Source organism: Quercus lobata, chromosome 6, assembly GCF_001633185.2.
Source record: "Quercus lobata isolate SW786 chromosome 6, ValleyOak3.0 Primary Assembly, whole genome shotgun sequence".
Lineage (NCBI taxonomy): Eukaryota > Viridiplantae > Streptophyta > Magnoliopsida > Fagales > Fagaceae > Quercus > Quercus lobata.
In genome coordinates, this window is record NC_044909.1 from 46,941,771 (window position 1) to 47,082,983 (window position 141,213).

General features: G+C 35.0%; 11 protein-coding genes, 1 long non-coding RNA gene and 2 pseudogenes across 27 annotated transcripts; 9 read left to right on the forward strand and 5 right to left on the reverse strand.

Annotated features, from left to right (window-relative positions):
- Positions 1-2,893: 2,893 nt before the first annotated feature.
- LOC115949583 lies at positions 2,894-5,616 on the forward strand (annotated as a pseudogene).
- Positions 3,195-4,173, reverse strand: LOC115949584. Its single transcript, XR_004083022.1, has 2 exons — positions 4,074-4,173; positions 3,195-3,343 (listed from the first exon to the last, which is right to left on the reverse strand). It is a non-coding gene; the product is annotated as an uncharacterized LOC115949584 (long non-coding RNA).
- Positions 5,617-7,183: 1,567 nt separating the features above from the next.
- LOC115950384 lies at positions 7,184-11,225 on the forward strand (annotated as a pseudogene).
- Positions 11,226-13,569: 2,344 nt separating this feature from the next.
- Positions 13,570-17,340, reverse strand: LOC115993577 (protein RER1B-like). 2 transcript variants are annotated; one of them, XM_031117514.1, is made up of 4 exons: positions 17,159-17,340; positions 16,216-16,616; positions 14,016-14,196; positions 13,570-13,883 (listed from the first exon to the last, which is right to left on the reverse strand). In XM_031117514.1, the coding sequence occupies exons 2-4, from the start codon at positions 16,560-16,562 to the stop codon at positions 13,833-13,835; spliced, it is 579 nt and encodes a 192-aa protein (XP_030973374.1). In that variant the 5' UTR covers positions 16,563-16,616; positions 17,159-17,340; the 3' UTR covers positions 13,570-13,832. The 2 variants fall into 2 exon arrangements, with proteins under 2 accessions (XP_030973374.1, XP_030973373.1); XM_031117513.1 differs by having other exon boundaries at positions 16,216-16,593; positions 17,159-17,338.
- Positions 17,341-20,546: 3,206 nt separating this feature from the next.
- Positions 20,547-29,391, forward strand: LOC115994511 (U-box domain-containing protein 52-like). Its single transcript, XM_031118689.1, has 10 exons — positions 20,547-20,868; positions 23,259-23,383; positions 23,549-23,667; positions 24,785-24,999; positions 25,080-25,122; positions 25,568-25,847; positions 26,666-26,767; positions 26,841-27,248; positions 27,665-28,420; positions 29,127-29,391. The coding sequence occupies exons 1-9, from the start codon at positions 20,691-20,693 to the stop codon at positions 28,367-28,369; spliced, it is 2,175 nt and encodes a 724-aa protein (XP_030974549.1). The 5' UTR covers positions 20,547-20,690; the 3' UTR covers positions 28,370-28,420; positions 29,127-29,391.
- A 1,585-nt stretch (positions 29,392-30,976) lies between these two features.
- On the reverse strand, positions 30,977-46,441 carry LOC115994510 (serine/threonine-protein kinase TIO). Of its 4 annotated transcripts, none has more exons than XM_031118686.1 (24): positions 46,251-46,441; positions 45,959-46,052; positions 45,743-45,842; positions 45,554-45,628; positions 44,760-44,852; positions 44,547-44,621; positions 44,325-44,417; positions 43,604-43,667; positions 43,397-43,481; positions 41,460-41,532; positions 41,298-41,366; positions 41,119-41,199; positions 40,864-40,921; positions 40,587-40,739; positions 38,231-38,369; positions 36,964-37,135; positions 35,761-35,859; positions 35,135-35,674; positions 33,770-34,921; positions 33,209-33,442; positions 32,670-32,813; positions 32,398-32,478; positions 32,046-32,234; positions 30,977-31,480 (listed from the first exon to the last, which is right to left on the reverse strand). In XM_031118686.1, the coding sequence occupies exons 3-24, from the start codon at positions 45,830-45,832 to the stop codon at positions 31,235-31,237; spliced, it is 4,005 nt and encodes a 1,334-aa protein (XP_030974546.1). In that variant the 5' UTR covers positions 45,833-45,842; positions 45,959-46,052; positions 46,251-46,441; the 3' UTR covers positions 30,977-31,234. The 4 variants fall into 4 exon arrangements, with proteins under 4 accessions (XP_030974546.1, XP_030974544.1, XP_030974545.1 ...); XM_031118684.1 differs by having other exon boundaries at positions 40,864-40,942; XM_031118685.1 differs by lacking the exon at positions 45,959-46,052 and having other exon boundaries at positions 40,864-40,942.
- A 5,428-nt stretch (positions 46,442-51,869) lies between these two features.
- LOC115994082 lies at positions 51,870-56,306 on the forward strand. Its single transcript, XM_031118108.1, has 4 exons — positions 51,870-51,956; positions 53,048-53,217; positions 54,825-54,925; positions 55,604-56,306. The coding sequence occupies exons 2-4, from the start codon at positions 53,120-53,122 to the stop codon at positions 56,098-56,100; spliced, it is 696 nt and encodes a 231-aa protein (XP_030973968.1). The 5' UTR covers positions 51,870-51,956; positions 53,048-53,119; the 3' UTR covers positions 56,101-56,306.
- A 464-nt stretch (positions 56,307-56,770) lies between these two features.
- Positions 56,771-62,545, reverse strand: LOC115949623 (vacuolar-processing enzyme alpha-isozyme-like). 2 transcript variants are annotated; one of them, XM_031066900.1, is made up of 10 exons: positions 62,517-62,545; positions 59,242-59,469; positions 58,971-59,135; positions 58,707-58,863; positions 58,501-58,586; positions 58,176-58,372; positions 57,964-58,012; positions 57,494-57,703; positions 57,152-57,358; positions 56,771-57,056 (listed from the first exon to the last, which is right to left on the reverse strand). In XM_031066900.1, the coding sequence occupies exons 2-10, from the start codon at positions 59,452-59,454 to the stop codon at positions 56,904-56,906; spliced, it is 1,437 nt and encodes a 478-aa protein (XP_030922760.1). In that variant the 5' UTR covers positions 59,455-59,469; positions 62,517-62,545; the 3' UTR covers positions 56,771-56,903. The 2 variants fall into 2 exon arrangements, with proteins under 2 accessions (XP_030922760.1, XP_030922759.1); XM_031066899.1 differs by lacking the exon at positions 62,517-62,545 and adding an exon at positions 62,134-62,204.
- Positions 62,546-65,389: 2,844 nt separating this feature from the next.
- On the forward strand, positions 65,390-74,595 carry LOC115995249 (soluble inorganic pyrophosphatase-like). Of its 3 annotated transcripts, none has more exons than XM_031119744.1 (7): positions 65,390-65,580; positions 65,996-66,069; positions 69,389-69,463; positions 71,136-71,286; positions 72,155-72,183; positions 73,651-73,715; positions 73,835-74,595. In XM_031119744.1, exons 4-7 carry the CDS (start codon positions 71,154-71,156, stop codon positions 74,283-74,285), a joined length of 678 nt encoding a protein of 225 aa, XP_030975604.1. In that variant the 5' UTR covers positions 65,390-65,580; positions 65,996-66,069; positions 69,389-69,463; positions 71,136-71,153; the 3' UTR covers positions 74,286-74,595. The 3 variants fall into 3 exon arrangements, with proteins under 3 accessions (XP_030975604.1, XP_030975606.1, XP_030975605.1); XM_031119746.1 differs by having other exon boundaries at positions 73,870-74,594; XM_031119745.1 differs by lacking the exon at positions 65,996-66,069.
- LOC115995251 (soluble inorganic pyrophosphatase-like) lies at positions 70,897-107,362 on the forward strand. 6 transcript variants are annotated; one of them, XM_031119747.1, is made up of 10 exons: positions 102,421-102,534; positions 103,295-103,410; positions 103,575-103,725; positions 103,810-103,838; positions 104,551-104,616; positions 105,251-105,358; positions 105,461-105,526; positions 106,369-106,489; positions 106,788-106,869; positions 107,036-107,362. In XM_031119747.1, the coding sequence occupies exons 3-10, from the start codon at positions 103,593-103,595 to the stop codon at positions 107,076-107,078; spliced, it is 648 nt and encodes a 215-aa protein (XP_030975607.1). In that variant the 5' UTR covers positions 102,421-102,534; positions 103,295-103,410; positions 103,575-103,592; the 3' UTR covers positions 107,079-107,362. The 6 variants fall into 6 exon arrangements, with proteins under 6 accessions (XP_030975613.1, XP_030975614.1, XP_030975607.1 ...); XM_031119749.1 differs by having other exon boundaries at positions 103,586-103,725; XM_031119753.1 differs by lacking the exons at positions 102,421-102,534; positions 103,295-103,410 and adding an exon at positions 70,897-70,962 and having other exon boundaries at positions 103,586-103,725.
- LOC115995247 (vacuolar-processing enzyme-like) lies at positions 74,990-80,557 on the reverse strand. 2 transcript variants are annotated; one of them, XM_031119740.1, is made up of 10 exons: positions 80,487-80,557; positions 77,433-77,660; positions 77,164-77,328; positions 76,900-77,056; positions 76,677-76,762; positions 76,352-76,548; positions 76,139-76,187; positions 75,669-75,878; positions 75,324-75,530; positions 74,990-75,228 (listed from the first exon to the last, which is right to left on the reverse strand). In XM_031119740.1, the coding sequence occupies exons 2-10, from the start codon at positions 77,643-77,645 to the stop codon at positions 75,076-75,078; spliced, it is 1,437 nt and encodes a 478-aa protein (XP_030975600.1). In that variant the 5' UTR covers positions 77,646-77,660; positions 80,487-80,557; the 3' UTR covers positions 74,990-75,075. The 2 variants fall into 2 exon arrangements, with proteins under 2 accessions (XP_030975600.1, XP_030975601.1); XM_031119741.1 differs by lacking the exon at positions 76,677-76,762 and having other exon boundaries at positions 76,970-77,056.
- A 1,574-nt stretch (positions 107,363-108,936) lies between the features above and the next one.
- Positions 108,937-118,822, forward strand: LOC115995248 (gamma carbonic anhydrase 1, mitochondrial-like). 2 transcript variants are annotated; one of them, XM_031119743.1, is made up of 6 exons: positions 108,937-109,277; positions 116,369-116,512; positions 117,299-117,424; positions 117,523-117,674; positions 118,149-118,459; positions 118,600-118,822. In XM_031119743.1, exons 1-5 carry the CDS (start codon positions 109,163-109,165, stop codon positions 118,425-118,427), a joined length of 816 nt encoding a protein of 271 aa, XP_030975603.1. In that variant the 5' UTR covers positions 108,937-109,162; the 3' UTR covers positions 118,428-118,459; positions 118,600-118,822. The 2 variants fall into 2 exon arrangements, with proteins under 2 accessions (XP_030975603.1, XP_030975602.1); XM_031119742.1 differs by having other exon boundaries at positions 108,938-109,277; positions 118,149-118,822.
- A 7,396-nt stretch (positions 118,823-126,218) lies between these two features.
- LOC115993718 (auxilin-like protein 1) lies at positions 126,219-133,875 on the forward strand. Of its 2 annotated transcripts, XM_031117674.1 has the most exons (8): positions 126,219-126,782; positions 127,666-129,547; positions 129,665-131,249; positions 131,383-131,480; positions 131,566-131,631; positions 131,722-131,811; positions 132,485-132,661; positions 133,459-133,875. In XM_031117674.1, exons 1-8 carry the CDS (start codon positions 126,370-126,372, stop codon positions 133,492-133,494), a joined length of 4,347 nt encoding a protein of 1,448 aa, XP_030973534.1. In that variant the 5' UTR covers positions 126,219-126,369; the 3' UTR covers positions 133,495-133,875. The 2 variants fall into 2 exon arrangements, with proteins under 2 accessions (XP_030973534.1, XP_030973533.1); XM_031117673.1 differs by having other exon boundaries at positions 126,220-126,782; positions 127,666-131,249.
- Positions 133,876-136,254: 2,379 nt separating this feature from the next.
- On the forward strand, positions 136,255-138,862 carry LOC115995447 (pentatricopeptide repeat-containing protein At5g66500, mitochondrial). The gene has a single exon (XM_031120019.1). The coding sequence runs from the start codon at positions 136,330-136,332 to the stop codon at positions 137,980-137,982; it is 1,653 nt and encodes a 550-aa protein (XP_030975879.1). The 5' UTR covers positions 136,255-136,329; the 3' UTR covers positions 137,983-138,862.
- The last annotated feature ends 2,351 nt before the right edge of the window (positions 138,863-141,213 follow it).

Genomic DNA, 141,213 nt, shown 5'->3' on the forward strand with positions numbered 1-141,213 from the left:
TTTAGATCAATCTTGTTTTCTTTGGCAAGCTTCATGATTTGTTCTTTGAAGATGAAGCATTTTTGTATTGGGTGGCCAATGATGCGATGATATTTGTAGTAGTTAGGGTCATCAACTTTCCCCATGTCTTTTGGTCGCCTGCATTCTGACAATTCAATTAGCTTCAATTGCAATAGTTGTTCTAAGATATTGGGCACATCTTCATCGGAGAACGGATATACTTTTTGCTCACGTTCCTTAAAGGTTAGGCAACGCACTTCATTCTTTTGCCACCCGTCAAGTTGTTCTTCATTTGCCTTTGCTCCTCTTCTTGGAACCTTAACTACGGCATTGTTAACAACCATTGGGTCTTTGAGGTTGGCTTTTGCATTCCTATCATTCTTCCTTACTTCCTTTTTGCTTTCCTCAAGTATGGGAGGGTTTGTACATCCATGGCTAGAGATACTCAATTCCATGTCATGCGCACGAGTTGCTAACTCTTCAAATGTTCAGGGCTTTATCCCTTGAAGGATGTAAAGAAGTCCCCAATGCATGCCTTGGATGCACATCTCTACGGCAGATATTTCAAAAAGTCTATCCTTGCAATCTAGACTCAAAGAACGCCACCGATTGATATAATCGACCACTGGCTCATTTTCCCATTGCTTGGTATTAGTAAGCTCTATCATGCTCACCGTGCGACGTGTGCTATAGAATCGGTCAAGAAACTCTCTTTCGAGTTGCTCCCAACTGTCAATTGACTCAGGTTCTAAGTTTGTATACCAATCAAAGGCATTTCCCTTGAGTGAACAGACAAATTGCTTTACAAGGAGGCTTCCTTGAGTCCCTGCGTTCTCACAAGTTTCTACAAAGTGAGCAATGTGTTGCTTAGGATTTCCTTTGCCATCAAACTGCAAGAACTTGGGGGGTTGATACCCATTTGGCATTCTCATGTTGTCGATGCACTTTGTGTAGGGTTTTGAATATGTGAGAGAACTTGTAGAAGAACCTCCATATTGTGCTCGAATGGTATTTGTTATCATGTCTTGTAGTTGTTGGACTGATAACAAAGCAACCGAAGTAGATTGTTCTTGTCGGGGAGTGTTTTCAATTTCTCTCCCTTCATCATCCTTTGCAGATGTGAATTTATGACCATGACTTGATTCACCAAGATCTTGTACTTCAAGTTTGTTCATCAAAGTTGCAATTTGGAGGTCCTTATCTTCAAGTGCTTTTGTGAAAAGGACAACCCTTTGTTCCATTTCGACCATCTTTTCTTCCATGGTAGAGGTGTTAGTCATCATGACTGATACAACTTCCCAAGATGATGGAGAAGGAAGTGATTTGATGTGAGCACGTGGAATCTCATCTTTTGGGTTCCCTTTGGTGGGAGAGAAATTGTGCAACCAACTTCTTGTGAAGGAAGAAGGGGATTTGCCCCTATACTTGACGTGTTCCAAGGTGGAGATGTCCTTGTTGATGACCTTGTTTCTTATAAGAGGGTCTAAGGAGATGATTTTCTGGACCTTGGCTTCCTTGGTTGTTTGATATTGAAGTTGATTGTTTGTTTTGGGTTGGCTACAATTAATTACACCAATGCAGTGGTTGGTGGTAGTCGTACCAAGTTTAGTTGAAGCAGCTATTGTTGAAGCTTGAATGTTCTTGCTAGAGGCCATTGAAGTAGGCAGCAAGATGATGAAGATTTCTTTCGTTGAAGGAGAATGAGATGAAAGGCAGAGATGTCCACTGGGCGTGCCAGAATTTGTAAGCGACTAAATTTCTAGTTTGAAATAAATCAAACAAGTAAAATAGTTTCACAAATGTGAATTTGTATTTATGATTGTGTGGTACAATTCTCTGGAATTACAAAAGAGTGATCCTCTGATTCGATCTCCTTGCAAAACTTATTGATTAGATTTGTGGTAATGTGGTTTTGACTTGAACACAAAATATCATTCAATTTGGTTGAGGGATGGATCGAAGATTACTAAAACGGAATTACAATGAATCTCTGGCTATGAGCTTGTTTAGAAATCCTTTGTTCTTCGCGTTCTTTGTGTTCTTCGTGCGTTCTTCGTCTTCGAAGGTTTGTGGTGGAAGTTCTTCAGAGCTTTAGAGGCTTAAATCCGTTAAGCTTCACTGATTTGTGAGTTGTTGATGTTTTCGGACACTTTTGGCTTGATTCCCGTGAACTTTAGGATCTAGGCAGTTGATCTGGATGATTCTGCTTCGAATGTTCTCCGATTTTGGGGTTAAAGTTCTTGAAGTTCTTGAAGGCTTTGAGGCTTGATCTTCACAGAGCTTTTTCACTTCTGGATTCTGGTCCTCCTGAATGTCTCAGGAAGGCTTCTATTTATAGGAGTTTGGGAGTGGGTGAGCGACACGTGACGGAGCTTGATTGGTGACATATGTCACAGCCTAATTGGTCCGCTTAAGTCATCGCTTACACGTGCGAGGTTGCTTGTGTCATCGCTTACACGTGCACTGATGTATGATTGGTTTTTGCATGACACTTGGCGATTTTCCATTGGCTTTTGAATAGTGATAGCAAAACCTAGCAGCAATACATGGTGTTCTGTAATCGGCTATATTTTGTGGACTTGATAATCTGACGTGTCAGCTTGTGATAGGTCGGGAATTTTCCCTCTCTACAGTAGCTTTCCCGTGTATCGCACGGATTAGCGGCTAGTTAAAAGTAATAAACAAATGAAAAGAAGAAGCCCCTCTGACTATGAGCCCTCTTGCATATTGCATGACGAAATATTCTAACAAAACCTATAACTAATAGAATTAAGGAATTATACGTTGTCTTAAAAAAATAGTTGAAGGAGTCAAACAGAGACGTTTCTGTATACGTACTTGTATTTAAGGAGCTCTGACTGACTTTGTTTGAAACTGAGAACTACCCATAAGATAGTCCAACCCTCTGCTTCGCTTAATTAAAACCTATTAATCCTTTTAGTTTGAAATTCTCTCTGAATGGCACAAAAAAGCAAGATTTTGATAATTGGAGGGACTGGATACATTGGAAAATACATAGTAGAGGAGAGTGAGAAAGCTGGGCATCCTACTTTTGCATTGGTCAGAGAAAACACAGCTTCTAATCCTGAGAAGTCCAAACTCATTGAGAGCTTCAAAAGCTCTGGAGTGACACTTCTCCATGTATGTACAAACTCTAGTTCTCCGCATCGTGGGTGTGTTTTTAGTACTTTGGATTAGTATATTGATCTTGAAAGTCGTGTGATTGTTTCACAGGGAGACATACATCATCATGAAAGCTTGGTGAAGGCAATCAAGCAAGTTGATGCAGTGATCTCTGCACTTGGATCACCAGAACAGATAGCTGATCAAGTGAAGATTATTGCTGCCATCAAAGAAGCTGGAAATATCAAGGCAAAGCACACATATATATATATTGCTAAAATCTTTTTAATATTTTTCCAGTTTTTTTTTTTTTTAATGTTAAGTTGCCTATTTAGTTCTCAACAACTTTTGGCCTTAGTATCAAATCTTCCTTTTACTTTAAAATGTTTTCCTTAATCCTGCTATTTTTAGAATTGTTTCAAAAAATACTTATGACCTAGGATGATATATTGGATAAATTATTATTTTATATACAAGAATTTAAATTAGGCTAATTAGACGCTTAGTGTTATCTCTTTATTTGAATAAGGTAGAAGTAGATTAGTATTGTAATTTGCTTGTATTCAAATTAATTCCTCTGTTTTAGGAGATAATTTGGTCCTTATATTTTAGAATTTGTTGATGAGGTTCTCTCATCTTATTGCTGGACATTTTTACAAGCAAAAACATTAATCCCAAAAAGTCTTTTTCTCTCTTTTTCAAGTTCAGGAAACTAGTCAATTGACTAAATATCATTTTATTTTTTCAGTTCATATCACATCCTCAAAGTAAACTTAGTTCCATTAATTTCGTTTATTATTTCAGCAATTTACTTCTATATGATGGTAATAACTTTTTGAAACATGTTAAAGTAAAATATCAAAAGTCGATGACCAAATATGCAATTTAACTTCTTCTATTTGATGTTTGGCTTGTAATTGATGAACTAAACGAGAAATCAAGAAACTTACATTATATACAATGAAATATTGGTGGGTTTCAGAGGTTCCTCCCGTCCGAGTTTGGAGGTGATGTGGATCGTATCCATCCAGTCGAGCCAATTGAACATCATTTCAGGGCCAAGGCTAGCATCCGGAGATCCATCGAGGCTGAAGGAATTCCATATACCTACCTTGTTTCCAATGGCTTTGCTGGGTACTTTTTGCCTAACTTCAGAATTGGACTTGCAGGTGCCACAGCTCCACCAAGGGACAAAGTAGAAATAACTGGAGATGGAAACCCCAAAGGTATTAGTATAAAATTCAATCATCTTTCTTTTTAAACTTGTCGAGACTTTCTCATTTGCTTATATATATGTGTGTGCGTGTGTGTGCCTTTTACTACATATAAGTCAACTAGATCATCAACTACTTCGGTTAAAGATGACACAAAGTAATTGTTATTTTCCATGTTAACAGTAATTTTTTCCAAAGAAGAAGTTATTGCAACTTATACCATAAAAGCAGTGGACGATCCAAGAACCTTGAACAAGGTCCTTCATGTTAGACCCCCTGCCAATATTTTGTCCTTCAACGAGATTGTCTTCCTGTGGGAGAAGAAGATTGGCAAGACCCTTGAGAAGACTTACCTTCTAGAAGATCAACTTCTGAAGAAAATCCAAGGTTAGTAAGAACAATTTCAAATGTTGATTTATAGTGTTTTCCTATATATCTAATTTGCTTTGGATCATATTCTCTTCCTAGGCTCCCTTAGATGTGTGAGTTTTTTTTTTATCTAATTTGTTAGGATACACCTTTTTTTTAACTAATTTGTTAGGATACACCTTATTACCTCCTTTGGATTATTAGGGGAGTTGGGTTATCTTCTTCATTTCTCTGTACTGTTAGTCAAACCAGCTAACCGTAACACCAAAGATTCACATATTAGAGACAATACTAAAAACATTTAATTAGAAGTTACTATGTACACATTAGTTGTAACCAAGAAGCTGAATTTGACATCTTTTTTGGATGACTGACTTCATTTCATTAATATTTAGTGTATAACTTGTTCGGTTTCTTATTGAAATTTTTGGATGGCATAATAATAAATAAATAAAAGGAAGTAATCCTTCTATTAACTTGAGCAATTCTATGTACTAGCTAGAGAATGATGAGAGTTTCATAGATGGTTGGGGTATCTGATACTTATTTTTTTCTCTTCTGCAGAGTGTTCCAATCCTTTAAACCTCCTCCTCCTATCCATTTCCCTCTCTACTTTTGTGAAGGGAAATCTTCGAGACTTTGAGATTAAGGCTTCTAATGGCGTGGAGGCTTCAGAGCTTTTCCCAGAGGTGAAATACACTACTGTAGATGAATACTTGGATCAATTTGTCTAAAACTTGGAACATGTTTGTGGCAATATGTTGATACAGTGTACAATAAAAATAAAATCTCTGTTGTCTATGTGGCATTTGCTGCTTGTCAGTGTGCGCACTTCTTTGTATAAGGTCTACCCCCATGTTAGAGGGAAAATACGTACATCAGATGTATTTTACATTTAATTATTATATAAGGCGAGATAATGTAATTTGTGGTTGAAATTTTTTTTAGTACTCCTTATAAAAGACTTATCCTCTCTACGTCTTGAACGGCCTAAAGAAAAAGCATATATAAGTAAATTCATCACTTATACTAAAAAAAATATAAAAGTTCAATAACATATAAAAGAAATGTATTTTATCGTCGAGAATGTGACATAATTGTAAATGAAGCAACTCTTCTTTACATACAAACATCCCCTCTCAAAGCATCACCGAAGTAGACCAAATTGACAGATACAAGGTGGACCAAACTGGACCAAGGTAAAACCAATGGACCGAATTCGACTGAAATAGACCGAATGGACCAAAGGGTACCAAAAGGACCGAAATGGACAAAAATAGACCGAATTAGACTGAAGTGGACCTAATTAGACCAAAGTGAACTGAATGGACTGACTTAGACTAAAGTAGACCGAAATGTTACACTAATGTGACTCAATAGCAATAATAAATGATATACTACAGTTTTTTGATATTATAGACCATGTTGTATGCCTATTCTACTAGACCATATTCTCTTTGTCCATGTATTTGACCCATGGCTTGGATTACAGGTGCAGTTGCTTGAGTTGTAGAACCAAGCCATTGCTTGTGTCTATGGGAAGAAGAAAGAACTTGAGACACAAGCCTCCATTCCTACAAGCTCTTGGTTTGCATGACCTTTCCTGCAGACAACAAAAAGCTATGCAATCCCTTGTTAAGGGCCCGTTTGGTAACGTTGTTCTAGTAACGTTGTTTGTATTTTTTCAAAATATATGTAAGTGAAAAAGTATGTGAAAATACGTATAATATTGTTTAAACACAAAAAATTGTTGTTTAAAATATACTACCAAACAGTTCCTTAAAATTCTTTTGTGTTTCTCAGTTTCTCTCCGAGAGAAAGAAAGGCTTATTGTGAGGACGGCCCTTAAGACTTTGTTGGTCTTGTTGTTTGGCTAAAGGCTTTTGAGCTATAAACAAAAGCCCTTCATGTGACAGAGGTATGGGCCTTTCGATGGGCCGTATGTGGTGTGCATCTTGATTTTCTAATGGGCTTCATTTGATGACGCTTAGGGGTTTATAGTGGACCCGAAGGGAGATAGGCCCCTACTTTGGGTATGGGTTTGTGTTTGGGCCCAAGGTTAATCTGCCTGTGTCCTATGGGCCAATGCCTTATCACATTTTGTTTCAAAATAAAGTAATGCTAGAGATACAAACTTTTTTACAAAAAAATTTACAAACGATTGATATAGTGAGTGGTTATTGATAAATGAAAAAATAATGTTAATGGTGGGTCTAGATAAAAACCAATAAGAAATAAGTCACATTACCAATTTGTAAAAATATTGTAAAATAATTTGTGACTGTAGCATTGCTCTTCAAAATAATGTCTCAAATTTAATGTAATTTTTATTTTACATTTTTACTCCAATTAACATATCCATTAAAGAGCTATATCTTGAACAAAGCAAATTAAGTTAGCTGAAAAGGAGGGCAAAATTATTAACTACTCTCGGAAACGGAAAAAGACATGCATGCTTTTAAGAGTACATTGGCCCAACAAAATGCTATGGTATGTAAACAGTATTAGTTTATACCGTTTGCCGCCACAGCACACACTGATGCGACAGATTCAAGATTGCTTTGTTCTGTAGCAATAAAGAGACAGAGCCATCCTCGACAGTAAGCTTAGAAATTAAAGGAAATACTGAGCATATTTTCACCTTGTTTGATCAACACCAAGCATCTTCACCGTCATTACCGATGTGCCATCCTCGTTAGCATCGTATTCACAACATTTTAATTCGTGCCTCCTGCTCAATGGATGCTTAACTTCAATTTCTTTGAACACCCTTTGCTGGCTAGTCCTCACTTTGTCTTTGACCATCATTTGCCTCACCATTTTGCAGGCTTCTACTCCTTTGGAAGCAGAGTGTTTGATCAAATCTTAAAAAGTTAAAACCAGAGGTGTAAGCATTATTAAAGTATGGTTTTGTTTACAAACACCAACTAGCTGACTGACTTTTGGCGAGTTTTTGATATTCAGGGAAAGGAGAATCCGCTGTGGTATTGCAGGGCCTGTCAGCTTAATTCCTCAGCCATGTCGAAGCAGAGGCGAAGTGCTTATGAACCATCTGATACGGAGACTGGGGGGTGTGATAGTCCATGGATTGGAGCCAATCATGAGAATGGAGGTTTAGTCTCTGAGGGGCTAAAAAGTGTGATGCCAAGAAATACCAGCCCCATCACCATGAGACTCAACTCCAACAGGGGGCATTCATCGAGATTTGGATATGAGGTCTCATCTCCTGCCAAGGGTACAAAGGGCAGCCCAGCTCAAAGGAGACACAACAGTAAGTCACCAGACAGGCCACGGAGAGATGATGGTAATGCTCTTGCTCTTACACCTCTACTGAGTTTGGATGTTCAGAGAAATGTTAGTCCCTTCTCAAAAGCTGAGCCTGCTAGGCATATTTCTCCCTATAGACCTCGCGTAGAGGAGCTCAATTTGGATAAGAATGAATTCGTAGGCTCACGTAGAAAGCAAAAGAACAGAACAAACAGTAGAGAAGAAAATGGAGCTCAACCTCAGCTTCTTGAAGCTATTAGAGTGACTGAGAAAGCAAACTACAGGCGTAGATCAGTGACTGCTCCAAGACTCAGAGTGAGAGAGAAGGACCAAAAAAATGACTCTGATCATAGGTTGCAAAGTGAAGAGAGGACCTCCCCACCATTGTCAAACATGATTCAGAAACCTAAGGAAGCAGCAGCCCATATAAAAGCACCTTCGATTGGTGAACTCAATGAAATGATTGCCAAGGCAAAGCTTTCTACCGGTCAGATAGGTGATCATTCAACAATTGAAAGCACCGATTCCATTTTACCAGTGGTATCTTCTTTTCTCGTCAACACATAGCATTGGCAAAGCAGAAAGATGTCCTATCAAAAACCAATGGCTTTGAAATCCATGATAGCCAAAGCCCTAAATTGGTTTTCCAAAGAGATGCTGCTGCTCATCAACGACTTAGAGCAAATGATAATTTTGATCTTAATGCCCGAGGTACTTCATCCAGTGCTGGTTTGTCACAAACTATCAACTCTAGCTCTGGTATGAGCGGGAAGAGCAGTGATAAATTTAGCACCAATAGTAGTAAAATGAGTGATGCCAGCAGGAGCATGACAAAATTCACAGCCAATAGAAGGAAGAGCCAAACAGATGCATGGTTTGGTTGCATGAGGAAGGGGCCTTGCAGAACATCCAAATCTCCTGAACATTGACCAATTGAATAAACTTCAATTATTGAGAGGACATTTGTGGTTGAAAGCCTGAGACAATTTTGGGCAGATAAGCATCAGCCTGGTTCATTGAATGAATTTACTTGCCACAAACAAGAAGCTCAACTTCTCAAGAAACTTGTAAGTTATTTCAGAATGGAAAATTCTTTCCTCCTGTAATATTTTGTTTCATCATGATGTTCATGGATTATTCACATTGCGCTGCAAATTGCATCTAGTTTCATATATGCAAGTTATTCTGTTATATATTCTATGGTATGCATCTTTGTTGCTACGTTTTATAAGCAGTACATTTACATTGATAACTTCTACTCTGTTGAATTCTTAGGTATCCCATGACGTCTGTCCCCATATTTTGTTCAAGGGGTCCTCTGGATCTGGGAAGAGAGCACTAACAATGGCTCTTCTACATGAAATATATGGTGATGCTTGTTGGAATGTATGTTCTGGTCATCAACTGCAGCTACATTTTGAGTTATTTTTTCTTGAATATTATTTCTAGATGCCTAAACTGAATTTATCAAACTCTAATGCAGCTATCGCATGATTTAAGATATTTCCAGATTCAGGTACGCTCTAGTTTAATAATACTGAAAATTAAATTCCTGTGGCAACTGGCTTAGGAATATCTCTGAATATTTTTGTAATATTTACGGAAATCCATCTTTCTAATCCACTGTTGTGACTTATTATTGTTACCAATATAATTAGAAAAGTTACATGGACCATTTATTGATATTTGTAGACACTTGTACTGAACTCAACTAATCCCACAAAATATTTGAATAACTCATGTTTTCAAAGGCTAGAAACTCATCACAGTTTAGATTCTCATAGGGTTTGTAAAATTCAGAACCAGCTAGAATATGCACCAATTGATTAACATTCAACCAAACTTCATCTTTAAGGGATTTTTAAAATCTTCTATTACGTTATGGATCTTTATAGTACTGAGATAACCTTGCTTTACAAGGTAACCAGAAGGTATTTAAAAAGCTGCTTTTAAACAAAAGAGTGCATGATCATGCCTAGAATCATAAATGAAGGTTTTTTTTAAATTCAAGATGCTACAATTTTTTGAATTCCATTATGAATTAGCAGTTTTAGAGATTACCTCCCAAATCCAGTGCCGCAGCTCATTTTTCATACCAACAGGAAAGAAGGCCCATGCAAGTAGTAGTTCCATTAACGTCCAGTCCTCACCATGTGGAACTCAATGTAAACTTGGAAGCAAATGCTAAATATGCCCTAATGGGTTTGGTCAAGAAAATAAGCAGTGGATTTGCAGTTATTCCTGAAGTCAGCAGTGTTAATTTCAAAGCAAAATATAAAGGTCAGTTTTTTATGTGTGCAGAATTTCTCTGGATGATTTAACCCAATCTTTAAAAGCTAAGAAGGTTCCTTCTTATTGCTTTCAGTGATAGTCTTCAATGAGGTTGACAAAGCAACAGAGAACATTCAGCACTTGATAAAATGGATTATGGACTGTTATGGAGATGCTTGCAAGCTCATACTCAGCTGTGAAGATGATGCAGAAATCCTAGAATCAGTGAAAGACTGCTGCAAAGTTATTAAGGTTGATGCTCCTGTTACTCATGAAGTAAGTTTCAGATTCATTATGGATTCAAACAGTTCAATTACAGTTATAAAATACAACCATAATTCCACCTTCTAAGCTTCTCACTTCCCCACTAATCTCTCATTCCAACCTCCATCTTCCCAGATCATGAAGGTTCTTATTCAGATAGCAAGGAAGGAGGACTTTGATCTTCCCATGAGCTGTGCTGCTAAGATTGCTACAAAATCGAAACAGAACCTGAGAAAAGCAATCATGGCTCTTGAAGCATGCAAAGCACACAAGTTAGTTCTAGAAGAACAAATTGTGTTTAAATTTCTAACAAAGTAATTATACTAACAAGGACACTGTGCATATGCAGCTACCCTTTTGCTGATGACCAACCAGTTCTACTTGGATGGGAAGAGGTCCTAGTGGAACTTGCTGCAGAAATCCTAGATCCATCTCCCTCAAGGTAGGGTTTTTCTTTTTAAGGGACTGGGAGAATCTCTGTTTAGGCAGATGCTAAAAAAAAAATAATAATAATAATAATTCTAACAGAACTTGAAGAAAGTTAAGAATCTATGATTTATTGTTATACCTGATAACAAATAGGCTTGAGAGTTAATACATTAAATGACTCCATTCCGTTGTTTGAGATAATTTTGATGCAGGTCACTTACTCATCCTGCAAGACACTCTCTGTCTTTTGCACTGGAAATGAGAGATTATACTCTAGAGGTTGCTTAAGTTTATCATCTGAATATAAAACTGGAAAAAGATGGTCCAACGCTTGAATCATAGGTGTAGATCAAAATGGTACTTATGAATCCTGCCACAATTACAATACTTTGATTGTTTGTGAAGAAATTCCAATATAACATCTTACATTTATGGTCTTGTCAGATTATATTTTGTACGGGAAAGTTGCAAAAGCTTCTTTTGGCTTTTCTACCCCCAAAACTGATCCTCGAGGTGATACTAATTATTTCAAAATAAATATTCTCAATATTTACTGAAATACAATTTTGTGATAATGTTGTGCTTCCAACATGCAGAAGCTCATAGAACAGTTCCTCAAGCAAGTTGAGGCCAGTTCTAAACGGGAAATTTATTATTGGCTTGCTTATTATGTGAGTACCATCTTCCTCTTCTTTTTCTATTCTTTTTCTTTTCTTTTTTTTAGGTTGGAAAAGTGATAGTAACTTAGAAAAAAACTCTTATCAGTGGCTGCTTATTTGTTAGTCATATACTGCTTTAGACATATTGTCTTGTTGACAAGGCTATAGTAACTTGGTTATTTTCAACAGAATAAGAGACTCCCAACCAGAACAAGTGCTTTACTGAAATTAGAAGGTAAAATATAAAAAACACTCTAAATATTTGATGATTTATAATGATAGATGCACATCAATCACACAATTCCCAAATGCATTTCACCTCATATGTAGGTTAAACAGCTACATGAAAGTTATAATCTGAGTACTCACCATTACACAGGCAGTTCACTGGTTATTTATGTATCTTTTGTACAGTGTTCCAGTAATCGTCAATATGTATAGTTTACACAGGATTGGTCGATAGTTGATATATGCTACAATCCATGTCCTTAATACAATACAACGTTGCTGCAGCTGCTACTTGACACTGAAAAGCCAAAATGATATAATTAGACACACTCTCTCTCACTCCAAAATATCAAATTCCTTGTCAAGGTAGTGCTTAGGTTTGGTTGAGAAAGATCAAAGAACAGTGATTTTAACATATTTATTGCCTTCGTTTTTCCCCCTGTTCCCCACAAGTTTTTGTTTCAGCCAATAAATCATCCACAAACGGATATCTATAGGGATGTTCATCTTCAAATTTCTTGGACAAAACTCAAAGTAATAATAACAACGCCATCATATGATGGTTTCATATTACTGTCAATTCTAGGAGAAAACAATAATCAAACAACTAGTTGGCCTTCAGTGTTGCCCATCTGCCTTTTTCAGTAAAGAGTAAACAAACAGGGATGGTGCTCACCTAAAGTAGGACACTCCTGTAGCTTAGTAGAGATTCCATCATACTGTTCCTCAACCGTCAACAAGGATGGCAGCTTCTTGGGTGGCTCGAATTCCTCAAAGCACCAATTGTTGCAATAAGTTCATATGTCAGCTGAATTCAAATGGTTGCAAATTGGAATAGAACAAATGTCTTGTAAGACAATATTTTTCAAGCATACAAAGGAAAGAACCACATAGACAAATCGGTCATCTAATAGTAAGTTACCAACATAAAGTAAAATTCCAATCTTGGCTTATGGAAACAATGAAATTAATCATGTGTCATGTGCATTGTACCTGCTACCATTTCAGACAGTTTCAAGCCATACTTTCACCTGTGTCAAGAAAAACATCTCGCATAATACTGCCCATTGGATATACAAATGGGTCACTGTTTGTGCTCTAAAATCTACTTAATTCAGCCTTTGTTTAATTGAACTTATTTTTACCTCAAAAGAAAATGTACAAATTTTTAAAGTATTACCTTATTCAGAGTACCTCTGTTCTTTAACAGGTACCCATAAAATAAAATAAAGGGGAAGAAGCTAATATAAATAAGCATATCCAAATGCACACAGCAATTAAAGGGAGAAAAATAAAAGGTCACTAGAGCCTTCAAAACATCAGATTTTCCCCATTGCACACAATAAACTCAATCCCCACATGTCAAAAACTCCAACATAAAGATATAGGAGAAAGAACCTGAGAGAAAGGGTTCCAAAACTGCCATCCCATATAATATTGTATAAATATAAAAGCATATAAATATAAAAGCACTCCAAATTTCAGTAATCACGTGCAACTACTCATAAAATTGGGTTATGTAGTTGAAAAACAGAAACTAACTTCAATGCAAACCTTTGAGTTACACCATTCAGTTAACCTGAGCATGCACAAAGTATCTAAAATAACATTGCTCTAATTCTTAAATTATTTTCTTCACGGGATAAATGAGTCAATTTCTAATTGACCTTACTACATTGTAACATAGAAAAAGGCCATGGCCATGATATCAAATCAAAAATGAAATATAATAAATTCATAATTCAATAAGCAAGCACAATTAGATAAAACTCTATCCCAATAATGGTTTTTGTTTAACTACAGAAGAACTGACATCAAATGCAAACCTTCCAAGTTCCAAAGCTGTTTTAAAATCCAAGTATACATGGAGATATAATGTACATATTCCCTATGAATTTTGAAATATCTACAAGCATGTTCAAAGTCCAATTTTTCATTTTTCCTAGAACTATATACAAATCTTCAGCATCTCTTTCTTCTTTTACTTGTGTCAGCACATTTATAGCTTTTAGTCTCTTCTTGAACCACTACTTCCAGCTGACTTCTTACCAGTATACCTCTGTCAAAATAAATGGAAACATATTATATAAGCATAAACATAATAACAGATGAAGGGCTAAAAAAGGACCACCCACCAAAAATATGCAACTTTATAATTTTTTTTTTTAAATTAATAACCAATATAACTGACCTGCTTTCCAACAGTAAATGGGACATATTTGTACTTGATCATGTGTAGGATCTGTCGCTTCATCGTGAGGACAAATAGTACACCCCAGTAGCAGAGCAATATTGGCCAGAAAACAGGTACATCCAACATAGAAAAGAAAGTCAAGAGAAATGCAACAATAAAAGCCTTCGTGATGGAATACCTGAGATTATCAACCAGGAAAGTTAAACCAACCCCACCATATTTAAAATAATAATAATAATAATAATAATGTAAAAATGTAAAGCAAGGAAATTTTTCAATCTTTTTTGATAATTCGATAGTTGACGGTTCTATTGGAAACACCAGGAAGTGCCAATTAAAGTACAAGGCTCTTGGCAAACATATCAAAAGGAAATAATCTAAGAAATTCCACTTACAAAAACGTTACAAATATAAAACAATTATGCATGTAAGATGCAAAATAAAATAATGAAATAAAAAGCACAGATATTTTTCAATCACCATATTTTTATCATGCATTACACATCTGAGTAATTAAATTTAAATAAATTAAAATAAAAAGATATATATGTGTGTGTGTGTGTGGTGTTTGGGGGGGGGGGGGGGTAGGAAGAGGTTAACTCTAGCTATCCACCCCAAAGTATTGGATCATTTGCAATGTCCACCCTAGATTATAAAATTTCTTAATCAACACCTTAGTTCAAGATTAGTTTGCAATATCCACCCCAGAATCTAAAATTAATATTAAAATCAACAAATTAGTGGGTTGGTTGGGTGGTGGGATATACTACTATGTCAAAATTAACAAATTAGTTCACTCTAATTTGGAATATCCATCCCTTTAACCCATTAATAATATTAATTTTAACATTGATTATGGATGGGGCCCATAGTTCCAATTAACCCTAAAAACTAACAATGGGCAACATATCAAGAGGCACTAAAATCAGTCAGTGGATTGAAAAAGCAAATCATCAGGAAAATAGCAAAAAGCACTACCCAAGGTATTCTAACCATCTAGTACATAATAGGAAGGTACATATTGATGATATTACAAAAGAGAATGCAAAATATGAAGCAGTGAACATAAACAAATCACAAGGAAACTACAAGGTAGTACAAGCCAAACAGAACTTCTTTTTTATAGGTAAATCTTCATTCCAAAAAAGATGAAAAGGTACAGTAAAAAACCAAAGATCACAGGCAGTGTCCTAAGCCAAACAGAATTTCTATACATGTTGTGTTCAAAAAATCTACAAAGCACCAAAAGAATGAGCCTATTACCATTTAATTGATGTTCATTAAAGTTGGCCACTGTATTGTATAAGGGTAAAATATATAGGCCATTTCAAAAGAAAATCAAAATGTGCCTCCATCAGGATAGCCCAAGCATGGTAAAGCCTGAGGCTTAGAGACTCGTTCATTTGGAAAAAATCCAACCAGGCCTGCCCACCATAGTTTAACCCCTGCCAAACTGCAGTTTTGTCGGAGAAATAGCGATCCTTTTGTAGGGGAACATTGATTAGCCAGCTAACTTAATAGATTCAATTATTCAAATCCTCAAGAATCTCATATTGTAAAGATACAGTATAGTTCACAAATAGAGAAAATAAGCAAAGCACATTCTAAACAGAGACTTGGCAATAACAATGTTACTAAAAGAAATGAAAAGGCTATTAATGTACTTGAATCACTTAGCTTTTAAAATGAAAAGGCTACCATGTAAACAGTTATACTATTAAAATTAGAATCAAAGTTTAAAATGACACAAAAGCCACCATGTAAGCTTGTCATGAATGTTATAACATTCAGATTCAACCACTCTATATGCTTCTCCATCTAACATAAAATGGTACATGGAAAGATAAGGAATAGAACAAAGTAGTTAAATATTCTGCTTCACAGAATACAAAAGATTATTCCTCCAATATGAGTTGCAATGGCAACAACAACCAAACCAATAATTCAAACAATATTTAAGCTCAAGTAGGCCCTTAAAATGCTTCTCCCAATGCATTTCCTCAAACCAGGGGTGATTAATGATTATCCGGCCTTAAACTCATTAAACAGGAGATAGTGCAGTTACCCAAAAAAAAAAAAAAAACTCATTAAAAAAAGCTACACCACAGGAAAATAAAGCTTCTAAAAATATACGGATGCAATCCAGACATGAATTTGCATAACAAAGAACACTGATAAGAATGAGAAATGCTAATACCAGAATCTAAATTCGGGGAGGCGGCGAATGAAAGGCTTAAATTCATCAGAACCTTTCATTGGCAAAGAAGCCCCATCCAAGACTTCAAGCTCTGGATCTTCCTTTGGTGACAAAAACCCGATTAAGAGATTCAAGACATAGATCCCCAAGCCATAGGAAATAACATAAAATCCTTGTACGTAGTAAACACGCAAAATGTAAATCATTGCCACTGCAAGTGTTCCTAGCCACCTCTGAAGCGGGTGAGGTGTGGATCGGTCCAAATAGTACTGAAACATCTTCGAAAAATCATTTCTCCAGGTGGCAAGAGGCGCCTCTGAAGCTGAATCAGTTCCTTGTCCCTCCATGAAAATTGGGTTCTAATCTTACAGCTTAACTCTACAAAACCCAAAATTTGAAATCTAAATATAAATTAAATTTCAATAATAACAAAAACTAATACCATGGTAAAAGGACCAGAGGTCCAGAACAACTAAATTTCCATATTTTTAGGAACTGAGTCTACATTAAACCATTTGGCTAATCCAATTTTTCAATGCCCTTTTTAGCATTATAGCAGTACAGAGCATACGACTCAATATTGCAAATCATCTTTCTTTTACCTTCTTTTTTTCTCAGCAGCCAAACAGCGTGCTAGTTCTTGATCATTATACGTTGAATTACAGGTATTTAGTGAACAAATAAAATCTTTTATTTAAAAACAATAATGCATAATAACGGTTACCATTCATGATCCAATTTTTTTTCTCTCTCAAATTTTCCCAGTAACCAAACAGAGGGTTTGAGCAAGCGTTCAATAATGTGGATTGTAGGAACTTAAAATATTGAAGTAAGTAAGTAACATTCAGATTACTGAGATAATTAGGGTTTTGGATTTGAACCAAATTAAACAACGATAGGAAAATTGGCTAGCAATAAAGGAAGGATAAAGTAGTAATTTTACCAGTTGAGCTTTGAGATCGATCGCTGAGCGAGTGATCAATCTTCTTCTTCTTCTTCTTCTTCTTCTTCTGTTGAGTATGAAATTTCAATTTGAGTGAGTCTGTCTGAGTTTGAATTTGAGATCGGCCGGTTATGTTTTAATTTGATCCTTCAAATATTTATTATTTTAATTAACTGACCCCTAAATTTTTTATTTTTTATTTTAATAGAATTAATAGTAGTTGAAATTGATTGGGTTTTGAAAGTTGAGGGACAAGATTGACATAATTCATAATTAAAAGACCAAATTAAACTTTTTCCCAGTAATGAAAGGACCAACTTAGTAATCTTAAACCATAAAATTATAATGTTTATTTAGCTCATTCTTTTTTCTTCTTCTTTTTTTCTATTTTATTATTTTACTCATTCTAAGTCTGAAAAAACAAAGAGAACCACTTTAAGGGAGTAAGAATCTTTCAATGGAGATTGTATACCCTATTTTGGGTGTATATAACATCTCTTTCACAACAGGTGAGTTCTAAAAAAAATATTATTATGTTTCTAAAATTAAAAGCCACTAATTTACTAATTTTTCTATTATTCCCCTACTTTATTTTTTAAAATATTTAAAAAGGAAAAAAGAATCTCAATAGATATATTGTAGTAGTGGGGAGTATTTTTTAGATTTCATTTAAAGGATAAGTTTGAATTTGAAAGCAAGCCAATAGTATTTGTATTGTATCAAGAGTATGTCATTTTACTCAATTTAAGTCTGAAAAAACAAAGAGAATCACTTTATGGGAATAAGAATCCTTCAATGGAGGTTGTATACCCTATTTCGAGTGTATATAACATCTCTTTCACAACAAGTGAGTTCTAAAAAAAAATATTATTATGTTTCTACAATTAGATGTTTAGTCCACTCCTGATAATAGTTATTTATCATCAGATCAAGATACTAATCAATTTTTGGTGTAGGTGAGGGATTGAATTTCAGATCTCTTATTCAATTATCAAAGAATTTATCAATTGAATTAACTAAAACCCACAATATCAATGAAACATGATTTTATTCTATTTAATGAAAAAAAATACCCAACACTATCTATAAAACATTCATTTAATTGTTGTAGGAGTCTAGGAGCCCTTCTAATCACGTTGAAAGATGCTACATCCACAATATTTTTACAATATTTTCACAACAAATTATAAGTGGTTAGTTATTATTGGTTCAAATTTGAACCTAACACTAAGATTACTTTTTTGCCCCAACAATAATAACCCGTAACAATCTGCCACTTAGAATTTGTTGTGAAAATATTGTGGATATATCATTTTTCAATTATACGTTACTTAGTTTGTAAAAAATAATAATAATAATAAAATCAAAAGAGGTTTATTCCAACTGGTAAATTTATATTTCAGATTTCTGATAACTACTTTCTTTTAATTTAAACTATAGAAATTTTTTTATAATCTTATTTAAGGGTAATTTTGGAAAGGCAAGATAATAAATGATATTTCTTTAAAAAGTTGGATTTTTTAAACATGACAAACAATTTGGAACATAAGGAATATTTGTTTGGTGTAAAATTTTTTCATGGTTTATTTGTTAAATAAGTTAGACAAAATTACAACTATACCTTAAAAAATTAAACTTTAAAAATATTTTCATTTTCTTTTATGATGAAAATTAGCTAAGCCTTTCTCAAAAGAAAAAGGAAGAAGCTAGCTAAGCCAACCATACCACACTCATCTACGTTTTCAAAATCAAAACCATACTCTCAACTCAAATTAAAGACTGAAAAAATATTGTCAACTTAAAAACCCTAAGCATGCAGAACAATGGCTTAATTACCATGGTATTAATTAATCACTATGGTATCTTATAGGATAAATCACGTTATAGCAAAGAACGATGTTAAATTTTTACAATTTGTTAAGGTGATAAGTTATGCTTAGAACAACTTCACTTATGTGAACCCACAACCCACCATTGACATCATTTTTATAAAAGTTGTAACAAAAATTTGTATCACTAGATTTAATAATAGTAAAAACTAAAAAATAGATATCATTTAAGTTTGACAAAACAAAATACTATACATAATAAAATGAAGAAAACTATATTTTCCAATTTATTACGTAACAATTTTTAAGATTATCTATGTATATTATTTAAACAAGTTATATAACCTATTAATAGAGTCAAAGAGAGAATTCCGAATATATTTGGAGCCAAACTTTTTCCTAATGAAATAATTCATACATCACAAACTCTAAATATAGCACACTCAAAACGCTAAAGTCAATCTCAATGGTATTGACACATGATGTGGAATTTTGAATAAAATTGTGTCCCAATTTTTAATCTTCCGCTTTATAGTTTATACTAAAGTAGCTTATAACTTCATGCATATACATAAATGCACTTAAATATATACAATAAGATGCATATTATAATTCCTATATTTTTTTTTTTGAGAAAATCTATATATATATATATATAATTTAAATATTATTGATAGACATTCTTATATTCTATCAACTCTTTAAAAAATCTTGTAAGAATATTATTAAGTATAAAATGTAAACTGTCCATTTTTATTTATTTTTATAATATTTTTTATTACTTCTTAATTTTTGTTATTGTGAAGCACTATTTTTTTTTTTTTATGATTCATTTATTCTAGACTATTTGGTTTTTGTACTCAATAATTTACTTAGATAAATATTTACGATGTGGTCCCACATTTAATTTTAAAATTAGGAAATAAAATTTTTCCTAAAAATAAATAATTTAGGACACATGGTACAAAACTGGACTCTAATTTGAAATTCTAATCAAACTTTCTCTAAGTTTTGCCTATTAATATATATATATATATATATTTATATATATATAGATATGTCCATTTTTATTTCAAGATTAAACTTTAGTTAATTTATAAGTAAAAAAGAATCTTAAAAATTTTAAAAAATAAATAAAAATAAAAAGAGAGCATATAACAAGTTGTGATAAGTAGAACATAAATCGAAACACTAAAAATGAACGCGTAGGATTTTTATTAATAGAATATTGACATGTTAAGATCTCACAAGTCACTGACCTCGGTGTGAAAGTCAAATATTAGACTTTTTAACTGCTCATCAATATTAGTAAACTTTCTAGAGAGATAGTGAGAGGGAGTGGAAAAGAGTTATGACTTATTATAGGGGTCTTAAGTTTTCTAAATTAATTGTTACTATCTTCTTCTAACTCTTTGTGAGGCTCTTACAATTGATAAGCCAAAAAAGGGTAATTAACCAACTGATTGTTATAACAGAAAACGGAAATAGCTGACAAAAGATATTATTAAGCATCAGAAATTTGAAGCTTATATAGGTTGAGGGAGAAAACAAGTTTAACACATAAAAGGGTTATCAAGATTCTAGAACAAAAAGTCTTTCTGTTTTTTTAAAATTCTGGGTCATCTTGAATAGTTTGTGAAATCTAGTTAAGAGAAACTGAGAAAGTACAGGTTTTTTTTTTTTTTTCCTTTGTGAGAAAGAATATGTGGCTTCCAAAGAAAAAAGAAATAGAGAAGACAGAAGGAAATGGGATAGTTGCAGTTGCCGTTAACAATGACAAAGGGAGCCAACAAGCTCTCAAATGGGCTACTGACCATCTTCTTTCCAAGGGCGAAACTCTCGTTCTAATCCATGTTGTTAAAAGATCTTCCTCATCTGCATGTAACTCTCTCTCACACTCTCTCTCTCTCATGCATATTAAAATGTGTTATTTAGGAGGTACATCATGCATGTTAAGTTTATGGGCTAAACTTAAATGCAGTTTCTTTTAACTGTTTTATCTTAAGTTTTCCAATCAAAGTCAATCGTGTGATTACATTAATCAATGAACCACATGGTTGAATTTAATTATCTTTAAAAAAAATTACACTTTTTATGATGTATTTGGTAAATATAGTCATATAGTTTAAATTTGAATTTAATTGAAAATCCTTAAGTATAAGACCTTAGGAATTGTGTATCTTTCTTAAACTGGTAAAATTGGTTTGGAATAACTTCATTAATTTTCCCAGAAAATACATCAATGATTCAACAAAATTGTTTTGACCGATTATAGATGAATACAGCAACGTTTGCAAATGCCCCTTTTGCAAACGCTGAATAGTTGCCACATAATGGTATTTCATAGGGTTTGGGTTCCTCAATTATTTTGTAGTACGGTAGAAGTAGCATTAGCAAATAACAATAATAATAACAGAAATGAGAACAACTACAGTAACTATGGTTTTAAAAGCTAAAATGTTTAAAGAATCAAAAACAGGTTTAGTTCTCAGTTTTTACCAGTTGAACAGGCGATTTTTCCAGTTTTTACCGAACTGTTTCTAGGTCTATTGAACCGATTCAACCAATCAATCCGGTTCAATTTTTAAAACCATGACAGTCACAATAATAATAATAGACAAATATATGTAAAAGAAAAAAAATGCTACCTATTTAAAATGTTTTGGATCCAAATAACAAGAAAACTGTGCATATACCATGATTTGTACCAATCTATATGTAATACTTAAACCCTTGTATACTTATCTATATCTATGTAATAATAATATATAAAAAGTTGAACCTAGTATTTAATGTTGTTATGCTCCTCTTGAGCCACATCATTAGTCACATTACTTTTTTTTTTTTCTTTTTTTTTAATATTAATATATTCAATAGTTCACCATAACTTTACACATGCTCTAATCTGATTGTAACTTATCAATATTGTGCCATATCATCTTCTTTTTTCCCCTATTTTTTTTTTTTTTGACAAAATTAAGCATATAAATTATTAAAATATTTAATAGAGTAGCACATTCAATTATGTCACTTTATATATTCAAACGCTTAACAATATTTTCTATAAACAAAAAAATAAAAACACTCAACAATTTTAATGGTTTTAACTTTACATATGCTGTGACTTTTTTTAATGTAACTTTACAGATTCAAACATTCAACTATTTTAACAATTTTAACTTTATATATGCTCTAATTATACATATAGCCTAGCAATTAATTTTGCTAATATCTCATTGTGACACTTCATCCACTTATTTCCAACTGTCTCTCTCCTATTTATCTTTTCTTCTCCCTATTATTCTCCACCTTATTGTTACATTTACTCTAACTTTTCCCCTCCATTCTTGCCTTTTTATCTCTTCACTATTCTCTACTTTACGGTTACGCTTCCTCCATCCCTTCTTTTTTCTTATATCTTAACTCTTCTTCTCCCCATCTTCTTTTCTATCAATTTGATATCATCTCTATCATTCAGTCCATATATATATCCCAAACAAAAAGATGATTTCTCTCATTGTCTCACTAGGTGGATTTTTGTTCTTGCCTGTAGCTCTCATTTATGTTGATTATTTTCGTGTTTTTTTATAGCTCTTCTTTAAGCTGATGCATTTTGGTGTTGTGATTTTCTAATTCCCCGGCACAAAGTTTTCTTTCTCCCTCTTTAAGCTTTACTTTGATTTTAGTTTGGGTTAATGCTTAGTTATTTTGGAATTAGAATCTTGAGTTTATATCAAAACACAATCTACATGATCACTATGTATTTGAATATTCCTACCAGTTATTTGAGTAATAGATTATTATAAAATTTATCTCTTATGCCTTTTTAATTTTGGTTAAGACAACAGTGTAATTTTGAGATAAGTTTTGAGTAATAAATTATTGGAAGCTTTTTACTGCTACTTGCCTTGGTTCACAGCATGACACATAGCTCTAGTCCCTTGAGACTTTATGTATAGAAGATGTGTTGCTTTTTAGAGAGAACAAATTTCAAAAAACAAGTCATATATCATTATGCTGCATTACAAAATAGTTATATATTCTCACGCATGGTATAGGTCACAACTAGTTTGTATAGAACTTGTTGCTCTATAACATTTATATTTGTAACAATGATAGTAGAAACTAAGAGAATAAATTCAAAATGTTAAATACATCTAAAAAAAAGGCTTATGGTGTCACACTAGCAAGATTGCATGCATGTTCTCATCATTGCAGATAACTTCTCTTCAATACAAGATTAGAAGCTGTTATGACTTTTGTATGTACAGATGGGGGAAAACGTGCTGCCATTTGTGATAGCAACGAAAAAACTGCCTCACTGCACAGACAACAACTTGAGCAGCAAAATAGGGATATATTCTTTACCTACCACTGCTACTGTACTCGTAAATATGTAGGTTTTGGCATTTCCCATTATCTTCTCTTTATGCAATAAGAAAATGTCCTTAGTACCATGCATAGAAAATGTCATGATGTTTTATTTCTATTCATGATATCACCTCTTTTTATTTCTATATCTTTTCTTTTATTCATTGACATGTGCAAAATTTTGTATCAGATACACTGCCTCGATGTCTTACTCGAAGACACAGATATAGGAAAAGCATTAACAGACTATGTTGCCCATGCTGCAATAGAGAAGTTGGTTCTTGGTGCTCCGCGGCATGGATTTTTGAGGTAATCACCTTCTAATCTTTTAACATGATCAAGCTCCCAGAATGGGGAAAGAAAAAGAAAGAAACTCACAGTAAGAGGTCAAAAGATAATATCTTCAAATATTATAGGGGTTTGTAAAACTGCCTTGGATTATTATGCCACTGTGATATGCCCAAAAAATGCCTTGCTTCTCCACGGTTTTTGCACTGCCATGATTGAGTAAACAAGGAAATAGGAAATGAAAATCACAAGAATTAACCAGTTGACATCATGACTCATGAATAAATGAAGTTAAAATTAAATTATTGATCTCTAGGAGCAGAACAATTCGAACATGAGAAATGCAAACCAATTGGATGTCAGAAAACTAATTAAAAAAGGAAGGACATCATGAATAGTGAACCGCTCAAACTAAAGCACTAGTAGTAATGTAACTTTTTCTCTTTTTCTTTTTCTTTTCTTTTTTGGAAGCAGTAGATAAGAAACAAAGTTTCCAACAAAATCTGCCTGATTGTAAATTGCAGGTTTCCTAAATTGCAAGAGAAAAGTGGTCAAGCTGCTAGAGAAATAAACAAAGTAGCCTTTTGTTCATTCTTTTCTCAAACCATTACAGTGTAAATAGAATTGCATTATTGATTGATTGAAAGAACAAAAATGAATAATCCGTCTCTTATTCAAAAATTAAGTAGATTGGTTTAATAAAAAATTAAATAATATCTTCTCAGTTTAAAATCATCAAATGATTAAGTAGCGGCATTCTTTCTTTTGTCAAAAAAACTTTCCGGATTCATAGAAGTTTCACTATCAGACAACATACAAGAAGGCAAGTGCAGATTCAAAAAGAATATCCACTCGACTCAAACTAAAAAAGTTATAGTAACTCATCCTTCAATTGAACAATGTAGTTTCATTTGTTACATAAGAATCACTTACAGTGAAGCATGCTATCATCATGCTTTCTTTGTAGCTTTAACTGAAGTAGCATGTCCATAACTCTGATAAGCTAACCTAATCAATTGTGTGAACTACATTTTAGAAAGAATATATGACGCTTATTTCAGAATATAAATCCATAATCGGATAAGGCTATAGATGCATTGACTATGTATGCTAAGTTTCAATTGTCTTTTTTATGCAGATTCAAGTCATCAAGCATTCCAAGCACTGTATCAAAAGGGGCACCAGATTTCTGCTCCGTATATGTGATCCCAAAAGGGATCCACCTCTCTTCAGTGCGAAAAGCATCTCGTCCAGCCCCCCATACTTCCCCACTACTTGAACATATTAAGAAACTAAGTGCCAAAAGCATTGAAACTTCTGCCACACTCTCCAAACTTACAATGAACTTAAGAGGTTTGCTCCTCTCAATTATAAAGCTTTCTCAACTTTTCTTCATTTAACTACTGATAAAAACACTCATCATTTATGTGTAGCAGAGAGGAATTCATTTAATCCTCGCAGCAATGGGCCACCCAGGTTAGTCATAATAAATCTCCCCAATTGAGGATGATATGATGCTGTAAACTTGCAACACCTTAGTGTTATTGATAATGATACTTTTCTACCATCTGCCCGCAAAGTAAAAAGGGATATCATGGTTGTGAGTTGTAAATTTGGCTTGACAAAGAAATGAAATCTTAATATTTAAATCAATCAAAGAATCTGTTGACTTGAAAAGAGGGTTGAAATTAATGGGATTTTTTCAAAACCTCTAGAGAATTTAGAACTGTCATAGCTACTCAGGTTGAATTCGAGCTACCTCATGTTATTTTTCATGCAGAAATCTTTATTTAAATTCTTAAAGGGGAGAGAGAAAGAGACAGGGATGCCTATAGTCCAATTTTTTTTAATACAGCAGCTTGAAATTTGAATGCCATTTCCTTTCATTGCATGACTGGCCTCATTATTATGGTGAACACAGGCAGCCCTTCACAAAAGGAGGAAGAGGGAAGAATTCAAAGGCCTATTCGGAAATTCTAGAATCAGATAATGATATATCATTTATAAGCAGTGAGAAGCCAAGCACTGAAAAGATGTTTCCTACAGTCTTCAATTTTACTGATTCAGGCCAAACCTCTCAGCTTTCAACTCAATCAATCTATTTAGATTCCAAGGTCAATGACCTCAGTCGTTTGGATTATTTCTCATCAAGTTCACAGGAGAGTGGTAGAACATCTTGTTCAGGGTCATCCCAAAATTTGGTAAAGACATTATCTCTTAAAAACAGCATTTCTTTGAAGAAGCCATCCTATACAGTATGCAACCATAATTGTGATTTAAATATACCTAAAACATCTGACAAGTGTAATCTATTTACATTGTGATATTTTACAGTAAAGGTAAGGGTCAAAGATATTAGTTTTACCACATGCAATATAAGATATAAAAATATAAAAAATGACCGTTTATTCTCAAAAATTTTGCTTCTAGAGAAGGTGACAGTTTTGTTCAATGATTTCTAAAAACAAAAGAAATAGTATCTGCTTTCAAGAACATAGGTGCAAGAAAGAAAGAAAGAAAGACACACACACAAACACACACACATAGATATAGTTATAAAAGCCTAATCTAAATGGTTCCTTTAGTTATACCTTTTTAGGGAATATCCTAGTAGTTACGAAAAACGGAAGCATGTACCTAAATCTGACTACACACAAGTCTTAAACCTCAATATCCCAAACCAACCTGATATCACCATTATTTATTCTTTAAACAGCTTGAAAAAAATTGTCCCATCAACCTTCTTGTTTTCTCAAGTGTTTATTTCCCAGAATAAGCACACGTTTTTTGCTTGATACCTATCCAGGATACTATCTAAGATACCCATTAGATTGAGCACAAAGACATAATACAAAGGCTACTAGCGGAAGATGAACCATTTTCAGTACATTCCTTTCATCTAAATTAAAACATTAGATTCTATTTCATACGCATTGCAAATATCAAATCTTCTCATTAAGATGGTACTATACATACATCATCCAGATAACTTCCACTTATGAGTATTTAAAAAGTGCAGGATGATGAGGAAGCTAAGATGAGGAGACTGAAGCTGCAGCTGAAGCAAAAAATGGACATGTACAGTGCTGCATCCAGAGAGGCATTTAAAGCAAATCAAAAGGTATTGAAAAGATGCATCTAATTTGTGTCTTCTCAAAATTAAGAGATAGTTTCTAAAGTTACGTTTACCATAGGCAATGGAGCATCATTGGAAACTTGCAGAAGAGTGGAAGTTAGATGAGGTAAGACTAGGAGAGGAAGCTGCACTGTCAATAGCAGAGAAAGAGAGAGCTAGGTCCAAGGCAGCTCCAAAGAGGATTGCAGAGTTGGGAACACAAAAAAGAGCAAATGAAAAAATCAAAGCCCACAAAGAAGCAGAGCAAGCTAGGTGGGCATTGGATAATCTAGCCCAAAGTGATCTCAAATACAGGAGATACACAATTGAGGAGATTGAGAAGGCAACAAATTTCTTTTCTGAATCTCTTAAGATTGGGGAAGGAGGTTATGGCACTGTGTATAGGTGTTACCTTGATCATACACCAGTCGCAGTCAAGGTTTTACATCCAGATGCTGCTCAAGGGAGATCACAATTTCTGCGAGAGGTGCGGAACCAAGAATATTGGCTACTTAACATACATGAATAAATCATAGTAATGCACTTGATTGTATTAGACAACTAGGCACGCAAAAAGAAGATAGCATGCATATAAAAATGAAAAAGCAAGTTGATCCCAACATGGTTTTCCAATTTCAAGCAGCCTCTGTAAGAAAAATATAGAAGTTTCTGTTGAATAGTACACCTTTCAATTTCAAGGAGCCTTGCACATAAGCTTGACAGGATGGTTATAAACAAAAGTTATTATGCCAAATCCTATAAGAATCCTCTACAAGAGCTTGTAAAACATCTATTTGGTTAAAAAATTTCATTTTCTTAAGCACTTCCACCCCTGCATGACATGCACATTACCAATAAATAATTGAGTTGCTTCTTACATCTTCCTCTTAAACTCTAATGCAGGTAGACATACTTGGCTGTATAAGACATCCCAATATGGTACTCCTTCTAGGATCCTGTCCCGAGTTTGGCATCCTAGTCTATGAATACATGGCTAATGGAAGTTTAGATGACTGTCTCTTCCGGAAAGGAAACACTCCAGCCCTCTCTTGGCAACTCAGGTTCCGAATTGCTGCAGAAATTGCCACAGGCCTGCTCTTCCTCCATCAGACCAAGCCAGAGCCAGTACTGCACTGTGACCTCAAGCCAGGAAACATTTTGCTAGGCCACAACTACGTCAGTAAGATTAGTGATGCTGGATTGGCCAGGGTCGTACCTGCTGTAGATGAAAATGTAACAGAGTTCCACACAACCTCAACAGTTGGAACCTTCTGCTATATTGATCCAGAATATCAACAAACAGGAATGCTTGATGTAAAGTCTGATATCTACTCCCTAGGAATCATGCTTCTGCAGTTGATAACAGCCAAGCCACCAATGGGCCTGGCTTACATTGTTGAACAGTCTATTGAGAACGGTTCATTCACAGAGATGCTAGACCCAGCTGTGCTTGATTGGCCAGTTGAAGAAGCATTGTGCTTTGCAAAGCTAGCACTCCAATGTGCAGAACTCAGACGGAAAGACCGGCCAGATCTTTGCAAGGAAGTATTGCCAGAGCTCAGTAGACTGAGAGAACTAGCTGAAGAAAAGATGAACTATATCCTCTAACACAGCAGTTCTCATCCCTCACCCAATCACAGCCACGCTTCAATACAACAGGTGAGTTCAAAACATGTAAATTATCAGGAACATTTGCTCACTAAATATACTTATGATACCTCCATTCAATAAACTTTACTTGGCATTTGAATTATTGTTAAATCTTCTCCAAAATCAAGAAATAACCACATAAAAGGCAAAAGAATAGTTTTTTTCTCCTTGTGCTCAGCTCAGGGCACAGGTCCACAGAAAAGGAAAGCAAGTTCAGTCAATGGAACATAGTAAGTAATAAGATTTATTGATATAAAAAAAGAGACATTCAAGTACACAGGAAGTGTACAGGGGTGAACAAATTAAGTACAAAATTTTCATAAATCAAGTAAACCAAGAATTGAAGATAAAGATTGGTTTCACAAATCTGACAATCAGTCCAATAAGGTTCTAAAGAAAAATAGCTTGAGGTCAGGCATGGATCTCTCATTATATCTTCAAAGCAACTACTTTTTCTTTCCCTCCAAAAGACACCACATCAAACAATGGGGGACAACTATCCATATATGACCATTTCAATGACGACCAAACCAAACTTGCTAGCAAGCTAGGAGATCGACAACATTCTTTGGCAAAACCCAGCTTACTCCAAATAAACCCAAAACCATAAACCACAGATCCTTAGCAATCGGACAATGAAGGAAGAGATGATCAATATATTCACCATTACACTCACACATATAATGTAATAGAGTATGGTCAACATTTTTTGCAGGATGTATAAGCGATCCACTCCTGGAGAACTCATCAAGCACATCATCACTGACAGGAAGACAATCAAGTATAGATTGATCAACACTTTAAGTAGTATGAAGATCAAAACCTAAAGGTTGGTTTATTTTCTTTGGTTCACAGGTGTAACTGAGTAATGCTAGCAAGTCAATTCAAGTTCCTTGAGGAAGCATTGCAACAGAAAATTCAATACGTTGAATTTTGTTGCTTTGCTATGTGAAGTTGTTCAACGGACCACATTGACTAGGCTTCCCCCCCCCCCCCCCCCCCCATAAGTATAGTTTCATATAAATGTTAAATTGAAATGCTATTTGAGGTTCCTTTCTTGGAATTTGATTCCCATCTTGTTGGGGTTTAGAAAGTGAAATTGGCATGCCAGTGTGAAAAAATTGTTTTTATGTAATATTGTTGACAAGAAGTGTAATAGAGTATGATTTTTTATTTTTATTTTCACTCCAACAATATTCCACATTAGAAAACTCAAATCCTGTGCCTCTTATTGGTTTGAGGTTAAAAGACCAGCTAATCAAACATGAAATGAATGCTTCTATCCAAAGTAATCTGAATATGAAGTATAAATGATCGAGAAGTAGTATATATTCTTTCCTACTTGAGATATTCAAACCATTCTCCCCCACAAATACTCAAATGAAAACAGTCAAGGCAATTGTCTGATAAACACAAGGAGAGAGATTGCTATATATTAAGGAAGAAGAACCAGGACAATATACTAATTGCAGTATCTCCATCAAACAGTTTAATTTTAATATCAACTGATAATGTTGATGGGGTTCTGCAAAAAAATGGACCTATCTTTCCCATTGCTTTGCTGCCTAGCACTCCAGCAGACCCAAGTGACTGTCAAGCTTGAGGCCTAACTCAACTACCAACCGCAGTACTAATACAGGCAGTATGTGGAACACAAAGGCAAGAGCAGTCCAACCTTATCCAAGTGCTGATGTCTCAGTTGTCAGAAACTCTTTCAAAGTAAGTTTTCCCTAAGCAGACTTCAACTTCATACGCCAAACAAAGATTGTAACAGCAAATTGAAATCATGAACAAGGTTGGTTCCCCAAAAAAAAAAAAAAAAAATTTGATTGAATCAAGTTTATTCACTTTCATTTCTATAGTGCGATGTTTGCAATTTAGAAATCAGGCAAATAATTTGACCACACAAAAACAACTATAAACTCCTTTTTTTTATAATACTTAGCCTCCGTTTGGGAAGCGCATTTTGCTCTTTTCCCAGCGGAAGTGTTTTTTTATGTAGGCCTTGTGCACTAATCACAAGACCTACAAGTACAGAATTCAGCAACTTTTTTTTAAAAACTGGGTCTCACGGTACTATTCACACATTTAAAAATTATTTTGCTACAGTATTTTCAATTTTCAGTTTTTACTAATAAACGGTATCTAAGCAGACCCTTAGTAGCAAGTTCCTCCAATATCAGTTTTGATTTTATGGGAAATTATATTTACATATATCTATAAAGTATAGTAAAAGTAATGATCTTTAACACTAAAATCATATAAGCTAGAGAAGCTAGAGGTTATGAAGTCCTATCAACATAAATACATTATTGCAAGTTTATGATATGTATTTTGGTCTGATTTCCTTCACAATCTATTTGGCTACTAAGAGGTAGACCCTGTCAGTTTCTTTAAGACTTTCTCCCATTTCCCTATGTGTGTGTTAAAATACTTAGTATTTTCAAATATATATATTAGCTACTAAAAAAATACAACTTTTGAAAGCTCTTCAAGCTGATGAAAAACAAGAGTGCCCTGGCATCCAAAAGAGATATTTATCTTGAAGCTAGCAAACAGAGCACAAATCCTTTGCGAGAAAGATGTGCACCAACAAGCTTGCACAATTGCATAATATGAACAAGATATGGTTGGAACATTGAACAATTAATCCATATACAAGAAATGCGTGCAAGGACTATTTTACACCATTTACTAAGTAGCAGTTTTTGGCAAGCCAGCTTCTTCACATTTTCTATTTCAACCTTCAACAGTATGGTGGCAATCACTATGATTGATTAGTGGAAATCAAGCTGACTTCCATTATCATATCAATTTAGGCCCTCAGGCATCAGAGACTTTGCTAATGATGACTGAGGCATACTGGGAAATTGTTGATTCTGGGGATTGTCGAAGCCGTCCAATAACTGGAAACAACTCTGATGAACAGAGAAACTGCTTGCACGGTGGGTGTGAACACATCTTTGCCAAAGAAAAAAGTGCTATTTTTAATGGTGACTCATTTACAGCATCTTTTCTACTTGGGTTCAGGGCTACCACAGAACAGTCAGCTACTAACTTCAGTAAAGCCTGCAAAACCAAACCCACTCACATTATAATTCATAATTTCAAATATGACAACTGTAGTAGCATTAAAATGGTGAATAACAGGAAAAAACTTTGGTATGTCATATAAGTCCTGTTGCAAGCAAATAAAGTTCTTTAGTCAATTTTTTAGCCTCAACAACGTTTTGAATTGTTTAACCAATCTTTTAATCATAGTACGAAATAAGCTATTCAAGGAGAGGTAGCTTTTCTTCCCAAAGATGGGTTCACACCCTTCCTAGAACACCATCTTATTAAAGGAGACAAAAGCCATGTGTTTATATGGCCAGTGTCTAAATTGTTAATTTGTCATCCTTTATGTAACAGACATAAACAGTAAACTGGAAAGCAAAAAGGTATCAAGGTCTACAGCTCAATTAAATATACCACATAAAAAATTACAAATTCAAGTTCTAGGGATTAAATTTTGTTAATTAAGGCCATTTGACAATTCTCACACTTATTACAGAATATGCAACTAGCTACAGATCCCTCCTCAAAATGCATGCATAAAGTAACATTAGAATCATAATACAGTGCATTCACAAACCTGCATGGCTCCTTTAGATACAATATCTTCACAAAGCTTGTTGGAGTTGCGAACAAGATTACTTAATGCACCTGCAGCATTGGCCTTAGTCTTGTCTTCCTCTGCTGAAAGCAGCAAGTTTGCAAGTTGAGGAATGGATCTCCGGAGCTCTTCATACAGTGTGTCATTATGGTAGGCTGCATTTCCAATCTGGATAAAAATAAAATAAAATAAAACGTAGCATTATATCTATCAGGACATACCTTCAATATTCATCTCATATAGATAAGATGAATGATAGGAAAAGGTTATATTCTACTGCAACAGTGTTTGAAGTAAAGAAACTGTCATAAAAAATGGGATTAGAAGTTACAGCAAAGCATGCAAATTTTCGTGTGCGTTTGTCTGGATCATCACATCGATCAATGAGGAGGCCAATAATCCGATTCCTTGCCTAGATAAATATATTAAAAGTAGAAAAAACGCACAATTAATCCACTGCCATATATTACGTTCAAGTATGCCATGAGTAAATGCATGGTCCAACAAAAACATTCTGGTACATAGCTTCAAAAATCCAGAAGAGGAATTAATTTGTAGAATGTCCACAAAATTTAAGAAAATATATATCACAAGGTTACTTACTAGTGAACTATAAAAGTAGGAATTGTGCCGACACATGTTGCCCAGAGCACTGCAAGCCTTTGCACGTACATTGGGATCTTCATGGGTGAGAAAATCCTTCAAAAATTCTAAAACAGAAGCCCGATTGATGTATTCATAGAATCCCTAGACACCACAAAACCCATGACTTGCAGTTATGAAGGAATCAATGGGTATGAAGTTTTCAAGGTGTGGAAAGGTGAAAGGACTGAAAGTGAAAATACTATGGGTGGAAAAAAGGCTAAACATGACAAATACAATCTATTTAATTTGGATAATTATTTACTATTGAAGCACCATAAATGCATACTCCCCCCTCACATAATTGTGAGTACACTAATTAAATTCATGGTGAAACCCATAATTCATGTAAGAGGGAGGAGTACGCATTTATGGTACTTGGAGTATTCAATAATTTTCATTTTAATTTAACAAAATAACAAGAGTAAAGTAAAGAACATATGCTAACTCTTGATATTTGCATAAGCAGCAAAAACCATTTGATAGAATCAAAATCTCACCTTATCCATGCGGGCTAGATCAGAAACTATCATCAAAATATCTAGCGTGACTTCTCTTGGGCATGAACTATCAAGCAACCTTTTCATCGTCTTTGAATCTAACAAGCCTTTACTCACAAGTTGAACTGCTAGAGGTCGATGGGTTATCATTTTAGCAAGAAACGCAACAGGCCTTCCCAAATCTTTTAACTCGACATGCTCCAAACACAGAAGAATAAGAATAGGCACTCCCAACTGAAAACTCAAGAAGTAATAAAATGAGAAACACATAGCCCTCTCAGTATCAAGATGTTATTATAATTCATCATATTAAAGCATTAGTCAAACTCATACTATAATTGAAATACATATTAGAAATTTAGCACCGACATCGAATTTATTTTCTCCAAAAAGATATAACAATTAGAATGAGAATCACATAGTCCTCTCAGTTTTAGCAACTCATCCAATGAACAGAGTTTATAAACAGTCTACCAAACAACCTCAAAAGCACATGTCCAGAAATGATTCCCCCATCCCCGGAGGCCCCTAACCCCAAAAAGAAGGGAAAGAAGACCTAACCTCCAAAAGGATTTTAATATACTTTGTCAAATCTTCCTCAATTACTTTTACCATATTCTCTTCCATGCATACTTTCCCACCTGGTGAACCCATGTTGAGAAGGAACCCACTGTTTACAGAAGCAGTGGCAGATGGCAAACCAGGACCGTTCTGTATAGCAACAAAAGGGAATGCTAAGATATCTACTACTGCATTTATTATATCTCTGACTCCATCCTTCCCTCCACCAGGCCCACCCCAGCAGTTTACAAGCTTGAGATGTACATCAGATATTAGGTCACAAATAAGCTTGATGTGTTCACTCCTAACCAAAATCTGACGAAAAGTTAAAGCTCCACCTGAAAGGCAGTGACATATTGATGAAACTGTCCACACAACCCCTATAGGGGATAGCCCAATTCGATCTTTTGAGATGTCAATCCCTTGAGAAGCATTTGAGTTGTTGGCTAACAACTCAACAAGAAGCAGAGGGATACCACTTGCACACAACTGCTGAACAGCTAATGGTCCTCCCCACTTGAGCCGGGCCTCTAACAAGCCAACACATCCATCTCTAAGGCCATGCCAATAAGAGAGAACACCATTCAGGTAACTGGGATCCACTTCAGTTTCATTACTAGATGAATATTTGAGATAATCACAAAGTGTGGCAGTTCTAGGAATCAAAGGCAGAGCATTTTCAGAGACTGGAGACTCAATAGAAGATCCAGCTTCAAGGGATAGAATGGATGCAAGAGCCAGCATAGCTGACGCACTATGAGGTTGAAATGAGTTAATTCCGTCATCAGAGGAAGAAAAATGGTGTGCAAGCCCTGAAAGTCGAGATTGCTGCTTCTTTGGGGAGGTTGTAAGCATAAACAATGCAGAATTTCTTCCAGTGGACTTTAAACACTGTGCAACTGTTGCAAGGATTAGGCATGAATGAAGAACCAAGGTATAAGGATTGCTTAATTTACACCTCAAATTATTTGTTTCTCCTGTTTGTGGATCTTTATTTGAAGATGAAGTGCAGAGAGACAATATAGAGAATATCTCAGAGACAAGAGTACCATCCCCTCCACCACTGACAACAGTAGTTACAGGTAAGGAACTGGGAAGTCCACAAAGAACACCTGGAACAAGTCCACTATGTACACAACACCTTGACAAGAGCTGAAACAACAACAGAAATTATATTAAATTTTACCTAAAAGGTGCCGACAATCATGCAAGCATGATACAAACAAAAGAATAATTAAGCGCAGGTAGAAAATCTCTAAGATTAACTACTGTATTGGTTCTTTGAAATCATTATATAACTTGTTTTCATTGGGGTCTTACGTGTGCACGAAAAATTTTCAAAAACTTAGGTTGAGAGACAAACACCTGAATGCCAGCAGACATTGCAGCTTCAAGTCGTTGATGAAGGCAATAGTAAATGGCAACCTGCACCGCTTTTGACCTAACAAATGTTCTTGTCACCACATCAACAATTTTTGCTGATTCAGTGCCAATCAATGAGCCTCGTTCATGGTCCCTAATGTCAAGTCGAACTAACGAATGACTCCGCAAAGCATTTAATGGAAATAAAAGGGGACTTTCCCTCAGGAAAAGGGTTTCCAATGCATCTATGAGTGACCAAGTAGCCCTACATGCTTCACATGCAGCACGCAACATATTTGAAGAACCCGAAATAAGACTTGAGCCTGAATTTACTAAGCAGTGACACAAAAGATCCACTAAGCCAGTCGTTTTAGCATGATCCAAGATTTTTTTAAATGTTTCATTAAGAGCAGAACCCGCTTCAGGACTCGAAGTCAAATGAGTTGCCTTAAGACCCTGAGCAACTCTGGATAACATGATGGTAATGCAAGCACTGGACTCGTACAAAACTCTTCCACATGCCTCTTCATTGCAACCAACAACCTATATAGTCAACACGATGAGAAAGCAAGAAATAAGTGCATACTTGTTGCCAAATAACGTTTTTTGTACCATAGAAGGAATTAGACCTGTGAAAAAATCTCAGATAATGCAACCCAGTGCCTGAAATATGAACTTGCAATGCCACTTCCACAATTATCAAGCACCATTTTGATCACTGAAAAACTCTACAAAAGTATGAGATCACAGTTGCATCAGCCAGCAGCAATCACAAAATAGTGAAAACCACACTATAGATAAAGAATGTTAAAATTGAGGACTTATTCGGCTCTCAACATTTAAAAGCTATCAGAGGGATTATTCTCATAGTTGACAAATATAATGATAAAAATCAGCAGCAATTTCATGCCTTTGAAGTTGATGAAAGAAAACAACAAATATACAAAACTTCATGAAAAAAAAAAATACATGTGAGGGGAAAGGGACTAGTCTAATAAACTTTCACTTGAACTGCCAAGACTCGGATTTTTTTTGTAGTGGTAACACTCTTCTAGAATTACGTTTAACGTCCCTTTATGACTTTCCTGATCGGTGCCTCAGGACAGTAGCCAGGCTCCGGGACATTACTCTGTAATTTTCTTTTTTTGTAAGTATTCTCCCTGAATTTTTCAGAGGGTTCACTATTAAATTGTAAAATTTGTTTTTGTTTATGCATATAGGATTATATATTATAGATGAATTTCACAATAGATGGCCCTAAGTATTTGGGGGTATAATTCAAGCCTAAACCAGGATCAGACTTACATTGTCAGCAGCCAATTACTACCTCCATCCCATTTGTTGGCCCTATTTAGAATCCAACTTTTTAAGGAAATATCATTTAATGTGTTGCCTTTTAAATAAAAGATACAAGTTTCTAAAACTACACTCATTAGTTAAAGGGTAGAGTTTGTTACACACACTCTGTTATACACACACGGTTACACAATTTTTTTAAATTGAAATCGTGTCTTCAACTTTATATTTTTAGTTCAAAAAATAGTGTGTAACAGTGTGTGTAACAAATTTTATCATTAATTTAAACTCTACTAAAAGAAGAGTACTAACTGTTTAAATAAAGTAAAGGGTAGGTTAGGAAATTTATTTATTGACTTTTCAAAGAGGACTATATTTTGGGACATCCCAAAAAGAAATAGAGGACTAACAATTGGGCTGGACAGAGTATCTCCATAGAACACAAGTCTCCAACATTATGGCCGCATGGTATGACATATGAAGGTATTGAGAATCAAAAGTCAGAAATTTCTAAATGAAATCTAGCAGAGATATACCTTTGCTATTAAGTCATTAAATTCAGAAGATTTCAAGCTAACAACAGTAGCAGTGAAAACAAGAAGTTCACGCATTATTTCATCAAGTAGTCCACTAGAATTGATGGCACCAGCTGCAAGTAGGTTCAAAAGAATTCTGAGCGACTGACTTGAACTAATAACATCTTGATCCCTGCAGTGTTTGATAAGCCATCAAGTCTTGCAAATAAATTACTAAGAGGTATCTAGTGCATGAATAAAAAAGACTACAACCAATTAACCTACCACAATAAGATATTCCTAAAGTAATGCAGTGAGGTGAAATATAAATGTTTTTATAATAATTATCATAATAAATAAATGTTTATATAATGAAGTAGCATTATAGGAAATGAGATCAATTCAATATGTGCAGAATTTTCATATAATTAGTCTTTGGTACAAGTAAGAATATTATGATACTGAATCATGAAACAAGCCAAAAACCTAGTCAGAACTAGATAGTTATCTAAAAATTCCCATGTCATCCTGCCTCTCTCTTTCCAAGCAACTTAGCAAGAACACCTTTTGCAACTGAATGTAGCTATACTAATCCAACTGCCAGTAAATGCACCAATCCTCCAGTGTGCTGTCTTGTATTAAGTCTATCCAATTCTCACTACTCAGATATGCATGCTCTGCAAGCTTGTTATTTCACTTCTGAATCTTTGAAAGTATATTACAATGAAAGGGCACTTCAATATTTCACAGTGTAATCTAAAAAAATTTCACTATGGGTTTTAGGTTACGATCATAGGAAAGAGCCCTCAGTTACTAGCATGTGAGTAATTGTTCACTGCTTAATAAATAGATTGTGCTCTATTTCCACACCATGTCATGAGACCGTTAGAGTGAAGAGTTATGCAATCATCAAATACATAAACTTTTTATAAGTACTAAATTTAAAAAGTGCAAAAAGGGGGGCAACCCTAGTACATGGGAGATTACAAGAGAAAGTACTTAAAAAGAACCTACTATATGCATCTAAAACAAGCTCATATCAATTTATATACCAAAAAAAATGTGTTACCTTAGGACACAATCCATAACAAGTAGGGATAAAATATTTAATGTCTAAGGAAGCATCATATCTTTGAAGCAAGAGAAAAGAAATGTCTCACAGCTTGAACATAAGTTGACAATGGACTAAGCAACAAATTTTGTCAAACTTAACGTTTGATACAAAATAAAATCATACATAAATATGCAAAACGAAACATACACTAGGGATGCATGTATCCAATTTTACCTGCAAGAATTTTGAGATCCAGTAGACCATCTTTTCAACTGTAGCAAAACATGTGCTAATGCTTCGTTATCTTGACCAATTATTTGTGCTCCCTTGACTGTGCGGGAAGTGTTTTCCAGTCTGTCCAATGTCTGACAACCTAGAGAAAAATAGAACAAGTTAACCATATCATACAACTGTTATAAGATATGAACAGTTATCAAGAGTTCTTCTCCTCAAACAAATAAAGCAAAATATAATCAAATCTAGACAAGAAAATGGGCCTCAATCAACTACTTTATTTTCACTCATCAAAACATACATAAATGCAAACATGAGTACGTCTGTGTGCATATATTTTTCCTAATAATTTTATGGATACAACAATGAGGGAGGGGGGATTAGAACCATGGTTCTTCTTATAAAAGAGAGCAGGCAATGCCGCCTAAACTACAAACATCTTGGCCTATGTCTATGTGGGTATATTGAATAAAACTTAAAAATCAATTATGCCAGTTTCATGTAAGAAAGGAAAATAGTTATATGGATATTTTTTTTACTTAGTGTGCAATTGATAGAGCAAGATGGAATAAAACATAAAAATAGACTTCGTTGATAATAGTTTAATTTTAAACATTAAAATCCAATATGCATAGTTTATGTAAATGTCATTATACTGGGGCAAGAAGGCAGCTTACAGATTGGGCCAACTGGTGACGGTCAATTCAGTTAATCAATTAACAGCCATAGAATCCTTCTTTGGAAGTCTTCTCTTTCCATAAGTACAAAACTCAATAGGACCCAAAGATGTTGAAAACAGGAGATTTGAGAACATGATATAGATTGTACCTCCAAGACTATGATACCATTTAACTCTTTTTTTTATGTCATTTTGAATTTCCAAAAGCTACCTTATTACTCATAGGTCATTTCTGAAACACTGAAATTTCAAGCCACTGACAACCTTGGAAAATACCTTGGTTTCTCTCTCAAACATGCTACAACCTAGCAATCAACAGTTCCAATTTATGATAGACAAAGTTCAAAGCAAACTAATGGGATGGAAGGCTAAATTACTTGCCTTTGCAGGTTATACTACTTTAGTGCAATTTGTCACCTTGATCATATCTGATTATTACATGCAGGGTGAAGCCCTACCTATAAGAGTTCGTAACAACATAGACAATATTAACTGAAACTTTCTTTGGGGCTCCTCAGAAGAACATTGCAGATTGCACCTAGTTGGTTGGAAAAAGTTGGTGACCTCCAAGGAGGCTAGGACTACAAGTGGCAAGACCAAATAACTTAACCTTATTGGCAAACTCAACTGGAAGTTGGTGAATGAAAAAGATGCTCTGTGGTTGAATATCTCTTCTGTATGTCCTATTCATGGTATGTGCACAAATTCCATCCTACATGTGCTCAAGGAGTGCAAGTTTGCAATGATATTCTAGAGTAGTTTGGTTATACCAAATGAGGCCATCTGTTTTTGAGCTTAAGCTTGATGCCTAGTAAAAAAAATGGAATAGTTGTTCTAAAGAGGAGTTTCATCTGTTACATCTGCCTTGGAAAGTATATTTTCCATTTGTAATTTCATCTCCTTGGCTGCATAGAAAATGAGTTGCATTCCAGCACTAGAAAGCTAATCCTTCTCTCCATAAAAATTGCATTCATAGAGCGTTTAAGTTACACACAATTATAGGATGGGGCTTTGCAACTAAGAATGCTACCACTGCCAATGTTAAATGGGAAAAGCCGGCAGAATGTTGGGTTAAAGTTAATATAGATGGGGCAGATAGGGGGTGGTATTATCCACTACCATCAAGGAATCTGCCAATATTGGTTAGTGGCTTCTCTAGGGCAATAGGACAAACCACAGCGCTACCGCTAAGCGGCTTTGAGAGATGGCAAGTTGATTAATGATTACAAGACAACTAACAGGTTCCTTGGTGGGATTTTTTCCATGTTAGTTGATCAAACTCATCAGAGATGTCAATAGAATGATGTCAACAGAATGAAAGCTTATGTGTTACTACTAAGCATATAATAGTTTTTTTTTTATGAGTACTACTAAGAATATAATAGTTGGCTACTAAAGACATTATAAGAATATGATATAAACAAGCAACTAAAGAAATTAACCAAGGAGCTAAATTTACCAGTTATTTACTAAAATTTCAATTAGAACATCATATCCATAAAAGTGGCCTCAGCTTAAAAATAATTTAAAGCAATCAATCAGCTAGCAAATTATAGCACACAGGCTATGGAGAAAATTGCTAGCACAAAAAATTGCAAAAAAATCATTACGGGCATCAAACAAAATTTCTGTCCTAGAATCATCATACAACAACTGAACACAAATAATTTGATTTACCTGATTGTTTAGCATCATTAGGACTTGCAAACCGTGATAACTCCTCACGTGGTGAAGGATTGCATGTTGCTGAGTTTGGACTATTTAAGTGAGCATCACTCTTAAGGCTTGGACCATTATTGCTCTCAAAAGTAGCTGGAGAGTTGCTTTTACCTATAATACGGTAATAATTAATTCTAAAATATAAAAAAAAGGACATTTAAATAGCTTAAATACTGAGGCAGCCTGGCTCTAAGATGGTAAAACATTAAACTCGGTTATATTTAAACAGTGTTACCTTCACCTCTCCATGCTGCATCACATCCTCTAGCTGCAGCAGTTGCAGCACGCATTTCCTGGAAATGGATTGCTAGATACTAAAAACTTCCGTAAATTTATAGATAAGAACTCAAGATAAAAATTCTAAAAAATGTTGCATTGTATCACATAAAAGGAACCAAAATAGTCTTTGCCAGATTATAATAAGACTGGCTTTATACTACTATTTTAGATTCTAATATTTAAAGGAAATGTTAATGTGACGTATAATTACCCTAGCATCCACTTCATCTGAAGTTTCTTGAACAAAGGGGTGCTCAAGAAGGGTGGGCCAAGTTAGTCGGTTTTGTGGTACCTGTTTTCCATGAATTGAAAAATCATCTTAGAACTTTGACATCAATGGGAGTTAAAAACTATTAATCAAGAGTTCATTCACTTGAACCATAAAACAACCTTATTAAGCAAACCCCTCAAAAAGCTTTTGAAATTTTGACTCATATTGTCTGGATATTTAACTGGATCCTGGAATACGGCATTGAACATTAGCTTGTACCTTTATACAGCATAGCAAATCTAAACTAACAACAAACTCACATGATGTTTGAGCAAATGTACCTTAACAATATGCCGGATGAGTGCATACACAGAATTTGTATAAAATGGGGGCTGTCCAACAAATAATTCGTACCTGTAGTGTCCATGACAAAATAGTTTCAATTCAAGAAGAACATGAAGGAAAAAGGAAGAGATAATGCTATAAGTACTGAAGCAGGTAATTGTTAAATTTGAGATTAATCAATGTTATAATTATTTTTTATTTTTCTGGGAAAGGCAACTTGCTCTTTTATAGAGCAATATAAATTTTCTATATTCAAATAAGTCAATAATAGGGATTTTCACATAAGATCTATAATCAGGATGAAATTCCAAATGAATCAGAGATAATAATAATAATAATAATAATAATTACTGCCAAAGAATGAAATTTAAGGATGTCTATAAAAGGAAGACTTCAAAGTATGCTAGAGTAAAAGTAAACAATGGGCTTGGGGATCACAAGACTACTCTACTGTGGACTTTGCAACAACATCAATGTCTAAGCAAAAAACTATCAACGGCTGTCCTATCCACCATGCAACTTAAACTAGATTATTCCCAATTCAGCACTTAAATTTATAATGACCATTCTTTCTTCTTCTTTTTTTTCTTTTTTTTTTTATAGGTAATAAGAATAATATTAATCAAGATGAAAAAACAAAGAAAGCAAATACAAGGTGTTCATGATGGTGAACGCAAGAAAAAGCAACAAACAACAACAAGGAAAAAAACTTAAGGTGCAATTCTAAGAGAAGAAAGAAACTCAATGATAGAAGAACAATTTGAGGAGCCCCAACATCTAGACCAATCAAAAAGAGTCTTTTGGCATAGGAGCTTGTAACTGAACCAGTGAATGAGAATCCTAAACAACGGGCAAATTAGACACTGTAAAGCTTCTGATTGCAATTCTTCAATTTCTTAGCCAAAATATTCTGTTTTGAATAAAATTTTCCTATCATTAAATAAAGTAAAGAGGCTCTCTTTGGCAGGCAAAAGAAGAAAGTGGTGTCATTAGTCTCTATTTGCAGTCTACGCATTAAGGTCTACAATTCAGTATCCACAACCAAAGCCTATGCCTGGACGGATAGTAATAAATTTAATGAAAAGAAACGTTGAGTATCTTATGAAGATTGAACAATCCAGAATTTAACATGTTACATATTTATTAGTTATTGGACTAAAATTTATATTTTAAAGAAAAACTTGTAAAAGAAAACAAAAGGAAAAAAATAGGGTATCATGCAAAATCCCCTAAATAATAAATCAACATAAAATTTAAATTTGAAAATATGATGAAAGCTGACAAGGGACTCATTTGGTCACCTTATTCCATGTTATAGGTGTTCACTTGAGCCCTACTTATCAAAAAAAAAAAAGGGGTGTTTACTTGAGCCGAAAGCCCGTGTGTGATTGAATGTGTTTCCTTTTGGTCAATGCAACACAAAATAAGGGTGCGTCATACCCCTTTTCGAGCCCAAGTGCAACTGGATGAGAGTCAAAACTTGAAGTAAACTAAAATAAAGAAAATCCCCTAAATAATAAATCAACATAAAGTTTAAATTTGAAAATATGATGAAAGCTGACAAGGGACTCATTTGGTCACCTTATTCCATGTTATAGGTGTTCACTTGAGCCCTACTTATCAAAAAAAAAAAGGGGTGTTTACTTGGGCCCAAAGCCCGTGTGTGATTGAATGTGTTTCCTTTTGGTCAATGCAACACAAAATAAGGGTGCTTCATACCCCTTTTCCAGCCCAAGTGCAACTGGATGAGAGTCAAAACTTGAAGTAAACTAAAATAAAGAATAGAATGCAAGCAATCAATCAAATTAGAAATTTTTTTAAACCAAGTTACAGTTCAAATGAAAAAGATTCAAAAGCACTACCAACATGGCATCCAATCCAACTAATTTAACAATAAACAATTCCAAAGTACAATCAATGAGATTTAACATACAGAATAACTCCAAGGGACCATAAATCAGCCGTGTGGTTGTAAGGCTGTTCCCGTACCAGTTCCGGAGCCATATACAGTGGAGTGCCTGAATAATATAGATAGAAGTTGTATTAGAAACCCTTAATTCCTCAAGGATATCATAGCATCTCAATAAAAGCTCTCAAAATAGAAAGGTAACCAGAAATTTAATGCAAAGATTGGACAAACCTTTTATGGATCTCAAAACAACAGTATTCGTGGACATTGCACGTGCAAACCCAAAATCACAAAGCTGTGATAAACGAAAAATTTATAAGTCATGAACAACCACAAGAAATTAGAAGAATTAAACATTTAATACAAAGCAGGACACGATATCAAACCATCAGACCAAATCTTTGGAGAAAGAATCAATATGTAATAACAGTCTCAAGAGAGTATAGAGATAAAACCAATGAAAATAATAGCCTACAAATATACATAGCAATATCCCACCCCATGGATGGAAAGAACCAACAAATTAGTACATAGGTAATCAAATCCAAGATATTTTTCATTTATTGGCAAGCTACACCTCTAAGTTTTGACAATACCTAGATATTAGTATAATACAATTCAGTATCAGGCAAAAGCTACAGGGAAAAAAAAAAAAAAAAGGCAATGTAATTGGAGTATTGGACCAGAAAAAAAAAATACATACAATCAATTAGTTAAATTTTGATTTAGTGGAGCCAATCCAAACAGAGTACACAGAGACCTGATGGTAATTTATTCAATCAAACCTAGTAAGGTTCTCTAAATTCAAAAAATAGACAATATTTGAAAATTTTGAACAGATTATAAACCTTCTAAACATTGTTTTTCAATAATCAACCTTCTACGCATTCAGTTAACAGATTCAATAAATAGATGCTCTTAAACATGTAGTGATGTTATCTGACTTCTCAACCTTAACCACAGACCCAGCACCAATGAGAATGTTTTGTGGCTTCATATCACGATGGATGATACGGTTTGAGTGCAAGTAATGCAACGCTCTCACCTGTAAATTCCACAAAATAAAGTTTCAATTGAAATAAGAAATACCCAAGTTGAACATAATAGTAAACCAAAGGACTGGAAAAGAAAACAATCAATTAAGTCAGATGCAATAATCATGGGATCAAATTACCAACTGCTTTGCAATTGCTTGAACTTGTTCTTCTGGAAGGCACTTATCATCCTCAAGAATCTCAAACAGTTCACCCTGCATGAAAACCAACGGCAACTCATGAATCTCAACATGCTCCATAATGTGTCTATATATATTTCCAGGATCATTTAATAGTTACATTAATATAAAGAATGAATTTTGCTTTTGAGAGATCAAGAAGGATATGGTTACTTGTGCGAATTCTGTGACAACACAAAACTCCTGTTCACTTTCAAAGGAGTCAAGCATTTCGATGATATTTTCATGCTTCAACTTTCTTAGAATCTGCAAAACCAAGGAGATTATACATATAATTAGCTGAAAAACAATGAAATTAAAGAATGTGGTTGGTTGATGAATGTTGGACACTCCGCATTGTTAATTATGAGAAAGCTAGTGTTCTCTCCCACGCCCCCTTTCTTCCTACACACACTCCTCTCTCTCTCCCTCTCTCTCTCTCTCTCTACAACTCTTGCTTTATTTTGAGAGAGAGTAGAATTTGAAAAATAAAATAATATAACCTTACTGTCAAACAACTTGGGCTACATATCTTATTGGTTTCTCAACTGTTAATCAAAAATCCACCAGTGAGATGGATTAGATGATATCATCACGTGACCAAGATCACATGTTTTTCATTATAAAGCCATATAATCTATTTTTAAAATTAATATATATATATATATATATATAGTTTCTAATTTCATTTAAAATCCCAAAACAAGAAGTTAAATCCTTAACCTTCTTCAAACAACCAGTAAAACGATAAGCGGGGAAAAAAATTCAAATGGCAAAGTTAGGAAGCAAGTTAGATATAGGAAGCAAAGCCGTCACAAAAAGGGCAAAACAACAAAGTCCAAAATCCAGCCCAAAACAAGATTCACAACAAGCTAGACCAACCCAATTGCCAGCATAAATAACTAAATGTTCAAAATGATAAGCCCTTTATCACACAAATAATTTATGAACAAATGAGTCCAATTTACCTCAATTTCTTGTCTTAGATTCTGAATATCCTTCTCACTTTTCCCATGCTTCATTATGAATTTCATTGCAACGGTCTAATAACAACAACAAAACCTCATTATAGCTAAACAAAATTATCAGAACCACCAACAAAGAAAGATTGCTTTCAAATTTCAAAACACACACACAAAAAAGAAAAAAAGCAATACCTGTCCTGTAAATTTCCGCCTCCCCTTGTATACCTTACCAAACGAACCTTCCCCGACGAGCTCAATCACGTGATAGTTTTCAATACCCATCTTTCAAAATCTACAAGTAGCTTTACCACTATCAGATATGAGAGCAACAACAATTTAAAGTGCAATCAATAAGTCCAACAAATCCAACTGATTATTCAGTGTGAAGAAGAAGATCGCGTAAATTACCTTAATAAGACTCTATTGAATCAAACAAAGGTGCCGATTTGGGTGTGTCTACTACTAGCTAGATTGATTCAGTTCCCTTTGATTCGAAATGGAGCTTGAGCAAAAAACAGTGAATCAATGTTATTTCTAAACTCCATTGAATCAATTGACCAAACATCTTTTGTACAATCGAAACTTTTCATGGTATTATAGGTTTAGTAACAGTGCTTCATATGCTAGAATATCCAAACACAAACACATTCAATTTTTTTCTAATCCAGTGGAAAAATCAAATGAAGCAAAGAGGGAGTACCTGTGAAATTGTCGGTGATGAATGTTCGGCGCCGACAAAGCAAAGGCCAATACTTCCAAATCTGGCCGGAGAAAGAGAATAAGAGAATCTGAAAGTAGAGAGAGAGAGAGGTTTGAAAAATGTGTTTTGGTTTTGGAGAGAGAGGGGTGGGCCCTAAGGTTTTTTTCCCGCCCGTTAAAATTCAAGTGAAGTTACCCTACAAATATAAAAATAAAGATCGGGTGGATCAGTGAACAGTGTGTTTTCTAGAAGCCGATGATTGACGAATGACGAGGTGTGAAATTTTTTTTTTTTTTTTTAATAATAGTAGGTGAGAAATTTGAATATTTGAATATTTCCGTTGGAAATATTTGAGAGGCTGATTAGATATATAATCGTGAAACTTATAAATAGTGTCAAAAAGTACGATGAGGCTTATAAATAATAGTAAAAATAAACTGAATAGTAAAATAATTTATAATTTTAATCCGCATCCAAATGCACACCAAAGGTAGTATTGATCTCTTAAGAGCATTCTCATCAGCTCTCTTATAAAAAATGTCATTTTAACACACCAAAAATCTACTTTATCATTTTAGCACATCATTTTACAACATACCATTTTTCAGATGTTCTATACTTCAATTCTATACATTAAAATAATATTTACTACACATTAAAATAATATATTCCTCCTCCTTATCCCTATTACTATCATCATCATCATCACAAACGGCCACCACCGGCACAAACATCGATGGCCACCACTGGCAACAACACTGACAGCCACCACTGGCACTAACCCACATCACACAACCAGGAAAAAAGAAATCCACAACAACCCAAAAAATAGCCACCACAACTACCTAATAATCACCACCACAACCACCAAATTGCCACCACAACCACAGTACCATTGCCACCACTAACCCACAACCTATTACATTTACAAACCTCAAAACCCATCCCAAATCAAACAAACCCACAGCTCAGGCGGCGAGGTTGGCTTCAGGCGGGAGACATCAGCGGTGAGATCGATTTCAGTGGCTTAAGGTGGCTTTAGGCGAGATCGGCTTCAAGCAGCTTGAGGATGAGAGATGAAGAGAATGAGAGTGAAGAGGGAGCTGTGGAGGACGACTATGGCTCCGACGAGATCGGCGGTTTCAGCGAGATCAGCGGCTTTAGCGAGATCGGCAAGAGAGAAGAACGAAGATGCACAGAGAAAAGAACGGAACGCAGATGAGAGCAGAGAGAGAGAAAGTCTGAGAGAATAATGAGAGAGAAAGTCTGAGTGAATAAACAAATAATTAAAAAAATGGCATGGATGTCCGTACCGTCTCATATTTGAGACGGTACTGCAGTTGTGTGCCAAAATTTTTGGCATTTGAAACATCTCATGAGGCTCATGTTTTGGGGTTTGGTGTGCCAAATACCAAATATTTGGCATTTGGCACACCTGATGAGGATGCTCTAAGAAATAATTTGATGTTAAAAAAAAGTTAACTTTTTGTCAAATTTTTTATTAATTTTATAAGAGTACTAACATTGAGGGTGTAAACACCTCTCAATTGCTATTTTACAACCCAAGACATCCAAAACTCACTCCATTTGGATTTGTGATTTTGCAACCTTATTATTCATAGGTTGTAAAGAAAAAAAAATTATTTTAATCTTGTGGTTGTATGTGAAGAGAAAAAGAGAATGAGAGGAAAAAGAAAGAGAATAGTACTTTTTATTATTTTATTAGGTAGTTTATATTATTTTATTGGGTTGTATGTAAAAATAAAAATTGGGATGCAGGATGAGTTTTTAAATAGGTTGATAAAATAATGTTTGGGGATGCAAAATAGTTTTTTTTCTTTCTTTTTTGCATCCCCAAATGCTAGTGCTTTAAGATGTAGAGTTAATAAAACTAATTTTTTGAGTTTCACTTATCACTTCAATGCTATTTTCAATCATTTTATCAATTTATATCTATTTTTTATTAGGTAGACTTCTCAATAAATCATTCTTATCAACGTCGCTTAACATGCAAGACTTTTGACTATTGTCAATTTACATTTTTTAACATTTTAAAATGATCCCATAATTTATTGATCAGAATTTTTAATGGGGTAAAATACTAAAATCTATGTACAGTTCTTTTTGTGCACTATATTAGGCTCCCAAATTATATTCAAAATTTCAAATACATATTGCAATGAATTTAATTATCTTCTAAAAAGATTCAAATGTATTTATTGGGCCTTTGTGAGTTGGGTTATTCTTGGGTCCAAATAAAAAAAAATTAGCCGTTAAACTTAAGTCTTCGGGAAGCTACACTAAGCCTCACGATTTAGTGGCATTGTGGCCCAAAAAAACTTGAATACCTTGTAATTGAGAATCTTCCCCTTCAAATCAAATTTATGGGCTTTATGTTGATTTCATGAGCTTCCATTCCACGAGGCAAGATAAGTGTGGGCCATGAGCCCATCGCAAGATGATGTCAATAATGTGGATCATGAACCCAATTTATGGGGTAGTAAGATAAGATGTACTATTTGAACTCAAGAAAAATATGGGTATAAGCCCAACTCATTAGGCGTGAGGAATTTTAGACAAGAGCCCAATCCTTGTGATTGGAAAAAATGTGTATCTTTTTGGGTTTTTAATGAATTTAGTCTAAAATCCATTTTTAATTATAAAATGTGATGAGGTGGTATAGGTTGGCCAATAAAATTAGCTCATTGTGGCTTTAGAGAAAAAACATACTTCAATAAGATTTACCTCGCAATCATCCTTTATCTAAAAAACTTTGAGATGGCTGAAAATGGAAATTGAAACTCCCTTTGCTTAAAGCAAAGAGATTACCTCGTTGCAGTTTAGTTTATAGTATTTAGAAAATGTATTATCATCAATTTTTGTATATTTTAATCTCAAGACGATGACATTTTTTATTTGGCTGCAAATGATACATTTGTGCATGATTAACCCTTCAAGATCCCATTTCTCCAACATTTTTTAATGAAATTTAATTGGCTCTTAATGCAAAAGTTATGATATTTGATGGTGATCTATAACAAATAGTCTTCATCCATAATGGTTGTCCAAGACTAGTGTCTAAGACAATCTTCAGTCATCCAAGGATATCCAAACATGTCATCAATTGTCCAAGAGATTCTGGTCGTCCACACCATGAGAAGGTATGGACAATTAATAAACACTTAGTAAATTTCTGAATATTTTCTACTAATCATAAATGATTAAACCACGATTATTTATCTCGGAACATGGTATGAATTCCTCGAAATTCGCTCAGCTCTCCCCACTAAGGGTCCGTTTGAATACCGCTTATTTTGCTGAAAACTGAAAACAATAAAAAAAAATAAATAAATAAATAAAATAAAAAGTTACTGTTCACGCGTTTGACACTGTTCATAAGCCTAAAATCACTGTTCATGGACAATGAACAGTGCCAGACATGCGACCAAGAAAAAAAAAAACCGCAAACGAGTTAAACGCAATACCCAAACGCCACCTAAGTCCACACATCTACCATGATATTAGTGGCATCCAACTAGTAGACCCACTCTAAACTCTCTATAAAAGGAACCCCATCCCACCAACCTTAAGTAAATTTTTACTATTCATCCATTTACTATACTTGAGCCCTAGAGAGAAATCTGACTTAACCATCAGATAGTCCTTGGCCAATTCACCCCAGTCACCTTCGATAGTCTTTCTCTTTCTTTTCAGGTTTTCAAACTACCATAGAAACCCAGAGTATTCAGCCTACTGATTTTTCAAGGATGTCCAAACATGTCATCAATCGTCTAAGAGATTATGATCGTCCACACCATGAGAAGGTATGGACAATTAATAAACACTTAGTAAATTTCTGAATATTTTCTACTAATCATAAATGATTAAACCGCGATCATTTATCTTGGAACGTGGGATGAATTCCTCGAAATTCGCTCTACTCTCCCCACTAAGTCCACACATCTACCATGATGTTAGTGGCATCCAACGAGTAGACCCACTCCAAACTCTCTATAAAAGGAACCCCATCCCACCAGCCTTAAGTAAATTTTTACTATTCATGCATTTACCATATTTGAGTTCTAGAGAGAAATATGACTTAACCATCGGAGGGTCCTTGGCCAGTTCGCCCCGGTCACATTCGATAGTCTCTTTCTTTCTTTTCAGGTTATCAAACTACCATTGAAACCCGAAGTATTCAGCCTACTGATTTTTCAAGCATCATCAATATTGAAGTTCATTTACTACGAATAAGTCATGGACCATGATTTGTTGATACATTGGAAGTGGGGAAGGATACTTTAATCTCGAACATTTTTTGTAAAAAATACAAAGAATTGTTATTTTATTTCAAAATCACTGGCATTTTGGCCATAGTGTTAAAAAAGTTGTGTGCAATCAATTGAAATATTGATATATTTACTTAACCTCCTCTAGCCCTCCCAAAGTACAACTTGGTATTTTTATAAAAAGATTATTGGATAAAATTTAAATACAGTACTTTAAGAATAAAATGTTAGATTATTGAATGCATATTGTATCTAGTGATTCTAGTCTCATATGTGTCAATAGTAATTAAGGAGTGATTTTTAGGTACTCTCGAAGTATAGAGAATGGTACTCCTTCCTCTCACATTCATGGTGAGGTCCGCTCATTAAATTTATGGTAGGGTCCATCATGAATGTGAGAGGAGGGAACAATATTACTCCGTGCTCCAGAACTACCTAAAAATTTTCCATATTTAAGTGATTTCAATATCAAAAAGAGTTACAAGGCACGAGTCAACATCTCTCAAGATTTTGGACTTTAATTCATAAAAAAAATGGTCCAATTACTACTCTCAATGCAAATTTCGGATCAATCCCTTGATTTATGTGTCTATAGTAGAATCAAGATGCAAATGAGAACACTTCTGCTACGGCACCTATGCAGTCCGAATCTAGGATTCAACGTACTTGGCTACCTCCTTCAAATCAGTTGTATAAGGTGAATGTGGATGGGGCTGTTTTCAAGGAACGGAATGAATCGGGGGTGGGAGTCATAATATGTGATGATGTTCATGGTCTAGTTGTGGCTGCAATGTGCAAAAAATTCTATGCTCCTTTGGGTCCTTTAGAGGTGGAGGCCAAGGCATTTGAATCTGGTTTGCATTTTGCAAAAGATGTAGGATTACAGGAGTTTATTTTGGAAGGGGATTCGCTTAATGTGGTTCGTGCACTTCAAGGTTTATCGCCTCCATCAGTTTCGGTGATGTCTATTATTTGTGGGATTCAAAGCTCTTGTTATGATGTTAGGAAAGTGGTGTACTCTCATGTATGTAGACAAGAAAATAGACCTGCCCATATCTTGGCAAAACATGCTATTAATATTGTTGATTTTATGGTTTGGATGGAAGAGAATCCTTATTTTTTGGAACAAGCTCTTCATCATGATGTAATGTTTTATTCTGTTTAATAAAAGTTTTTATGTTATCAAAAAAAAAAAAAAATGATTTTATTTATTTGTGGTATTTATAAATAAAATTGGAAACTAAATTAGCCTCAGGTTAAACAGGCCCAAGTTCAACCCAAGGCCCATTCGCAGCCCTCTTTATCATTCTCTTTTCCTATACCTTAACCGCTGGAACCGTTACCACTCTCAGAGTCTGTTTTTGATAGTAAGATTGCACACACTGAGAACTCTTTGGCTTCTGTAATCAGATTCCAGGTTAGAACATAGATTATTGCAAACTTCTGCTTTGTCCCTTTGTCCATTTCCTATTTTTACTACCAATTTTTTGGGGGGTAAAATATTCTTAATACCAGTGTTTCTTCTTGCCTTTTGTTTTCTTTACATGTGTAACTTTTGAAACAAAGATGAAAGATGTAACCTATGTTAATTTATATAAGGATTGAAATGAAATCTTGGGTCTTATGAAGAAGTTCCAAAATTCTTTGATATGTTAGGTTTTACACTGTTGCCTGTTGCCTGTTGGATGTAGGGAAATGGTTTTATATGATGCTATGAATATCAGAGCATGTATATATGGGCATGTATTTGTGCATTATATGTATGTGTGTGTATGGACCCCATGATTTGGTTCATAATGATATATTTTTAATCAAGTTTACATTGATGGTTCAAATGTCGTTTTTTTTCTTTATTTGGTCAGTTTTATGATTGTAAATAGTGGAATGGTTTACAATTGGAAAATGTAGCAATCCCGAATGATGATGAATGAAAATTAAATAATAACTTTTACACAAAAAAAAAGAAAAAAAAAAAGCCTCTAAGCACGAGCGTGAGCACTTGCTCAGAGGCTAGTTGGGATTATTTGGCTAACTTCTTGAACGAGATTGAGATTTGAATGCCTTCAGTACTATGTGATTTCTGATGTCCCTTTTTGAGCAATGGAATCTGGACTTTAATCCTTTTTTAGATTTCCCCCCAACCCAGGTATGAACTTACTTTAACTAATGTTGTTCATCCTGTTGTCCTTCAAGTTTTTTATTTTCTGTGTGCTTGTAAAATGTGACCTCATTGCCCTGTCATTTTCAAAATTTATGGCCAAATTTGGGAAATAATTTTGGACTATCAGTTACTATCAGTTAAGGAACAAATTTGCATTCTGGAATCTATGGTGCTGGAAAAATTGAAAGATTGCATTTTTAATGATAAGAATGGGAAAAACATATTAACTACAATAGGTTTGAACTTTGTAGCAATATTGGGTACCATTTATAACCTTTTACTTTATTCTATATTTTAAAACTCCCACTTGCTACCTAATATTTATTTTTTGCCATTGATTTTCTCAGTGCAATTGCTTTGGAGCTAATATCAATTGATATCAGCTTTTGAATGAGACATGACTGTGGAAATATTTCACAATGGGGGGTGTAATTGGTAAAGCTGCAAATGGAATTGGAGGTGTTATTGGAAGTGCATTTGCAGCTCCAGTCAAGACTATCTTTGGTGCATCATGCGAGTAAGAAAACTTCCATGTTGTTAAGTTTCATGTTTTATACTGTCTGTTACTAGTGTTGGGCTCTGCTACACTCAATCAACTAAGTTGTGAAGTTGAAAGAAGCTCAGTAGGCACTGAGATTGGCTTCAATTTATTTTCATTCTATTCACATTTTCCCTTTGTGTCTATTCTTACTTGGCACAATTGATTACTGATATAAAGCTTCAAACACTGATGCAACTGTCTTCTACTCTAGCAATTATTTGTGAGGAATGAAAATATATGTACTTCACTTTGCCTTATCTTTTAAATGTGTTTCACCAGGCTTTATGAGTATGTGCTTGATGTGTGAATGGTGAGCCTCTCTTTCACCTCTAGTTAATTATAAAGGAATTTAGCATGTGGGTCAGGTGGATCTTTTACATGGATGCATCTTGAAATAGTTGGCCGGGCCAAGTCAGTAGGGGGACCCTGTCGGGCTCCTTAAAAAAAAAAGAAAAAAAAAACTGAACATCGAACTCTCATATAAATTCACTTTAAAGCCTTCTTCGCCATATAGGAATTAGGAACTATTTCATTTTTTTCCTTTAACTCGCAACATTCCTTGGGAACAGAATATTTATTTTTTATTCCATCTAAACCTTTCACTGCTATGTAAGATTCCTTCCACATTAATACATGGGAGCCAAAGATTTGGGGTTTGTTCCATCAAGAGTCACCAACTTGTGCATCCTTTTATCTGGAAATTAGACTTCTCTACCTACTTGGCCAGTGTCAAATAACTGAAGGGGCATTTCTGCCTTTGCTCAAGAATCACATGAGAACATTGCAAGTTATAAAATTGTAGGTTCCTTATCTTGCAATGGTGACTGTTTTAAAGACATTCAGTTCAGTTTTTCAAACCTTGATATCAAAAACTTGTGAAAGGACTTTTGAACATAAAACAAAGTATTATGCAGGCATTGTGTTAATTAAAGCTGAGAGAGAAGTTGAAGAAATTTTTATGTTTAAGCCTCTCTACCTTTCCATATAGTTTTTTTTTTTTGGTTCACAGAATCCGAAGCTTTGTGTATTCAGGTAGGAAACTCATGCCTGTGTTCCATATATTTTGACATGTTGAAACAATAGTGACCAACAGTTCCTTTCTTACCAGAATCTTTTGAGACATTTGTGGTCTGCAGTTAGTCCCCTTAGAAAGGGAAAACGGAGAGAAGTATTCCTATGCATTAAAGGTGTATTCTAACAGATAGAATTTTAAAATGATCTTAGATAGGCTTATGGAGAAAAAGATTATTGCTTACATCTGATGACATCATCTAGTCAACCCTGTTCTAAAATAATTAGTCCATTCACAATTGGGCAAATTATCATGGACCCTGAGAAGGAGACAAAAGGATACTTTGGGGGGATTATTTTGGTCAATCTTTTTGATTTAAAGAAAACCATTATTAGTTGTTTTAAATGTGGTTATGACCTATGAACATAAACTTTAGTCGGCTCAGATAGGTTTTTGGTCCTCATGTTTTACCCACTACAATCATGGATAATGTAACTTTATCATGCATGCATTTTCATAGTTATCGATTTTCTGGTTCTTCTATTTTGACTTTGATCTGCTTGTTTTGCAGGGGTGTTTGTTCAGGACCATGGGATGTAGTATGTTTCATTGAGCATTTATGTGTCTCCAACCTGTTGAAACTGCTAATGATCTTGGTCCTTTGCTACATAAGTAATTCCTCAGTCCTAAGTTTTCTTGATGGTTTTTTTCCACCTTTTTTTTTTTTTTTTTTTTTAAATATTGCTTCCATTAATTTCAAATGATTAGCCTTGCAAACATCATGTGGGCTGATGAGTCCACCTTTCCTTTTCTTTGACGGACACATTTCAACCACTTGACCTGGTTCTGCTTCACTATTTCTCCCAGGCTTGCTAATTTTTCTGTCTGAGTTTTAGGATTGCCATTTGTTTCTGAAGGTTTGATATGTTCCTGTAACAAGAAGAAACTTTTGTTTTTTCCCCTTTATTTGTTAGAAGAATTTTACTTCTAGAACCCTTTAAAGTGAAACTTATTACAATGTTTATGTGTATGTCCGCACATGCACACTGTATATGCATTTATGCACTCACATATACACACATCACTCTTTATGGTCCTACTATTCACTTTTAACCATAAATAATAGACTAATACATGCTTTTTTTTACCTTCTCTTTTATGGCATTTATCCATATCACTGTTTTCTGCCATTGCCAGATAAGCTACTTGAAGCACATTGTGCTAGCTCTATCAGATTCTTGATGTAAATCTATTACAAATTGGAAATGACTGCTTAGCCATTAAATTGCATAATTTTGTTTTTTAGTTAAAGATAAGGAAATGGCTTATTTATATTTTTCTCTGCATCAGTGTTGTTGTTCTTCTACTTATTGTTCAAGTTGGGGATCTGCCAATGCATAGTAAGAAGCCTTTGTAAGATGTGTTGGGCAGCATGTGAGACATATTTTTTTTCTTTAGAAGACATTAGCTGTTTCTTGTGGCACAAGTTAAAGAATACCAAGAGGATAAATCGCCGGCGTAGGCGCCATTTTCAAGATGTTGAATTAGGGTACAGTTCAAGTGATGAAAGTGATTTTTTAGATAACTATCATCATCTAAATGTCAGTAGAAAGCAAAAGTCGGTCAGAGAGAGAAGAAAAGATCGGCTTCGGAGATCTCTCTACCCTTCAAGTAGGCATAGTGGACACTGTCACAATCACCATCATGTAAGGTTGAAGACTGGGGAAGTATCTGTTCATGTTAGGGGCAGATCTCAAAGATTAAGGAGCTCAAGACAATTTCAATTGAGTAAGGTAAGAAATGTTCGAAAAGATGCTGGGATTTTCAAGAGGAGACGGTTTAAATGATCATATCATGGTTGGAGATACTGCTTTGGTTTGTAGCAGTCTTTAAAATTGAAGTAATTATAAAATTTTTGACTTAACAAATGCAATTTCTAGTTTAGAGTGTCTGTGTCAGTGTAAGAATTACAAGGTCAACCCTCTCTCCTGGGCTTCGTTTTGTGATTTTGTCTTAAGGCCTAAAGGCACAACAAGGTGTTTTTGGGGGGGGGGGGGGGTGGTGTGGTTGAGGCTAAAATTTGACGTTGAGCACAAAGAACATTATTACGCTTTTATCATTATGGAATTTGGAGCTTCATATTGATGCAATCATTTAGGTGTATTATTCATACACGCATATATTTTCTGTAACCATACTTACATATTCAGTTGTTTATAAATGAGATGAAGGTAAATAAGCAGTTTCAAGTTTGTACTGTAGGCTTTTACAGTTTCATTCTCTTTAGTTTGAAATACTTATGTACCGCTATTGTTCTCATTTCTTTTTTATTTGTTTATTATTTAGTTTTATTCACTAATGCAACATAAGTTAGTCTAATAGTGATTGTTAAGAGGTTCAATTCTTTCCTTCAAATATTTTGGCACAAATTTTAGGCGAATTATCCTGCCCACTATCTTTATATGTTATAATGGACTAGTCTTCTAATACTTTTGTATTCAAATGTCATATAACAAATCTACTTACATTCACAGAATATAGACACATCCATTCCAATAGCTTGCTAAATTTCACACACATACATTTGAAGCTCATTAGAGCAGGATAAGCAAATCTAGGTTGATCCATTTATTCTATTTTTGTAGAAATGCTAATAAGTAGGGGGTATCTTAAAACAAGTTTGAGTTGATGCTGCAACCATTTGCTTCATAGTAACCCCAGCATTGCACATATTAGCAATTGCTCGCATGTGTTGCGTTCCATATTTTGATAATGATCCACAATATTTCTCATATGTACTTACCTGCAGCATGAAAATGGTAAAAATATTAACATCAAAATCATGAGGTTAGCATTTTAGCTACACATGAAACTTGAAAGAATGAATCAAGGACCTACAAGCATCTTAAAACAATTCCAATCGTCCACAATAGGTTGCCCACTTGGCCGAACAGTCTCCAACACTTTTGAGCTATTACCATTTCCAAACAAAAGCTCTCCAATATGATTTATACTGTAGTCCACATGCTTCCTTAAAGAAATCTCATCATTTAGTTCCTTTTGAGCTTTAAGCTTTTCATGAGAGCCTGCAGGGGCTTTATGGTACTAAGAAAAAAAAAATGAAAGTGACTTTAAGGTGAAGAAAGTATGATTATTACTTTGTTAAAAGAAAAAAAGAGACATGTAACTTAAAGAACCTATGAGAAAGTAGTAGTAACAAATGATTGAAAGACGAAAAACCTTGTGCCAGAAATGAAGGAGATTCGCATCACGTTGGTTAACAACCCTCAGAGTTGATGGTGAAGAGGGATTTTTAACAAAAGTATAGTTTTCATTTGTAGGATTTGTACCCATGTAATAGTAGAGGCATTCATTACTTTGTTTTTTGTTTCCATACTGCATTACATGTGAACTGCGATCTGAAACACCTACTACTGTTCTCCTTTGAACCTGTAATTGCATCCATAAGATTTTGGTTGACTTGATGATTGGTCAAAGACAAAGAGACATAGCAATAGAGGGTCTAACAAGAAGATCTAGAAATCCTCTTAGGCAAGCTCTTTAGTTTCTTTTTTAAATTTACAAAAAGATTCAATTTATAATTACTTAAAAACAGTCTACAATACATAATTGACCTATTTTAAGATTCAACTATGATATTTTTAATATAAGGTTTTGTAAAACATTTACAAGAGGAAGTAATCTTTTACCACTTCATATTGCTTCTGTAAAGTTTCCTGGCGCAAATCATGTTTGTCACTGCTCCAAAATTTTGAGTTCCAAAAATTAGCCACATAGCAAAAAAAAATAGTGTCGGGTTTAATATAAAATCATTAGAACTAATTATATTTGTTTTGCAATAATATTTTCAGAGAGGTTATTAGAGTAAATGAATTTGATAATGATACAAAATATTGCATACCTATCCTCCAACCAGGAAATACTATATAAGTCTCCCAAACATGTGTCATATTTCTCAACAGCTTCAGAATCCTCTGGACAATATGCTGCATAACTATCCTCACTTGCATTTGATGCTGTAGTTGCATATATGTTCAAGTTATTTGGAAGAAGTCCCTCAAAAATACTCCCAGACTCACAAGCTTCAAGGTAAAATACCTATAATTTTCATGTTAGTATAAAACCATATTAAGTAATTGAACCCCAAAAAAGATTAATACTGCTAAACAAGCTAAATATTGCAAATTAATCATTTTTGAGGGGATCACTATAAGTCGATAACTTACCATGCTTTTGTAAGATTTTGCTGCATGCTTCTTCTTCAACACATTGTTAAGATCATTGGCATACATATATTCACCAGTCGGCATCGCTAACAAAAACAGTATGATGAACTCAATTATCTTAGTATTTGATAATAAAAACCTTCAAATTAAAAATGACTATTGTATTATTCAATCCAACTTTTGGTATATAAAGTAAAATTACTAACCTAGTACCCCAGGACCTCCATGGTCAGTATAATATATGAAAATATGGTCATTTGGTCCGCTATTCACTACCTTACCACTACCACCAGTGAGGGCACTTTTGTTTCCAAGAATAACAGCATAAAAGTTTTTTGCATTAACATGGTCTTTTGTATAATCCTACAAGAAGAAATATAAATTAAACTCATATAATTAAATATTGTTAAATGTTAATAGATGTTATAAAAAGCTCATAATTGAAATTGTATAACTATAGCAGAAAAGACCTTGGGCACTCCTGCATAAACATCACCACCATTTGGTTTGTTGATAATCACACCAGGTCTAGGGTTGTTATCATTGAATGCAATATCATCATACATGAACACAATGATATTTTCATCTTTTAACCCACCTTTCTTCAATATTTGATATGCATGACATACATCAGCCTGCATTTCCAAAAATTCAATTTTAAAACTACTGAGTTATTTTTGCTAATGAAAAAAAAACACTTATATGTTCAAACAAGTGTAAATAATTTTGTCAAATCTATACCTGATGTCTATAATTATAGTAACCTTTTGATCCGGCAACTAGAACCGCCCATCTCTTTCCACTGAGATTGGTGTTACAACCAGCATTTTTTATAGTACCACCATGAATGAAATCCAGTACTTGTGATGGTAATTTGGATGCATATGTGATAGGCACAATCAAACATGAAAGTGCAAGAAGTACTATAAATGCACCATGCCCAGAACAAATCATCGTGGTTTAGACAACCTGTAAAGGAGCATGTTTAGAAGCTGATAATTAAATAGAAGCTGTGATAATTATTGTTTATGTGATAGCAGATTAATACTTAGTCATTAAAAAAAAATGGAGAGAGAGAGAGAGATAACTAGTTGATTGGTACGAAGCTGGGTAAATAATTCTTGCAAAAAATATGACATTTTATAGAACTTTTATGGTCTTACATCTAAATTATAACAAGATGAATGAAAAAGATTAAATGATATTATTAGGAGTACACTGTGGAACATTTTTAGTCGAACCAAAGTACAAAGAATCACGATTTAATGAATAAGTGATCAATAGTGTCATGCACCTATATACAAATAATTATATTTTTTTATGGGATATATAACATATATTGATAATGCACATAATTAAATTTTTCTCAAGCCAAAATCTATCTTCTTCTTTTTTCCAAGTCATTTTTTAAAAAGTTGTACAGCACAAATAACTTTTATAGTTACAATGAGAGAGTAGTTTACTTTCAAGAGATAATTGCCTGATTAAATATTTCAAGATAAAATTAGAGATTGGACAATGAACACGTTTTAACAACCAATATGAAGTTTCAAATACCAAAACTCCTCTTTTTCTGAGTAAAACAACAATACCAAAAATTAGAGGATTTTATTTTAAAAATTATATGTTTTTTTCCCTCTAAATTTACAGGAAAACTTATGGACAATTTTTAAGTACGGGTAAGTGAAAATATTCATATTTCAAGACGGGGAATTCATACGTGTTCCTCCAATTTTAGTATATAGATGTTTACTGCCATATTTTTGTGGAAATATATGATTTTTCAAGTAATTTCTCTATCAACTATAATAAGAATAACGACAATAATTATTAGCTTATTTGTGGATATTTATAAATTTGCGACAACCTCTAGAAATATACTAAACAAATAGTGCAAATGGGCTGTGAATACATATGTACTACATTACTAATAATGTCTTTTAAAAGCTATATCTTTTTTAATATTGCAAAAAAAAAAATTATTTTGAGAATCTAATATTGTAATTCAGAGTAGTCTGTTGTTCAGATTTATGATTTTGGAAGATTTTAAAGGGCAGTTTGTTATAATTGTTTAAACAATAGTTTTTAGTATTTAAACAACATCACACGTATTTTCACACACTTTTTTACCCAAACATATTTCTAAAAGATACAAATAATGTTACTAGAAATCTCTTACCAAGTGCCCTATTAAAAACTTCAATTTTTTTTTTAAGGGCGTCTTTCATCTCAAAAGATGCAAAACGTGTAAAATCACAATAATAGGGCCATTAAATATGATTTTAAAGACTCACTAAAGGCCAAAATATATGTTTACAAAAAGCTATCTTTTTTTTTTCTTCGCTAAAAAGTAAAACCAAATGGGCACTTAGACTCGGTACAGCTAATTTTTATCATCATTTATATATACCTACACATTTAGCCGACATGTTGTGATTGGTATGCATTGATGAAGAAAAAACACTTATTAAAATGAAAATTTATTAACAATTGATTTTTATCTATATAAGAATTTTTTTTTAAAAAAAAAAAAAAGAGAGAGAGAGATGTATATGCAGTTTTTTTGTATTTTTCTTTTGAGATGGAGATGTATATGCAGCTTAAAATTCATCTGAATATTGAAAGCAGCGAGAAATTAGGGAATAAATACGTGATTACTTAAAATTCATGATAAAATAATTTAACACCTTCTTGTCTTGACCGTCTTTCATTAAGATTCTTTGATTTTTGATTTTTTTTTTTTTTTTTTGAGTAGACTATATATCTATTCAATCTCCCTCTAAATACTATTGGAAAATAAATATCATAAAGTACACCCACGTGATGAATAAATTTTAAGCTTCTTTTACATCACGTATTAAAAATAAAATCACATTTCGGTGCCATTAAATGAAAAATAAAATCTTTCGATAAATAAAAACTATAACTTCGGTGGTGTGGCAATGGCTTATTGACTGCTTTCACCACCGAATCTTTCATGACAAAGTAGAAGTATTTGTCATGACTCATGTCAACTACAAGATCCTTTTTGGAAAGAAGAAGCATCCTTATCAATAACAAAATTAAGGCATGATTGATAAAGTGGTAAAACAACTCATTTTCAGTTTTTAAATAACATTACACACATTTTCACACACTTTTTCACCCATGTGTATTTCAAAAAACTACAAACAACATTACTCAAACTCCTTTATCAAACGCACACCAAATTATTGAATAATATAATAATGAAATAATGTAGAAAATAAATTTTGAAATTGATTGAGCACATACATGACATGATATTCTTGGTCAATAAAACAATAGCACATCATGTGATTAGAAAAAATAATAATAATAAATATAAACTTAAGCAAATCTCAATAGAAGACCTTCAAAACACTACAAAAAATATTAGAGCACCTCAAAATTCTGTTTAAGTATAAAGATAAACAACATGCTTGGCTATCTAAAGAATTAATTCAACTCAATAGAGGCAATTAAACATAAAAAAGGAAATCAATAAGACTCTCTAATTTAAAATTAGAAAGAAACATGTATAATTAAAAGAAGGAAGAATTGTGAAGAATATCTAAATAAGGACTAAAGGAAATTAAAGAAAAGGAAAATAATCAAAATATACTTCGTACTTACCAAAGGACTTGCATGCACAGAACTCTCTAAAGGAATGAATTCACTCAAAACTCTTTAACACAAAGGAAATCTTGTAATTAACTCATTAAGACAAACATATTAATAGAGTATGAGGATACCAAATGAATGGTTTAGATTCAATCTTCGATATAGGCAAGAACATGATGGTACGTTATGAGCACTAAGTGCTTTTCATCTGTATATACAAAACTTTTTAAACAAAATTGGAAGGTTTGTCATAGGCCATTTACATGTTAAGTATTAAAAGTTTCAAAAAAATGATGATATCTTTTAAATGCGTTTCATCTAACATTCCTCTTTAATCAATTTCTTCTAGAAAAGGGAACCAAAAAAAAAACCCAAAGAAATGTTATAAACGTGACCTATGCAAACATCTTTGACTGAGTTGGCTATGGCCTAAGTGCTTCACATTCTTAATTATTTTGGTGGTTCGAATTTTTTTAGGTTCTAGGAATCTTTGACTAAATTGCATAAGACCTAAGTCCTAAGTGCTAGCTTCACATTCTTAATTTAATATTTACCCAATATGGCACTACGGCAATGCATTGTGTGGGATAATATTGTCACCAAGCTTATCAAGTGCTTTGACTAGAGTCAAGGTGGTTGGGCAATGAGGCATGGATTTGTTGATTTTTTTTTTTAAAGAGATAGTTTTAATATATGGCGTCCACTCTTGATGATTGTTTTTATTGAATTGTTAAATTAGTTACATTTAAGGCAAACAACTGATTTTTATACATAGTTGGGGTCTTCAAAAATTATCAACAAACTCAAGATCAATAAAAAAATCCACCAGTCTTTTTTTACTTTTATTTTTTTGGTGCCTTCTCTCTTAGTTATACATAACAAGTTTGCTTCTGATCTTTTTTTCTTTTTTTGTTTATAAATGAAGAAGGATATGACTTCCATTTTAAATATTACCTATTATATATATATATATATATATATATATACTCTCACAAGTTCCATGCCACAAACATAACTCTCACGAGTTTCATGCCAAAAAATATAGCCGTTTCAAACACTTTATACTTTGAAATAAACAAAAACATTAGTCATAAGGGTCTAAGGTTTTGCTAACTGTTTTCTCTATAAAAAAAATGGTTCTGCTAATTTATCCTTCCAACTCATCAAAATTGAAACTTAATGTTTATATCAATGTATAAATTAATTGTCATAGGTTCCCATAAAAAAATTAAATTGTCATGTATTTATGGGTAAATGAATTGATTTTTCATGAATGAATTACCTATAGACAGTACACTAATTTTTTATATACAAATAATTTATACAGTTTGTAGGGGAAGATCCACCCGCAGTCTGTTTGTCCGCTTTGGGGCCGAAAGACCCGTATTGCTTTGTTCTTTGCAAGTGACGTGAGCAGTTTTTAAGACTTGTTCCCACATCGAAGAAAGATGCGCCCCACTCATACCTTATAAGCCTTAGCTAAAGGCAAGAGTGTACCACTACAACATAATTAATTTTATAAAATTTATATAAGAATACTTAATATCAAAAGGAAAAAGAATTGATTTGGAATATAACATTATTTCTCATGCCCTTTTTGGCAAAAATTGATACAAAAATAGTATTAAAAGGCAAAAGTAGATTTAATAACACATATAATAAAAAATTTGAAAAAAATAATTGTATGCTTAAATTAGTTGAAATGATTAAATATTTGAGAATTCACTATAATAGTATATTTTTAAATATATTAATTTTAACAATTTGCATTTCCTAAATCCTTTTAATGACATGTTATATATATATATATATATATACATATATCTCTATAAAATATGAAAGTAGAGATAATCCTAAAACAGTATGTTGAAATACACTAATATTGAAATATTTTATTCCAATAAACAAACTGAAACGATCATCGAAATAAAATTACAACTTTGATGGAGACAAATCGCCTTGGCTTTTGTGCAATAAAACTATTTATTTTTTATTTTAATAGGTAGATGGTAGGAGAGCATGAGGTGGAGTTCTATCTACGTTACAAAACATGTCATTATGGTTGAACTATGACTTGAATTCAACTAATATATTACTTATTAAAATACAATTATATTTTTAAACTATTTTTTCTTACTTTAATTATTATGTGAAAAAAAAAAAAAAAAACACACACACACACACATGTAAACTTTTCACATTGAACAAATTAACAAAATCCTCCTCAAAACCCACCACCAAACTAAACCCCATCATTTATTTATGTGTAAGATAACACAATCCTCCTTGACAATGGTGTTGAACATGGTTAAATTTTTTTTTTTACAAATAAGAAAGATGCAAATGAGAGTGTCGGGATAAATATTTAATTTACATAAATACAATATAATATTTATTACATGTGGTAAATATCAAAACCATTACTTTATTTAGATACTAGTATTATGCCCATGCGATGCACAAGTTTTATCAATAATCATATATAATTTAAGTACTGAATAAATATTGTAAATTAATAAAATAATATTTTAAATATAGAATAAAGTGTAAAGTTACAAGATCCACGATCACAAAAACTTACATCCTTAATACTTAAATACATAAAGCCTCAATGCTGATAATATGTACCTCAAATCACATATATTTTAAAATACTTTTCTATAATAGTTTAGCATTATAATAATGAAAAATAGTAAATAAATAAATAAATATTAAATGGATTAGATGAAGAATTTGAATTGTAATCAAATTAAGATTTTTAGTAACTTAGAAATTATAGATAAATTAATAATAAAAGGATTAGATGAATAATTTGGATTGCAATCAAATTAAAAATTTTATCAATTTAGAAATTATAGGAGAAGAAAATAAGAACAAAAAAAAATGTATATATTTTTAAAATCTAAAAAAATTTCTACAATTTGGTGAAACCACTTGGTGCAACCACGGCTTCTAAACCCAACTTTTATTATATAGTAGATGATGATATTGTAAAAGATTATATAAGATATATGTCGCTGATACAATAATAGTAAATAAAGTCCTTAGAGAAAGACAAGTGGCGTCATCTTATTGATATCCAAGTCATGATAATTGCCTCAAGCCATAAGGAACAACTCGTGTATATTTCCAAACAAGAACTCATGAAAGTCACGTGAATAATCACAATCTTTTCTTGCATGGAACTAATTGAGTGAAAGGTGCACATGATAAGCATGTGAGTAAGAGGAGTTACTTAGAGACAGTTTTTGGAGGAGTATTAGTCAGGATTTTTTTGGGGTGGGGGGGAAGAGCAATTGCAACACAACATGCGACAAGGAACAACTTTAATTGTCAAAGTTCCATATATAAATAGAAAAGCACTTTCTCACACAAGACACGCACAATCATCTATCAAAACCATAGACATTCTCTCTCTCTCTCTCTCTCTCATAATCCGAAGGTTATTACTTCATGCTTGTGAGTGCATCAAATTCACTTCACATGAATTAGACTTTGTAACTTAGGCTTTTTGTAATTTAGGCATTGTAATCTCGTTATTACTATCAATAAAGTTTCTCTAATTTTCAAGTTTTTATTGTTAACTTGTGATTTCATAAAGAAGTCCGATTAAATTAGGCTATGTCAAATTCACTCCTCTTTGTGCAAGTCAGTTTCCTACTTCAAGTGATGTTTAATCACTCTCAAGCACATTGAAAATTGGTTTATACTCAAATAGAGAGATAGACAAGTTTTTATTTTTTACTTTTTATTTTTATAGAATTAGAATCTAGCTCATTGATGGTTTTTTTTTTTTTTAAATAATTTTTATAATTTGATGGTTACAACAAGGGATGAGAGTTTGACCCATTAATATCTCCATTTGAAACATCAGGAAGTGTCAACTAATTGAACTACAAGATTCTTGGCCTAACTAGTGACTAATGCATAGTTGATGTGGTATCACTGGTATGTATATTATCACTTCCGTCAATAAACTTATTAATAAGTTTTGTGATAAAATTGTTTTAAAATTTTTTTTGATAGCGGTATGGTCTTTTTGTTAGAGAATCAAAGGAAAGGTTTTTTTTTTTTTTTTTAAGAGAATCAATGGCAGTAAGATGATATACTACGATAAGTATACAACTAAAATAGTATTGATGTTAGTCTCATGTGAGAGTAATGTTGTACAGAGTTATATTTACTACCACATCATTTCCCCTCCTCTCTCCCCCCCTACAAGGAATCAACATTACTCAAAACTTATTAAAGACTTATAGAAAAATCGATATTGTTTGTATGACATCCATGAAAAAAATAAGAAGACTTATTAGCCCTATATTCCCTTAAAGTTATCATAGCTTTTAAGTGAAGTTTATGGTGGTGTGCTTTTGCATTAGAACCTCTTTTCCTCTTTCTTTTGTGTGTGTTTGTTTCTAAAAAAGAAAAATTGGATTATTGCAGAAAGACAAAGTTTAGCTATAAAATTGGTTGTGGCCTAAAACTACAACCTTACTCAATAAAATAAACATTACTACATATTTTGAAAATCTAACCGTTGAATTGTATTTTCTTTACATTCTTAATACACATATCAAATTTTGTGTCAATCAGATATTATTTACTATATGATCTATAAGTTTATATTTTATGCATAATTTTAAATTATAAAAACTTACCATTTAAATATTTATTAATGACATAGTTATTGATCTTTAATTTTCTAGAAATTTTGCAAGCATGGAGGATATAAGAAGAAGATGTAATCTAATGGTGAATTTGTTAAAGGAAAATTATTAAATACTCCGGGAATATCCAATAATCACCCTTTGTTAAAATTCATCTCTAATAAAAAAGATATTGAGTGAAGTTTTAGTCTTAGACTACAATTAATTTTTTAACTAAATTTTTTCCATTGGAGAATTCAACATATTTTTAATTAAAAAATATTGAATAATCCGAATTGAATTTATTAATTCATGTGATAATATTAGGAATATTTACTTTCCTAGTCAAATTTTTAATTAAGAAAAATATTATAAAAAAAAGCTCAAAATGCCAGAAGAGAATATTACTACCCAGTTGAGATGGCATATCCACTCCACAAGCTCCAAGTGTACAAAAACCCAAAAATTCAAAAAAGAGAAGCTTCTAAAATTATGCAGGTAACAATTATAGAAAAACAAAGAAAGCTTGGCTCATCCTTAGAGCATTCCTATTAAGGATGCTAAATATGCTAAAAGCTAAAAAAAAAAGAATTCTCTTGTCTCTTTCTTTCTCTCTCTCCAAGTCTCTTTTTCTTTTTCTCTTTGCCTTTTTGTCCTCTCTGTCTCCCTCTTTCTCTATGCTCTCCGTCTCCCTCTTTCTCACAGCGATGGTCTGCCTCACCGGAGCCATCGCAAGCCTCGCACTCTTCAAGATCGCCTTGGCCCACCTTATAGGCTCGCCTCACCGGCTCTTCAAGATCGCCTTGCCAGAGCCATCGCAAGCCTTGAGTCGTGGGTATGAGTGGGTGGGTTCGGTAAAATCAGATTTGGGTTATGGGTGGGTTTAGATCTGGGTTGAGGTTCAAATTGAGGCTGCTGGGGTGGTGGGTTTTGGTTGCGGTTTTATGGTGCTTTTGTGGTGGGTTTTGGCTGCGGTTTTATGGTGCTTTTGTCGTGGGTTTTATTTTTATTTTTGGTGGTTGGGGGTTGAGGTTGTGGTTGGTGGTGATGGCTGTGGTTGTGGCTGTGGCTGTGACTGTGGTTAGAGGTGATGAGCTTGAAAAGCTCAAGCCATAGAGGTTTTGAGAGCAGAATATCAGAGAGAGGGAGAGAAGCTTCTAGACCAGGTTGAGAAAGATTGAGAGATAGTGGAAGAGAGAGATAGAGGGAAAGTGAGAAATAATTAAAAAAATGAATAAAAAAAATAAAGAAAGAATATTTAAATGAAGTGTTAAAAAAAATAGAAGTTTTGATGTAAGGGATATGGTAAAGTGATGTGTTAGAGCATTCACATTGGGAATGACATATGCTATATGTAGGAAAAATTTAACATAAAAGCCTAAAACTCCCCACACATTTGGACTTATAAAAACCAACTATTGCAAGAAAAATATGCAATAGTGCTACATCGCAATTCTAAACTATAGCTCAATTCTTATAAAAAAAAAAAAAAAACTAATATTTTATTCACTTACTTTATCAATTACTCTCTCTCTCACACTAGGTTTTTGGGTTTTGGATTTTTGTTTTCATTTAAGTTTTGAGATATATTATTTTATTGTGTAAAAATATTATTTTAATGTGTTGTATTGTAAAATAAAAGTTGGGATACTGAGAGTATTGTAAAATGGTATGGTATAATTGATAAAATTGATTTTTGGAAATAGGATGAGATAGAATTTTGGGATGTGAACGCTCTTATATGTTATAAAATTGGTTTTTAAGATGGTAAATTTTTTAAAAGCTTTAATGGGAATGCTAACTGGACAATTCTGACCACTTTCCTTACGTGGAGTCCATTCATTAGGCCTTCATCTGCAACCTTGGTGACAGTATCAACTCTATTCATTTTTATTTTAGTGCCCGGTTTTTTCCAAGGTTTCCCACTTTTCAAGAATAAAATCAAGCTCTCGGACACATTTCAGCACCCACTTCCGTCCGATTCATTCCGTTGAAATCGAACGGCGCGTATTCACTTATGACTGATCGCTGAACTTGAGTGAAGTGACAAGCACCGACCCTCTTTGTTTAAATAAATTCTTTTTATTTTTTATTTTTAACCACTACACATCTTCCAATATTTTTTTTATTCAACACCTAATTATTATAATAGAAAAAAAAAATTGAAGAATGAACAATAGCCCATCAGACTTGATGAGCTACTGTTCATGAGGCAAAAAAAAATTTGGGTATAGAGAATCCATTGAAGTGACTTTTTTTTTTGTCTCATTCTCTATTATAGAGAATATTTTGCTTTTACATAGAGCAAACTCATCAAATTTTTGTACTGTTTGAAGAATAAACAGTGACTTTTATCTTTTATCTACCAATTTTTTTAAATACACTTTCTAATAAATTCTCTATCTCATTTAAATATTATTTCTTCATTCATTATTTTTTTTAATAACTACACATTTTCCAACATTTTTTCATTTAACACTTAATTATTATAATAGAATTTTTTTTTTGAAAAATGAACAATAATCTATCATACTTGATGAACTATTATTCATGAGAAATAAAAAGTTTGGGTACAGAAAATCCATTGAAGTGACTTTTTTTTATCTTATTATCTATTACAGGGAATATTTTGCTTTTGCGCGGGCCATTAGAGATGCTCTAAAGTGGGAATTTTCAGTGGCTGTCAATCTGTGACTGTGAGTGCTTCTTATCCCTTTTCTCAAATCTCAATGGCGGCGGTGAACAACTTTGTTTTTGTTTGTTTTGCTTGTAATTATTAAGGGAAAAAAAGGGTTGTTTTGAAAATTTGTGTTGTGTTTGACTGAAAGAGCAACTTTGGTGAATACCCATTTGATGAAACCCTCTAAAGAGACTGTATCTTGATGTGATTTTCAAGTACATGTTGATTTCGTTTGTGGGTTTTGTTTGGTTTACTGTGAGTCTGTGACTGCTCTTTTTAGTATTCATTATTGTTGTTGTTATTTTCTTTGATTGTTAATGTTGTTCTGTTTGTTACTTCTGCTTTTCTATAATCTTTTGGTTATCAGCTTTGTTTTTTTTTTTTTTTTTGAGTTATTAATGCTTTACCAACTTTTTTATTTTATTTTTTAAGCTAAATAATTTATTATGTTGCCCATGTTTGTGAGCTCACATTGCCGGAGCTGTTATTGGACTAGGGGGGGCAATGGCCTCCCCTAAATTTTTTTTTTTTTAAAATATTACTATATTAATAGGTATTAACTTTAGTAATTTTGTTTAATAAAATTACATTTTGCCCTCCTTAATAATGCCATCAATTTTTTTGAAAGTAATGTTATAGTCACAAACATTTTTACAATGTTTATATAAACTATTGAGGTAGCAAATTTTTATTAGTTTGTACACTTACATCACTTTTTACTTATCAATAACTACTCACCACATTAGTAATTTGTAAAAACTTTGCAGTTTTATCATTTTTTACCTTTTAAAGGACATAAAAAATTAATAGATTAAATCTAAAATAAAATATACAAGACCGAAAAATTAGCCTAATAACGAAAATCACCAATAATAAAACTAAAAAAAGTTAAGCCCAATCAATCTATTTTACCCGAAACAAGCAACTTGGTCATTAAAAAAAACAAAAATCCTTAGTAGTAAAGTAGTAGACTCAAAGACTGAATCCACTGCACACAGCGAGCAGTAGAGTTGCCCCCTGCCTCTTAGTCCTGGCTCCGTCCCTGTCACTGAACTCTGTAAGGATTTTTACTAATTGGGTTAAATATTGAGTGCTTATTCATGATATTTTGGGCTCTTCTTTGTGATTTTATTTATGATTGTTCTACTTGGGTTAGATGCCAAGTAAATTATTCAAGAAATGTTGGGTTCTTCTTTGAAATTTTGTTTATGCTTGTTCTTGATGGTGCATGATGTTTTCAACTACTAGTTGAAGTACCTTTGCCAGAATTATAAATATAGTGAATCTGCTGACTATCAATTTAGTTAATCTGTTTTGCGAAATTACTCCTTGTGTATCAGTTAGTTTCTGGTGACTGTATTTTGATTAGACTTTGGGTTCGTAATAATTTTTTTTTAAGGGTCCTTATTGCACCATCTGCGAAGATCCGGGTAATGTTTGCTTGTTAACTTGGAAATCTAGCAGTCTCCACTTGTTCTTGTAGTTTTTTGGGTGTGATTTATCACTTATTTGAAGGAAAATATTCTCCGTTATATGCCATCCATTTATTTTTTTTGTCATTGTTGCAGTTTAGTTCTTTGTGTGATTTCTTCTGAAGTGAAATTTGTTTTCAGAGCCTAATAATTTAATTTAAACAAATCGTGGTTTATCGAGGATGGTTATTTGATTGAGTTCTTATGTTTATTAAGGTATTGTAAAAGTTGAACATGGCTAAGAACGGTGGAGAAGCGAGTGGGAGAACTTCATCGGGGTTCCCACAGGTGGTTCTCAATGAGAGGATCCTTAATTCAATGTCCCGAAGATCTATAGCTGCTCATCCTTGGCATGACTTGGAGATTGGTAAAACTCTGTTCAGCTTTTAGTCTACTTTGTATGAATGTTTATGTGACTTGTGCTTAATGCTCAATAATTTTGACTGTACGGACACAAATCGGAACCCAAGCCCAAATTGTGAATGGATATTTGCCCAGTGGACCAGTACAATAGATTCGTAGAGAGTGGGTTAAAGGATTAGGCCCTAATTAATTGGATAACAATTAGAATAGATTTAAGAGACAATCAAACAAAAGCAGAAAGAATTTGTTCTAATAAATTCGCTCTCGGCACAGTATGAGAAGGTCAGTTCCTATATAACTTAATTGAACAAGTTACAAATACAATTTTGATTGCTACAGTGCTTTCTCTCCCAATTTTTCCGATCCACTCTCTCAGGGTTTTCTCTCTAATTTATATCTCTTCCCTTCTCATCCTTCCCCTACACGTGGATAATAGATTGTTCAAGTGGATCCTTGTCCCATCCACCCCCTTTTGAAGTCTTTGGAAGTAGCTGTAAGGCTGAAAAAACACTGTTTAGAGATCACTCCCTCATTAATGTGGCCAGAGAATTAGCTGCAGAGCATTCAATACGGTGGTAGCAATTTTTCCTTAGATATTTCTGAGCTCTCATCCCTCTTGCATGATAAACGTCCCTATCATTGAAACTTCCTGGAAGGTCACCTTGAACATTATGATATACATTTGACCTGTGTTTGGCTTATCCGAGGAAATATTCCTACTCGGCCTACCTTCCCATTTGTAACCTACTCATGGGACTTTGAGCTTAACCCACCCACTACTATTTATTCGTCCTCGGATCACCCCACGTTCTCAGCCAAGGCCCAAGGCCCAATACACAATTTGGGCCCTTATCCCTACATTGACTATGCAGGACCAGGTGCTCCATCAGTTTTCAACCGTGTAAGTTCTGTTTTCTTAAATCTTTCTTGTTACGAATTTCTAAAAAGAATCTTTAGCAAGTATTATGGGCCTATGGGCAATCTGCTAGATGTATGTATGGTATGTGTTGGGTTACACGTATGAGTGAAGTCCCACATTGAATAAAGATGAGAAGAATGAGTGGTTAATATAACATAATTGAGCACATACTCATTGGGCTTAGGCCTTTTGGGTTAAAGTGTATCTCTATATGTTATATTAATTATTCAAGAAAACTCCCTAAGGTGTTTATCTCCCCGACAAGTGGTATCAGAGCCCATGGTGGTGTGCGGCGAAGGTGGTGAGGTGTTCATGGTCCCTATCCAGCGGGGACAGAGAAAGCCTAAATAGCCCACACATAAAGATCCTAGAGAAGAAGAAAAAAAAGAGCCCAACAAATGAATATTGCTAATGGTGCTAAATAATGCTTGTGATGCAAGGTTCCCATGGACATGGACGTGCGGGGTTCCCATGGATGTGCGTGCGGGGTTGACACGTGGTTCCCATGGATGGCGTACGAAAGACTCATGGATGATGCATTGATGAAGTGAAAAGCCCATTAGGCAAGGAGGAGTAAGTAGGACTTGTTCATGGCCCATAGAGAGGTCTTGAAGCCCACAGAGAGGCAGAGACTCACACGTGAGGGGGAGATTGTTGGGTTACACGTGTGAGTGAAGTCCCACATTGAATAAAGATGAGAAGAATGAGTGATTAATATAACATAATTGAGCACATACCCATTGGGCTTAGGCCTTTTGGGTTAAAGTGTGTCTCTATATGTTATATTAATTACTCAAGGAAGCTCCCCAAGGTGTTTGTCCCCCCGACAGTATGGTATATCTTGCTGATTTCTCTTAATTTCGTCAAACTTCCATATCAACATCTGCATTAAGGAGAAGTGACTGAGAGCTTGTTTGTGTATTAGTGTGGTGGATAAGAATGTAAACCAAGTAGAATTGTGTTGTTTCGCCAATGGGGAGGACCCTGCTATTTAACAAGATGTGTGAAACAGAAAGCTATAATGACTTTTCTGGAATTATATCTCGCAATGATTTCTTCCCCTTGTTTATTTATTTATTTTTATTTTTTTGTTTGATAAGTAATAAATTTTATTAGAAAAACTGAATGCAAGTACCCTGAGAGTATACTAGCTGAACATCGCTTACAATACTCAAAAACTACACAAATCCATAAGCTTAACTAAATTTGAGAAGGAAAACATCTCTGAAGCTGTCATCCACTTGAGCGCAGTGTCTTCATAAAAATCTCTTTTAGCTCTACCATAGTCCTTTCACACCCATCAAAGCATCTTGCATTTCTTTAAATAGATATTTTTTCTCTAATAATTAATCCTGGTGTAATATATGTTTTCTCAATGTCTAAAGAAATATATGTTGTGTATCAAAAATCTTTCTGGTTTTCAAATCCCAATGCGAATTTATGTGGCAGGTTGTTGAAATTGGAAAAGGCAGCAAGGTTAAGTACGAGCTTGAAAAGACAAGTGGCCTTATAAAGTACGATTTTTTTTTTTCCGCATTTAACTTCAATAATTCAACCTTCCAATTCTTAATCCAATATGTTCTGTTCAGATGCATTGTTTCTAGTAGTAAGCTTGGTTTTTTATTTCATTTAGGTTATACTCAATTTACTTGTATGTTCTGCTACTAGTCATCGTCGTACCATTTGCTTTAGAAGACATTACCTGTTTCTTGTGGCACAAGTTAAAGGATACCAAGAGGATAAACAGCTGGCGCAGGCGCCGTTTTCAAGATATTGAATTAGAGTACAGTTCAAGTGATGACAGTGAATTTTCAGATAACTATCATCATCTAAATGTCAGTAGAAAGCAAAAGTCTGTCAAAGAGAGAAGAAAAGATCGACTTCGGAGATCTCTCTACCCTTCAAGTAGGCATAGTGGACACAATCACAATCACCATCATCATGTAAGGTTGAAGACTGGGGAAGTATCAGTTCATGTTAGGGGTAGGTCTCAAAGATTAAGTACCTCAAGACACCTTCAATTGAATAAGGTAAGAAATGCTCGAAAAGATGTTGGGATTTTCAAGAGGAGACGGTTTAGATGATCATATCATGATTGGAGATACTGCTTTGGTTTGTAGCAGTAGTCTTTAAAATTGAAGTAATTATAAAATTTTTGACTTAACAAATGCAATTTCTAGTTTAGAGTGTCTGTGTCAGTGTAAGAATTACAAGGTCAACCCTCTCTCCTTGGCTTCGTTTTGTGATTTTGTCTTTAGGCCTAAAGGCACAACAAGAGGGGAATAGGCTAAAATTTGACATTGAGCACAAAGAACATTATTACACTTTTACCATTATGGAATTTGGAGCTTCATATGGATGCAATCATTTAGGTGTATTATTCATACCCATGCATATATTTTCTATAACCATACTTACATATTCAGTTGTTTATAAATGAGATGAAGGTACATAAGCAGTTTCAACTTTCAAGTTTGTACTATAGGCATTTACAGTTTCATTCTCTTTAGTTTGAAATGCTTATGTACAGCTATTGTTCTCATTTCTTTTTTATTTGTTTATTATTTAGTTTTATTCACTAATGCAACATAAGTTAGTCTAATAGTGATTGTTAAGAGGTTCAATTCTTTCCTTCAAATACTTTGGCACAAATTTTAGGCTAAATTATCCTGCCCACTATCTTTATATGTTATAATGGACTAATCTTCTAATACTTTTGTATTCAAATGTCATATAACAAATCTACTTAAATTCACAGAATATAGATACATCCATTCCAATAGCTTGCTAAATTTCACACACATACATTTGAAGCTCATTAGAGCAGGATAAGAAAATCCAGGTTGATCCATTTATTCTATTTTTGTAGAAATGCTAATAAGTAGGGGGTATCTTAAAACAAGTTTGAGTTGATGCTGCAACCATTTGCTTCATGGTAACCCCAGCATTGCACATATTAGCAATTGCTCGCATGTGTTGCGTTCCATATTTTGATAATGATCCACAATATTTCTCATATGTACTTACCTGCAGCATGAAAATGGCAAAAATATTAACATCAAAATCATGAGGATAGCATTTTAGCTACACATGAAACTTGAAAGAAGGAATCAAGGACCTACAAGCATCTTAAAACAATTCCAATCGTCCACAATAGGTTGCCCACTTGGCCGAACAGTCTCCAACACTTTTGAGCTATTACCATTTCCAAACAAAAGCTCTCCAATATGATTTATACTGTAGTCCACATGCTTCCTTAAAGAAATCTCATCATTTAGTTCCTTTTGAGCTTTAAGCTTTTCATGAGAGCCTGCAGGGGCTTTATGGTACTGAGAAAAAAAAAAAAATGAAAGTGACTTTAAGGTGAAGAAAGTATGATTATTACTTTGTTAAAAGAAAAAAAGAGACATATAACTTAAAGAACCTATGAGAATGTAGTAGTAACAAATGATTGAAAGACGAAAAACCTTGTGCCAGAAATGAAGGAGATTCGCATCACGTTGGTTAACAACCCTCAGAGTTGATGGTGAAGAGGGATTTTCAACAAAAGTATAGTTATCATTGGCAGTATTTGTACCCATGTAATAGTAGAGGCATTCATTACTTTGTTCTATGTTTCCATATTGCATTACATGTGAACTGCGATCTGAAACACCTGCTACTGTTCTCCTTTGAACCTGTAATTGCATCCATAAGATTTTGGTTGAATTGATGATTGGTCAAAGATAAAGAGACATAGCAATAGAGGGTCTAACAAGAAGATCTAGAAATCCTCTTAGGCAGGCTCTTTAGTTTCTTTTTTCAATTTACAAAAAGATTCAATTTATCATTACTTCAAAACAGTCTACAATACATAATTGACCTATTTTAAGATTCAACTATGACATTTTTAATATAAGGTCTTGTAAAACATTTACAAGAGGAAGTAATCTTTTACCACTTCATATTGCTTCTGCAAATTTTCCTGGCGCAAATCATGTTTGTCACTGCTCCAAAATTTTGAGTTCCAAAAATTAGCCACATAGCCAAAAAAAATAGTGTCGGGTTTAATATAAAATCATTAGAACTAATGTATATTTGTTTTGAGATAATATTTTCAGAGAAGTTATTAGGGTAAATGACTTTGATAATGGTACAAAATATTGCATACCTATCCTCCAACCAAGAAATACTATATAAGTCTCCCAAACATGTGTCATATTCCTCAACAGCTTTAGAATCCTCTGGACAATATGCTGCATAACTATTCTCACTTGCATTTGATGCTGTAGTTGCATATATGTTCAAATTATTTGGAAGAAGTCCCTCAAAAATACTCCCAGACTCACAAGCTTCAAGGTAAAATACCTATAATTTTCATGTTAGTATAAAACCATATTAAGTAATTGAACCCCAAAAAAGATTAATACTACTAAACAAGCTAAATATTGCAATTTAATCATTCTTGAAGGGATCACAATAAGTCGATAACTTACCATGCTTTTGTAAGATTTTGCTGCATGCTTCTTATTCAACACATTGTTAAGATCTTTGGCATATATATATTCACCATTAGGCATCGCTAACAAACAGTATGATGAACTCAATTATCTTAGTATTTGATAATAAAAACCTTCACATTATTGTATTGTAACTAGTTGAAAATTTACTATTGTATTATTCAATCCAACTTTTGGTATTTAAAGTAAAATTACTAACCCAGAACCCCAGGACCTCCATGGTCAGTATAATATATGAAAATATGGTCATTTGGTCCGCTATTCACTACCTTACCACTACCACCAGTGAGGGCACTTTTGTTTCCAAGAATAACAGCATAAAAGTTTTTTACATTAACATGGTCTTCTGTATAATCCTACAAGAAGAAATATATATTAAACTCAGATAATTAAGTTTTGTTAAATGTTAATGGATGTTATAACAAGCTCATAATTCAAATTGTATGACTATAGCAGAAAAGACCTTGGGCACTCCTTGATAAACATCAGCACCATTTGGTTCGTTGATAATCACACCAGGTCTGGGGTTGTTATCATTGAATGCAATATCATCATACATGAACACGATGATATTTTCATCTTTTAACCCACCTTTCTTCAATATTTGATATGCATGACATACATCAGCCTGCATTTCCAAAAATTCAATTTTAAAACTACTGAGTTATTTTTGCTAATGAAAAAAAAACTTATATGTTCAAACAAGTATAAATAATTTTGTCAAATCTATACCTGATGTCTATAATTATCGTAACCTTTTGATCCGGCAACTAGAACCGCCCATCTCTTTCCACTGAGATTGGTGTTACAACCAGCATTTTTTATAGTACCACCATGAATGAAATCCAGTACTTGTGATGGTAATTTGGATGCATATGTGATAGGCACAATCAAACATGAAAGTGCAAGAAGTACTATAAATGCACCATGCCCAGAACAAATCATCGTGGTTTAGACAACCTGTAAAGGAGCATGTTTAGAAGCTGATAATTAAATAGTAGCTGTGATAATTATTGTTTATGTGATAGCAGATTGATACTTAGTCATTAAAAAAATGGAGAGAGAGAGAGAGAGAGAGAGATAACTAGTTGATTGGTACGAAGCTGGGTAAATCATTCTTGGAAAAAATATGACATTTTATGGAACTTTTATGGTCTTACATCTTAATTATAACAAGATGAATGAAAAAGATGAAATGATATTATTAGGAGTACACTGTGAAACATTTTTTTTTTCAAGAACACTGATAAACAATTTTAGTCAAACCAAAGTACAAAGAATCACGATTTAATGAATAAGTGATCAATAGTGTCATGCACCTATATACAAATAATTATATATTTTTTATGGGATATATAACATATATTGATAATGCACATAATTAAATTTTTCTCAAGCCAAAATCTATCTTCTTCTTTTTTCCAAGTCATTTTTAAAAAAGTTGTACAACAAAATAACTTTTATAGTTACAATGAGAAAGTAGTTTACTTTCGAGAGATAATTGCCTGATTAACTATTTCAAGATATAATTAGAGATTGGACAATGAACACGTTTTAACAACCAATATGAAGTTTCAAATACCAAAGCTCAATTCACCAAAAAAAAAAAAAAAAAATACCAAAGCTCCTCCTTTTCTGAGTTTAAAAAAACAAAAAAAAAAAAAAAACTGTCAAAAATTTTTTTTTTCTCATAAAAACTTTCTTTAACTGGATTGTTAACGAATGTCCTTAGGGCACTCGTTAGCATTTCCTTTTAAAAATTATGTGTTGTTTTCCCTCTAAATTTACAGGAAAACTTATGGACAATTTTTAAATAGGGGTAAGTGAAAATATTCATATTTCAAGACTGGGAATTCATACATGTTCCTCCAATTTTAGTATATAGATGTTTACTGCCATATTTTTGTGGAAATATATGATTTTTCAAGTAATTTCTCTATCAGCTATAATAAGAATAATGACAATAACTATTAGCTTATTTGTGGATATTTATAAATTTGCGACAATCTCTTGAAATTTACTAAACAAATGGTGCAAATGGGCTGTGAATACATATGTACTACATTACTAATAATGTCTTTTAAAAGCTATATCTTTTTTAATATTGCAATTTTTTTTTTTTGAGAATCTAATATTGTAATTCAATGTAGTCTGTTGTTTAGTTTTATGATTTTGAAAGGTTTTAAAGTGCCGTTTGTTATAATTGTTTAAACTACAGTTTTCAGTATTTAAATAATATTACATGTATTTTCACACACTTTTTTACCTACATGTATTTCTAAAAAATACAAATAACATTACTAGAAATCTTTTACCAAACATCCTATTAAAAACTTCAAATTTCTTTTTTATAAGTGCGTCTTTCACCTCAAAAGATGCAAAACGTGTAAAATCACAATAATGGGGCCATTAAATATGATTTTAAAAACTCACTAAAGGCCAAAATATATGCTTACAAAAGGCTATCATTTTTTTTTTTTGGCTAAAAAGTAAAACCAAATGGGCACTTAGACTAAGTACAACTAATTTTTATCATCATTTATATGGAAAATTATTATGTACTTCCAGAGTACCATAAATGCATACTCCCTTCTCTCACATGAATGGTGGGGCCCACTAATTAAATTCATGATGGAACCCACCATTTATGTGAGAGAAGAGACTACGCATTTATGGTACTCCGGGAGTATCTAATAATTTTCCCATTTATATATATACCTACACACTTAGCCGACATGTTGTGATTGGTATGCATTAATGAAGAAAAAACACTTATTAAAATGAAAATTTATTAACAATTTATTTTTATCAAGGAAAAAAAAAAGATGTATATGCAGTTTTTTGTTTTTGTTTTTCTCTTTTGAGACAGAGATGTAGATGCAGCTTAAAATTCATCTGAATATTGAAAGCAGCAAGAAAATTAGGGAATAAATATGTGATTACTTAAAATTCATGATAAAATAAATTAACACCTTCTTGTCTTGACCGTATTTCATTAAGATTCTTTGAATTATTTTTTTTTTAGTAGACTATATATCTATTCAATCTCCCTCTAAATACTACTGGAAAATAAATATCATAAAGTACACCCATGTGATGAATAAATTTTACGCTTCTTTTACATCACTTATTAAAAAAAAAAAAAAAATCATATTTCGGTGCCATTAAATAAAAAATAAAATCTCTCGATAAGTAAATACTATAGCTTTAGTGGTGTGACCAATGGCTTCACTGGTTTCACCACTGAATCTTTCATGACAAGGTAGAAGTATCTGTCATGTCAACTACAAGATCGTTTTGGAAAAAAGAAGCCTCCTTATCAATAACAAGATTAAATTATTGAATAATATAATAATAAAATAATGTAGAAAATAAATTTTGAAATTGATTGACCACATGACATGATATTATTCTTGGTCAATAAAACAATAGCACATCATGTGATTAGAAAAAAATAAAAAAAATATATAAACTTAATCAAATCTCAATAGAATACCATAAAAAACACAGGAAATATTAGTCTAATTTACCCTTAAAAAATATTAGAGCACCTCAAAATTCTGTTTAAGTATAAAGATAAACAGTATACTTGGCTATCTAATTAAAGAATTAATTCAACTCAATAGGGGCAATTAAACATAAAAAAGGAAATCAATAAGACTCTCTAACTTAAAATTTAGAAAGAAACATGTATAATTAAAAGAAGGAAGAATTGTGAAGAATATCTAAATAAGGACTAGAGGAAATTAAAGAAAAGGAAAATAATCAAAATATACTAGTACTTACCAAAGGACTTGCATGCACAGAACTCTCTAAAGGAATGAATTCACTCAAAACTCTTTAACACAAAGGAAATCTTGTAATTAACTCATTGAGACAAACATATTAATAGGGTATGAGGATACCAAATGAATGGTTTAGATTCAATCTTCGATATAGGCAAGAACATGATGGTACGTTATGAGCACTAAGTGCTTTTCATCTGTATATACATAACTTTTTAAACAAAATTGGAAGGTTTGTCATAGGCCATTTACATGTTAAGTATTAAAAGTTTCAAAAAAATGATGATATCTTTTAAATGCGTTTCATCTAACATTCCTCTTCAATCAATTTCTTCTAAAAAGGGAACCCAAAAAAAAAAAAAAAAAAACCCAAAGAAATGTTACAAACGTGACCTATACAAACATCTTTGACTGAGTTGGCAATGGCCTAAGTGCTTCACATTCTTAATTATTTTGGTGGTTCGAATTTTTTTAGGTTCTAGGAATCTTTGACTGAATTGCATAAGACCTAAGTCCTAAGTGCTAGCTTCACATTCTTAATTTAATATGCACCCAATATGGCACTACGGCAATTTGTGTGGGATAATATTGTCACCAAGCTTATCAAGTGCTTTGACTAGAGTCAAGGTGGTTTTTTTTTTTTTTTTTTTTTATAATAAAAAAGAGGGGCGATCATATGTGACTTACCCCCTAGGGCGTGACTTAATAGGGGCATCTCCTGCTAGGGAATGTTGGATTGAGTCATAGCTACTGTGACCAGGGTGCCATAGACCTCACCCTAGCACCCCAAGAGAGCCAGTAGATGAGGCGCAATGCATGCAAGGAATCCACCCCTCAGTTGGTACCCACCACGACTCGAACGAGAGACCACATGCATGCATGCAGGATCTCACACCAATTGGGCCACCCCTCTTGGGGCAGAGTCAAGGTGGTTCATGTTCACCAAGTCAGAGTAGGGCCTAATTTGATGGATCCCATAGTACTATTCCTGAGAGAGGACATCTTGCCGGAGGATAAATTAGAAACTGACAAAATACGGAGAAAGGCGTCTCATTTCTGGCTATCCGAGGACCAAAAAGTATACAAGCGCTCTTTTTCTGGGCCGTATCTACTCTGCATTTACCCTGAGGTATCAGAGCTACTCCTTGAGGAATTACATGAAGGGATTTGTGGAAGCCATACAGGAGGCAGATCTTTATTTCACAAAGCCATCACTCAGGGCTATTATGGCCAAATATGTAGAAAGAAGCGCAGGAATATGTGAGGAAGTGTGATCATTGCCAAAGATTTGCACCAAATATACATCAACCAAGAGGAGTCCTTAACTCCCTATCTAGCCCTTGGCCATTTGCTCAATGGGGCTTAGATATCGTTGGCCCTTTCCCCAAAACCGCAGGAAACAAGAGATATTTGTTGGTCGACACGGACTACTTCACTAAATGGGTTGAAGCTGAGCCCTTGGCGAATATCAAAGACGTGGACACCAAGAAATTTTTCTGGAAAAACATTGTCACACGATACCCTCATCTCAGACAATGGCCTTCAATTCGACAGCAAATCTTTTAGGAGATATTGCTATGATCTTGGAATTACAAACATGTATTCCATTCCAACTTATCCTCAAGGGAATGGACAAGTTGAGGTTGTTAACAAGGTCATAGTGAATGGACTCAAGACGAGGCTGGATGACGCGAAGGGAAGATGGGTAGAAGAGTTGTCACATGTCCTCTGGACATATAGAACCACACCTTGCAAGTCAACGGGAGAGACCCCCTTTTCAATGACTTATGGAGTCAAGGCTGTCATTCCTTTAGAAATTGGCTTTCCAACATTAAGGACCAGCTCGTTCAATCTGAGCAGTAACAATAAGCTGTTGAAGAAGAGCCTAGACTTTATTGAAGAAAGAAGAGAAAGCATAAGGGTTCAATTGGCATATTACTAACATAAACTCAAGCAAGGTTATGATGCCAACGTAAAGCTAAAACCATTAGTGCCTAGTGACTTGGTGTTGAGAAAAGTCCTGGGTACTGCGAAGAACCCAACGTGGGGAAAGTTAGGACCCAATTGGGAAGGACCATATCGCATCACCTCGATGGCTGGTATAGGAGCATATTTTCTGGAAGACTTAGATGAGCATGTAATGCCGCGTCCTTGAAATGTGAACAACCTGAAAATGTATTATTATTAATAAAAGTTTCCTTTGTTAGTATGTCCATTTGTTGTATAACGGCATTGTACTTCCCTTTATCCAATCTTTGTAAGTGATTAAACAAAACCTTAGTTATGCTTGAGTCCTTGGACCAGATATTTTGGAGAAATTAACACTCTATGACATCTTTGTAAGTGATTAAATAGAACCTTAGTCATGTCTGGGTCCTCGAACCAAATGCTTTGGGGAAATTAACACTCTATGATATCTTTATAAGTGATTAAACAGAACCTTAGTCATGCCTGAGTCCTCGGACCAGATGCTTTGGGGAAATTAATACTCTATGATATCTTTATAAGTGATTAAACAGAACCTTAGTCATGCCTGAATCCTCAGACCAGATGCTTTAGGGAAATTAACACTTTTTGACATGTTTTTAAGTGTTTAAACGGAACCCTGGTCATATTTGGTCCCTTAGATTGTATACTTGGGAAAATTAATACTATAACATCTATTTATTTTTCACTAAGTGTTAAAACGGATCTAGGATTATATCCAACTCCTCGGATAGCTAGCTTTGTGCAAGCTAAAGTCCTTAATTATTTACCTAAGTGTTGGGAAAAATGAAAAATATCTCCCCCTTTTTTTATTTTTTACAGAGTTTATTACTTATCTTTATTGGATTCAGCCTTCATGGCAAAAGGATCAAGTCACAGTGCAAAATGGGGTAAATCTCTTTATTGCTGGCACTTAGTCAAATCAGTTAAGCTGGTGATAGGGTGTTTGTTGTTAGTTTCCATTAAAGTTAGAGTGGCAGCAGTTCAATTTTGTTTGCAATAATAGTAAACTTGAAAGCATATAAAGTAGAGACACAAGAAGTAAAAAAGAAAAGTCTATTCATTGATTAAAAGGAAAGTATATAACAAAGAATGGCAAAAACCACAACAAAAAGGAAATAACATGAAGATAAAATAAAAAATAAAAATCCTACAACTACTTCTTTATTGATTTAGGGCCTTCATTGGAGTCAGCTGCCTTAAGCTCAGCACTCCCGATCTTGGACTTAGATTCAGCTTCTTTAGCTTAAGAGAAAACATCCTTGATTGTAAAAGCATCCTCGGGCAGAGTGTCTTTGGCTGAGGACAAGGTCTCCTTACCCTTATCTGCCCCTGTGGAGGCCCCAGCATCAAGAGTAGGTCCTAGATACTTAGGACCTGCTCAGGAGAAGGAAGGGGTAGAGCAGTGTGAGGGAAGTCCGCTGGAATTTCTCGGATATGCTCAGGAAAGAATATCTTCTCAGCTTTCCTCAACTCGGAGTCTGTAGGGACCCCCGCAATATTGAGCGCCTCTATCCAAGTCTCAGCGCAGTACTCCCTACACACTCCAGCCACCTCCTCAACCAACCTATTTTTTGTGTCCTCCACCCCACGTTCGTAGGATGCTATCTCCACAGCTGCAGTAGCTTCCTTGGCCACCCGAGCTGCCTCTTTAGCTTCATCTTCATAACAAATTGTTTCTGAGTGGCCAACTCAATCTCTATTGTGTAGAGCAATTTACGTTGGTCCTCGGCTTGGGCCTCAGCGGTTTTTAGGCCAGCCAAGGCACTCAAGCGCTCCTTATCTACCTCCATCAGCTTGTTGGTCAGCTCTTTGTGCTCCTCCTTAAAAGCTCTAAGAACCATCTCAGCATTAGCTTAGGAGTGGGCCACAACATTGACTTCATCGCGAGTGTTCCTGACCCACTCCTCAGCTATAAAAACTTGCTAAGTGACCTGCATGATAATAGCAAAGCGGTCAAATATATACATAAGAATAAGTATGCATCCTAACGTTGAACTCAGAAGGGTATTGACTGACTTACCATGGCTAGGTCCCTTTTCAGGGACATAAAGAGGTCTTGTTGCCTTGTATGCCTAAGGCCCTCTATGTCTCTAGGGAGGAGAAGAGGCTACTCTAAGGCCTCAACGAGGAAGGTGGCATGCCCCCTTTGGGACTCCTAAATCATGGCATCCCATGGAATGGGAGCACCCCCTAACTTTAGCCGAGAAGCCTATGTGCGCGACCCTTAGCTCATTTCAGCCCCAGTCTCCTCCCTGCTCTCCACGGAGGGAGCCCGTTTGTCCTTAACATTCTTGGGCTGTTTTGCCCCTTTCGGAGGAATGATCTCCCCCTCCTCTCCTTCCTGTGCCTTTCTTTTCTTTTTTAAATCAAAACAAGGGAGCAATCCCTCTACGGTCATAGGGGGAAGAGTAGGGGGAACTTGGGTTTTGGGGACTTCTTTTGATGTTGACCCGGTGTTCCAGTTGGCCAACAGACCCTTTAAGCTGGACCGTTGCTTCAAATCCGTATCTTCTTCTTCCTCCGAGCTGGTATCAACCCGAGCAACTATCAACCTTGGAGAATGAGCAGCAGAAAACCTATCCAAATTGGCCTCAGAGTTTGAGAGCTCTATCGGCCTTTCTGGCACTTCACCTTCCTCCTCAAGGTGAAATTGGTCGATGTCGGCCTCGAGAGATAAATGTGTGGAGGTTGTCTCCTCTCTCAGAGCGGCTACCTCTTGAAGGGCGCGTTGAATAGGCAACTCAACCAGTGGATGATCTCTCCGAGCAAAAAATCCTGGCTTAGAGACGTCTATGCGGTTCAGCCTAAAGTCACCAGCCCTTATTGCTTGCCCTGCGTCCTGGAATTGGCGAGACAAAGGCTCGTAATCTAAGATTAAATGAGCAGCTCTTAACTGTTCGTCTTCGCTTATAAATACCTCAGACGTCAGCAACTTGTTGAGACCCGATACGTTGACCAAACTAAGTCTCGGAACGACGTGGTTTTTATCTACAAAAAGTATCCGATAAGGAAATTACGGTTAGATCAATTGAGACTATTATCCGAAAAGATGAAATGTTAAGGCAAAGTTTAAAAAATGAAATTTTGTTAAAAAATTAAGAATGCTAAAATCTCCTGCCAAAGGGACTAATCCTAGGGTACCCCACCTGGCTCTCCTGCCCGAGTTGGGCAATGAAGATCGTCGTTCCACTCCCCGAAGACAATCAGGTAGTCATCCTTCATGCCCTTGTTAGATTTAGGGAGGCAAGATATTAGTTTGACGATGTCGGATCGGGACTTGAGATAGTATCCCGCGCCGGCAAACTTGTGGCACTCATACATGTGAACTACATCATGCCACATGAGCCTCAAGCCCATCTGCTCGTTAAGAGCATCTACACAACTCAAGACCCTAAATAGGTTAAGGGCGCACTGATGGGGAGTCAGTCTGTGGTTAATTAGGTAATCCCTGGTTATCCTACCCATGGGAAGCATCATCCCTCCCTCTATGAAAACGATCATAGGAACGACGACTTCACCCACTTCTCTATTGGTATGAATTTGTTCTGGGGCATAATATTTCAGGGCTACTCCATGTGGGATGTGGTATTTAGCCCTAAAACCCTCCATACCAGCTAGAGAGTCCACTAAGTGTTTGAACCTACCCATCTAAACAACGTAGATGACGCAAAGGAAGTTTTCTAAAGAAGGAAGAGGGCCGAGAAGATTGACTTAGGAAAAAGAGAAAGTTTAGAGAAACAGAAACTTACAAAAGTAAGTGTGTTAATCTTGATCCTTTAGAAAAGATTTTCAAAAATCTCTTAAGGAGAGAGTTATGGATGCTTAGGAATTTAGAGTGTTTTATGAGTTGGAGCGCTGGGGTTCTTTTAAGCACTTGAAGATTTGTGAAGTAAAGAAGAAAACGAGTTCCCTCAAGGCTTTATATAGAGGGAGAAAATGAGTGGGAATAATCCCGCTTAAAATTCTAGGAAAAATATCAGCCATTAGATTGGCGCCTCATCGTTGGATGCGGGGAACATAACACCGCTTGGAGCAATTAATGACGCCTTGCGGGCTATGAAGTGTCAGTAGCAATCATAGGACGTGCAAAACAGTAATTTCACATGTGTGAGCCAGAGAAATAAATGGTCTTGTCTCTTAAAAATAAAAACCCCACTTTTTCTCCTCAGTTGAGAGGGAAAAACTGGAGTTTTGAGGGGCTATTGTAGGGATAAGGGCCCAAAATCATATATTGGGCCTTGGGCTTTGTCTGAGGACGTTGAATGGTCCGAAAAGGGACAAATAGTTATGAGGGGTTGCAATTTAAAGTCTTATGAGTAAGGAATAAATGGAATGTGGTCCGAGGAGGAACTCCTCCTTGGATATGATGAATGCAACTCAAGTATATATTCCAGCAATTAGAGTGACCCTCCAAGAAACTCCAGTGATAGAGACGTGCCTCATGAACATACGAGAAGGAAGGAAACCCAAAAATATCTGTAAGGTTGAATTTAATCAACTATCTTGTTGGCTTTATTCCGTGCCAAATTTGCTTGTATTTCGGCAATTAGTAACCCTGTATTTAGGTGGGATTCTTGTAAGGGTAGTGAGTGAGATAGTGTAAAGAAATGCTCAAGAGTGTGCAAGAAAAACAGAGACTCGCGACTGGATCTCGCGAGTGACTCACGGCTGCAAGCCGCCAGAAGCTGCACACGTGCCAGGCATGCCAGAAGTTGAAGCGTCATGCTAGCTAGAGCACTATAGGACAAAATAGGACAACTGGTCATTCAGTTATCTCGCGGCTGGAACTCGCGACTCAGTAAAGCCACGAGGCCAAGCCGTGAGCCAACCCTGTTTTGAAAAACCTGACCCTTCATATTCCATTCTTACCCTAGTATAAATACCCCTTATACCCACGAAAGAATGAGAGCTTCCAGAGAGAATTTCAAGAGAGATACCCTAGAGTAAAACAAGATTGATTCATCCACAATCTTCACATAAGAGACTCTTCAAATTCCTCTACTTTCTTCCTCTCCATTGTTAAATCCTTGAGAGGCTTTTTACCAAAACTTTTTCTTACCATATCCATTACTGTGAGAGGGTTGTTTGGTGTTTTTGGGAAGCAGTTAGGAAGGAACTAATTTCACATTGGTTGATGCTATGGTCAAGTAGCGGAATCCGGGAAGCTAGAAAAGAAATAGGTTCGGCGCAACCTCGTTGGAGCAAGAAGCTTGGAGGGCTTAGGTACACTGGGTAGATTAGGCTTGGAGGGTCTACTGCTGTTCATGTATCCCAACTACATTTTCTAGTGGATTACTTACCGCTTAGAGGGCGGCGGAGAGGTTTTACGCCGAGGGCTTCGGTTTCCTTTTCAATAACACATCGTTGTGTTGTCCTTGTATTTGCATCTCTCTTCCCTTAATCTTTACCTTTTATTTTCTACTGTGGATGTGATTTTAATTGGCTTAGATTGTTTACCAATTTTGTTTATAGTTTGTGTTCATTTTCCGCCCACTTATTGTTTGTCATAAAGCTTGAATTGGTATTTTTGTTATTGGGGGTCTAAACGTTCAATGATGTTTTATACACTATTTGAATTTTCAATATCTAAGGGAAAGTTACTACCACTGCATTAAATGCACTGCAGCTACTTTTCTGGCCGCATTTATGTGGAGAAGACCCCTAAACCATCTTGGTTATCACCACTCACAGGAAGCCAAAGAGGGTGTCTGATAGGATAGAAACTCAAGTAAGGGCTTAAATGATCAACAAGTGTAGGATTAAGATGATCTCTAGGGAGCTATATAATGTGAGAGACCCTTCATGAGATAGAGATCAGAAATTCATCAGAGAGTACTGTAGCAATCAAAATTATACTTGTAATCAGTTTAATTGATTTATATGGAGATAAACCTCCTCGGACAATGAATTCATTTAGCTCTACGTTCTTTGTTCTTGCTTCACCATCTTCTGAAACTATTATAACCATTGTCAAATTCATTAGGGCCTAGTTCTTCAACCCATTCTCTACAAATTTATTGTGCTGAGCTCACTGAACCAAGATCTCATACATTTTGGGCTTGGGCTGCAAAACAGGTTGTTACACATATAATAAAAAATTATTGTATGCTTAAATTAGTTTAAATGATTAAATATTTGAGAATTCACTATAAGGGCATCCACAACAGTCTATCTTACTACAATAAAAACACCACAAACCAATCCACCAACACGGCCAACCAAGAACAATTGCCCACAACCACCGAACAACAACTAGCAAGCCAAGAACAACCACCCACAACCACAGCCAAAAATCCAAATTAGCCAAAAACTACCACATAAATCACCATCAACATAGCCACACTACCACTGACCCACGAAACTCAACCACCATGAAACCCAGCCAAAGCACCATCATGAAACCCAAAGAAACCCACGAAATCCAGCCACAGCCACGAAATCCAACCACGAAATCCGCAGCGCTCTTGAGTTCGATGAAAGCGGTGCCAATGGAGCTTGGATTGATGATGAAGCTTAGGTTGGCAATGGAGCTTGGATCGGCGGTGAGATGGAGGACTAGGCTTGTCGGCGTTGGGTGAGCGGTGAGATGGAGGACTGGGCGAGATGGGTCGACGGCGTGGGACGGCAATGTGGGTGATGACGATGAAGATTGGCAATGATGAAGATCCAGAATAGATCGGTGAAGCAGAGAGTAGATGAGGGAGAGAAAAAAAAAATGAGAAGGAAAGAGGAAGAAACAAGAGAAGCCGGAGAGAGAGAGAGAGAGAAAGAAAGAAAGAGAAAATATTTTTTTAATGGAAGAGGAGAGAGAAATTTAATAAAATAATATATATATATATATATTTTAGCTCTCATGAACAGTGCACATCTATCTATAGATGTGCATTGTAGTAATGGAGCTAAAAAAAATAGATTTAGCTCCACTGCTGGGTGGTGATTTTGGGGTTTGAGGAGTTAAAATATAGCAATATAGCACCACTACTGTGAGTGCTCTAATAGTATGTTTATATTTTTAAATATATTGATTTTAACAATTTGCATTTCCTAAATCCTTTTAATGGCATGTTATATATATATATATGGACTGGATTCTGCAAGAATTCACGGGTTAGGAAGTCAGGGATACTGTTTTGAGTTCCTTGTATGAATTCAATGTCAAAATCAAAAATTGAAAGGATGGCTTGCCATCGTGCAAAAATCTGTTTTGATGCAATGTTTTGAACATCTTTTTCTAAAACATGTTTTGTAGATTTACAATCAATCCGTATTAAAAATTTTTTATTCAAAAGATCACTTTGAAATTTTGAAATGCATAGTACTATAGATAAAATTTCTTTTTTAATAGTACTATAATTTAACTGAATGGGAGTCCAAATTCCGGAATGAAAACAGATTGATGACAAGTCTAGGGACACCTCTCTCAATCTCAGCGTTTTTCTAGACATAAAAGGCTGGACAAGACCATGGCGACCTAGAGTTTCTGATGATTCCTTTCTTAAGAAGATCCTCTATTTCGTCTTTACAAGTATCCATAAGTTCTTGACTCATCTGGATAGGTCTAGCTTTGGTAGGGATGTTCTTTTCATGGAAATCTTTGACATAGGGGAGAGCTACCTCGTGTCTCTTTCTATGCCAAAATGATGTAGGAAGATCAGAGCAGACTTCCTGCTTAAGTTTTTCTTCAAACTTTCTGATCTCTGCTTGGTAGCTTTTGTAAGCTAATTGTTCATCAATTCTCTTGTAACTTAGTTCATCGCTAAGGTACTTAAGGTGTTTGGTTTTGACATTAATAAGGCTAAGGGTCTTAGAGATAGAGACATCCTGGAGACTACTAATTTTTCTAGGTTCTGGGCTCCTAAGAAACTTAAACCTAATTGGTTGGCCAAAAGGATGAGTAGTAATTCCTTCACTATCCGTGATGAAGGGGTACAACAAACACATGAAAGGGTTTCCTAAGATGACCCTATCATTCATGTTCTTGACAAGAACAAATGTGGTTTTAAAACACGTATCGTCTTGGCAAACATGTGTTTTTGGAATTTTGAATTCAATCTGCATTTTTCCTCCACTTGCAGAAGTCAACCTTTCTTTGGTTTTCCGGAAGTATTTAGAGGGAATGATTCCTTCTTGAATGCAGTTGAGATCAGCGCCTGAGTCTATTAAGGCAACTACCTCAAATTCAAAATCTTTGCTGATGACAATCCTAACCTTGGAATGCCATTTCTAGAAGTTAATCCTACTGATGGTTTGTAAGAATGTCTCATTGGATGGTTCCTGTACCATATCAGCTGTAGGGTTAACTGATTCGTCTACTTCTTCATCAGAAGGGTTCTGTAATGAGGTTCCTTCCTCATTGCCTTGATGAGAAGTATTTTCTAATTGTTTGACTCTCTGGTCCATGAGATTGTGATCTACCTTGAGGACGGTTAACTCTTGCCTGAGGGTTCTCACTTCTGACTTGGTATCCTTAATCTCTTTTTGGAGATCCTGGACAGTAATTTCTTTCTCGGATTTGGTAAACCTATTGTAGATTTTCTCCAAATCAACTTTGGGTTCCTGAAACCTAGGTTTGGATGTACTGGTTTCCTTAACTAGGGTTTTGTGGAACTTACTAAGCTTTTGAGCTTTGGCAACTGGATCTTTGATTTGTTCTATGAGATCTAAGAGGAGCTCTTTTTGCTTGGTAAGGACATTGATAGTCTTGTTCCTACAACAACTATCTTTGTAAGCTAGGGTTTCATCTAGGTCACTAGAGGAACTAGAAGAGACTCTGGAGGAGGATGTATACTGATAAATCTGGCAAATCTCTTGGTCAATAGAACTATTGGATGACTCACTTTCTGGGTGATTAAGTTCTAAGAGTTTGGAGATTTTTTCACTAAAGAGGGTGTTGGTAAGGGATTTGGTCTTAGCTTTACACTCTTTCTTGAAATGACCCATTTTGCCACACTTAAAACATTTTCCTAATAGTTTAGGTGTGTATTTTCCTATAGACTTGGACTTTCCTTTCTTATAGAAATCATCATTTTTGAACTTTTGTTTTCTATAATATTTGGAGGCTATTTTCTTTCTGTGGAAATTCTTAGAGGATTCTTTTCCTCTATACTTGGACTTCCTTTTGGGGATGGTTGAGGATGAGCTTTGAAGCTGGTCATCTAGTTGTCCTATCTCCTTTTCATTGTTTGAGGAGGTTCTGCTAGAACTGCTAGAGGTTATGTGGGCTTCTAAGACATTTAGGTTGGGATTAATACTGGCTGAGGTAATGTCTAGTGAAGAGGTGACTGGTTCCTTCTTCACTAGTTCTTCAAGCTTTTGGGAAGCTATTCTTATGGCTTCCTGTGGTGGATGACTAGACCTAACATTTACTGGTTGGCTAGAATCTGAAGCATTCTTCTTTGGAAGTTTGGGTTAATTGGTTATGACACAAAACTTCTTATGCCACTTAAAATGGTTCTCAAAGTATTCAAAGAAAGGGACATTACTGGATATCTCCTTCATGAACGCTTTCCATTTTTCCAAAACTTCAACCTTTTGTTCTCTGGTATGGTTGGCTCTATAGGCTTCTCTTTTGACTCTGTTTTTCTCTGAGTCGAATTCTTTGCCTAAGGCATCCATATCAGGGGTGAACTCTTTCTTTATCACCAAGAGCTGATGATCAATTTCAGGTTCTGGCTGAAAGGGATCTCTCATATCAGTGTCTAATGGTGAAGGAGGCTTTTGACTTTCTTGACTAGTGTTGTCTTCTTCTTGATCAGCAACTGAGTCTTGCTTGGCTGTGTAACAAGGGGTACTAACCTGGGATTGGGTTCTTACACCTTGAAGTTGTGGTCCTAGGTCTCTCTTAGATTTAGGAAAGAGTGCTAGGTTTCTGGATGAACTACACTGGGATGCAGGTCTATCTCTAAGAAGGATAGTTGGCTGCCTAAAGGGTTGGCGTAGATCTACTGAGGATCTAGACCTGGGTTCATCATATTCTAAGGGTGTCCTAAACCTAGATTGGTCAAAATTGAGTACAACCTCAACCTCCAAAGTTGCCTAAACAGCAAACCACTAGGAGTACTAGTCAGGCAAAGAACCCGGGCCCTTTAGTACTATTTTCTTCCAGTCCAGCAAAAGCCTTACCTGTGTCTCCTTCCATTGTTGCTAACCGTTATTTGGTGTCCACCATTCCAAAACCAAATTACGAAAGGCCCCATGGTCAGCACAGTTACAGCTCTGCGCTAGCCACTCCCCCTCCCAGGACAATCACCCTATACACGGTTGACGAACCTTTTAGCCCGATAATGCCCAAAAAGCCTTCTTCTCTTCCTCCTAGAACAGGAAGATCCTCTTATATTAGGAAACCTTTTGTCCAGCATATCTCTTATATTGAGCCACATTTGGTTCATCTAACAGATCCTCTGGCATTGGCAATGGAAGTTTTGCCCTCAGAATGGCATTTCCTCCCCAAACACCTAGAAAAGAACATCAAATTCTACAAGGGCATCCTTACCCAGGAAAAGTCTGCTCGAGTAGAAAAAGTCATGAATAATAAAAACCCTTCAGAAGTCCTCTACCATAAATTCATAATCCAAAAATTTGTAAGCTGCAAAGATTAGGGACACCCCTCTTCACTCAGGACTTTTACAACACTCAAGGGGTCAGATTCCCTATATAATTATTATGATTATATGGACGCCTTCGAAAAGGTTTTATTTTACCAAAACAAAAGCTTTGATCATTCCTGGTTCATGATGTTTGATAGGAAATTCTCTAGCCCCATACCTTCGTGGTTCCTCAAGTGGTGGGAAATGTTTGGATCAATTCCTCCAATCTTTCCAGAGCCCAGAATGGATTAGGTACCCTATTCCCAACAAAAGAGACTTAGTCAACAGGCTTAGCAGAGCAGTGGTTTTCAGTAAGTTTGATATGAAGAGTGGTTTTTGGCAAATACAAATCAGAGAGTCTGATAGGTACAAGACAACCTTCACCACATCCTTTGGCCATTACGAATGGAATGTAATGCCCTTTGGTCTCAAAAATGCACCTTCTGAATTCCAAAATATCATGAATGAGATTTTCAATCCATTTTCCAGTCATGCCATTGTGTACATTGATGATGTACTCATCTTCTCAGAATCTCTGACTCAACATTGGAAACACCTTCGAGCATTCCTCCATACCATCAAGCTCAATGGTCTTGTTGTTTCAGCCCCAAAGATAAAACTTTTCCAAACTAGTGTCCGATTCTTAGGCTTTGATATAAGACATGGTGTCATCAAACCCATAGATAAAGCCATTCAGTTTGTGAATAAGTTTCCAGATGAAATCCTAGAAAAAACCCAACTTCAGAGGTTTCTAGAATCCCTCAATTACATTTCTGATTTCTATCAAAATCTCAAATAGCAATGCAAGCCTCTCTTTAATAGACTTCGAACCAATCCTTCTCCTTGGACGTGACCTAGATGAAACCCTAGCTTGCAAAGATAGTTGTTGTAGGAACAAGACTATCAATGTCCTTACCAAGCAAGAAGAGCTCCTCTTAGATCTCATAGAACAGATCAAAGATCCAGTTGCCAAAGCTCAAAAGTTTAGTAAGTTCCACAAAACCCTAGTTAAGAGTTCTAACTACATTACAAAACATGTCATTATGGTTGAACTATGACTTGAATTCAACTAATGTATTACTTATTAAAATACAATTATATTTTTAAACTATTTTTTTGTACTATTATTATGTGAAAAAATAAAAACACACATGTAAACTTTTCACATTGAACAAATTAACAAAATTCTCCTCGAAACCCACCACCAAACTAACCCCTCCCCCCCCCCCCCCAACAATTTATTTATGTGTAAAATAACACAATCCTCCTTAACAATGGTGTCAAACATGGTTAAAAAGTAAATTTTACAAATAAGAAAAATGCAAATGAGAGTGTTGGGATAAATATTTAATTTAAATAAATATGATATAATATTTATTACATGTGGTAAATATCGTAACCATTACTTTATTTAGATACTAGTGTTATGCCCATGCGATGCACAGATTTAATCAATAATCATATATAATTTAAGTATTGAATAAATATTGTAAATTAATAAAATAATATTTTAAATATAGAATAAAGTGTAAAGTTACAAGATCCACAACCACAAAACCTTACATCCATAATACTTAAACACACAAAACCTCAATGCTGATAATATGTACCTCAAATCACATATATTTTAAAATACTTTTCTATAATATTTTAGCATTTTAATAATGAAAAAATAGTAAAAATAAATTTATTAATAATAAACAGATTAGATGAAGAATTTAAATTGTAATCAAATTAAGATTTTTAGTAACTTAGAAATTATAGATAAATTAATAATAAAAGGATTAGATGAATAATTTGGATTGCAATCAAATTAAAAATTTTATCAACTTATAAATTATAGGAGAAGAAGATAAGAACAAAAAAAATGTAAATATTTTTAAAATCTAAAAAAATTTATACAATTTGGTGAAACCACTTGGTATAACCACGGCTTCTAGGCCCAACTTTTATTATATGGTATATGATGATATTGTAAAAGATTATATAAGATATATGTCGCTGATACAATAATAATAAATAAAGTCCTTTGAGAGAGACAAGTGGTGTCATCTTATTGATATCCAAGTCATGATAATTGCCTCAAGCCATAAGGAACAACTCATGTGTTTATGTCCAAACAAGAACACATGAAAGTCACGTGAATAATCACAATCTCTTCTTGCAGGGAACCAATTGAGTGAAAGGTGCACATGATAAGCATGTGAATAAGAGGAGTTACTTAGAGACAGTTTTTGGAGGAGTATTAGTTAGGATTTGTGGGGGAAAAGAGCAATTGCAACACAACAAGCGACAAGGAACAACTTTAACTGTCAAAGTTCCATATATAAATAGAAAAGCACTTTCTCACACAAGACACGCACAATCATCTATCAAAACCATCTCTCTCTCTCTCTCTCTCTCTCTCTCTCTCTCTCTCTCTCTCTCTCTCTCTCTCTCTCTCTCTCTCTCTCTCATAATCCGAAGGTTATTACTTCATGCTTGTGAGTGCATCAAATTCACCTCACATGAATTAGACTTTGTAACTTAGGCTTTTTGTAATTTAGGCATTGTAATCTTGTTATTACTATCAATAAAGTTTCTCTAATTTTCATGTTTTTATTGTTAACTTGTGATTTCACAAAGAAGTCCTATTAAATTAGGCTATGCTAAATTCATTCCTCTTTGTGCAAGTCAGTTTCCTGCTTCGAGTGATGTTTAATCACTCTCAAGCATATTGAAAATTGGTTTATACTCAAATAGAGAGATAGACAAGTTTTTATTTTTTGCTTTTTATTTTTATAGAATCAGGATCTAACTCATTCATGGTTTTTATTTATTTATTTATTTATTATTATTATAATAATTTTTATAATTTGATAGTTACAACAATGGATGAGAGATTTGACCCATTAATATTTCCATTTGAAACATCAGGAAGTGTCAACTAATTGAACTACAAGATTCTTGGCCTGACTAGTGACTAATGGGCTATTTGGTTTTTGTGTTTCCATCATTCATAACTCTGTTTCCATCACCCATAACTCAAAAATGGTGAGACCCACAGAGAGAAAGCTTGTTTGGATTTGTTTTCAAGTTTTCTTTTCTTCACTCAATTCTCTTATTTTTGAGTGACGAGTTATGAAAACTGAAAACACATTTTAGGTGTTTTTAAGTTATAGAAACAGAATTATGATGGCATTTTTGTAAATACACACACAGCTTTTGAAATTCCAACTACAACTTTTGACTTTTAAGGTTTTTTTTTTTTTTTTTTTTTTTTTTTTTTGAAACAAAGCCATGGTCAGAACTGAGTTTAGGTGCCAAATGGGTGGGGTTTGGGAAATTGGGATATTTTAAGTGATGAATGATGAAAATTGAGTGAGGAGTGATGAGTAATTTAAAAAAAAAAAAAACAGCCCCTAATGCATAGTTGAAGTGGTATCACTGGTATGTATATTATCGCTTTCGTCAATAAACTTATTAATAAGTTTTGCGATAAAATTGTTTTTAATTTTTTTTTAATGGCAGTGTGGTCTTTTTGTTAGAGAATCAATGGAAAGGTTTTTATTTTTTTAGAGAATCAATGGGGGTAAGATGATATACTATGATAAGTATACAACTAAAATAGTATTGATGTTGTATAGAGTTATATTTACTACCTCATCTTCCAACCCCCCCCCCCCCCCCCCCCCCCGGACAAGGAATTAACATTACTCAAAGCTTATTAAAGACTTATAGAAAAATTGATATTGTTTGTATGACATCCATGAAAAATAAAAGAAGACTTATTAGTCCTATATTCCCTTAAAGTTATTATGGCTTTTGAGTGAAGTTTATGGTGGTGTGCTTTTGTGTTAAAACCTCTTTTCCTCTCTCTTGTGTGTGTTTGTTTCTTAAAAAAAAAGAAAAAAAAAAGGATTATTGCAGAAAGACAAGATTTAGCTACAAAATTGGTTGTAATCTAAGGCTACAACCTTACTCAATAAAATAAACATTACTGCATATTTTGAAAATCTAACCGTTGAATTGTATTTTCTTTACATTCTTAATACACATATCAAATTTTGCGTCAATCCGATATTATTTACCATATGATCTATAAACTTATATTTTATGCATAATTTTAAATTATAAAAACTTACCATTTAAATAATTGATTGATGACATAACTATTGATCTTTAATTTTCTAGAAATCTTACAAATATGGAGGATATAAGAAGAAGATGTAATTTAATGGTGGATTTGTTAAAATTCATCTCTAATAAAAAAGATATTAAGTAAGGTTGTGGTCTTAGACTATAACAAATTTTGTATCTAAATTTTTTCCATTGCAGAATTCAACATATTTTATAATTAAAAAATATTGAATAATTCGAATTGAATTGAGTAATTCATGTGATAATATTAGGAATATTTACTGTAAGGACACAATTTGTAACGATCCCAAAATGATATTGGGTTCGTACGTTTAAGGGCCCAAACAATATAATTTGTAGAGCGTGGGCTTGAAAGGCTAGGCCTGGGTCACCGAATAGCGGTTAGTTGTGGTTTCTACGGAAATTATGAAGGTGAACCTGACGTGGCTAACAAGACCTTCTTCTGATGCGACATGAGTGGTTCCGGTCTTTAGACCTCGTCCGAGGAGCTTAGTGTTCTTATTATTCTCCTTTTTTAAGATTTCATGGTCTGAGAGACGACCCCCTCTTCAATTGGTTCTTTTTCCCTTTTATACTAACATTTACCCTCCTTCCAGTGTCCACGTGTAAGCTTCACTTTCTGGGGTTGAGACTTGTCCCATCAGCCCATACCTAGAGTGGTTGGGGGTGGTTGTAAAAGCTGAATAGCATGGTGAAGAGCATGGACCTGTCAGACGCAGAGTTCTATATTGCAATATTGGCAGCTTTTTCACTTGGCCTGCTCCTGCATTGAGCTCGTCTTTTCCTTTAGGGGCTCTATGGGGTGCCGAGCATAAGATCGTTCTCGACCATATCCTTAGGCCTTTTTTGGACTTTCATTATGCGTCCTCGGCAATAGTTCTCATCGGTTCAGGCCTTGGGCCCTAATGTAAAGTGGGCCAGGGTCACAAATTCTCTGGCCCCACAATAGCCCCTCAAAATCCTGCTGCCCGACCTCTTAGTGGGGGAGGAGGGTTTTGGTGATGTCGGGCCTATATTATGGCTTGCCCAGCTTTGCCCTTCATTAATGTCGGTGTCTCTTCATTTGCCTGGGAGGTGCGCCGGATTATGAGACATTCCTTTAGATTTACTCACGCCGCGTCCTCGTCGATTCAGTGTTCGAGGCGCGTCTTTAATATGTCCCCTTTACGAGGCCACCCAAATCTTATGGTTGTAGACGGTGTCTGGAGTTAAGCAGAAACTGTCTCATCTGTAGCATTTCTTGGAAATCTGCGTAGATTAAATGCCGCCAACTTGCCCTCCATATAAGAAGGAGGGTAGGTGGTCACTCCCTTTACGTATAAATCCTTCAGTCCTTTCAAATTCCTAATCCTTCAACTGTGCTCAAAGTTTTCATTGCCAGTGCAATTAAACCTTAGAAAGTGATATGTTTGAGACACGAGTGGGGGTGAAGGAACCACACCCGCTCCAGAGGCATTGGGTCCTTCCGAGACTCAAAATGGCGCGGTCAGGACAGGGGAGACAGAAACTCAAGACAGTTCTCCGCTTTCACAAGGTGGGAGCGATGGCTCCACCTCTGTCAATCAAAATCCGAAGTAGGTGCTGGTCACGTCAGATTTTTGGTGCGACAGCAGTAGGGTTTCTCGTCGTTAATACCATCTGCTTTCTCTCGAGCGCTGCTAATATGACACCTGCGTGTTAGGAGTCAGAGCTGATGCGTGGATTAAGCATCCTTGCTTCTTCCTCTCTTCCTTCACTGGTGCCTCTTTCCGCCTCTGCTTCTTCTTCTTTCCCATCACCGGGGCCACCCTGGTGTTTCTATTTCTTCTTCTGCTTCTTCTTCTCTTCCATCAGCGGGGCCATCCTGTCATGCATTATCTCTACCAGAGCAGAGTTTTGAAGGATTTATCTCTTCCTTGTATCTTTTTCTTTTTGCTTCTGTAGTTAGCTTTTGGTATAGGCTTACTTAAGCCCCTCATTGTACGCTGTACTATTTCTTTGTCTTAATAAAAGATGATTCTGTTTTATTCTACATATTCTTTCTTTTCTGCAGTAATTACTTTGTGAATGGATGTATTTCATATGTGTATTTTTTTTTGAACGATACTTAGGGCAGAAACCCTTGTAACAAAAAGCTATTATTTTGAACTTATTGAGACTGTCAAGCATAATAATACCAACCTACAGTAGGTTAAACATACGAGACTAACCGTGATAACAGCTGAATGCCCTGTATTGTGCGTGAGGCAGTCATCCGAGAATGAGTAACCCCAAAATAAACCATCCGAGAGAGTTGCCAAGTACTAGGGGGCTTGGCCACGTTCTTGGTAACACATGGCCTTAATCGTTTTTGGCATCTGGTCCGAGGACTGAGGTATGGCTATACCGGGCCTAAACACTCGTTTGCATTAGTTCCCTTAAAATTGAGGATCCGAGGATAGACCGGGACTTCCATTCGGTCCAGGACTTAACCCAATTTTTAATGGGTAATCTCTCCATGGGTCAGAGTTCGAGGACCATACAATGCCTTGATTCTGTCCAAAACTCATAATCTTTCTTTTAAGTAGTTGGTTTTCCCATAGGCTTGAGTCCGAGGACCATACAATGCCTTGGTTCTGTCCAAAACTTATAATCTTTCTTTTAAGTAGTTGGTTTTCCCATAGGCTTGAGTCCGAGGATCATACAATGCCTTGGTTCTATCCAAAACTCATAATCTTTCTTTTAAGTACCAAGGATTAGCCCCTCAGCCAAGGCATGTGTCGTCGAACTGATGGTGGAATCCCCTAGAACTGCCCTTGTCGCTGGTGTGTCGAAGCATAGCCCCTAGTAGGACTTTATATTAGGGAAACAATACCAGGCCGCTGGAAGTAATGAAGGGGCTTTCGCATGCCCTGGGTTGACAGGAGTTCAACCCACCGTCTGTGCCAACGCACAAGCCTTTCCCACAAACGGCGCCAATTGTAAGGACACAATTTGTAACGATCCCAAAATGATATTAGGTTCGTACGTTTAAGGGCCCAAACAATATAATTTGTAGAGCGTGGGCTTGAAAGGCTAGGCCTGGGTCACCGAACAGCGGTTAGTCGTGGTTTCTACGGAAATTATGAAGGTGAACCTGATGTGGCTAACAAGACCTTCTTCTGATGCGACATGAGTGGTTCCGGTCTTTAGACCTCGTCCGAGGAGCTTAGTGTTCTTATTATTCTCCTTTTTTAAGACTTCATGGTCTGGGAGACGACCCCCCCTTCAATTGGTTCTTTTTCCCTTTTATACTAACATTTACCCTCCTTCCAGTGTCCACGTGTAAGCTTTACTTTCTGGGGTTGAGACTTGTCCCATCAGCCCATACCTAGAGTGGTTGGGGGTGGTTGTAAAAACTGAATAGCATGGTGAAGAGCATGGACCTGTCAGACGCAGAGTTCTATATTGCAGTATTGACAGCTTTTTCACTTAGCCTGCTCCTGCACTGAGCTCGTCTTTTCCTTTAGGGGCTCTATGGGGTGCCGAGCATAAGATCGTTCTCGGCCATATCCTTAGGCCTTTTTTGGACTTTCATTATGCGTCCTCAGCAATAGTTCTCCTTGACTCAGGTCTTGGGCCCTAATGTAAAGTGGGTCAGGGTTACAAATTCTCTGGCCCCATATTTACTTTCCTAGTCAATTTTTTAATTAAGAAAAATATTTTTTTTTTTAAAAGCTCAAAATGTTGGAAGAGAATATTAAAGCATTCTCATTAAAGGTGCTAAAAATGCTAAATACTATTTTTTTAGCATTTTTAGCACCTCAAATGATAAAAATCCACTTCCATCAAACATGCTAAATCTTAAAAGATTTAGCACCAGGCTATAGTGAGCTTGTACCAATACAAGCTCACTGTAGTTGGATTGTAAAAAAAGAAGAAGGTTTTTTATTCCCCCAACGGATCTATTTCTCATTTTTCTCTCTTTCCTATCTCACTTCTTTGTCTTGTGGTTCGACGTGGTCCGATGGTCAGGGTCGTGGTCTGATGGGTTCGGGTCATGGTCTGATGGTTGTAGGTGGTGACGGCGATGGTTCGATGGTCGGCGATTGTGGTCTGATGGGCATGGGTCGTGGGTCTGACGGTCCAATGATCGTGGTGGAGGTTCGGCGTGGGTTGTGGGTCATCGATCTACTGGGTTTATGTGTGTGTGATGGGTTTTGGTTCACCGGTCTGATGGTCTGATGAGTTTTGCTTCCTATAGGTTTTGGTTCACCGATTTGCTAGTGGCGGTGATGGAGGTATTTTTTTTTTTTTTTTTGCTGTGGTTTGTGGTCGTGGTTTTGGTTCGGCGTGGGTCGTGGGTCACCGATCTACTGGGTTTGTGTGTGTGTGATGGGTTTTGGTTCACCGATCTGGTTTGACAGGTTTTGGTTTGGCGTGATGGGTCTAATGGGTTTTGGTTCAGCGTGATGGGTATGCTGGTGGGTTCAGATCAAGGTTGAGGTTCAGATTGGGGTTGTTGGGGTGGTGGGTTTTGGCTGCGGTTTGTGTCGTGGGTATTTTTATTTTATTTATTTTAAATAAATTTTGGTGGTTGGGAGTTGAGGTTGTGGTTGGTGGTGATGACTGTGGCTGTGGGTGGTGGTGGTAGTGGGTTTGTAGGTAGTAAAAGAGATGTGAATGAGAATAAAAAATAATAAAAAGTTAATATTTTAATGAAGTGGTAAAAAATATAAAATCTTTTGATGTTGGGTATATTATAAAATATGGTGTTAAATTGATAAAGTAGATTTTTGATATGGTAAATACAAAATTTTTTGAAATCTTTGATGATGTAGCTCCCAGTTGAAAAATGACATATCCACTCCCCAAGCTCCAAGTGTACAAAAACCCAAAAATCCAAAAAAAGAGAAGCTTCTAAAATTACGCAGTTAAGAATTATAAAAACACAGAAAGCTTGGCTCATCCTTACTGGACAATTCTGACCACTTTCCTTACGTGGAGTCCATTCATAAGGCCTTCATCTGCAACCTCAGTGATAGTATCAGCTCTACTCATTTTTATTTTAGTGCCCGGTTTTTCCAAGGTTTCCCACTTTTCGAGAATAAAATCAAGCTCTCGGACACATTTCAGCACCCACAACCGTCCGATTCATTCCGTTGAAATCGAACGGTGCGTATTCACTTATGACTTACCGCTGAACCTGAGCGAAGTGACAAGCACTGACCCTCTTTGTTTAAATAATTTATTTTTATTCTTTATTTTTGAGCTCTCAAATTCTCTCTCTCTCTCTCTCTCTCTCTCTCTATATATATAGATATACACACACACATACACACAAAGAGGAAAGCTTAACGTAAAGTGGGAATTTTCAGTGGCTGTCAATCTGTGACTGTGAGTGCTTCTTATCCCTTTTCTCAAATCTCAATGGTGGCGGCGAACAACTTTGTTTTCGTTTGTTTTGCTTGTAATTATTAAGAAAGAAAAAAGGGTTGAAAATTTGTGTTGTGTTTGACTGAAAGAGCAACTTTGGTGAATACCCATTTGATGAAACCCTCTAAAGAGACTGTATCTTGATGTGATTTTCAAGCACATGTCGATTTCGTTTGTGGGTTTTGTTTGATTTACTGTGAGTCTGTGACTGCTCTTTTTAGTATTCATTATTGTTGTTGTTATTTTCTTTGATTGTTAATGTTGTTCTGTTTGTTACTTCTGCTTTTCTAGAATTTTTTGGTTATCAGCTTTGTTAATAATGCTTTACCAACTTTTTTATTTTATCTTTTTAAGCTAAATAACCCATGTTTGTGAGCTCTATAAGGATTTTTACTAATTGGGTTAAATGTTGAGTGCTTATTCATGATATTTTGGGCTCTTCTTTGTGATTTTATTTATGATTGTTCTACTTGGGTTAGATGACAAGTAAATTATTCGAGAAATGTTGGGTTCTTCTTTGAAATTTTGTTTATGCTTGTTCTTGATGGTGCATGATGTTTTCAACTACTAATTGAAGTACCTTTGCCAGAATTATAAATATTGTGAATCTGCTGATGATCAATTTAGTTAATCTGTTTTGCAAAATTACTCCTTGTGTATCAGTTAGTTTCTGGTGGCTGTATTTTGATTAGACTTTGGGTTCGTAATAATTTTTTTTAAGGGTCCTTATTGCACCATCTGCGAAGATCTGGGTAATGTTCGCTTGTTAACTTGGAAATCTAGCAGTCTCCACTTGTTCTTGTAGTTTTTTGGGTGTGATTTATCACTTATTTGAAGGTAAATATTCTCTGTTATATGCCATCCATTTATTTTTTTGTCATTGTTGCAGTTCAGTTCTTTGTGTGATTTCTTCTGAAGTTAAATTTGTTTTCAGAGCCTAATAATTTAATTAAATGGTTTATTGAGGATGGTTATATGATTGCATTCTTATATTTATTAAGGTATTGTAAAGGTTAAACATGGCTAAGAATGGTGGAGAAGCGAGTGGGAGAACTTCGTCGGGGTTCCCACAGGTGGTTCTCAATGAGAGGATCCTTAATTCAATGTCCCGAAGATCTATAGCTGCTCATCCTTGGCATGACTTGGAGATTGGTAAAACTCTGTTCAGCTTTTAGTCTACTTTGTATGAATGTTTATGTGACTTGCGCTTAATGCTCAATAATTTTGACCATGCAGGACCAGGTGCTCCATCGGTTTTCAACTGTGTAAGTTTTGTTTTCTTAAATCTTTCTTGTTACGAATTTCTAAAAGAATCTTTAGCAAGTATTATGGGCAACCTGCTAGATGTATGTATGGTATGGTATATCTTGCTGATTTCTCTTAATTCCGTCGAACTTCCATATCAACATCTGCATTAAGGAGAAGTGACTGAGAGCTTGTTTGTGTATTAGTGTGGTGGATAAGAATGTACACCAAATAGAATTGTGTTGTTTCGCCAATGGGGAGGACCCTGCTATTTAAGAAGACGTGTGAAACAGAAAGCTATAATGACCTTTCTGGCATTATATCACGCAATGATTTCTTCTTGTTTATTTATTTATTTTTATTTTTATTTTTTTGTTTGATAAGTAATAAATTTTATTATAAAAACTGAACACTAGAACACTGAGAGTATACTACCTGAACATCACTACAATACTCTAAAACTACACAAATCCATAAGCTCAACTAAATTTGAGAAGGAAAACATCCCTGAAGCTGTCATCCACTTGAGCGCAGTATCTTCATAAAAATCTCTTTCAGCTCTACCATAGCCCTTTCACACCCATCAAAGCATCTTGCATTTCTTTAAATAAATCTTTTTTCTCTAATAATTAATCCTGGTGTAATATATGTTTTCTCAGTGTCTATAGAAATATATGTTGTGTATCAAAAATCTTTCTGGTTTTCAAATCCCAATGTGAATTTGTGTGGCAGGTTGTTGAAATTGGAAAAGGCAGCAAGGTTAAGTACGAGCTTGACAAGACAAGTGGCCTTATAAAAGTACGAGTTTTTTTTTTTTTTTTTTTCTCTGCATTTAACTTCAATAATTCAACCTTCCAATTCTTAATCCAATATGTTCTTGTTCAGATGCATTCTTTCTATTAGTAAGCTTGTTTTTTTTTTTATTTCATTTAGGTTATACTCAATTTATTTGTATGTTCCGCTACTAGACATCGTTGTACCATTTGCTTTGGGGGGCATCCATTGCATTATGGAATGTTCCCACCTTCAACTGCCCTAAAAGCTATATATAAGTCTTATTGTCATGAAGTTTTTCAAAAAGCAGAAAAATTTAACTAGATTTTAATTGTCTACCATTTGATAATCTCAACTCTGTTAAGCAACGGAGGTGAATATTTTCTTTTTTATACATACATTTCTGAAAGGGTTGTGAAGTCCTATAATTCATGCATGTACGTAAGGTTACGGTGAAATTAATTTTATCATAATCCACAATCCTTCTTTTCCTACACATAAGATCCTGTTATTTTATGTGAGGAGGATCATATAAATGCTCTTGCTTATATAGACCTTTATATTGCTATCAGTGTTTCTAGGGAATTGGCATGTTATGTAAATTTTATTTATTTGCTACATTAAGAAAATAACTCAAGCATATGAGTTTTTAAAATAGGTTGATCGTGTTCTCTACTCATCTGTTGTTTATCCACACAACTATGGTTTCATCCCACGAACAATTTGTGAAGACAGTGATCCCATGGATGTCCTGGTACTGATGCAGGTAGCTTCCTTTTAGACACATTAACCTTTTACACAGTGAAAAAAGTATCAATTATTTTAATTTCTGAACTTAAACATTCTATTCTTGGACTTTCTTGCATAGGAGCCTGTGCTACCTTGTACTTTCCTTCGTGCTCGTGCTATTGGATTAATGCCTATGATTGACCAGGTATATGATTTATCTGTTGCTGCCTATATTGTGGTTCTGACATTTATTTCTTATTTGAATAACATAATATCACAGATTTAAGGGGCTGTTAGGGAAATATAAAAATTAGCTTCCCAAGGATATTACTGGACAAAATTTCTCCTTTTTTTGTGTTATATACTTATATTAAGTGACTTCCTGCATTAAGGATAATATTGAACAAAATTTTTTCCTTTTTGTGTCGTATTATGTGCCTCCCTGCATTATCTTGTAGGAAAATTATTATTTCACACTAACAGTATACACACCCCATACACACCATGTGTAAAATGTGGACACCAGGTGTCCACATTTTCCAAGAATGTCCATATTTTACACATGGTGTGTATGGGGTGAGTATACTGTTGGTATGAACTATGAAGTAATAACTATCCCATCATATATATCCTACAAGTTGCTTGGGTTATCTAATTTTTGGGCTTAAGTTGGGGTCCAAGTTGATTGTCCTACCTTGGACCTTTTCGTGAAAGGGAGAATGAATTCCCTGGTATTGATCTAGCATCAATATCTGTTACTTTCAGCCGTTCAACGTCCTGGTATATATTTTTTCTCAAGAAAAAAAAAAAAAAAATCCTGCTCTATATTTGATGCCAATCTTCTAGAGAGGTCGGTGATATTTAATACGGCACAGCTGCAGTGGTTAGTGATGTAATAGCCAAGGGAGTTTCTGTTGCTTTCCCTATGATATTATCAGCTAGCTTCTAAATTTTTAAAATTATCCAATGTTTTCTAATCTCTTTATGGGCATCAGGTTTAGGACAAATTTGCAAGAGGAATTACCAGTTGTAAAAATATTGATGCAGGGTGAAAAGGATGACAAAATCATAGCAGTATGTGCTGATGATCCTGAGTTCCGCCATTACAAGGACATCAAGGAGCTTCCTCCACATCGGCTTGCTGAAATCCGCCGTTTTTTTGAGGACTGTATCCTCTCTCACTCATTTACTATGTATACTTGCTCTTAGACTTTGTTTCTCTTCTTTTCTTTTCTTTTATGGGGGGTTTATGCTCATGAATTATTTGTTTGACAAATGACATTTTCAACGTTGTTTTCACTATATGCATGCACGATTTCATTTACCCAATAAATTTATTGCAAACCATTTATAAATTCTCATAGTAGATACTAGATTGATAGATCATTTTATTTTCAAATTCTGGTTCTGTGTTCACAATCTGTACTTGGCTGCATTGTATACCTTTCACTCAAAGCCTATGATAGACAAAAAGAATGAAAACAAGAAAGTTGATGTGGAAGACTTCCTGCCAGCTGAGTCTGCCATTGAAGCCATCAAGTACTCCATGTGAGTTTCTCATGTCTTCTCTCTTTTTATGAAATCAAGCTCTATAATTTTATTGTTTAATCTCCGTTTATGAATGAGTGTAGATTTTTTTTGAGCTACTAAAATTTGTATTTTCTTGAACTTACGATCACAGTTGTTTCCCTTGTATGAATGGTTTTCGTCGCAGGGACCTGTATGCATCCTACATTGTTGAAAGCTTGAGGCAGTAACTTACCTGGAAACTAAGTAGAATGGCCGTGACCCTTAAATTATGATGGGTTGATAGACTTCTTGCTGCATGCCTGTCTCCCAAGTTTTATATCACTTGCATAAAACATTAGTAATGTTGGTATGAATGGTGCTAATGCCGCACCTTTAATACTATCAACTTTTCTATAAATGTCTGTATTGGATCCTGCTTCTGGGAAGAGAAATATTAATTTGGGTTTATTCTGTAGAGTTACATTATTTTGTTAGATTCCTATATGAATTATTATAATGGTTAATTAGTGAAGAGCTGAACATGCTGAGGATTAGCATAAGAAAGTTGAACTAGGTAAACCTATAAGCTAGTATGGTAAATAAGAGAAGCCCTAGTATGAAAATTTGAAAGAGTTACTGAAACCATAGTGTTGTAAGGAGCATTTAAAGATTTGTTGGTGATGTATGAATTTGTCGTCAAAATAATAGTATATGAAAGAGTTTCTTCTGTGTCACTGTTACTATAATTTGATATTTTTGTTGAGAGAAACGATAGAAGAATGAAGCTCAAATCGCTTCTGTGTGTCACTGTTACTATAATTTGATAACCATTCATTGGAGCACAATTTTCCTGTTAATTTTACTTTGACATTGAGAAGAATGAAAGTGACCAAGATAATTCTGTATGTTTGCTCAAATATTATCAGCCAAGTGTTTTTTCCCTTGTAATTTGCTTCATGGGGTTCCAATGCCTCCGTTGAATGAATCTGATCCGGAGTCAATGTATAACCTTGGAAGAAATTTATTACTTATCAAACAAAAAAATAAAAATAAAAATAAATAAATAAACAAGAAGAAATCATTGCGTGATATAATTTATTACTCTAAGTTGTTGTAATATCACCATGTATCCCTTTCCTTGTCTTTACTCTTCACACTAACCTACCACGACGGGATTTTTGAAAAGTATTTTGAGAAAATGTGAAAATAATTCTAGAAATTATGGTTATGTAATATATTATAATTCTAGAAACTTTAGGGCCAAATCAATATGTTATTTTAATTTAAAATTACACCTGGACTCTTCATTTGTTGTACGAAAAATGTAATCATGGTTTTAAAAGAATTTTTAATTAAAAAAATTATTAAATTTTTTTCTTCTCTCCTCCTCTCTCAATCCTTCAACTCCCTTTTCGGTTGAAACTCCATACAAACCAAAACTCAATCATTGTTAATCACAAAATGAAAAATTGTTACCTTCAAACACTTGTCGACTGTCACTGTTAACTTACACTATTATCCATTCATAAGGGTCAATGAGTCGCAATTGATATGTTGGAGTGCATAATATTTATAAACACAATTAAATTTATACTATGTTTTGTTTGACGGAAATTAATTTTCGGAAAATATTTTTTCACATTCATGGGTGTTTGGAATGATGAAAAATGTTGGTCAACCTTAAATTGTTTTTTCGGATAACCATAAAATAAATACACTTATGATGAAAATTGGTTTATGTTTTCATTTTCCATCCCACTCAAAACTTATCAATTAAATCTTCACTCCTTTCTTCCTACTATTTAGTGTTTGCCATCCAACCACCACCCCTCACTTGCTCTCGGTCTCTGGTACCCAACCATAGTCGCCGTCCCCAATCATAGATTTTTTATATACCTTTAATTGAAGAAGTTACTAGTTAGGCTTAAGTACCTAATTGTAATTAAGTTTTGTCTTCTTAAAAAAAAAAAAATGCTATATAAAGTTGATTAATTGTTGTTGAAGGGATAAATCCAACGTGGCAGCTTGGCCGGTAAAAGTTGAAGGTTGACAGGTGGCGAAAGGCAAATGATTACTTACAGTAATAGTAGTGTAGTTTAGCTCAGATGCAATAAGCAAAGGTACCACTGGCGCTGCATACCAGATTACACTCCCCTGTCAATTTGGGGGTACAACTCACCACTCCCACACCACGCAGACCTTACTGTTCGTTACTTACTACTACTTCTTTACCATTTCCACTCAATAGCTGAATAAATAGGTAGCAAATTCCTCAGTCTTTGATTTAATAAATCAAACCCATCGAGACAGAAAGAAGAAGAAGAAGAAGAAGATGGGAACATTGGGAAAAGCAATCTACACCGTGGGATTCTGGATCCGCGAGACCGGCCAAGCCCTTGATCGCCTCGGCTGTCGCTTCCAAGGCAAATACTACTTCCAAGAACAACGTACGCTATTTCCTACTCTATCCTTGGCCATCTTTTCCACCATTTCTAATAAACTTTTTTTTAGGTCTTTAATTTTAAAATGCACTAATCAGATACTCTTAAAAGAACGAAATATGTATGACTTTATTTATTTGTATTATATCTGAGGTTGGTTAATTAAATAGGAGTGATTTGTGCTATGCATTAATCTTAGATGATTTTTTTTTTTTCTTAACATGCTATAAAATTGACTGTTTGGCTCTTGATAAGATACAAAAAAGATGTGTGTTAGGATATTCTGATCTTTTTTTTTTTTAATTTCTGAGGTAATGTACCAATAATGTTGCGTTTATTTTTGTAATGTCTAGGAGGAGAATTAAAAAAAAGAGTGAGAAATGTAGAGAAATTGAATATGCATTATGGTGTTATATAACTATATAAGGAAAAGATAAAAATAGAAATTGGGTAGGGATTTTCCTTCATAGATAATACTAATAGTAGAGTATGGCACTCCAGTCCAGTCAGACACGGGTGTTTGTAAATTCCATAACAATCCACCTTTTGCATAGTGCCTATAAAGACCCTACTGCTCATCATTGGAGGCACCCACTATTGCCATGGTTTCCTTTCAAATTTAAAGCAGCTAAATTTTATACATTTACTTATATATATAATAGTTTTTAAAAAGTTGTTGTTGAGGTCGTGAGGGTAGGAGATAGAATTATGTAAATAAAACTTTTTCTGAGATAAGAAATAGTTAACCTAGTTAGTGCATACGCTCCTCAAATAGGACCTGAAGAATCTGCTAAGAAAAAAAAAAAACATGTGGTTAAAGTCGGATGGGTTCAAAGATAGGGTTCATTCTTGGTAGAATCGATATTCTTTCTTAGGTACCCCCAGTTTTGTACTTGCCAAGAAGCTAAAGGCATTGAAGGAAGATATTATTCAGTAGAATTGGAGTGAGTTTGGAAATGTAGAGCGTCAGAAAAAAGAATTGCTGGAGGCTTTGAAATTATTGGATGCTAAGGAAGGGGAGCACGGCCTTTCTAAAATGGAGTTAGGTGAGAGGGCTGTGTTGAGATCTCAAATACAGAACCTTCTCTCATTGGAAGAAGTCTCGTGGAGACAGAAATTGAGGATGCTGTGCATTAAGGAAGGAGACAACAATACCAAAATTTTCCACAAGATGGCCAATTCTCGGAGAAGGCATAATCATATTAGTATGTTGGAGGTGGATGGGGTTATCTATGAGGATGAACCCGAGATGGCCGACCAAGCTGTACAGTTTTATAAAAAATTGTTCAAGGAGACAGAGGAGTGGAGGCCTCGTGTGGAAGGTTTGGAATTTGATCAGATAGAGGGGTTGGAGAGGGACTGGCTTGAACGGAGGTTTGAACAGGAGGAGGTTCTTCGAGTTGTCAAAGAGATGGAAGGAGATAAAGCACCAAGTCCTGATGGTTTCTATTTGGCTTTCTATCACCATTGTTGGGGAGTTGTAGAAAGAGATGTCTTAGCCGTGTTTGAAGAGTTTTATCAACACAGTAAGTTTGAAAAATCTCTTAATGCAACTTTCATAGCTTTAATCCCTAAGAAGAATGGTGCTTCCAATATTCGAGATTTTAGACCTATTAGTTTGGTGGGGAGTGTTTACAAGATTTTGGCTAAGGTGTTGGCAAACTGCTTGAAAGAGGTCTTCGATCAGTTGATATCGGAGTCTCAGAACAGTTTTATGGGTGGTAGGCAGATACTTGATTCAGTTCTCATTGCTAATGAGTGTGTTGATAGTAAGGCGAAGAGTAAGATTCCGGGGGTTATTTGTAAATTAGATATTGAGAAAGCCTATGATCATGTGAACTGGGAGACTCTTCTTAATTTGTTGAAGAGAATGAGATTTGGGGTGAGGTGGTGTAGGTGGATCCGCTCCTGTATATCTATAGCCCAATTCTCTGTCTTGTTTAATGGGTCTCCAGCCAATTTTTTTGGGAGCTCTAGGGAATTGAGACAAGGGGACCCGCTATCCCCCATGTTGTTTCTGGTTATGATGGACGTCTTCAGCAAGATGATGAAAAGAGTTGAAGGGGCTGGTTTGTTTTGAGGCTTTAGGGCTGATGATAGACGGGGTGGAGGGGTATGTGTCTCGCATCTTTTGTTCGCGGATGATACGATTCTGTTTTGCGATGCTGATGAGGAGCAGATTCTACATGTTCGGATGCTTCTTCTTTGTTTCTAGGCAGTGACAGGTTTAAAGGTTAATGTGTTGAAGAGTGAGATGGTTCTCATTGGGGAGGTTCCTAATGTCCATGCCCTGGCAGAGATTTTGGGATGCCGGATTGGGTCTTTGCCTATAACCTATCTTGGTATGCCATTGGAGGCGTCTCACAAGTCCCCTACTGTTTGGAATCCTATCTTGGAGAAAATTGAGCGTAAGTTGGCTGGTTGGAAGAAGATGTATTTGTCAAAAAGTGGAAGACTAACGTTGCTTAAAAGCACATTATCTAGTCTCCGCACTTACTATTTGTCTCTTCTTACCATCCCTACGCATGTGGCCAATAAAATCGAGAGGTTGCAAAGGGATTTCTTGTGGGGGGACTCCAAGTTACACTTGGTGGGATGGGACAAGGTGTGTGCACCTTTGAAAAATGGTGAGTTAGAAGTAAGGAAATTAACTACTTTTAATAAAGCCTTACTAGGGAAGTGGTTATGGAGGTTTGGGATTGAGGAGACAATGCTTTGGAGAAGGGTTGTAGCTCTCAAGTTTGGGGAAGAATGGGGGGATGGACTTCCAAGCTAGGTAGAGGGGTGCATGGGTGTGGCTTGTGGAGAAGTATTCGCATGGGATGGGAGGATTTTAGCAAGAATATTCGCTTTGAGATAGGGGTGGGGGATAGAGTGAAGCTTTGGACAGATCAATGGTGTGGGGATTCTCCACTTCAATTGACTTTTCCGAGTGTGTATGGGATTGCATCCAATAAAGGGGCATTGGTGGCCTCTTCTCTTGAACGGTTGGGGACAGAGGAGTGGAGAAGCTGGGATGTTCATTTTACTCGAAGACCAAATGATTGGGAAATGGATGGTGTGGATGATTTTCTCCGTACCTTGGGCTCAAATCTACCTCCCACTGAAAACGGAGATCGTATGCAATGGAAGTTGACAAAGAATGGGGACTTTGATATTCGATCTTTTTACAATAAGTTAAGAAGCCCTTTGCCCATTATTTTTCCTTGGAAAGGTGTTTGGAAGGTTAAGGCTCCTCGGCGTGTTTCCTTCTTTGTGTAGACTGCTATATGGGATAAGATCCTTACAGGTGATAATTTGAGGGATAGAGGGTTGGATTTTGTTGATTGGTGTATCATGTGCCATATTAATGGGGAGACAGTGGATCATTTGTTACTACATTGTGGAAAGGCTTATTGGTTGTGGAGTTTGGTGTTTAGATCTTTTGGGTGTTCTTGGGTCTTGCCAAGATTGGTTGCAGATACCCTATTTGGTTGGTGGAATTGGCCTGGAAAGCATTTGTCTAGCATTTGGAATTTAGCTCCATTATGCTTGATGTGGTGTCTTTGGAGGGAGCGAAATAGGAGGATGTTTGAGGACATGGATGGTTCGGATGACCAGCCACTGGCCTCTTTCAATGGCACTTTGTTTGACTGGTCTAGGGCTTGGGGACTCACCTCTAGTGATTTTCTCCCTATGTTCCTTAGCTCTCTCCTGTGTACTTAGTATCTTTTCCTTTCTTTATCTTTATACTCTTTCTTTTCCCTTCATATTTTTCTCTCTGCCTTATGTTTTTCTGCATGAGGTAGTGTTCTTGAATATATATCTTTATTACCTATCAAAAAAAAAAAAAAAAAAATTCTGGGACGACATGGACGAATTTAGTAAAGGGGGGTACCAAATGGGGATAATATTTTCATTGGAGAAGACCTAAATGGTAATGCAAAGAAAAGATAGTGGGGGAATTTTTGAAGATTTTTTTGGAGGTCAGGGATATGGACTAAGGAATGAATCAAAAGATGTTATTATAGACTTTTTTACAACAACATATGATTTGATATTAATGAACACTTGGTTCAAGAAGAGGGACTCACACTTAATGACTTAAATTATCTTTAAAAGTGAGACAAACGATAGTCCAATAGATTTCATCTTTGCTCAAAAAGTTAATAGTATATGTTCTAAAGATTGTAAGTTGATATCAAGAGAGAGCATGACCATTCAATAAGACAAAGTGTTCCTCCAAACCTGGTCGGAGCTAAACCTTTTTCCACTCAATATAGGTTGGTGGTGCTAGATATTTGCATTAGAAGATGGAAAATAGGAGATATTAGTGAGAAAAACTCAAGAATAAGATGGTGGGGTTTGAAGTGAGAGAAAAAAGTTGTGTTTAAAGATAAAATGGTCAAAGAAGACAAGTCGTGTCTAGTCTGTAGACAAAGATGTATAAAGATGTTGATAAGATGTGGAATGAAATGGCTAGTTAAATTAAAGAGTGGCTAAAGAATTACTTGGAGATTCTAAAGGATTTGGACAATCGAATAAGGATATTTGGTGGTAGAATGGGAGGTTCAAACTTCAGTTACTTTAAGAGAGATTTACAGAAGCCTACCTAGATATAGAGAAAAATTCCACTTATGAAAAATAATAAAACGGCAAAGAGTAATTAAAAAAGAAAGCTATCCAAGAAGGCTGGATCTAAGACTGATGATGAATTATATAGCAAATTGAGGACAAATAATGGAGAAAATAATATTTATAAACTTGCTAAGACAAGGGAAATGAAAACAAGAGATTTAAATTGTGCCAAGTGCATTGAAGATGAAGATCAACGGGTATTAGTAAAGGAAGAGGGGATTAAAAAAAGATTGAAGAGGACGCATTAGGATGACTGAGATAAAGGACGCATTAAAGAGATGGAAATGGGAAAAGCCGTGGGACCTAATGAAATTCTCATTGAAATTTGAAAGTACTTGGGTGATGTAGGCATAGGCTGGAGAGAGTTCAGATAAATTTCATGTAGGGTGCCTCAGAAAAGGAGTTCAAATTCTTTGGTGGCGTGGAATATTGTTTGTTCACCTATTGCTAAAGGTGGTTCGGGGGTTAGGAAGATAGGGAGCTTGAATCAAGATACACACTTATGGCATTGGGCGATAGCTTCAAAGAATGGGGTGGTTGGAGATCAAAACCAAGTAGAGAGACTCAAGGGTGTAGCCTTTGGCATAGTATCAGACCAAGTTGGGAAAACTTCTAGCATGTGATGTTTGATGTAGGGGATGGCACATGAGTAAGGTTTTGGCATGATAAATGGAGTGGACACTATTCTCTAAAAGATTTGTATCTATCAAAAAAAGTATCAGAGCAAGTTGGGAAAACTTCTAGCATGTGATGTTCGATGTAAGGGATGGCACACGAGTAAGGTTTTGGCACGATAAATGGAGTGGACACTATTCTCTAAAAGATTTGTATCCTAACCAGTATGCAAGCACAGTTGACAGCGATGCTTCAGTATATTCAGTCTTGGATAGCCAATTGGATGGGGGGAACGCAGTTGGAACTTGAGATGTTATGACTTTCATGATTGGGAGTTAGAGTGGGTAACTTCCTTGCTAGAATTTATAAACTCACAGGTGCTTAGGCAAGAAGGGTGTGATAGGATGAGATGACATTTGAACAGAAGTGGAAAGTTTGACATTCATTCTTAGTATAAGGTTATTTGAGTTACCAATGCTATTTAATTCCCTTGGAAGCATATTTGATGGTTAAGGCCCCAAAGAGGGTGTCTTTCCTTGGTTGGACAGAAGCTTGGGGGGAAGATTTTTACCTATGGCAACATTATCAAGTGAGGTTTCTCTTTATTTGGTCGGTGTTGTATGTGCCAGTGTAGCAGAGAAACAATGGACCATTTGCTGCTCCAATTTGATGTTGCATATGTTTTGTGGAGCGTAGTTTTTAAGGTGTTTGGGATTCATTGGGTGTTTTCAAAGACAATAGTAGACTTATTGTATGGGTAGAGGAATTGGTTTGGGAAGCACTCTTCGGATGTTTAGAATCTTATTCTGCTATGTTTGATACGGATATTATAGAGAGAACTTAATACCTGCGCTTTTGAAGATACAGAGATACCAAGAGATGAGTTGGAATACTTGTTGATTTCAGCTTTGTTTAATTGGTCTCATGTGTGCGGTTTTACACGCAGCAACTCCATTCTCAATTTCCAATATTCACTTTGCAACTGTGTATAATTCTTTATAATTTATTAAGTTACTTTGTGTTCATCATTGTGAACATGAAGTAGCATTCTCTCTTAATAAAATACCATACTTAAAAATGCTTAGTGAATGTAGGAGGACTCTAATACTTAGTTACAATATTCAAAACTGTATAAATTACCATGGAATATGATCATAAGTTGGAATAACAAAGGGAGTAGATAGATAGGTATCTGAAGCAAAGAAGAGATGTGTGTTGTCAAAGCTCAAGAGTTCTGCAGAGTTCCGAAGATGAGGTTTGCTGTTGGATTCTTATATTCATATCTTTGGTGGTGCATATTTCTATGTAGATAACTATCCGGTTGTTATCAGATTGGAGAAACTTTTTAGTATTCTTGAATGGATTTCATTGTTGATCAAAGCTTTTGAAGCTGTTGGATGTTTCTTATGATTGTTAGTTTTGTTGTCCCTTTTCCTTGCCCCTACCTGGACTTGGTGAATATGGAGCTTGATTAGTAGTCTATCACTCTGGGGATAGAGTTAGGATGGCTGTGGTCTCAAATTCTAAAAGAATTTTTGAAGGTGAAATTGGTTGATGTTGGAAACCAGTTCAGGGGTTCCATATTTTCAGTTTGTTACAATCGTATTCTATAAGAACTAATTCTTTGGTTTGATTAGTTTTCCCCATGCAAGGCATTACTTCCTTTTTGTTATTGTCTTTAAAGATTTCTTGGCTTTGGTGGCCATAGTCAAATGCTTTTTTTGCGATCATGTTCATGCATGAAGTTCTTTAGCTTTGATTAACTTCTGTTGTTTTAATTTTAATTCCTCTAGACTTTGCATACCCTCTTAAAACTATTAACTTGGGATTTTATAAGTGATGGTTATATATATTTTTTTATGTAGTGTCTAGGCATAGGACACTCATGAACATATTTGACAAAGCTCCTGTGGTTGATAAGGATGCATTTGTGGCCCCAAGTGCATCTATCATTGGCGATGTTCAGGTGGGACGAGGTTCTTCCATTTGGTATGGATGTGTTTTGAGAGGTATGCTGCACCAAAATGTAACTTAAGGATGTATAAAGCACCATGTACACTTCTAGTTTCATGATTTAGCCATATCTTTTCTTATAATATTTTCTAATATAGTGCTTGTAATTGTTACGGTGAATTTTCTAGTTGTGTTCAAATTGTGCCTTGGTCGACAGTGTGATACGTTCTTATTTTTATGATTGTGACAAAAAATAAAATAAATAGAGAGCATATCACATAGAATGGTATTCCTCTACTTGTGCATCTCTCAACCACTGCTGTAATAATTGTTAAGAATAATAAGAACTTCTTTATTCTTTGAAAGTAGGTAAAGTTGATGTCAGCAGAATTTCGGATTTATTTATCTAAAGAATTGGCATATAAGGAATATGGAAGTGAAAGGAAGTAAAATTCAAGCTTGCTATCCCTATTACAACCACATTCTTTTATACAGGAAACAGAACACCCTTCTCACCATTATATCCAAGCACAAAGCTGAAAATTACTGAACCCAAGCATTATCACTGTGTAAGAAGTGAAAAAAAAAAAACAAAAAAGCAGGGGAAATAAGAACACATTGCTTCACAAAAAAATGATTGCATTAGCTGTTTTATGTAGCACAACTCAATCAAAAGTAACTTTTTTGGTCTCATTTTTTGTTTTAAATTTGTTTGAATGATTAATATTATCCTGTGAAACTATTCATATGTAATAAGTTTGTTCATTTATTTTCTTGTGTGTGTACATGTGTGCATTTCATTAGGTGCTTATTCTCTTCTGATTGTGATTTCTTATTTAAAGGTGATGTTAACAGCATCAGTGTTGGCTCTGGAACAAATATACAAGACAACTCCCTTGTTCATGTAGCAAAATCTAATTTGAGTGGGAAGGTTTTACCAACTATCATTGGTGACAATGTTACTGTGGGTGAGCAACTTGTGATCACGTCACAAATGATATCAACATGGTCCTGATGTGAATTTCATGAGGATTTTCCATTACGGTTTCCAATTTGAATTTGGCAGGTCACAGTGCTGTCTTACATGGATGTACTGTTGAGGATGAGGCATTTGTTGGTATGGGTGCAACCTTACTTGATGGGGCTTATGTTGAGAAACATGCGATGGTTGCTGCTGGAGCCCTTGTTCGGCAGAACACAAGGATCCCTTGTGGAGAGGTTTGTGAACATTGACTTCATATGCCTGAAATTCAGAATAGTTTTTTTGTCTAGTTATATCCTCTGATCATGAAATCGTATACTGAAGTATGCAAAGGAAGTCTGGCCAAATGAATTCCTCTAAGCCTTCATCTTTTAGCAAAGTTTACTAATTCTAATATTATACTTTCAATGTATACATTGCACTTTGATCTACATATAAAGCCATTTGCTTAATTATTTGAATTCTATTTTGTGTCATGTACTTGGAGTTGAAGTATGGTACGTAACACATTTATTCTGATTCCATCATTTCTAATCCAAGTCTTTCACTCTTGGCAACTAATTGATTTTTTATATTTTTAGACTTGCACTTGAGTTCACGTGGGCTCCTGCCTGATTTTGCCATTAGTCTCTAGGAGTCCTTAGCATTTATGCATACCTTGAATCTGAGCTTCATATTATCTTAGCAAATCTCTTAAATTGTTCCCGCAGGTGTGGGCAGGTAATCCAGCAAAGTTCCTCAGGAAACTCACAGAAGAAGAGATGTCCTTTATCTCCCAGTCAGCCTTAAATTATTCCAACTTGGCACAGGTTCATGCAGCTGAAAATGCAAAGAGCTTTGATGAGATTGAATTGGAGAAGTTACTACGCAAGAAGTTTGCTCGCCGTGATGAGGATTATGACTCAATGCTGGGTGTTGTACGTGAAACACCTCCAGAGCTTATCCTTCCTGATAATATCCTGCACAATAAAGTACCAAAGGCCACTTAAAAGTGTGACTTGCCTGAGGAAGCTAACTCCTTGTGAGATTTGTTAGTGGATTTTATTTTATTTTTGGTTACATGCCGATTTTCATATCCAATAATTTTTTGGGGGTTGGGCAAAGTGTTAAGGTCAGATCTTTGTTTACATTACTGATATATGGCTCTGCTCATCCTCTCAGGCTGATCAGAAACTTCATTTTCTATTTTTTGAGAACGGCTACAATGGAACTTGTATCTGGATGCCTATGCCATCCGTGAAGCTCCCACTGATCAGTAGTTGTAAAATTCAATTGCTTTGCATATGTTATGTTGGAATAAAGAACATGGAATCAGGTATACTGGAGCGTTCAATGATTTTTGTGATAGCTCTTATAATATCAGCCTCGACTTTTGGTTGGTCTATCTTGATAACGTAATTATTGAAGGTGATGCTCAAATCATCATCGATCACTTATTGATGGAGTTAAGTTTTGCTCATTTTGGTGAGGTGATGATCACCGATTGCAAATTTCTCTTATCTGGCTTTAGATTTTTTGCTCTCAACCACGCTAAATGTAGCGGTTGTGCCACAGCTCACGTTTTAGCAAGAAAAGCTGTCCATAGCTGATTATCAGGTTTGGTTAGTAGATGTTCCACCTGATGTTTTTTCTGTAGTTCTTCGTTCCTTGATTTTTAGTCATCAATACAGCCTTCTAGGCATGTTTCTCCAAAGAAATCCATTAACCAAAAAAAAAAAAAAAACCTTGCAAGTGGTGCAGCCCAATCATTCAAACCTGCTCTCCCTTTTTCCAATTATCTTTTTAAAGCATAACAAGTAACAAAATCTGTTGGTTGCTTTGACTTGCCCTCAACTGAGATAAGAACTATGAAAATACTGCAGATATAATAAATTGAGACAAATAAAATAGTTTCTGTTTTATGCATCATAAATGAGTTTGCTGGGTGAAAAGGCAAGATTTCGATCATTCAATCCCAATAGGCTGCATTGAACAAAGAAGAGAAGAGATAACATAATTGATTCATGTGGGTTTTTGTGATGGAGGTTCTATCCTGCCCAATTCCAGCTTTTACTTTTTGTTCCAGTTTGTGTGTCCGAAGTTCTTAATTGGTTGAGGTAGAGAGCTATTATAGGCTAGCAATTAACCCCAACCAAGCCTGCGATTTTGTTTATAAAGCAATCATTGATGACCTTACGAATGATTCAAACATCACAGTTAAGTTAATAATGACCTATTATCAATAACATAGTAACTTAAACTGTCGGCACGAAATGAATATGGAGTTAGTTTAAGGAATAGGACGAGTCCAGCCTAATACACTTGTCTACACACGTCACAAAACAAATCTAGCATGCAAGTAACCTAAGAGAATGCGAAGTGTGAGTTTGGCCAATAAATGGCACTTTTAGGTTGGTTTTGCTATTATTTTACTTATTGTTTATTATTCATCACCATCACCATCACCATCATCATCATCATCGGACTTACAAGACAAGAGGACTAGTTTCAAAATTATTGAAAGAAAAAGATGGTGAAGAAAAGACAGGTACATAAGAGACTGAAAGGCAATGATATGAGAATGAAGTGTAAATGAGAATCATCTGGAGAGTATGAAAAAAGAAGCTGTCTTTGAATTAGTTTCTGTTGAAAACTTATTAACTTACCGGTACAGACAATAATTATGATAACAAATTTTACAAATACTAAGTTAGAAAGTTATTATTGATTATCATATAGGTCCACTATTGACATTACTTTATTATCCACCATTAACAACTTATCAGGTCATTTAGGTATGAAATCTGTTGTCAATTTTGGTGTGCCTTTAGACTTATTGTTAACTTATTTGTTAAAAGTTGATAAAAGTATAGTTTTACCTTCTTCTTTTTTTTTTTTTTTTTTTTTTTTTTTTTTTAAATTTTAGAGAAAGAAGTATAGTTTTACTTAGAATAAATAAATAGGGTTTAAAAAATAAAAACTATACATAAGCAAGAGTTTGGATTAGATTTTCTTATTCTAGTTTTATACCTTATTCGTATATGTATATTTTTTTCATGTGCAATTGTACTTTATATAATTTTCAACAAACAAGTAAATATATTTTTAACAAAAAATCTAATTAAAAAACACATGGATCTAATAGGGAAAGAAAAAAGTAAAAGAGTGCCGAAACAAACAGAATAAAGTGCAGAAAATATGTTTTTCAAATATTTTGTTATAATTAAATTTGGCCCAGTACTTAACAAAAATAAAAATTCTGGTAGGCTATTGCTATACTTTCTTTTATAATAAGCTATGGTCTCAGAGAGGAGGAATATGTTTGAACTAATGGCATCAATCTCAAGTGGCTTGATTTCAAACTGACTGTACATTTGTACTTAACTATTGATAAAATTGCATGGACTTACATATATTTTAAAGAGGAGTTCTGGTGCCACAATTTGTGCCACAACTCGTCTATGTGGCGAGTTGTAATTGGTAGATGGATGTCCTCACATGGAGCCATCATTACTCCTCTATTAATCACAACTCGACACATGGGCGAGTTGTGTCACAAATTATAACACTACACTTTTTATATTTTAAACTGGATGAACGAATGGTCCCCATGAAGATTCAGTGCCATTTCATAAAAATAAAAATAAAAATGAGACACCCTTTTAATAGCCCATATGATTTCGAAGCCTCCTCAGTCAGAAACTCAGAATATGCTCTATCCCACTCAGTTACAGTGATTCCAGGAATAGGTACTGTAATAATTTTTGTTCTTTGATTAAGCAATTCTTTGACCTTTACAGTACTAATATATAACAAATAGTATATACAAATAGTGTATCCAATTATGTGCCCCCCACTATGCATACCAACCAAAATTTATAATATGATTGGCAATTAACATTTCAGAGAGCACCAATCCTATGCTATATCACTATCGAGAAAATGACCTGAGTGAAGAAAATGACCCACATGTTTGATCAATTATCATGTTGACCAACACTTGGAGCACTTGATAACATGAGTAATCAGAGTAGACCCAGAAGTTGCAAGGATACTTACATGCATGTGATCTGTCTTGTTCATTGTACAAAAAACTAAATTATGTAATGTCTATTCATTAGTATTTTTTACATGTTAGACAAACAAATCGATTATTATATGTAGGAATGATGACTTTTCAAGCTTCTACAAGATGTTGCTAATATAAATTATAAACTATATATAAAGTGGCCAACACTATGGCCCCCGTGTAATATAAGAGCCTCATCTTTTTTGCTAATTGCCAAAATTGTTATGAGCCATGAGGCTTACGGAAGGGCCTACCCAGCAAGGATTTTCCAAAACTCAACCTTTTTATTTTATTTTATTTTTTAATGGTAAATTTACAGAAGAACCCATCCCATGCATTGCAATGGAATTATATGTACGTGTTTATATTAATTTTTTTTTTATGCTTACTTATGTTCTCGATGGAATTGCTATGGCTCATCTGGATCTTTTATTTTTGCAAATTTGGGCTTAGCAAATATGGTGCCACTATAATCATGTCCAAATGGAAAATGCCAAGTCACCCCTACCCATTTTTGTTCATAATTTTTTATTATTGGTTTTTAAAAAATCAATAAAAATATAATTATACTCAAAAAGTTATACAATAACTACCAACTACTGTATAAAAAGAAAGAAAAAAGAAGTAACTAATACAAAACACATATGAAGCATTGTGAATGGCTAACTACTAGAAAGAGGATCATATCAAAAAAGAAAAAAGAAAAGAAAAGCAGGCATTTGATTTGAAACTTACTTTTGTTTGATATGATCAATTCAAATCACAACTAATAGAACTTTTAAAGTGGGGAAAAAAAATTTAAAAAAAAAAAATGTTGAAATCTACTTTGAATCTTTGAAAAACAAAAAGAAATAGGATATATTTGGAAGAAAGAAAAAGTGGAAGACAGGAGTACATTGGGGGTGATGGCGGGGTATACGGGGACAAAAGCCAAAGTAATCAAAAGAAGATACTGTCATTGTTTTGCTAAATTACATTCGGATACCAAGAATCCGGTTTTATCCTTTACACTACTTTGCACTTTTTGAGAGAGAAATGTTTTAATATATTGTTTCTAATATATATATATATATATATATGTGTGTGTGTGTGTGTTGGAAGAGTGAGTTCCAGTTAGTTCAACTGGTAAATCTCAGATGGTTAAATAAGAGATTTGGGGTTCAATTCCCGCCTACACCATTGATGATAAAGAGCTATCATCAGGAGTGGACGCCATAAGTTGAAACTCTCTAAAAAAAATATATATATATATATATATATATGTTGGAAGAGAGTATGCTTCATTTGGATGGTATTAATTTTACCTTAATGTGAAATTTATTATATATAGTAAAACTATATTTTTACATATACATATATGTCCTATGTGTTTGATCAACAAATTTTGTTATTTATTTAAAATTTACCTTTAATTTCATTTTTTAACAAATAAACTAGCAAAAATATATTTACCAAAACATATAAATAAAGATTCTCAACCAAAAAAAAAAAAAACCACATAAGTAAAATTACAAAAATAATCTCATTGAATTCATAAGGTTGTAAAATGTGCACACAGAAATAACGGTATCCGTTTGATGATAATTGTTTATTATCAATAGGTCAAGATATCAATTGGTTTTTTGGTATAAACAAGAATTGAATTACATGTATTTTATTTGATAACAATAAATTTTATCGATTGAGTTAACTGAAACCTACGGATTCGTAAGATTACTCAAATTTTACTTCTTTTCTCTCCTTCATTCTTTATTATAATTTTACTTTCTCTGTTTATCTTCACTTGTAGGCCAAGTCCGAGGTTAAAATATTTATACTAGGGACAGAGAATACGTTTCATGATCAGCTTCAACTTCAAGTCAAGTTGATGCAACTAATTTGAATAATTGCTCTCTGCCTACACTTCGATCCCAACTGCCACCATTTGAGGACAGTTAGGCTTCTACTTAAAATTCCACAATCTTGGGTCGCTATCAAATCCTTCTTAAATCTCTGTGTGGCCATCCTCTTCGTCTGCATGTTGTCCACGTTATAAATTCCTTCATCTACCCACTTTTTATACCACTGCATTTTATTATTTTCCAATATGCTTACACCTAATTTTGTGGTTGGCGTCAAGTTGTTTGTGCCTAATAATCTTTGATTCTTTGGGTATTGTATTTGAAAGATGTGGATAAGGTAATCAGTAAAATTTTCTTTCATCATTTTCCACTAAATATTTATTCCCAAAATGGTTAAAGGGTTTATTGTTTGAGCTGGATAATGTTACTTACATGTCATGCTATCTCTTGCAATAATGCCAGACATCTTCTCAAAATAAAGAAACACAATTCTGAGGCAAAAATTTGACTGTTAAGGAAAGACAACCCCATTTTGCAATTTTTTACAATCACAATCCATTAAAAAAGGGGGCAAAAAAACACCCAATGAGTTTATTTTGAATTGGGATACAGCACAATCTAGTAACTTAATTATAAGCATGAGACATAATAGATATATTGTAGGAAGCAACATTGGTAATATCACTATGAAAAGTTAATATTTTGAATTACTACAATTTTAACGGGTATATTATGTCGCAAAAGAATAAATGACACAACGTTTTTCACAATTAGTTGAAGTAGTAGGTTATGAGTGGTAGAAATAAAAATGGTGTTAGTGGTCAGTTAGTGTGAAAATAGATTATCAGCTGTCTACATCCTTTCCACTTCAATAAATTGTGAAAAAAAAAAAAAAAATTTGCATCTCTAGCAAAGTTGCACTAAAAAAAAAGCAGAGCATTTTATGCAATTAAGAACATTGCATCTAACTTTTTCTTCTCCCTTTTATTGATATCATTTCAAGAGCTATAATAATTAAGGGTGATACTTAATTATTGTGATAAACGCTTTAGCTTATTAAAAAAAAGGAATAATAAAAAGCATGCCATTTCATATTAGGCTGGCTGCAATGAAAATGCTATGTGAACCACATCTTTAACACTTTCTTAACCGCATGATTTCTTAGAAAAACATTCATTCCAATTTGGAACAGTGACTTTAGACACATATCAAGTATCTGTATCAGCTTAGAAAATAACATCCTAACATCCCCTATCTTTATTATTAAAATTAAAAAAAAATAGAGAAGAAGCATTTATGAATCAACAAAAATAATATATGGGTGTGGGTGTGGATACTTTTTAGTCTAGTTTGGACATTTTGCTGCTTTGAAGCTTTAACTTGCACCCCACACACACAAATGCTTCCAAACAAGTGCTGTGGCAGAGTACCGCAGCTGAAGCTTTGTCTTTATGTTCAACAAGGCCTCACAACTCTCTTTCTATGGGGGAACCAAGTTCACATCTAGTACCCAATTTTGGCACTGTTTGGTTGGTACATAGGACTACATAATACATATAATATAATTAAAGAAATGATTTGTTCAGATCATGTTTAAAATATTTTTATAATAAATTTTATATGGTAAATTGTTACATATTATTATGGGTGGAAGTAGAAAAATAATTTTATTAGTAGTAATTACTGCAGTATACAGTAATTCATAATTTTTTATTATTATTTTCAATAATAAATTTTTAATTTTTATCCAAATAATCGGTATCTAAAAAAAACACTAAATAACAAAACCTGTAAAATTCCCAATCCCACCTTCGACCTCTCAACTCATTCCCGCGTTATCGTTCAGCTAAAAAACAATATCATTCCCGCGTTGTCACCGGTTCACCTCCTACAACTGTGTAACATTGGAATTTGCGTACTTTAAAATTGTTTCAATTTGCTCATAAAGGAGAGTTATTATGAGCTGAAGATAGCAAATATTTAACTAAATTGTACTTAAAACTTTTACATACATTTTTTATAATTCAATAGTTCTAACAGAGAGAATTGAACCTAAACTTGTGTTTACTTGATAGATTATATTTAAATTTATTTTTAAGCCTATTTTGTGTTGTAATATTTTTGTAATTTATAAAATCTATATAGTATTTAAAAACTCAAACGTAGTATTTATTTTTATTACATTCTTATCGAGCCATATTAACGTAATATTCCAACTTACTTTGGTGATAATTTAGAAGAAGATGTTTGTGTCGAAAGGGGTTGGACTTATGTCTAGTGATCAGTTTCACTGGACACATTAAGATGCAAATACATGTCTGAATTCTAGAGTGTCTAGTGGAATTGACCATTGACACAAGTTTCACTCGTGTTGAAAGAGCCAAAGAGGTAGTAATAAGTCCATCTATTTTTTATTTATTTTTTTTAATATAAGATAGAATTTTTACTCTATTCTAATATAAGTATATATGTGTGTGAAGCTCCTTTTTGGAGAATTGAACCCCAACCCTTACCCCCACGCCCCACACCCTACAAACACTTATACTTGTGGAGTAACCATCGCACCAAAGGTATGCGGTGATAAGTCCATCCATTTTTGTTTTTTCAAGGATGGTCAACCAGTTATTAAAAAACTTAAATTAAACAAAATTTAATAAAAATAAAAATTTAATATATTAATATAAAAAAACTTTAAAATTTCTAATATTTTTTGTAAACTACTAAATAAAAGGACAAAATCTTAGATTTTTATGTTAATTATTATTATTTTTCACTCTCAGTTTAAAAGAAAAAAAAAATTCTTAAAAATGAAAAACTTAAAAGAAAAAAAATAGTAAAAGAAGACAAGCCCATTTTGGTCATTTGAAACTTTTTAGTACCGTCTCTTTTTCATTTCTCTCTTTCGTCTTCGTTCTCCTGACTCTGCACTCACTCTCTGCAAAGGGAGAGAGAGAGAGAGACAGAACAAAAAGTAAAAAAAGAAAAAGAAAACAAAAAACACAGTGAGCTTAAAAAGAAACCCTAGAAGCTCACCATTTTGGAATGGAAAACCTCACACATTCTCGCCAACCAAACAGGTCCGGCGGCACACTCGCCGCCAAGAAGCCTTACAACAATGGCGGAGGCGGAGGCTTGTACGACGACGTTTACGGCGGACCGCCGAGGTTTGGAGTGGCTCCTACACTTTCGCCACGCGCCGAGGACTACAGCGAGATATTCGAGAGCTTCCACGCCTCACGCGCCACCTCCATTCCGGTCCTGGATCTCCCGGCGGTCGACGAGGAAGGCTCCGAGGTCTTCTTCGATGTACGGAGCTCCGGCTTCGATTACTCCGAGGTCTTCGGTGGTGGCGGAGGTGGCGGTGGACTAGATTTCGCTGTCTCCTATGAGGACTTGCTTTTTGACTTGTCCAACGGTCGGGATTTCCATTCTTCTGAAGAAGATGAAGAAGCTTGGTATGATCAATGTTTAAAGTTCTTAGCTTTTTGTTACTTTTGTTTTGTGAAATTTGAATTTTGAAATGCAATACTTCAAAAAAATGTTAAATTTTTTTGTTGGGCTTGTTTGGTTTCTGTTTTTTTATAGCGGTTAATTTGTAGTTTTTTTTTGAGTATTTGAGATGGCTTAAATTAAGCTGTGCGTTTGGGTTTGTGTGTTTTTTACTTTTTTTTTTCTATGAAAAAGTGAGAGACCAACCTTGTAGATTAAGGTACATATGGGTTAGTTTATTGGGTAATATTTGATCTGGTGGTTTTGTGTGAGCTTTGAATATGTGTGAATTTTTGGCTTTCCTATTTATAAAATGTACCATGATAATGTGAGTGATTCTGGGTAAAGAAATTTTGGGGACTTGGGCAATTGACTGTTTAGTAAAAAAAAGGAAAATTAAAACCTTTCTCAAAAATGGGGTTTTGGTTGAATTGAGTATTTTGTTTAAATCGAAATCAAAGGGGAATTTAGAGCATGGTAAACTTAGCTACTGAAGTAATTGAAGTCTGTATCTGATACCTGGCTTCAATGCTTCAGCTGTGCTTGAAATTTTTTTCATCTGGATTTCCATAATTAATTTTAAAGATGCATACCTAAGCATTTGTATGCATGAGGCATGTGCAATTTCTTTGGTTTGTGAGAATGCTTAATTATGTTAGAAGTTTGTGTTGCAACTTAATATTATCAGTGCCATGTAGGTTTTTTGATTGCTCTGCATTTCTTAATTCTTCTATTATTTCCTTCTTTTCTGCAACAAGTATGGGGAAAAAAAGCATGCATGATTGAGTTCAGTCTAGCAGGACTAGAATTTAATGGTGGCATATATTTGTCCTGTTTCCACATTTATAGGACTCCAGCAGGAAGTGTATCTCCTTCAGAAGAGTCTGATCATTTTGAAAAGAATCATTGCTTCTCAGACGGGGATTGTTACCAGTCACTTGATGGTAATGTGGAGTTCAACATGTCATATCATAAGGCTACTTTGACAAGCAACGAAGATTTGTACCGTGGGACAACACAAATACCTGAGCTACATGGTGTTCCTGGATTCAGTTTTGTATTTGATGAAGACACTCCCTTGCAAAAGACAGAAGATGATATTCCATTCCTGCAGGTGACTGATGATGACAATCTTAACATGGACTTTAGTGTGGGAATGAAGGGAAAACATCTGAAGAAAACCATATCACAGCCCCTTAATGGTATTGCTGACGGACAGGAATTTGGATGTAATCTTAAACCTGAGAAAGTATATAGAAGAAGTGGTTCTCTTCCTAATGGTTTTGTAACTGTCTCTGATATCAGCCTTAGAACTGAGCCTTCCCATTTGCCACCACCCTCTCGACCACCGCCTGCAGCAGATGTCAGGAATGAAGGTTCCAGTCGATCGACGACAAATGGTAATTCTGTTGCTTCTGAAGGGAGTGCAGGTGATAGTTCACCGCCTTTCTTTGATGTAGAGGTAGATGCGAGTTCATCTGCAGCGGCATCTGCTGCTGCTATGAAGGAAGCAATGGTGAAAGCTAAAGCAAAACTCAGAAGTGCAAAAGAATTTATGGATAGGAAGAAGGAGGGCTTTCAAGGCAGTGCAAAAATGGGTTCAAAGAATCATAATATAGATAAGGTAGAGAAGGTGAGTAAGATTGTTGATGAGTGCAACAGTTTGAGAGGTGAGGGTCTGCAGAGCAGTTGTAACATAGAAGACAATGGAATAGAATTTTCTGTCAGAGAGGAAAGGCAAAAGGTTATAAAGACAGCCCAGGAAGTTTCAGTTTCAACAGGAGGAAAGCTTCAAAAAGTGGCTAAAAAATCAACAGAGAAAAAGCATGGCAAGGAATCCTTGTCATCCCTGGGGTCTGATAAAATTGATGGAGGTAGTGAATGGAAAGAAGAATCACAATTTTTTGAATTGGTAAGAACAGATACTTCTGATAAGGCTCTTGAGACAAACCATGTTCAAACTTCAGTGCATAATTCAAAAATCCATGAGCGTGGGCAGAAGGATAAAATGGCAGTCATGGGAGTATCTGAGCAACAAGAAGAAGATGTTAGGAAGGTGAAATCAGCCAGAGCAAATAATGAGCTGGAGTATGAGAAGAAATCTAAAGTAGCACATCAGGCTTGTGAAGGGGAGGAAAACAAAGGGAGATCAAAAGCTGCTAAAGAGGTGCACAGACAGAAAGGACACGTGAAGAAGGAAAAAGTGGCTCAAGAAGTTTCTGAGCAGGTAGAGAATGTGAAGAAAGTAAGAATAGCCCAGAAGCCTTTAGAATCTGAGAAGAAATCAACTGGAGTTGATATATTAGAAAACTGCAACAACCTGGTTGAGGTCCAGCAGAAAGAATATGCATTTGAAGCTGAGCAGGCTATGAAGCACAAGGAGAATAATGAGCAGCAACTGAAAGAGCATAAAAAACGAAGGGAAAGTGAGAAAAGACTCAAGGAGTCTTGTGAAAGGGAAGACAATGAAAAGATAAGAAGTGAGGCTTTTGGGTGGGAAGAAATTGAGGAAGGGCTTAAGGAGGCTCCTGAACGATCAAAACATGCGAAAATACTGAAGGAAGCTCATGAGCAGAAAGAAAGTGAAAAGAGATTAAAGGAGGTTATTGAGCGGGATGAAATTGAGAAAAAACAGAAAGAGGCATGCATAAGACAAGAAGATGAAAAACGATTAAAAGAGGCTCTTGAGCAGGAAGAGAGAAAGAAGCGACTACAAAAGGTTCTTGAGCAGGAAGAGCATGAGAAGAGACTGAAAGAGGCTCTTGAGAGGGAAGAGGATGAGAAGAAACAAAAAGAATTACACAAAGAAGAAGAGAGAAAGAAGCGACTACAAAAGGTTCTTGAGCAGGAAGAGCATGAGAAGAGACTGAAAGAGGCTCTTGAGAGGGAAGAGGATGAGAAGAAACAAAAAGAATTACACAAAGGAGAAGAAAATGAGAAGAGACTAGATGAGGGTCTTGAGCAGGAAGAAAGTGAAAAGAAACAAGAGGCTTGTGAAATAGAGGAAAATGAAAAGATATTCACAGATGCTTGTGAAAAAAAAGATGAGAAGAGTCTATATGGAGCTTCTGAGCAAGTAGTTAACAGTTACAAACTGAATGGGGCTCAGGAAAGAAGAGAACATGATGGGAGATCCAGAAAAGGATTTGAGCAGGAAGAAAGTAAGAAGGAACCAAAAGAGGCTAGCACTTGTGAAGAGACTGGGAAGAGGCTCAAAGATGCTGGTGGGAAGGAAGAATTGAAGGGACTAAACATAGTGCATGAGCAATCCGAAGGGGATGACTACAGGAAGGCACAAAAATTGGCTAAAGGAATCTGCATGCACATGGATGGGGAGGATTTTGGGGTATCTGATGGGGCACAGAAGCTGGAGGATAATGACAACCTTCAAGCACCTAAGTTAGCCTGCACAAATGATAAACACAGTGGAAAGCTGGAAGAAACTCAAGAGGCCCTTGCTCAAGAGGAAAATGGAAAGAAAAAGTCTGAACTCAAAAATAAAGAAAAGGATTCAGAAGTGGTTGAAACTGCAAATGTACTGGTTGGTGAAAAATCGAACCAATTTAGAACAGAAGACGCTAAAAAGTCACCCCATTTGGATGATGGTGTGAAGAAGGCAGGTGAACCTGGTGTTGGTGTTAGACAGACACACATCTTTAAAAGTAAGAGTCTCTCCCAACTGGACTCTGATCCTATAAATAAAGAGAGGAAATTTGCTCATGAATTGGGAGAGAGAGGAAATAATACAAAGCAGACCCGGGCTGTTTTAAACCAGGAAGAAAGCAAAGATGCAGTCATGTCAACTCATGTGATGAAAGATGGGATTGAAAATGAAAGGAAAATGGAAGCAGCTCGGCCAGCTATGGTAGAAATAAAAGGAAACATCCAAAAACCAGCTGTGCGTGTTAATGCAAGCCAGACTACAGAAAGAAAAGAGAAGAATCTTAATGAGTCCTTAACATCAGAAGACAAAGAAACTGAAAGGATGAAGAGAGAAAGAGAGCTGGAGATGGAACGCATTAGAAAGATAGAAGAAGAGAGGGAGAGGGAGAGGGAAAGAGAAAAAGATAGAATGGCTATTGACAGGGCAACACTTGAAGCTCGTGAAAGGGCATATAGTGAAGCCCGTGAGAGGGCAGATAGGGCTGCTGTGGAGAGAGCAATGGCAGAGGCTCGTGAAAGACTAGAGAAGGCGTGTGCTGAGGCTCGGGAGAAGTCTTTTGTGGAGAAGGCATCTATGGAAGCAAGGATCAGAGTAGAACGTGCTGCAGTGGAGAGAGCAACTGCAGAGGCTAGAGAGCGTGCTGTGGGAAAAGCAATGGCTGATAAGGCTTCTTTTGAGACAAGAGAACGAGTGGACAGATCTGTTTCTGATAAATATTTGGCTTCTTTCAGAAGCAGTGAAATGAAACAGAGTTCTTCAGTTTATGGAGGTATGTGATCCTCAATGTACCTGCTTTAGCTTTTTTTTCAACTGTAAAATGTTTTCTTTGACTTTTCAATTTATTTCAATTTTCAACTGCCTTCTCCTGGACGCTTCTAAACTTAATGTCTTTTCTACTAAAGCTGCCTATTATACTGAGAGACCTGAAGGAGTTGAAGGTGAATCAGCTCAGAGGTGTAAAGCTAGATTAGAGAGGCATCAGCGTACTACTGAACGCGCAGTACGATTTTCATCCTTTTGCATGACATGTGAATTTTTATTTAATGTTGAACAAAGATAACCCAAGTTTTCTGGCATTGTTTCAGGCAAAAGCTCTTGCAGAGAAAAATATGCGTGATCTCCTTGCTCAAAGAGAGCAAGCTGAGAGAAATGTAAGAATCTTTTTAAACCCCGAAGAAGATTCTGGAATTGCATACTTTGTATTCTTGATTGATTGTTTTGGATCAAATATTTTTTTCCAGAGATTAGCAGAAACTTTGGATGCTGATGTCAGGAGATGGTCAAGTGGGAAAGAAGGGAATCTGCGTGCATTGCTTTCAACATTGCAATATGTATGTGTTGTTTTTCTACCTGTGGTGTATGCCTATTTTCTTTTGTGTTGAATGTGATTAGAGGATGGTACGTGAAGGTGCATTATGTTTTTATGATTGCATACGCCTGTGCCCCAGTATTGAGCTTCAGAGAATTGAGAATGGATTGAATGATTGGTTGCTTCTGATTATCTGAACATTGAACTAGTTTGTGTTGGTTGCTTTCCTTTTAATGGTTATTTAGTTTGTGTTTTGCTTGAGTTCCAACCAATGTAAACGGCATTTTAAACCTTGATTTCCTTCAATTTAAATTGTTAGTACTTGGTAGTCTGCCACAACCACTTCAAGAAGCTCAACTTTGATGTGTCTTTTTATGCCTGTCCATGGGTAATTGTGGTAACTTTCTTGGAGATGTATGTAAATGTACACATTCATAGCACAGTCCTTAAGAGTTTCATAAAAAGTAAAAGGGACTTGGTACTATTAAGAATCTGACATTGACTGCAGAACCATTTTTTTAGTCATCCTCATGCATGCATTGTGCACAATATGATCTACATAGTTAGAAATAAAGGATCGAAATGTTTGGATTTGGCTAGCAAATGAATAAACAAATGCTGAACCTTCTCTCCTCCATTTTTCTAAACTCAAGCTCTAGTAGTAGTTACCATAACCAATTTCTTTTCATTGACAGATCCTTGGGCCTGACAGTGGTTGGCAGCCAATACCTTTAACAGACGTCATAACTTCTGCTGCTGTAAAGAAAGCTTACAGGAAAGCCACTCTTTGCGTTCATCCTGATAAATTACAACAGCGGGGTGCAAGTATTCAGCAGAAGTACATATGTGAAAAGGTCTTTGATCTGCTAAAGGTATGTTCTGGGCCTGCCGTCTTCTTCACAATTTTTAAGTTATTGTTATATTTCTACTCCTATTTATGTTGAAGAAGTGATGAGATTCATTCTTGTATGTGAGTAATATCTTTAATGAATGTTTTTTTGCTTGCATTAGAAGCAAATAGCCTCTACTGTTCTCCTGATATTGGTGAGGCAGCACTGAGAAAAAGTCCATGCATTTGATACTCCCCTTCCCCTGCTCCTCCACTCCCTCTCTGTTGACCTTCTATCATTATATTGTCTCCGATGCACTTTGGGGTACAAATCACTACTATTCCTTCTTTGTTAGCTATAAGCACTACCCACCTGATTCCTTAAATTTTATCAACAACATTTGAGCAACTCTTACTGTTCTTAAGATGGATGACCTTGACAGTGAAATAGTAATTCTGTAGCCTTTTGTGACTGGACATCATAATTTTTCCCTGGCTAGTCACAGACCCATTTTACATGCCCTGCTTCATCACAATTCTTTCTGTACCTAGCTCACTCATATGAAATCCTCTGGATTATATTCTGTTCCAGTTGCACTGTTCCTTTCATTCTTTGTTCGTTTGTTAATGAAACATTGCAGTGGTATAAGGTTAGTAAGCCTTGCTTAATAATCATATGCCAATGGGCATTCAGCCTACTGTCACCATTTCCCTTCCCCTCTTGTGGCAGGTTCGATCTTGCCTCTGCCCCCAACCACCCCCAAACCCCCCCCCCCCCCCCCCCCAACCCCCACAAAAAAAAAAAAAAACTCATGTTTTTGTTGCACTGTCAATTTCTAGGAAGCTTGGAACAAATTCAACTCAGAGGAGCGGTAGCCCAGATGTCAGTATGTACGATGAATACACATATAGTCACATTGCACATTTTGTAATTTTATACTTCCAAGTGTATATCTGTATGTGCGGTATGTTGTGGGTTCGAGTATAGGAATCAGCCTCTCCAAAAATTTGGGATAAGTCTACATACCTATCATCTCTCCAAGATGCTACAGAGCAGCCCTTATGCACTGGGAACGAAGTGTATATCTGTATGCCCAGATAATTCTTGTTATCTATGTGGTCTATGAATGTAAGCTTAAGCTCAAGTATATATAGGTACGAAGCAAACACTGATGAACTGTTCATAATTGGACATTCCATTGATCATCGCAGTAATTTATGGATAGAAAAGCAGAATTACAAAGTGAGTTGATTTTGCATTGATTTCTAGAATTTAATATTCTGAATAGCAAAAACCCAAAAATCCTCTGCAATATCAGCTCCATTCAACTTGGATAGAAGGAGGTACTTGATGTACTTGTTCCGGCCAGGTCTTTTCATTTATGTAGTAGAGTTCACCATGCATTTAGGCTTTCCTAGCATGTCTAGCTTGGTGCCATTAAATTAAACGGCTGGTAGTAAAAGGACAGGGTGGTGTGTGCTTATGATAAACTACATATAGTTTAAAATTACATGAATTTAAAACGGTAGTTTTGACTTTCGAAAGACATGTAGCATGGCAGTTGGTACAGAACAATGTTATGGGCAATTTTCCACCAGCTTTTACTCTATTCTCCACTACTCCCTCTCCTTCTCCCTCTATCTAATCGGATCCTTAAAGTTTTGGACCTCTATCTAATCAGATCTTTGAAGTTTTGGAAATGACATAAAGTCGGAAGAAAGCTACATAATTTTTTTTTTTTTGGTTAATGAGAAAAATTAAGATAATTTTGGAAGAGCAAAAGCTATCAAATTCTTTTAGAAAATTATAAAATAAAACTACTTTTTTTCCCTCTTAATAGTAAGATGTCTTATCTTTAAAAAAAAAAAAAAAATGCTTCTCTATTACGTTCATTTAACACTTGAAATATTAGCCTCTGAATTATTGTTACAAATGATTATTTTACAATTTTAGATGATATTATGGGAGCCTTTGAATACCTAAAAAAACTTTCAATGACACATTTTGCGTCACCTTCAAGAAAAAGTATCTTTTATCCATTTTTACAAGCTAAAGACTAACCCATTTGTCAATGCCGTAGTCTCTAAAAGCATTAAAGACAATTTTTCTTCCAACCAATAATCTTCTATTTGTTTAGGACGAACAAAAGAATCTCTAAAAATTTGATGCCATAGTTGCTGAAATACTCCCATTTTTTGGTTCATCAAACTTTTAGTTTTATCCAACACTCTATACATTGATACCATTCACTTTCCCCCTCTCCCTCTTCTCTTATGACTCCGTCAGTATTAGCACCGATCCTCTTAAAATTACTATCATTTTTACCACCCTAAATTGTTCAAAGGATATTCACTACTCTTTTCAATCACCATAGGTTGTAGCCTAGTGGGGGAAGATCTTTGAACAAATTCTTGAGGGTAAACACATGAAGTCAATTTGACTAAAGCATATGTTTAGTTGCGGTGAAAATAGAAAATTTCAGTGATCATGTTTTCTATTGTTTGGTTAACGATGGAAAACATGGAGGAAAATAGTGGGGTTTAGGTGTTTTTCACGTAGACCTACCAAATTGTTTTCTTTCCCAATTGAGGAGAAAACTTGAGTGAAAATGGGTAGTTAAGTCAAAATGACTTAATTGACGCTTCAAACCATTTTTTCCCCTACTCCAACCTATTTTTAATAAATTAACACAAATTATATTTTTCATCTCTCATTTTTCTTCTCAACCAAATAACGAAAATTTAAATTTATTTTTCTACATTTCACTTTTCCTTCCTCCCAACTAAACTTTCATAATAAAAAACTAAAATCCTTTCTATTCTCTTATCACATTGAATTTATTGTAAAATTATTGTGAAAATGTTGTGAATGTAGCATTATTCTTATTATTATTGAATCCAATTTTCTGTAATTCTCAAGTCAAGGTGTTCAATATTTTTATTAGAGTGATCACAATAAATTAATTTAAAATGTAATTTTTTACAAATTAAGGTAGTCCTATGATCATCTTGCTTGCATTTAGAGCCACCAACGTGTACAATATATTTTTACTATTCCAACTTTTTAACTTTCATCTTTTATTTTTTTATTTTATTCAACAGGATATTTAAAGTTGGAAAACTGTGTAGTCAAAAAAACTTGCACCCAACGCAACCAGGCATAATTTGCGGCTTGTGATGAACATTTATTGGAACAGATGTCAGTCATTTATGGATAGGAAACACCCAAACGAATACTGAATTTGTAATACAGTACCATGCTATACTTTATCCTGTGGGTTCCTCTGTTAGACTATTAACATAGTTTTTCTACCGCTGTACAGCTAAGCTATATATCTCCTCCTTTCTCTTATTATTGTGTTTTGGTTGTGCACTTTAGTTGAGTCCATTTGTTAGAGATTTACAGCATACCTTTATAAACATTTTGAATCATGACACTGAATTTTCACAATATCTTATGAAACTATTTAACAGATATCCTTATAGCAATGGTTAATAAATTATTTTAGAAATATTTTGACACAATTTTTAATTTTTTTTGATACAAATATCACTTCTATAAAAAAAATATAAAAATTCATTAAAAATTTAATTATTTTTTATTCCTTATAAAAAATTTCTAAAAATATTTTCTAAATCAGTGTATATAACTTTTCTCATATTTTATCACTAACCTTTGATATCAGATCACAACAAACCATAGCTCTAGTGATGTCCGCCCCTTACAATTCCTTACGTTCACTTACCGTCCCCGCCAAAAGCATAATAACCGTTATTTCAAAAAACTTACATACCCACAATCTGTTCGACGAATTGCCCCACCGAGACCTCTACTCTCTTAACGCCCTTCTAGTCTCATACATTCGCAATGACAATGCTCCTGCCGCATGGACTCTCTTCCGTGACATGCACTGCACACGCTCCGACCTCAATGCATACACTTTTACTCCGGTGTTGGGCGCGTGCTCAGCGTTGTCATCGGCCATTGAACGTGGCAAGCTAGTACATGGGCTTATGATCAAAACGGGTACGGACATGGGAACCGTGACAAAAACTGCACTCATGGATATATACTCCAAAAATGGGTACTTGGGTGAGTCGGTTAAGGTTTTTGATGAGATGGAATCCAGGGACATTGTGACTTGGAATGCTTTGCTTTCCAGCTTTTTACGCGTGCAGGGTCTTGCCAAGGAAGCGCTTGGAGTTTTTGAAGCAATGAGGAAGGAGGGAGTGGAGTTTAGTGAGTTTACTTTGTGTTCTGTGCTTAAAGCTTGTACCTTGTTGAAGGCCTTTCGTCAAGGTAAGCAGGTTCATGGGTTGGTGGTTGTGATGGGCCGTGATTTAGTGGTATTGGGTACTGCTTTGATTGATTTTTACTCTGCTGTTGGGTGCATAGAGGAAGGTATTAAAGTGTTTAACAGTTTGGATCGTAGAAGGGATGATGTGATGCGCAATTCTTTGATTTCTGGGTGTGTTAGGAATCAAAAATATGAAGAGGCATTCTCAATTATGTGTATGATGAGTCCCAATGTTGTTGCACTTACTAGTGCTCTTGCAGGTTGTTCTGAGAATTCCGATTTGTGGATTGGAAAGCAGATACACTGTGTTGCGTTACGTCAAGGGTTCACATTCGACACCCAGTTATTCAATGTTTTATTGGACATGTACGCGAAATGTGGGAAACTGTTTGAAGCTCGGTCATTGTTTGATGGAATTTGCAATAAAGATGTGGTTTCCTGGACAAGCATGATTGATGCATATGGAGGCCATGGACATGGGCTTGAAGCTCTTGAGCTGTTCAAGAAGATGGGGGATGAAGTTAGTGGGGTCTTGCCAAATTCTGTTACATTTCTTGCTCTTTTATCAGCTTGTGGGCATTCAGGACTGGTGGAGCAAGGCCAAGAATGTTTTAATTTAATGAGGGTGAAGTATGGTCTGAATCCAGGACCAGAGCATTATGCCTGCTTCATCAATATCTTAGGCCGGGCAGGTCTGCTAGATGAAGTATGGTGTTTATATAATGATATGATTAAGCATGGTACTACGCCTACTGCAGCCGTATGGGCAGCACTATTGAATGCTTGCAGTCATAACTTGGATGTAACAAGGGGCGAATTTGCTGCAAACCATCTATTGCAATTAGAGCCAAATAAGCCAGGGAATTATGTACTTATATCAAACTTTTATGCAACCGTTGGAAGGTGGGATTCTGTAGATGAGTTGAGAAGCATTATGAGCACAAAAGGACTGGTCAAGGAAGCTGGGAGTAGCTGGATCACTGTAACACGCTGCCAGGAGAATGCTGTCATGCATGGTTTGAAAATCAAAGAGTCTAGAAAAGGAGAACATTTCATGTATGGTTGATCAAGTTAGGCATTTGTTCCATATCAATCTTGTAGAAATTTTTTGTAGTGGCCAAGCAAGGTAAGATTACTCTTATTTGCCTAACCTTAACATTCTTTTTTGTAAAGTCAACTTGTCACCAACTCATCAGTATCTGTTCTTCTGCTCATCAATCAGCGGGAACACCAATTATCTGCTTCTCTTTCAAAAACTTTGGTGTGATTATCAGGGCTTAAGAATTTCTTGTACTCACAATAACTAATTTGTTTAGAGGTATGGACAGATGCATTTGGCTTACTCATCCTCTTTTAAATAATGAAGATGTTAGGGGATTAGCCAGAGTCTACAAATTAAGCTTACATATATACATTGCTTCAGAAATAAATTTCCTGCTTGATGTACATAGGCCAGCAACATGCGGAAGTATGTCTATTTCAGTTGCAAATATCAACTATTACTATAATTCAGATCAAATGTCCTAAAATCTCCACAATTCCAAGTTTTCCCTTTCATATGTTGGATGTCTGTGTTAGATTTTATACCTTAAACATAAATGGATGGGCAAGAGAAGCAGTTACATGAATAAATGGGGTGCTTCTGGAGATGTAAATTTAGGAGGTGAGATTCTATGAAAAATAAATTGTGGAATTTGAGTTGTGGATTGGTTCAATCACACTTAAATGAGTTTTATTTTATTTTAATTTGGTGGAACTATTTAGTTTTGATTATTTTAGTTCAGGTATTTGAGAAAGGATATGATAATCATGGACTTAGAAAATTACTTCAACTTTGACGCTTTTAGGAAAGTGCAAAAATTTTCAGATAGGAGATAGTAACAATTTTTTATTCATGTTGTTCCCTTTTTCCTATTGTAAACAAGGTGTCATTGTTTTTGGTTTAGGATGAGTTTGTTTCAAGTTTGGAAATATAAATCTCTTTATTATTGTTTCAGTAGTTCAGGTAATTTTTTTTCAAACATAAGAAGCAATAGATGTAAATTTATACATATTCCTTGATGAGCCTAATCTTTATTTATAATATATAAGAAAAAATTTGTGGATGAGCCCACCTCTACATTTGCTTAATGCAAGTAACCAGATTGTTGGTTTCTGCATCCTTCCCTTGAGTATCCCTTTGAAATAAATACTTTTAGCCAAAAAATATTAGGTTGATCACGCTGAGCTAGGTCACTTTGGTGGAAGTAACTAATGATGGCTCTCTCTTATTGTTTTCATCCCAGATTTATCTTTTTAGTAATTTGTTGATTGCTCCTTTAGCTCAGGTCAATTGGTTTCAATTCCTATTTGCATTCTTACACTCTTCTTTCTTGCCTTTTCTTGTTTATCTTCCTTCCAAGTGCTACACTGCTCTAAGACCTCCAGTGCCACAGAAGACAAACCACTTCTCAATGAGCCACAAGCTCTATCAATGCTCTGTCATTGATATTGTGGGTGCTGGTGTGCTAGGTCTCCCCTTCTCCTTAAAACAAACCAACTGGATCATGAGCCTCGTTCCATGGTTGCTCTTACCCGCCATGGCATGATGCTCTTGGACTACGCTTGCCACACAAGCTTGAATCTGCTTAATGCATAATGGATTCTCCATGATTGTCTCTTTTGGATATTTGAGTTTCACAGTTTGTGGCCCATCGGGAGAAAGAATTTGTTTCTTCAGTACCTGTGGTTGTTTGCCTTGTACATGTTCACAATATTTTGTCAGTGGGATTTCTACATACCATATATGATGGTTAAACTTAAATGTATTTGTAGCATTTTCTCTGTGGAATTTCTTGCCCCATGTATTAATATACTGTATAAATTAGTATGACATGTCACTGTTGCAAATTTGAGACGATCTTATTCTTCACTTTTTTTCAAAAATATATATAATATCCTTGTTTAAACAGATTAAATTTTTGAATTTTCTCCCATGTTCTTTAAAAAAAAATAATAATTAAATAACAATTTTATTTCAATAATAACTGTACTTTAGATATTGATTTGGCATATCTATCTATTATGTGGTTTGAATGTTTTTCTATATATGCATCAGTGCATGTCTTCTGCAACGCATAAATTTGGTTCTTCAATTAGGTTTGTGGTTATCATTTATATAAATATTGGTTGTACATGCATTGAATAAACAATTCACAAGTTATATAATACTTAGATGAAAAAAGTTTGGGATGAAACTTCCACATTATTCATTTTTTTTTGGGCTTGTCCTTCATATGCTGAGTATTAGTCATTAACCCAATTGATATGTTGTATACTTTTGAACTGTATTCATCCAACCAAAAAATTTAATAGTGTTAGATCTCTTGTTTGACAGGATTCTATGGCGTCAGAATTGGGTGGTTGGAAGCTTAATTTTGGAGAGTAATGGAAACAAATAAGAATTAGTATAACAAAAGATAACATAAAAGGTTATTACAGTTTGACTTGCAGTTTTTGTTTTTGTTTTTGTTTTTGTTTTTGTTGTTGTTGTTGGTTTTTTTTTTTTTTTTTTTTTTTTTTTTTTAATTATTTTGTTTTTAATGATACCATGCATAAATACTACATGATCAAATTTTGGGAGAGTTTTCTCTCTGACCTCTAGTTTATAAAATTAGTAACAATAAAGATTCTTAGACATGTACTAGAAAGATGCAATGGGATGATGAGGAAGAGATCAAGGCCTGAGAACTCTAGTGAAAAAAAGGGTAGAGGAATTAGAATGAAAGGTGTCAATTATTCTTCTTTTTTAATTTTTGAATCCTTACTAGGTTAATAGCTCACAAGAAAGGGAGAAAAATCAAGAGGAAAGGAACTTTGAACTATTGGGCTTATCACTTCTACCAATTTTTTTGTTATTAAAAAAAAAAGATCATATATCGGGCTTTTATTCTCTTATATCCGATTTTTTACGTACGTTTTTTTTTTTTTTTTTTTTTTAAATTTTTTATATCCACTTTCATGTGTGAAAATATAACCATTAAATCAAAATTTAGATATTGTTGTGAAATAGTAAATATAAAGTATGGAATGATAATTTTGCCTTTGATTCTTTGAACTAAGCCAATCAAGGAGGGACGAGTTTGTTTATATATTTCTACACGAACTTTACAAGATCTGTTTGATAATGACCTTTTTTGAGGATAATGAAGCAACTTCTCAGCCCAAATATATATATATATATATATATATATATATATGTATATATTTATTTATTTATTTTGATAAAGAACGTGCGATATATTTATTTTGATAAAGA

Bases quoted from the DNA above. Each gene is read 5' to 3' on its own strand.
- LOC115993577 (XM_031117514.1), bottom strand. From the start codon at position 16,562: ATGGAGGGACAAGGAACTGATTCAGCTTCAGAGGCGCCTCTTGCCACC. The intron at 14,197-16,215 runs GTATTAGCATTT...TGATAATCTCAG, and splicing joins CTCCCCGAATTTAGATTCTG to GTATTCCATCACGAAGGCTT. The intron at 13,884-14,015 runs GTCAGTTATATT...TTATTTTGACAG, and splicing joins CATTTACTGTTGGAAAGCAG to AGGTATACTGGTAAGAAGTC.
- LOC115994511 (XM_031118689.1), top strand. From the start codon at position 20,691: ATGTGGCTTCCAAAGAAAAAAGAAATAGAGAAGACAGAAGGAAATGGG. The intron at 23,668-24,784 runs GTAATCACCTTC...TTTTTTATGCAG, and splicing joins CCGCGGCATGGATTTTTGAG to ATTCAAGTCATCAAGCATTC. The intron at 27,249-27,664 runs GTGCGGAACCAA...ACTCTAATGCAG, and splicing joins GATCACAATTTCTGCGAGAG to GTAGACATACTTGGCTGTAT.
- LOC115994510 (XM_031118685.1), bottom strand. From the start codon at position 45,832: ATGGGTATTGAAAACTATCACGTGATTGAGCTCGTCGGGGAAGGTTCG. The intron at 43,668-44,324 runs GTTGAGAAGTCA...CGTTTATCACAG, and splicing joins GTGCTGGGTCTGTGGTTAAG to CTTTGTGATTTTGGGTTTGC. The intron at 35,675-35,760 runs GTCTAATTCCTT...TTGACTATATAG, and splicing joins TATCTGAGATTTTTTCACAG to GTTGTTGGTTGCAATGAAGA.
- LOC115994082 (XM_031118108.1), top strand. From the start codon at position 53,120: ATGGGGGGTGTAATTGGTAAAGCTGCAAATGGAATTGGAGGTGTTATT. The intron at 53,218-54,824 runs GTAAGAAAACTT...CTTGTTTTGCAG, and splicing joins ATCTTTGGTGCATCATGCGA to GGGTGTTTGTTCAGGACCAT. The intron at 54,926-55,603 runs GTAATTCCTCAG...TCTCTGCATCAG, and splicing joins CTTGGTCCTTTGCTACATAA to TGTTGTTGTTCTTCTACTTA.
- LOC115949623 (XM_031066900.1), bottom strand. From the start codon at position 59,454: ATGATTTGTTCTGGGCATGGTGCATTTATAGTACTTCTTGCACTTTCA. The intron at 57,704-57,963 runs GTAAAAGATTAC...ATGCAATTACAG, and splicing joins TACAGAAGCAATATGAAGTG to GTTCAAAGGAGAACAGTAGT. The intron at 57,359-57,493 runs GTTTTTCGTCTT...TTTTTTTCTTAG, and splicing joins TCCTTCATTTCTGGCACAAG to TACCATAAAGCCCCTGCAGG.
- LOC115995249 (XM_031119744.1), top strand. From the start codon at position 71,154: ATGGCTAAGAACGGTGGAGAAGCGAGTGGGAGAACTTCATCGGGGTTC. The intron at 71,287-72,154 runs GTAAAACTCTGT...TTGACTATGCAG, and splicing joins TTGGCATGACTTGGAGATTG to GACCAGGTGCTCCATCAGTT. The intron at 72,184-73,650 runs GTAAGTTCTGTT...TTTATGTGGCAG, and splicing joins CTCCATCAGTTTTCAACCGT to GTTGTTGAAATTGGAAAAGG.
- LOC115995247 (XM_031119740.1), bottom strand. From the start codon at position 77,645: ATGATTTGTTCTGGGCATGGTGCATTTATAGTACTTCTTGCACTTTCA. The intron at 76,549-76,676 runs GTAAGTTATCGA...TGAAAATTATAG, and splicing joins CAAAATCTTACAAAAGCATG to GTATTTTACCTTGAAGCTTG. The intron at 75,531-75,668 runs GTTTTTCGTCTT...TTTTTTTCTCAG, and splicing joins TCCTTCATTTCTGGCACAAG to TACCATAAAGCCCCTGCAGG.
- LOC115995251 (XM_031119753.1), top strand. From the start codon at position 103,593: ATGGCTAAGAATGGTGGAGAAGCGAGTGGGAGAACTTCGTCGGGGTTC. The intron at 104,617-105,250 runs GTACGAGTTTTT...TTTTTAAAATAG, and splicing joins AGACAAGTGGCCTTATAAAA to GTTGATCGTGTTCTCTACTC. The intron at 105,527-106,368 runs GTATATGATTTA...ATATTGATGCAG, and splicing joins TAATGCCTATGATTGACCAG to GGTGAAAAGGATGACAAAAT.
- LOC115995248 (XM_031119743.1), top strand. From the start codon at position 109,163: ATGGGAACATTGGGAAAAGCAATCTACACCGTGGGATTCTGGATCCGC. The intron at 116,513-117,298 runs GTATGCTGCACC...TCTTATTTAAAG, and splicing joins GTATGGATGTGTTTTGAGAG to GTGATGTTAACAGCATCAGT. The intron at 117,675-118,148 runs GTTTGTGAACAT...TTGTTCCCGCAG, and splicing joins CAAGGATCCCTTGTGGAGAG to GTGTGGGCAGGTAATCCAGC.
- LOC115993718 (XM_031117673.1), top strand. From the start codon at position 126,370: ATGGAAAACCTCACACATTCTCGCCAACCAAACAGGTCCGGCGGCACA. The intron at 131,481-131,565 runs GTACGATTTTCA...GCATTGTTTCAG, and splicing joins AGCGTACTACTGAACGCGCA to GCAAAAGCTCTTGCAGAGAA. The intron at 132,662-133,458 runs GTATGTTCTGGG...GTCAATTTCTAG, and splicing joins AGGTCTTTGATCTGCTAAAG to GAAGCTTGGAACAAATTCAA.
- LOC115995447 (XM_031120019.1), top strand. From the start codon at position 136,330: ATGTCCGCCCCTTACAATTCCTTACGTTCACTTACCGTCCCCGCCAAA.